At 43.4% G+C, this 122,830-nt stretch overlaps 8 protein-coding genes and 1 long non-coding RNA gene across 13 annotated transcripts; 5 read left to right on the top strand and 4 right to left on the bottom strand.

Annotated features, from left to right (window-relative positions):
- The first annotated feature begins 40,724 nt into the window (after positions 1 to 40,724).
- ccdc43 (coiled-coil domain containing 43) lies at positions 40,725 to 43,843 on the top strand. Its single transcript, XM_034593401.1, has 5 exons — positions 40,725 to 40,930; positions 41,435 to 41,522; positions 42,485 to 42,620; positions 42,812 to 42,867; positions 43,068 to 43,843. The coding sequence occupies exons 1-5, from the start codon at positions 40,757 to 40,759 to the stop codon at positions 43,253 to 43,255; spliced, it is 642 nt and encodes a 213-aa protein (XP_034449292.1). The 5' UTR covers positions 40,725 to 40,756; the 3' UTR covers positions 43,256 to 43,843.
- On the bottom strand, positions 43,277 to 48,928 carry moto (minamoto). Of its 3 annotated transcripts, none has more exons than XM_034593399.1 (8): positions 48,668 to 48,928; positions 48,318 to 48,418; positions 47,203 to 47,375; positions 46,826 to 46,927; positions 45,698 to 46,607; positions 45,314 to 45,448; positions 44,840 to 45,014; positions 43,277 to 44,762 (listed from the first exon to the last, which is right to left on the bottom strand). In XM_034593399.1, the coding sequence occupies exons 2-8, from the start codon at positions 48,414 to 48,416 to the stop codon at positions 44,569 to 44,571; spliced, it is 1,788 nt and encodes a 595-aa protein (XP_034449290.1). In that variant the 5' UTR covers positions 48,417 to 48,418; positions 48,668 to 48,928; the 3' UTR covers positions 43,277 to 44,568. The 3 variants fall into 3 exon arrangements, with proteins under 3 accessions (XP_034449290.1, XP_034449289.1, XP_034449288.1); XM_034593398.1 differs by having other exon boundaries at positions 48,318 to 48,423; positions 48,658 to 48,928; XM_034593397.1 differs by having other exon boundaries at positions 48,318 to 48,423; positions 48,668 to 48,925.
- An 821-nt stretch (positions 48,929 to 49,749) lies between these two features.
- On the top strand, positions 49,750 to 56,072 carry LOC117766405 (frizzled-2-like). The gene is made up of 2 exons (XM_034593400.1): positions 49,750 to 49,868; positions 53,775 to 56,072. The coding sequence occupies exon 2, from the start codon at positions 53,841 to 53,843 to the stop codon at positions 55,470 to 55,472; it is 1,632 nt and encodes a 543-aa protein (XP_034449291.1). The 5' UTR covers positions 49,750 to 49,868; positions 53,775 to 53,840; the 3' UTR covers positions 55,473 to 56,072.
- LOC117766066 (frizzled-7-like) lies at positions 49,802 to 50,438 on the top strand. The gene has a single exon (XM_034592775.1). The coding sequence runs from the start codon at positions 49,935 to 49,937 to the stop codon at positions 50,436 to 50,438; it is 504 nt and encodes a 167-aa protein (XP_034448666.1). The 5' UTR covers positions 49,802 to 49,934.
- A 10,117-nt stretch (positions 56,073 to 66,189) lies between the features above and the next one.
- mylk5 (myosin, light chain kinase 5) lies at positions 66,190 to 79,376 on the top strand. 3 transcript variants are annotated; one of them, XM_034593666.1, is made up of 17 exons: positions 66,190 to 66,614; positions 69,066 to 69,212; positions 69,561 to 69,713; positions 69,845 to 70,027; positions 71,755 to 71,790; positions 73,019 to 73,146; positions 73,265 to 73,418; positions 73,504 to 73,815; positions 73,907 to 74,009; positions 74,434 to 74,637; positions 75,396 to 75,613; positions 75,708 to 75,831; positions 76,707 to 76,859; positions 76,950 to 77,079; positions 77,163 to 77,253; positions 77,374 to 77,514; positions 79,052 to 79,376. In XM_034593666.1, exons 1-17 carry the CDS (start codon positions 66,446 to 66,448, stop codon positions 79,255 to 79,257), a joined length of 2,652 nt encoding a protein of 883 aa, XP_034449557.1. In that variant the 5' UTR covers positions 66,190 to 66,445; the 3' UTR covers positions 79,258 to 79,376. The 3 variants fall into 3 exon arrangements, with proteins under 3 accessions (XP_034449557.1, XP_034449556.1, XP_034449558.1); XM_034593665.1 differs by having other exon boundaries at positions 66,190 to 66,611; positions 69,063 to 69,212; XM_034593667.1 differs by lacking the exon at positions 66,190 to 66,614 and having other exon boundaries at positions 69,091 to 69,212; positions 69,557 to 69,713.
- Positions 79,377 to 80,438: 1,062 nt separating this feature from the next.
- Positions 80,439 to 83,424, bottom strand: si:ch73-141c7.1 (coenzyme Q-binding protein COQ10 homolog, mitochondrial). Its single transcript, XM_034593668.1, has 5 exons — positions 83,180 to 83,424; positions 82,360 to 82,512; positions 81,862 to 82,054; positions 81,593 to 81,694; positions 80,439 to 80,948 (listed from the first exon to the last, which is right to left on the bottom strand). The coding sequence occupies exons 1-5, from the start codon at positions 83,281 to 83,283 to the stop codon at positions 80,796 to 80,798; spliced, it is 705 nt and encodes a 234-aa protein (XP_034449559.1). The 5' UTR covers positions 83,284 to 83,424; the 3' UTR covers positions 80,439 to 80,795.
- Positions 83,425 to 85,542: 2,118 nt separating this feature from the next.
- On the bottom strand, positions 85,543 to 88,531 carry hsd17b1 (hydroxysteroid (17-beta) dehydrogenase 1). The gene is made up of 6 exons (XM_034593204.1): positions 87,979 to 88,531; positions 87,086 to 87,247; positions 86,828 to 87,007; positions 86,580 to 86,673; positions 86,294 to 86,477; positions 85,543 to 85,847 (listed from the first exon to the last, which is right to left on the bottom strand). The coding sequence occupies exons 1-6, from the start codon at positions 88,073 to 88,075 to the stop codon at positions 85,692 to 85,694; spliced, it is 873 nt and encodes a 290-aa protein (XP_034449095.1). The 5' UTR covers positions 88,076 to 88,531; the 3' UTR covers positions 85,543 to 85,691.
- Positions 88,532 to 89,001: 470 nt separating this feature from the next.
- Positions 89,002 to 109,713, bottom strand: LOC117766499. The gene is made up of 3 exons (XR_004614719.1): positions 109,607 to 109,713; positions 109,043 to 109,097; positions 89,002 to 89,577 (listed from the first exon to the last, which is right to left on the bottom strand). It is a non-coding gene; the product is annotated as an uncharacterized LOC117766499 (long non-coding RNA).
- stk17al (serine/threonine kinase 17a like) lies at positions 109,678 to 121,016 on the top strand. The gene is made up of 7 exons (XM_034593564.1): positions 109,678 to 110,119; positions 113,771 to 113,983; positions 118,364 to 118,508; positions 119,244 to 119,370; positions 119,462 to 119,510; positions 119,822 to 120,001; positions 120,695 to 121,016. The coding sequence occupies exons 1-7, from the start codon at positions 109,974 to 109,976 to the stop codon at positions 120,984 to 120,986; spliced, it is 1,152 nt and encodes a 383-aa protein (XP_034449455.1). The 5' UTR covers positions 109,678 to 109,973; the 3' UTR covers positions 120,987 to 121,016.
- Positions 121,017 to 122,830: the final 1,814 nt, after the last annotated feature.

Raw genomic sequence — 122,830 nt, forward strand, 5'->3', positions numbered from 1 at the left:
TTGTGATATTAGTGTTATTATTAGGTTTAATACACCACCTGTTCACCAAGGCTTCTGGCCTCAGTTAATTTTTGTTTTGTGCAAATTACTTCCTTTTCTTTTCTCTCTTTGTCCCCACTGACACATGTAAAGCATCCGTGGGTCTCTTGAAAGGAGCTATATAAATTCAAGCTATTATTATTATTTTAATTTATAGGCATATGAATGTTATAGATTTTATAACTAGTCCTATCATTGTCTCATTCATTACTATCAGCCTAATTATTATGATTTTACATCTTGTGGGACCTGCATTTTGCCATGATCTTTCTTCCTGCTCAGCACCCCACCCTCACCCCCCATCTTCCTCTCTCTCTCTCTCCCTATCTCTATCTCTGTCTCGACCGCCCTCACCCCCGCACCTTAACCCGGGCTTCGCTCAAGTTTGCTATCTATTAAAATAAAGTTTTTCCGTGCCGCTGTCGCCAAGCTCTTCCTCATGGGGGAATACCGGGTCTCTGTAAATAATATTACACTGTATGGTCTGAGACCCCTGAGTAGACTTCTGTTATGATTTGGGGCAATACAAATAAAGCCGACTTGACTTGGCCCCCTCTGCTCCATAAAAACCTTTAAAAAAAAGCAGGTGCCGTTCAATACTACGACTGTTAAAGTAAACACAGAGTTTTTGGTCTTACTGCAGGCATGGCTCAGCAGCATGCGTCTGGATCACTGGCGTTTCCCTCGCTACCTGAGGCCAATCAGTGGCCGGTCTGATGACCTGCCAGCTCGGGGTCGGTGCCAGGACCCGTCTCTGGGCTGTTTCCGTCAATTGTTTTTGTCTCGAGTTCAAATATTTCAACTTGAGCAAGTGAAGCGAAGGACGTCGTCCGGCGCGAGTGACACAACATTTGCGTTTTTTTTGCCTCGACTTTGTATGTGATCTCATCGTGTGAAAATTTCCATTTCCATTTTGGTTTGGTGTCTTAGCTTTTATTTCTCGTCAGTGTGTGACTGTGACATTTTTGCTGGATGACCATGTAGATGTCAACTTTTCAGGCGGTAAGAAGAGTAGCTGTGTTTAGCTGGATAATAACATGGCTTGTGACATTTGAGAGGATTTTATCAGACAGGAATGATCTTTGTCATAAATGATTGTAGTGTTGGACACACAAAGATCGCATACCAGTTACTGAAAAATACTAGTTTGAAGGTACATTTCTTTTTTTGTGTGAGTGTGTGTGTGTGTGCTTGTGTTTGCAGCTGCTTGACATGTCTCGGGCTGTGCGATTACATAAAGTCTGCACGCCAGCTGTAACCAACATTGCTTTACGCCTGCATCTAATAAAGCCAAGCTCACAGGCTCAGGGTGTTTCCTCTAGCATGCAGTGTACCAGGGTGTGCATAATACCTTCTGTACAAATACCAAATGCTTCTCCTTCCTCCCTGATCCCACATCACCACGTCTCAACTTCCAAGCTTAGAAAAGTTCGACCTCACGGGAGCTTGTTGGCACCGCGAACACACGAGAGAGGTGAGAATATCCTACAGTGACGATGCTCGCTTCCATCATTTCCACCAGACTCATTAACCCATCGGCGGATGAGTTATTACATAATTTGATTCAATTAATTCTGTGATACAATTATGTTTTCTGTAAATGATATTTCCCTACATAAAAGCCTGAATGGTGTTTCAAAGCATTGTGGGTAATTGCTTTTCTATTCTATCAGATATTGTATTTATAAATTGTCAGTTGAAGTATTAATGTAGAACTTTCAATCAGCGTTTTAGCAGTGTTTACATTACTTAAGCTCATGGAAAATATTGCTCATCTTTGTGGTCCAACAAATCAAAGAATGACACAAATCAATTAGGGAATATAAGACCCATAATTATCTATAAAGCAGATGACTTAATTGTCTTTGATAGCATTTTGTCATTGCCAGCAATTAGTATAAAACAAAAGTTCCTGTAAATTACTTATACTTCCCCTTAGTTGAAGATCGGTGAAGGTGAAGTAGCCTAGAAGAGAATAACCTGTGATACGCTAGGCAGAGACAGTAGGTAGATATACATGTTCATATTCAATTAACATATATTACATATACATACACATATATATACATTATAGATACATATTTAAGAAATAGCGCGTCATATTTTCACATATGTAAGGGTTTTTAAGACCTTAAATTCAGATTATTGAATTTTAGATTGTTTTAAAGGTCCAGTGGAAAGGCTGAGTAATATTTAATTACGGGGGAGCTGCCCAGCTGTGCATTGCATGTACACTATTCATGCACACTCAAGAAAAACAAGACAATCACTTCAATGAAACATACGCATGGATCGTACAGAGGAAAATATTCTATACTAACTGACAGAAGAAACCGAGAGGGACAGAAAAAGGCAAATGAATTGCACAGTTATTGCAGCCAAATAGGCCAAGTGGAAGATATGGGAGTTCCATGATTTATAAATAAAGATGTGTACTTTCTCACTTCGTAAATGGAGGTCCGAGGACGGCAGGAAAGGAATGGAGGCGACAGGGAGGGAGGGAGAGTGCTGCAAACGTTTATCCCTCCGTAAACATGGAGTTTCACTCAGCTCACACATGTGGAATCGCCTCTCTGGTCAGTCAGACGCACTGATGGAGCTAAACCAAAGTGACATCACGGCTACGGCTATGACAGCTCAACACTCTCCTCCATCTCGTTTCCCGTCCTCTCTCTGTCTTTCGCTGCCTGTTTCCGTCTCTGTCCTCTCAAGGGCACCTTGCCACTGTGAAAAAGAGACATTGGTATTGTTCTCCCGCCTGCTGCCTCCCTGTCGCTCGCTCTCAACCCCGCATCATGTTTGTCTCTCCGCTGATTATCAATGCAACACCTCTAATAAGATCCATCAGCCCGCCACTTTCCCGCCCTCCTCACACCCACTTCATTTAGGCGGGGAGTGAGAATCAAAGACGGTGAGTAATTTGGGATAAAAAGAAGATGAATGTGCCTCCGTGTGAACAACATGCTCAAGAGCCCCCACTGCAGACAGAGGAGAGGACCTTTGCGTCCGCGACTTGTTAGAGCCTCCATCTTCATTCAGAAAACATTACCTTAAAGGGCTGGTGATGTTACCTCTCCAGGCAGCATTATGTTTTGATATAGCGGCTTTATTTCTACAGAATGGGCAATTCCCAACGCCAATTATCAACAGCGCAGAAGAGATGAGAACAGTTCGAAGATGCTAGATTAGCATCCTCCCATCAGAAAAACATCATTTGGAGACATTAGCACGGGAATGGCAACAGTGTCTTTGAGATAAAAAACCACAGGGAAGAGTGGGGGATGTGGAAAAACCTTCTGGCAGATGTGCTTCTAATTGTTCAAATATCAGCGCTCGACACAAACACTGACATCAGACAGAGGTTACAGCCCAGATCTCAGAGTACACAGCATTACACAGTAAACACCACACCCCAATCAGTCCAGTAAAGCAGAATATAACTGACTGGGAGACAAATTGAGATTTTTTTTTTCTTTCTTTCTCCAATGATTAAGACCCGCCCATCTGTTTTCTCTCATCCGGAGTCACAACAAAGCAAGATTGGGTCACGACAAACACACGATCCAGGTGGACAACGATGACAAACAACATTTCTCTCCTCTCTCCGTGGATGGAGAGACAGGAGGGTTCCAGCCGGTTCCTCAGCGCAGAGCCCATCTCAGAAAAAGACATGCCATGATGGCTCAGTGTCACTCTTCGTGGGACTATTTTTAACACGGGATGGCAAGCAGCGAGAGACACCGAGGAGATCGCCTCCTACTGCCATTGGTATCCAGAAGAGAGAAAAAAAAAAATTGTGGCAACTAATCTGTCTGATTGTCAGTGTGAACACATCAGTGCACAAGTTTGTGATAAACACGCAGTGACAGCCCTCAGGAGATATCTGAATATCTGCCCTACTTGTCCTGAAACAAATCAATATTCCACTGCTCCACTGCATCAAATGCCCAAATATGCATCATACACCTCTACAACATGGACTCACCTATAGCTTTAAAGATATAATATGTATAAATTTATCATTGAAATGTAAAAAACAACCAGACCAATGTTATATATTTTGTTGTCTTGTGTACTTATATTATCCAAACTTTTTCCAACAATGTTCAAACCCAGAGAAAAGCCCAATTTTATTTATGGTAACGTGACATTCGATTTTCGTTGCCTTTATCAGCTCTAGCCGTAGATTCTTCCATCTCTTGCAGGTGCAATCGGCTGTTTTTTTTCCTTCCACCGTTTGTATTGATCCCTCGTGATGGATCATGATCGTTCATTGCAAGTTTGCTGTTTCACGTGAATAAAACTTTAACACATTACATCATCCGTGAACTTGATTTGCGCCTGAGTGACGTCCGGCAGATTTTAATGAGCAACGGTGGTGAAGCCAGCAACTCCCATGATCCCACGCTGCTTCACGACATCATCAAACGAGCTGTTTTGTTATCGTTTTGATTGAGAGACCCCCCAGCTGCCTTGGTTACATATAGTCTGTTTAATAATAATAATAGCATAGCAAATAGTTGCCATAACAGTGAATTATTTGCTGTTGAAGCCTGCAAAAGACTTCTACTGATCCAGCTTCCTGTGCGATCACATGTGACAAATGACTAGAAGAGTGGCAGAACCTCTCAGTAGCTCATCCATACGCCCAGGGTCAGCCACGTATGAGCTGGTAGCAAAGAGAAAAGGAGCTGAATAACACGGCTGACACCGAGGCCGGGGATACACTGGGCTTCTCTTTTTTTTTTCTCCTCTCGAGGCTCCTCTACGATGTATGTACATGTAAAATGGGCCGTGCTGCGTATGAGCTCAACCGGCTGGAAGTAAGCGGTGCGAATAAATAATATACCTAAAAAATGAAGGTCATCATAAATAGAACGACCGCAGTTGTTGGGGCTGGTCTGCTGTGTGTGATGGGGCTCGTGGTGAAAAGTGCATCCCCCACAAGGCTGTGTGACATGGACAACTGCTGAAGGGCTGTCCCCAACAATCACGTCTTCCTACAGAGGGCCTGGGACAGGGAACTAAATAACACAAAGGACAGCAGCCTAAAAATAATTATTGAGCCTGTAGAGATTCCCCACTTAATATACCCGCCGTTAAGCCTCATTGACATCTCACTTAAAACAGACACAATATTTGAATATTCTTGAAATAAAAACTACAACAAATAAAATATAGGATTTTTAAAAAGGTTTGCAGCCCTCTCTTTTTATCCATTTAATGTTCTACAGTCGAGCAGTGGCTTCCTCTTAATTTGAAAAACTGTTTTCAAGCCACAAAAACAACCACTGCTTTGGAAAACTAGCCCAAAAAAAGAAAATAAAAAAAACACTATTGTCTCTTTGTTGCTTCCTATGGGCCATACTCTCTATCTTCATTTCTCACACAATCTTCACCGCTCAACATCCCCACGACGCACACACACACACACACACACACAAACATACTCCATATCCCTCCTCCATAACCTATCCTCCCGTGTTTGCCCATGGACACTTATCATCGATGCACACAACATCTTTTCCTGCATCCCCATCGATCCCCCTATTTAAACAAGCCTCATTTGCAGTCTCCTCCTTGACATTTTTTTCCCTCTCCTGTCTCTTTCTTTTCCAAACTCTGACAGGCTGTGCAGATTTTGGCAGTTTGCTGCTCTCCCCTAATCCTTCGCCAGACTTTCCTCCTTCACAAATATACAAGGATTTCAGGAAGAAAAAAAAGAAAAAAAAATGCAGACATCAGATGGCAACGGAGACATTCCAGCTTGTGATATACAGTTTTTTAAGATTGCGAAAAAGTCAGCTACTATACTCACGGTCACGGAGTTAATATGTAAATGATATAGATTTCACTGATGTAGAAACGTAAAGGAAAATGCCAAGTCTCTTATTTCTTGTATTGAAATGTAATGAGTGAATTATCATAATTATGGCCACTGACAAAAGAAAGCAAGAATCAATTTTCCATTAATTTTTTTGATCTGTGCAGTTATTATACTTCGTTTTACTGAGGGATTTAATGATTTCACCATTAATATAGTATGAAGTGTCTGTATTGTTACACCATTATGGTTAATTTACTGCCATGTAGGCTGCCATACACCTACACTCAACATTTACCAACATTCAACACTGACGGAACAATGGATAGCCAACATATGCATGGCTACTATGATGTGTTTTAATTTGACTCAAAAACAATAATGATAATATATTTATAATAAGCCACTATAAAGAGTCACATTTTGTATGAATCACCGTTTCCAGAAGGTATAAGAAAGAAAGGAGAGAAAGAGAGGAGAGGAGAGAACGCAGAGCGATTAAGGTTGTATATGTGCTCCACTTCGGGCTGAAGGCTCTACTTTGAAACATCTATCTTTGTTAACTGTATCGTGCCTCTGAAAATGGATCTATCTCTGCAGCTGTCCACCCTTCCGTCTTTGCCCAAGTGCCTTACTTTAACATCACTACACTGCAAATTTCAGTACGCACAAACACACAGTCTTGAATATTCCCTCACCCAAAAGAGAGTTAATTGTATATTGCAATGCGCTCTTTCTCTGCTGCTCTCTGCCTGTCTCCATTAGTCACTGCTCCCCACACACACACACGCACACGCGCACACACACACACACAAACCTGCAGATACCCAGGCTGTTCCACATGCTTCCCTCTGTGTGCGTCTGCTATAGATCAATCTTTATCTCTTATTCAAAATGTTTTAATGCACATATCATACGTCTGTTTTGGGCATCTATTTAGTAAATACCAGAAAATAGTCTATCACATACTTTATGAATGTTCAGTTTACCCTGGCTGTAAAAGAATAAAGATATTTTTTGTCCTCCAACATACTGGGGTCGTGTGTGCTTGAGGGAAACAGCTCAAGGCTTCAAAAGGCGCTACGAGAAAAAAATTTAAACTCGAAACTCTGACCAGAGTGTTGGAGGACAACTTGCATTGTGTGTAACGCAGGCCCCAGGTTTAACAAAGAAGAAGAAGAATCCCTGAGATAAAAACAGATTGCAGTTTCAGGGGGAAATGATGCACAAAGTATCTAGTTTTCAGAAAACATGCATGCTGTCGATATTTGATTATAAAAAATAAAAAAAAACACTGATATGAACTTTATATTACTAATAGTACATCCAGCAGACACAGGGCAATATTTATCGAATTTATGTGGATTATTGTTTCTGGTAACATTCACACTGCTTTTAGCTCTATTTTTGGTCTCTATTCTCCAGATGGAAACAAATTCATTTTTAGCTGCTAAATGTTCCACTTTGTGCTGGGTGGGTTGTGTATAATTGTTCTTCAGACCTTGTGTAATAAAAAACAAAAATAAAAAAACACTGCTTGAAAGAATCAACGAAAACAGTAAAGCTGGACCAGAAAAACAAGGAATTAGCTGAAAAAACGCTGGAAAGCTCCGGGGCAGATATATACGTGAAGAGTCAGGTAATGATTTTCCGTGGATTCATAACTTTAAGTGACTTCTACATACATAACTTTTACATACAAGTCATGAGATCCATAGCTATTTATAAATACTGCCACATTAAAGACAAACCTAATTTGATATTATACATATGTATAAGCAGTACCTCCCTATTTGAAATCTTAGATAATAGCACTCTGGATTCCCTTAAAGAAGGGGCACTGGAGAAGGCACTAATCTGCAAGCTGACACACATTGTCTACCATCCATAAGTCCTATACTGCTAAGTCAACCAAGATATTTCCTCCAGGGATAAAATACTTTTTTTTCTTCCTCTCTCTTCTTCTTCCTTTTTTTTTTTGCTCAAACTCACAGACTCAGAACAGCAATGTCCTCCTTTTTCCTTTCACTTCTTGCCTTCACTCTAATCCACAAAATGCATATTCAGCCAGAGGAAACAAAGGGGCAGAAGAAGGAAGATGAAGAGCGTGAGCGTGAGAGGTCGCAAGAGAGACAGAGACTGAGAAAGAGAAGAGAGTGGGTCCTGCATCTCAAGCCCTCCAGAGATCAATTGTACAAACTTCTCCACAAGTGCTCTCCTTTGCCCCTGTACACTCTGAACTAGCCAAATCAATGCTGAGGCGTGTGTGTGTGTGTGTGTGTGTGTGTGTGTGTGTGTGTGTGTGTGTGTGTGTGTGTGTGTGTGTGTGTGTGTGTGTTATTGGAGAGGGAGCAGGGGAGGACAACTCTGAGTGTGGAGGAGAGGGACGGAGAGAAAATGGAGGGAATGGAAGAAGCAGCAGTAAACGATAAGAAATTCCTCAGATCAGATATTCCTAAATGTCACCGAGCTGAAGTGTCTCTCGACGGCGTCGTGTGGAATACAATTCTATACGCCGGGAACATGAATGTCGTCAAGTTCCTGAGCGGAGCATCGAACAGCATTAACATTTAAACACATCCATCACATTCATCTCACGGCTGTTTTGTTACTGTAACACAGACGAAAACTCGTCCGTATCCTCCCACTCGCGCAAAACACCATAATTTTTTGTGATTTAAGTCTTATGAGTTAGTAATGGTTAAGGGACTATTTACGTTTTGCTCTCTAGCACAAGCCCACAACTGGAAATTTGAATTGATTGACTTTATTTCCAATCATCTATGATATGGATCTGTTTCTGTTGTTTTGCACTATAGGGTTAAAAAGAAACGAACGTGAAGGATGCTCATACATAATCTGCTTTGTGATTTTTGAAACTTTTGCACCGAAGAAAGCAGACAATGGAGCAGAGTGTCTCCTTTATTAAGGCCCCTCACACTGGGTCTTAGTGGGAGATTTTGGCTTCACGCCTCCCTACCACGGTTTCAGTAAATCGGCTTTCTGTGGCCATGACAGTCATTAGCCTTGCCCCTGGCAGTAATCCTCTAGTTTCTGTCTCTAATGGAAGCAGGAAGGGCTGATAGCATTCACTCCGTTACTGCTTCTGCTGCTGGGCCCCATAGGGGACCTGCAGGCTGTCCAAAGCCAAAGCCCGATGCACCCCCTGCTCCACGGAGCAAAGCAGCACCTGAAAACACCACACACCTCGCTCACACTCGTCTCAAGTTGTTGTCGAGACGAGTTCTGAGCGAGGATGCTGACGGATGGTGGTGGAGAGTAACTCAACTGTACTTGAGAAAAACCTGGTGGCAAATGGTAACCAGAACCAAATATGCATTATTTTGCTGTGAAGGCACAACTTTAAAAGAATTTTGTTTTTTTACAGGTTGTTGTTTGTTAGCTGCAGATGTGAGAGAGAGTGACAGAGAGAGAGAGAGAGAGAGAGAGCACTGACCTGGGAAATGAAAGCAGAGACTGTCATCGCCAGACTCAGGCGCTGATTTAATTTAAGCAGCGAATCTTTCAGAGTCCAGACCTAAGGCTATCCACTGATGGTGTTGATTCGAATTGTAACACATGACAGTACCTTTCTTGTCTGCAGTGTCCAAGCAAGTCCACCAGCTGTCCGTGAAACGCACGGCGCACACGGTGACAGGAGTGCAAACTGCACGCAAGACAAGGGCTCCAGGAGTGGGTCAGGGCCGTCATCGGCCAAGTGGCCCAGGCCGTAATTTCTATCACCTACTTTTATGTAAACCTGGCAGCTGACGGAGCCTGGTCACTTTAAAGACCATAACTACGTCAGCATCTTATTATATAAGTAAGGAAATCCTACACAAGAACGCCATTTTCTATATTTCACATAAAAATGTCCTGGATTTCGTTCATTTATTTGAACGCTTCTAGATAAAGGATGAGCTGAAACTCACTATAAATCCCGAGGAAGCCGAGGGCGGCTGCCGTTTCTGGTGACGATTCCTCATAGGTCACTATTGTCACATTGGTTTCACATATTATATATTGTTGTAAAAAAAAAAATAGAGAAACACCTCAGACGTTTTTTCAGGGGCTTTAATCTTCATTCAGTCAGTGGAGAATTTACCAATGTGCCGTCTATCTTCAGATTTACTCACACTAAATCTCAAGATGCCATGCTGTTCTGCCAACACCAAATCATGGCATCTGCCTCTCCGGCAGGAAGCAATGTTTGGGAAATATAAATTGTTGTCACAGGATAAATGCATCTTTATAAAAGCAAGTATTGCGAGTTGCACCTCAAAACAGGCAAAGATTCAAAGAGGGCATTTCGAAGAACGTGTGTGCTGTATTACCTGATCTTTGACTTTTTGATTTGTGGCTCCTCCGCTGCAGAATATGAGAATTTGATGTATGATGGTGCCACCTTCTTAATACCATCCACCACGTTTGGGAATGTGTGGCTGACGGATGGCTGTGATTTGTGGGGCCATTCGCACATCTCTCTCTGGACGGTCCAGGAGGACGAGAGCAGACAGCGGCAGGACATGCAGAGGGACAGCTGTAGACCTTTTGGTCCTTTGCTGGGGAAAGTTCAGTCTAAAGCACATCACGAGTGATTCTTCACTTCACTCGGCTCCTATAGAATCAGCCTCTCTCTCCTCAAGGCCACCCCTCTTAAAGGGATAGTTCACAGAAAAATGAAAATTCCCTCATTATCTACCCACCACTATGCTGACAGTATATACCAACAGCATGTGCACAATTGTCAGTAAATGCAAAGACTTACTTTGATGAAACATTAGGCCTACGACACTATGAGCTTGTTCATATGGCTTTAGCAGTAAGGTCAATATTAGAGGCTGAGATCAGGAAACTTTACCAGACTGTGGGGCCAATTTAACTTTTCAATCAATGTTTTGATCAATGTTGACTTTTCAGAATGCAAAGGAGGGCAATACAGCTTCCTTTAGATGTAAGCTGTTGCTACTGTGCATAGACCGCATAGGAAGATGTCAACATGTCAGAGCGTCTCCATTGCCCCATGGTGGCTGTCTGCAGAACAGGTTATAAATCTAGCTTTCTTTATGTTCGCAGATGGGACGTAGAATTAAAAAGGCAAAGTACACTTCAAATAAATAGAAGATGGATTCTGTCATTTTAGGTAGTTCTTATCCCACTGATGTGTGTTCATGTTTCTGATAGGTTTGGTTTTAAATTTGTTGTTTTGATGATATAAAAGCAGGGTGAAATGTCACGATTGACAACTGAGACTGACTCACGATTGGTCGAGCATGTGTATCGGCAGAACCTCGCTGCCATGTCTCCGTCGCCTGAACGCTGCAGCGCCGACTCTGGCTCCAAATGTGCAAGACGGCAACGTTCATATCTGGGATATTTTGGCTTCATTTCTGGATAGAGGGAGGAAGTGGAGGCTCGTCATCCATCTTCATATACAGTCAATGATATTCACAAAATATCCCGTAATGTGTCATTATCAACTAGTGTTTCGAACAATGGCTAACCTGGATGGAGCAAACCTCATTTCCACTACACTGTGAATTAAACAAACCTTCATCTTCTACTGGAACATGGTAAACTCAGGCCATTCAGTTGTATGTAAACATGGAAAACGTTACTACATTAATGTTAAAACAAGCTCATTAAGGGAAAGGTCTGAAAAAAAGCTCAGACCTGCAAGACAGACGAACAAAAATCCCACTAATCATCCGAGAGCCAGATCGATGACTGTTTAGGTAATTAATCGGGCGCTGTGACCTCCCTTACACTGCGCATCAAATGACAACTGATCCATCGGTAGTCTGGCCCGATTCAAAAACGACTCTGGCTTAATCCATTGTCTGTGCAGCTTTATAGACTGCTAAACGGGCCAGTCAATGGCAAATCAAGGTAACAAATTGAATGACTTCTTGTTGGCAAATAGAAATCAGTAGACAACACATATCTGATTGAACATATCTTGTCTAGGCGTCTGCAGCATATTGGCAGAAGCAGAATTACAGTGCAAACTATTAATTATCTTAGATAAGATGGTGATGCATGAGACTTTTTTACCTCACCAGTGTGGTGAGTGAAGCAGGTGGAACAGCAGGCACATGTAGTCAGTGTTTATGTTTACTCGAGTTTATTCGTTAATCCTGAACTCAGCTACCTACGGCAGCTTTAGGATATTTATGAGAAATGACATTCCCCCTGTGAGACGTGTTCAGCTGACACAGCACAACAAGCACATGTTGCCGTTTTATCCCCAATTTGATGAGTGATTAGCCAAAGCCTTTAGCGCAAGATGCTCAGTAAGCAATGAAAGGTGGGTGGAAAACCTTTGGAGAGACTACAGACAGATTGTGACTGATACCCGCACACACTCCCCATTCCCAATGGTAGAGTCTGAGCCATGGACTGTATATACCATACATTAATTCATCCATTAGCTAGGAGGTTACATTTCCATCTGCATTTGTTTGTTAGTTGTGGGTTTGCAGGATTCCACAAAAACTAACGAACCTATTTCCATGAAATTTGATGGAGGGGTGGGATCTGTAAGTAGACATTTAAAACATTTTTGAATGGATCTGAATAAATGGGTTGATCCATGATTTAGTTTTTTCACTTTGTGTGCTTTCCCTAGAATTAATTCAATATATGGTGATAGTGGGGGTGCATGCACACACGCACAAAGGTCGCTCTCATGCGCAGCAGATTCCAAGTGACAGGTATTCTCAAGTGAGAAAGAGAACCGCATTGCATGCAACTTGCAGGTACGAGCACATCTGCAGAAACTATGAGTTCTGAATGTCTGTGTGGACGGTAACAACTTTATGGCCGATACCATGAGGGAGGGGCGTGGCAAATAGTGCTGAAAATAGTGCAATAATAGCAATGATGCAGAACACAAAGTAAGAAATCTCCTATGTTATTATGATAAAATTCAAGCCTTTTTTTGGCTCATTATGAAACAGTGGCAGGACAAATTGGAGTATGGCCGTCCACCAAAGACTAGATAATTGATGGGAAAACACTGCTTTGACATGGGGGGATAGGACATTAGTCTTGGCAGAGGTACGCACTCTCAGAGCACCCATTTATATGTTCATTTGATCGTTTGTTCAGTGCTTTATTTTTACTGGCACGTTTGTTCTTTAGTTTATTCATTGGTCCGCTCGCTGTTTGCTTGTTGTCAATCCATTGATGTGTTTCTCTGTCACATGCCCTGATCGCATTTTAATAAAACTTGACAAAATGGCTGTGATGCATCTAAATGTCGTGTTTTGGTCAAAGCGCGTCGCCCCAATTGCAAGTAAAATTTTTTATGTTTATTGGCCCATTGGGACATGTGCTTTGTTTGTGAGAAAGACCCATCTACTGTTGAAATGTTTGTTTGTCTCTTTAACTGTTTTTATTTCCTACTGTGTTATCATGTTGATTCTTTATTTCTTTCTTTCTTTTCTTATTCCCTGTCATATCCGAATGGGGTTTCTGCAGTGGGGTCACTCTTTTCCTTTTTCATCCCCGCATCTTTGTTCTTTGGTCCTCCTCTTTTTTAGGTTTGAGCAGTTTCTATTTCCTCGCGTGGGCTCTTTGAGAGATAAGTCTGTGAGGTTTGTAAGGAACTCTTTGTTGTATCTGCTGAATGCCACGGACCTGACATTATTGAACACTCTCCCGGCAAGAACGGGACATACAGAGCTCCAGGCAACGCCACATGTGAACACAGACATATAGGCGTCGAAACTAGGCAGAAAAGGAGCTCTGGAGAGGTGACCGGGGCAAGGACAAAATGTGGCTGCACCAGGCATCAGAGAAAGTGGGATTTGTGGATAAAAGAATGAGCATATTACGAGAGCACAAAGGGGCTCAACTCTCAACCTGTGGGCTTTGACGGCCCAACTCCAACCCACTGCTGACTACTCATAATCAATCACATCTCAGCCCAAGCCCACAATTAATCAATCAATTAAAAACCCACACAAAGCCACAGCAGTGTAATCAATCAATCCAGCCTCTGTAGAGGGCTGTTATTGAGAGCCAGGCATCAGATCCATAGTCACCGTTCCCCTGATGATACCAGCAGTGGTCACATGCCCGAGTATGCATCGATGGAAACAGAGAGGAATAGAGAGGTGAGACTATGCTCGGGTGTGATCCACTACAGGGTAGAGAGGAGGCTCTCAACACTCCCATGACACACCACCAGAGCCTGAATATTCATGCTGAGGAATTGGGTACCGTGGAGGCGCTCAGTTATTCATTATGCCACTGCAAAAAGAAACACATCATCGTCCCTCTGCGATGGAATATTAATAGTTCCCATTAATAAAATATCCCCCGCCCCATCTTAAGACTTGTTTCCAACTGTCTTGGCTATCGCACATATCAAGGTCTGGGACACTTGGGATATGGCCATGAAAGCAAGCCAGACAATTGTCATTTGGATTATTAGTAAACAAAAAAAAACACATTATCCCACAACCATCTGGTCCAAAGTGAGAGAGGGAGTCCTCTTCCTCATTTGGTCAAAGCCTCTCTTTTTGAAAATGGAAAAATAGTATGGGTTGCAAGAGGAGCTCTATAGCAGTATACTCAGGGGGGCGAATGTTTAATTTAGGGCAGCCTGAAAGTATGCTGACATTTCGCCATTGTTAGGAGAGATGAGTACATGGGACACTGTCTGCCGGAGAAATGGAAATGTGCATCAAGGATGTTAAAAATTCAACTGCCTTCCCCGCCCAGACATGCAGATCTGGGCTCGGAATATACCCCCATGTTTGCTACCAAAATTCTCCCTTGAGCCTCTAGCCAGTGGATGTTGTTATCATGTCATAATCTTCATGTAACTCCACATCACTAACAAAACCCATGTTTATGTAATTTGAGTCCCTGTAACACCCCCCCCCCCCTCCTCCCTGCCTCAGCCTTTACTTATCCATTGAGCAACAATTCCCTCTGTCCTCTCCATTGACCTTTGACAGCACTCAAAAATCCTCCTGAGACGTGGGACGCTGAACTTTGCAGCAAAACAACCCAGCAGTCATGACACCAGCAGTTGTATTTAATGGAAACAAAGGGAATAAACAAACTACAAATGCAGGCAAAGCGCAGCGGACTGAGACTTTCTGCTCCGCGACAACACCCCAAGAGGATGAGGATGGGGTGGGGGTGTGTGTGTGTGTGTTTGGGCGAGTGGGTGAGGTCAGCCTGTGACACAGAGCGAGAGACTGAGAGAAAAGTGAGAGGGAAAAGAGGAAGTAAGGGAGAGAAAGCCAGAGAGAAGGTCAATTACCTGCCACTCCTGTCAAACACTTCTTATAACAGCTGAGCTGTGTCCAACAGGGTGGCTGGCTGCTTTCAGGGCCTTTCATATCACAGATGTGATGAGGGCTCCTCTTCCTCACATTTAAAGTCTGTCACAATACATCCTGCACTGCTGGGCTGCATGGACCACTGGGGAAAATGTGCATCTGCTGCCACGAAGCGACACAGGACGCAGCCGATACTTAATAAGGGCCGTCCAGTCCTGCATGTCAGTCTCAACACAAACATTGTTTGCTCTGTTAAACTATTAACAGCCTGCGTTTTGCACCCCAGAGTTTGAGGATACAAGTCAAAGGGGACATTTAGTTGTTGTTTATGCTGCTACTCTGCTGTCAAGTGGTTTCAAAGCTGGATGTGTGTGAGTGTGTGTACACGCTGGCGTTTGTGCATGCGTGTGCTGTTTGACCGGGCTGTTGTGCAAGCAGAACTATCACCAGCCTCACAGGTCAAATGCGGAGGTGGGAGGAGCAGCTGGACCAACGGTGTGACCAGTTCAGCACAGAATCACAGCCCTGAATCGGAAAAACTGAGAAAATGGTACAGGCTGAGGTTTAGGAGTTGAGAGAAGTGTCTGGCAGCCGGAGAAACATTCAGACAATGACACCAGAAAGGAGTGAACTTCTGCATGACCACTGGAGCTGCAGACCAGCAGACTGTGACTGACTGACAGCCTCTGAGCCGAAGATGGCGATGCAGTCACTGCGCCACACCAAGCCAACTGGCCCGCTGAAATGGGAACTGTTTTTCCGACCCCAAGGGGACTCATTGGAAAACCTGCTGCCATCCCTCTATCTGAACCTCACTCAGGGCAACTGCAAAGAGGAATTAGGGACGGGGGTTTAGTTTTGGTGGGTTGTGTCTTTTGCCACATGTCAGCCAACTGAGTTTCAGGCAGAGCAGTTCTCTGAGGTAGCTCCAGAAAGCCTCATCTTTAACCCCCCCCCCCCCCCCTCCCTGCCCTGCTCCCCCATCCCCAAGACAGAGTGTCAGAGGACATATGGTTGAGCCAGGAGCACCTGGCAACCCCTTCAAACCAGCAGGCAGATTGAAAATGTGGCAACGGGGACTGGGAGCAAGAAGAAAGTCCACAGATATCTCCAAAGAATGGTCTGGAATTCGTGGGCCCGCTGCCACCAGGACCACAGGGATGAGAGAGGGAGAGGGAGGCAGGAAAAGAGGCAAAATGGAGCAGGTAGATAGCAACGAGGAAATCCTGGGAATCCGGTTGGAGACAACTCTATTAATTAAAAAGCAACAGAGACAGATTTCATTCAGCGAAGTTGTTTCCCCAAAAGAAAAACACATTTTCATCTAATAATGTGTTGCAGGGCACATGCACATAGAAATATGACAACATCGTTGCACAGTGGGACTGGATAGCTGCCGCGTTGCCATGGCAAAGTTTGCCATTTCCCTTTAACAATCCAAGCAAACGTCAAACATGGAAGAAACGTGGAAGGAAAGGCTGCAAAGAAGAAAGTATTATCGCTTGTGACACCGATTCCTGATTGGAGCAGCAGCGGCCGAGCAAAAGCCAATACAGGAGAGTAATTCTGTGATCACACCACTTATGTCTTCCCATTTACTGTCACAAAAGGTAATCATGCAGGACATGTCTAGACATACGTAGCATGGGGTCCACAAGTCTGGTCAAAAGTTTTGGATCCCATCGTCAGGGTTACAAACCGTGATTCATGAAGTTTAAAGTCAACCATTATTTTTGCTTCCTCTGCAGCTCTTTCCGTCTTTTTAACTAAAGCCACTGTCCAGCTTTGACAGATCAATATACAATACGACTCTGGGCGCATTTGTTTCACTACTTATTTCAGTACTGTACGCAGCTCATTGCACTCTGACTAATAAGACTGATGCTAATGAGACGGACTTTGTTAGAAGCGTCTCCACCATCATGGTTCAATTTAGACCTTTGCCAGTTCTCCAGTATTCTTTTACAGGACGGGATGTCAAGATAGAAAATCACAATGCATGATACTCCCCTAAGTTCAACGATGTCAAGTTGCTTCTGGAAAGATGAATTCCGCTTTCCTGCTGTGGTTAAAATGAATAAAATTGATTATCAATATGCACGCCCATAAGTGTATACACTGTATACTGTCATCTGCCATGCATCATCAGCATCATGCCATGCTGCATAAAATAGATTACTGTGTGTACTTGTCATAAATGATGGATTGTCATGAACTGGATCCATATACACTCACCGACCACTTCGCTGATGTGTTGGGAGTGACAGACGGAATAGATAAACACTGTAAAGCTGACAGTGGAGGCAGTACACAGAGGAGTGCTTCTCTCTCTCTCTCCACTGGACAAGGCTGATTACACTCAGGAAACCACGGACGGAGGGAAAGGATCTCGCCGCGCATCTCCGTCTTTGTTACCTCATTCTTGCAAGGTCATAAATGCTGCCACTCACGCAGGATTTTCTTTTGTGAGCCTGCCGTTTAAAACATTGAATAGATGTAGTGATAAAGATTGAGTAGAGTGAATAAGGGAGAAGAATGGCTGCTGTTTACTCTTCGTGGACTGAAAGAATCGAAAAAAGGTGATTTAGACACACCGGCGTGGAAGTATTCCCATAATTGTTTTGAGTTGCTGACAAAGACGATTCCTCTTTAGAGTGTTTACAAAGCTGATTCCACATACAGTTAAAGTCGTCTGTAGCTTCTACTGTTCCACAGCACAATGCTGACAACATGATGTTCTACTGTATAGAAGATGCACTATTTCTATAACATGCTACACAATACTCAATGTTTCCGTTATAGTTTGACCCGTTATGAAAACAATGTGACAGTGTGAAAGGGGTCACTCAAAGGTTGTTTCAGACATGAAATGAAATGAAAATGTTTGGAAAATTGGGTCAAGACATTTTTGGGAGTTTGCCTTTCACATATAAAGAACACGATCAGCACCCCAGTGATTGGGTAGAGCAGACAGGAGGCAGGACATGAGGTATGCTCCATAGGAGGCAGGACATGAGGTACGCTCCATAGAGCTGCTCTCCTCAGCTCTGTGGAGCTTAACATGGAGTTTAAATCGTGATTAACTGTCAAATCCACAAATTAACTGTAAACTAGCAACCCCAGTCATAATCCACCAACCCAGTATTTTGCATTTAGAAAAAAAAATAGATGAAACAAATGGTGAATTCCCCCAAACGGCCCCTTAACCATGTGATGCTTCTTATTTTGACTCTGCGATGACCAGCATGTGGGAAGAAGAAACCAAGGACTCACATCAACCATGTATAAGCACAAAAGATGGGGAGCCCCCTCTCACCCTTATTGTAATCTTAACAGGAAAACATTCTAGTAAAAATCATGATTATCGCCACTCGCAGATTGCCTCTGACTGTTTGTTCCTTCCTGTTCCTCAGGGCCACTGTGTCCCTGTGTGATGTTTGTGAGTGTATTTCAAAACAGAGTGACAAAGGCTATGAAAGTCTAGAGGACTGAAACTTTAAAAAAAAATAAAAAAAAGAGAGATAAAGCCTCATTGCCGAGTTCTGTTCTCTATCCCTCATTCCGTTTCTACAAAACGCTTCACTTGTCACCACAGGCTCCCGAGCTCCTTTAATAAACGCTCCAAACAAAAATGTCTGGCTTTGAGTGGCAGAGTGTGACTGTTTAAAACCATTGGGATTCTGGTGTAATCCTACAGAAGACACAGGCATAACCCGAATTTAAAGTCGCCTGCTCGCTCCACATCCGAGTGAAGAACCTGCAGAGGAGAGGCTGAGAGAGCCTCTTGTTTAAGGAGGAATCAAATGTACACGTTGGCTTTCCAGGGAATCAGGTTCTACTTGGTTCACGTTGAGTGGAGAGGCCCATATGTTTTGGTGGAGACTCAGATCTGACATTTAGCTTTAAAAAAAAAAAAAAAAAAGAGTGAAATGTGGGTTACTTCCACTGAGGGGGGCCCATGGATGGAACTATGAGGACTGTCAGTCAGCTGCAGCTTGCGTCAAGTGTACAGGTTGGTTAGGAATCCATCACGGTGAGAACCCTGTTGTGTGTTTGTCACAGCGCTGTCATCCAACAAAAGTGAAATTCAGTAATATGAGCAGGGAGGAGACAAACGCACAAGGTCCCTGAGTGGTCAGAGGCTTTAACTGAATGCAGCTGCAGATTATTGTGCAGTGAAATGCATCCATTTAAGGTAGGGGGGATTTTTTTCATGCTAAAAGGAGGAAACCAACTTTCCCAAACTTTTCCTTCCCCTCTTTGTTCAACCCCCCCCCCCTTTCCTTTGTCTTTCTAGCAGACAGCTGTCTGAGACAAGATGCCGCTTTCACTGGAGACCTCACTCTTTTCACTCACACACTCGCTGGCTCCTAGTTGCCATGGAAAAGCCCAGAAATGGGGCAGATAGCAGTTCAATGAGGGAGCGGAGACTTTGGAGGGTCTGGAGGGAGGCAGCGGGTTTCTAGGGCCCCTCCTGTCAAACCATCATGCTCTTTTGATGCGTGGAAAAACGTAAAGGAAGAGGATGAGTGAGAGGGAGATTTAGAAAAAAACAGAAAGTGACTGAAGAGTAGAGGAATGGCAGGAAGAAAGTAATCTGTTGACTGATGTCAAATTTGTGTGTGCAGAATGGAGGGTTCGCGGAATTTCCAAAAACTGATTAAAAAATTAGGATGTATGTGTGTTGGGAATATTGTCAGCACCAGGTGTAGTGAGGGGAAATAAAACCAGATTGAAACTCCGATGAAATACGATCAGGACAGTCAATATCTTGTAGCCAAAGAAATGACTCACTGAGATACAGAAGAAATCCGTATCATACCCTGTCTCCGGTGCAAGAATTAACTGTCTATTATTAAGGTATTAATAATCTCATAAGTACAGTGTTGATGATTAATTACTACGCACAGTCAGCCAGAGCAAGCAAAAATAAGGCTGGCTGGCACCAGAGGCCCGTCTATCAAACCAGCCATCCATCTCTCCATTAGCTATACTGCTGATCCCACTGAGGGTCGCGGGGGGGGTGGCGTGGGGGAGGTGGAGCCCATCCCTGCTGACATTAGGCGAGAGGCGTCTATCGAACCAACAAATCAAAGTGTGCTCATATAAAAGCCAGAAGAAATGGCTTAATTTTATGAAGGATATTTGATTTTGTCCCTGCTGTAGCTGAAAGATGATGCTTCAATAAATTTCAGAGGCCAAATTATTATTTAAGAAAATAAATAAAAATCAGACAGCAGTAGTGGCCACAGTCAGACCTTCTGACTGGGATTTACAACCATGAAGGACGAGACTGTATGCATTTGATGTGAAGCCACTGAGGGAAGCAAGCTACAACAAATGAGAATTAAACCAACATCTTTTGGTTATAAAAAAATGAACTCACTGATTCTGAAGGCAGCCCCGACACAGGAAGGGAACACAAACAAATAAGCAAACAGGTATGGGTACAAAATAAGTGTCTAAAAGTCTGCAGCTTTCTGACAAATCAGTGGAGACTGGTTGGTGACAAGCCCACCTCACTTTTTAGGCGGAGGGTTTTGAAGTAGCACTGTCAGAGGAGGCCCCTCTCGAGATAAACACCTGTCTGGAATCAAATTCCCTTTCATTTCCCTGCCTCCCCGAGGAGCAAAGACATGGGAACGTCTGATACAAGCACGCAGCACTGCAGCAGGTCCTCTGAACGCAGCAGCCATTTTGTTGTACGAGTCAGATCAAGTCAGATCTGCCTGATCCTAATTTCTTCATTATTTCCTCACATCTGTTACGCTGAGTCATCACTGCTGAGGTGTCTGGGTAATGATTTTTCCCAGAGATCACGTCAATAACAAGGGGGAGTTCTTTGATTTCTTCTTCCTTCTTGTTAATGAAGCATTTCTTTTTCATTTGGCTAATATTAAAAGTCGGTCGTAACATGAAACAATGACAAACAAACAATTTTCAATGACATGTCTTAACAACTATTGGTTGTCACATTTAGCATTGATACCCATAATGCCTTGAGGATAAATCCATAATGACGTTGATGATCTTTTCTTCAGGCCCCATTAGAACATCAGTTTTTATTTATCCAGAGAAGATTTTCAATAGCTTCTAAATGAACATTTAGAAACATCCTGAATGTCTTTCAGGTTGAACTGTAACAACTTCGGTAACCTATAGACATTCCCATCTGCTGTTTGACATTTGCTCAAAGCACTGTTGCTCCTATAGATATTCACACACATAGGGGGACAGTAGACTGTTATTAATGGCCATCCATCCATTTTCTATAGTGATTATCCTTGAAGGACGCAGGGGGGGATGGAGCCAATCCCAGCTGACTTTGGACAAGAGGCGGGGTCACCAGTGTATCGCAGGGCTGACATACGCTGCTTTCAAACTAGCAGTGAACTCCAGATATTCTGCTGAAAATATCCGGAGGGTGTGTGTATGTGAGAAAAACCACAGAGTCAGTTGCTGCCAGCCCCATCGTGAAACCTCCGGAGAATCTCTGAGCGAGCCAGTGTGAGAATAGAGAAGGAAATTCTCCAAATTCACCACGAGCGAGTGAGTGTGTTGATACTGTTTCTGACACGTGACAGATGCAAAACAAAATACAATACAATAAAAATATCTCAGGAGGAAAATGAGGTGCCGTACAAGATGCCAATGAAGACGTCAACTTGGCAAGACGACGATATTTGAGGTCTAATTTATACGTCATGTCCTGCTATGTTCTACCCAGGCTCCACCCTTCATCTGAACACTCTGTAGATTATCTTATTGTTGTCAACATGTTCTTCATATGACAAAGACAAAGATCTAGTCCTAACCTATTGTATAGAGATGCTATAGAGGGCTGTAAACAACCATACGACTCTCAACCTTAGCTGCACGTCATGGAACTGTGGGCGGAGAAAACCCGTGAAGACAAGAGAACATGCAAACTCCACACAGAAAGCCCCCAACCACTGGGCCTACCCCTCGTATGAACGTGTACAAACCCTAAATCAGGACCATCAGTCTAAAAGACTTTGTGAATACCAAACTGAAAAAGTGAAGAAAATGTCTGACTCATACTTAACCGTCTGCCACTTTGTATTCCAAATTCTGTCATTGATTAAGATGAGCCGGGGTGAAAGAGGATTGTTAGGAGGATAAAGTTGGATGATGAATGACATGAGAAGAGCCAAAGCATTTATAGCATAAAGATTGATTCTTCGAAGGGGCTAAGGAGAAACAGGGTGGCTCCTTTTCTGACACTGAAGATCCTTCAATTCTGGCTGTTTTCAGCCCTCCTTCTTCTATACCAGGCAGCCGGACGCCTGTGATTGACATCATCCTTCCATCTCTGTGATTACGGCGCGTCTCCTTTCCCACCTCTGTACTATCAGTCTTCTACCTAAGCCCTGAACACAGCTAGCTGTCTGCCAGTCCTTCTCGGCTGGCTCTGTCCGAGGAGGTGAGTGGGCGTCAAGAGATTGTTAGACAGAAAGGGTATCTGTGATCAGACAGGCTGTGACACAAAGCCTTTGAGTTTGTCAGTTTGTCACACACACACTTACACCTACAACTGAAACTGCTCATGTGTCGTCAAACACCATGTCAGCGCTAGTCTAACACGAAGGGGAAAACAAGTCGATGTAAATAAAAAAATCCAAATTATTTCTCGGCAAACGCCCCAAAACCCAATGTTTCAGTCCCTCGGGTCGTGACAGAGAGTTCAGGGGGAAAATAAAAGAAAGAGAAGGTCTGATGTAAGACCATGGACGAGAAGACACCAGCGAGACGAGATGAGAGAAAAATGTCACACTGGATTGTCATGGGACCATCTAACAGCAGGCTTGGTCTTCAAGATGATGGAGTACACAACGACGGCCTCCAGGGAGCAGCCATGCTCTGAGGGCAACAACAGCACCAGCGATGAAGTCAAATCCCAACAGTGCCGAGCAGCACCACCACCCCCTGGTATTGTGCATTTAGAAAACCATCTGCATTTTACTCTTATATTTCTATAGATACAGTCATGGGCATCAATTCTTGATATAAAAACATTACCCGGACATGCGTTTCTGATAGTGGCTGCTCCTATTTGGCCTGAACACCCCTATAGAATTGCATAATCTGATATTGCCTTGGTATTTCTTTTTTACATTAGCCTATTATTCCATAACAATTAGACAGGATCATAAATGAATCAGCGGTATGTTTGCCAGTGCATTTGCCTTGATTGACAGATTTCTTACAGCTTTAACCTTGTTGGTTGTCAGATGCTTTTTCCAACTGCTGCTATCTCAAACCAAAATTTAGATTTCCTTCATCTAAAAAGGGTTTTAGACATAAATCCAACACAGAGGCTTCAACATTTACATGTAGAGATCTATGGGTCATGTTCATATTATACGTTTCATTTATTATAGTCAACCAATTTACATGGTGTTCACAGGAAATACCAAAAAACTGACACAATTTTCTTTATTTATTTAATGCCATGTTGAAATTATGGCAACATAAAGGATAATTGAATTCATGGAAAGGTATCGATAGAATAAGGCAACTAAAACATGTGGTGTGACAGTTCCTTTTAGGCCATGAGAAGCAATGCTGCTGTAGAAATGTCTTTTTCTGTGTTTTGTGTGTTATCAATAAATAGCTAATAAGTTACACTATTTAAGCCGTAGTGTATTTCTATGTTTCCCAGTTTTGAGGGTCAAACATTGAAATAAAAAATAATAATAATGGAGACTATTTCATCATTAACATAATCTCCCATTAGGACATGTGATCTCTTAATGTTGTTAATGTTATCGTTGTAGTCTAAATGTCTTTCAAAGTGCAGCGGGAAGGAGTCACCTTTGTCAAAACCGGCAAAGTAAGTTTCTTTGGAAGAAGTAGTGAAGAATGGTGTGACCGCTGAAGATGTGGAGAGAAAAAGAAAGAAAGCAGACATTTTCCTCTGCACCCCCCCCCCCCTTCTGTAAACTCCACCAGCATCGACCAATGGGAAATCAATGCACTGACTGCTGCTGTGAGTGTCAATGAAATGTTTGGTGGTGCAATCCAAAAAATGCACCCACGTGGCTTCACACAGACTCAGACAAACAAGAGGCAAATGAGGACACGCACTGGCACGCACACCGATACCCACACAAACACACACACACACACACACACACACACACACACACACACACACACACACACACACACACCTATGGAGGGACAATTAAATAAGGGCGAATCAACAGGGTGTCTTTTAGGTAGATTGCTTTATGGCCAGGGATTTCTCGCAGACCCATGAGGTAACCTTCCCTAAATTTCCATATTAAGAGAAAACCAGTTTCAATCAAGGGATTAAACCGAAGAAAACCGAGTTTTACGGGGAAAAGTGTGACCTGGTTTGCTTGACTTTATAAGGCTTTTCTCTGCTGTCACACCAGGGTATATGGAAGATGCAGCTCTGTACTGTAACACATTAACTGAAATATGACTCATATATTTCTGAATACCATCTGGGTGTTCCAACATAACCCCAACCATCTGTGTCAGTACACAAATCCCAAAGAAGAAATTCATCTTACAGAGGGAAAAATGACTGAGGTGAAATTTTAGCTTCAAAACCAAATTCGATCACATTTGCGACAAGGGATGGGAGAAGATGGAGAAGATGGAGAAGAAGAAAGGAGGAGAAACAGTGTGATCATGAAGAAGGAAGTGAGATATTACAGTGATTGGTTACTATTTTTAACAGAATAAAAAGAGTGCAATACGTTTCTATTTTGCTTTTAAAGTAATAGTTTGACATTTACATGAGAAAATCGATACCACAATTATATCTGTCCATGTAATATATGGCTACAGACTGCACAAGATAACCTTACCTTGGGAAAGACTGTGGTAGCAGGGTATTAGCCTTAGCCTGGCTACTTCCGATGATACCAAATCCACATAGCAACACATCTAAAGCTGAAAAAATACATGTTATATCGTGTTTGTTTAAAAAAGTGCACATGCACGTGATTCATGGGATTTTGTGCTTGGTTGTGAGAATTTAACTCATAAACGTTAAAACTATTACTTTAGCAGCAGTATAAAAATAGGATCCATAACGGTGTAAATATCACAAACTACTGATTTATAACCAGCCGCAGCAGCGGGGCTTTACCTTGTGTTTGTTTATGTGTGCAATCATGGAAAAATGTGATCCTGGAGACTACAAGATTCAGTGAGAAAACTGAAAAAAAAAAAACAGGTGTGCATCAAAATAGAAGACAGGTGTCGTACTGAGAACACCTGTTTGCATCCTATCGCAAGATGGATTCCAGTCTTTCACCTCCGCCAAGGATGTTATTTGCCGTTTGTGTGTTAGCAGGATCAAACCAAAGCAACTGAACAGATTTTATTCAAACTCGGTGGAAGGGTGGGCCCTGGGCCAAGAAAGAACCCAATAACTTTTGGAACAGATTTAATTAAGGGAGCAGCTAACGGAAGTATTCTGCACTTTCTTTATCATTGAGAGATAAGGTGTTTTTGTGAATTTCTCAGCAAATAATGAAGAGATCCTTCTGGAAAAACAAATCGGGTAGAGAGGTAATATATAAAAAGGGGAAATTTGGTGCAGATCCGGATAATGATCCAGATTTTGTGAATCAAATTAAGTATTTTTAGGGGGGTGATCTTTATTCAGTTACTATGCTGGGACAAACAGCGCAAAGAATCTTTGTGTCGAAGTAAATTTCAGTTAGTGACTTGACATTTTTAACTCTATCAGAGAATGGATATTTCTAAGTGGTCTGTGGGTATACAATAAATATATAATATATATACATATAAATATATATACAATATATAAATATATATATATTATTAAGTTCATATAATTATGTGAACTTAATACATGTACATGCAATATGTTGTTTAAGTCACGTTGCCAATCTGAGGGATGCTCTCTCCGAGTGCCCTTCTAGTTTCAAAACATGATCAGTAACCTGGCAGATGTTGCTACTCCATAAAAAAGAACAAGACTCGAGTGATGCATTCTCTTCAGAAAAGAGCTCTTGGGCTTTGCAGGAATAATTTTACTGATGTCATACATTACCCATCATGCATCGTGATATGAATGCAGCCATTGTGAATAAATAGCTTGAAAGCAGACCAAGTAGATAAGAAAAGACTCTGATTAAGAAAAGCCAGGGCCACTACTTCCTCTCTGATTGTCTGTCAAGCTGCTGCAGTCTGTTGTCTCACTCTTGCTCATGCTGTTCAGTTCTTAATTTAGCATCCACCGAGCCCATGCGGACTACAAGGGCCTGCAACTGGACAGAGTCGCACTCCGGTGCTCCACTCTACAAGCAGGAAGCGGAAATGGACAGGGGGGTAAATCAAGATACATCACGGGGTTGATCGATGCTGAATGGAACCGATAGAGAACATGGAGCAAGGTCGGCATCCATTAACCAGGCCTCGGAGTCACAGATGGATAACTCCACAACAGAAGGGTCAGCCGGTGCTGTTGCTGTTAACACCTTTGTCACATGCTGGATATTTCATGGTGTCTGGCAGCGTACATGAAAATGCACACGTGCACAGCTGCAACAAACAGGTTTTTGCAGCAGACATCAGCTGGACGAGTTTACTGCACTGATGCCGTACAGTATTTGAACTTACTGTCTGAAAAGCAAACATCACAAAGCATACTTAGCATAACATCTTGTCCTCCATAGACTATGAATAAGCCATATTCAGTGATAATTACTAATAAATAGGCATCTCATTTTCGACCGATCAAAGCAATTCTGAAAATACTTATGATATAAGTAATCATACCAGTCAAGATAAAGAAAATATACATAGGGAAAAAGAAGCAAGGTGTAGAATAAAAAGCTCTTCCTATCTGCCTGTCAGGAATCGGGCTATTGCACAAACCAAGCAACGCATGGTCTAACAGCTTCTCATCTATTAAAACCAGATCTGGCCTCTTTCTCGGTCCGCAGTCCTCCAGGATCCCAAACCTGCACGGCAATGATGGCGCCAATGTCATGCTGTCACCCGAGCTGAGCCATTATTACACAGGCATTCTTAATAGCCCTATAGATTAAAGTCCAGAGGAACAAGACACCAACAGATTAAAAAAAGAAAGATAGGAAAGAGGATGATGAATTGCCTCAGATTGCCGGGCAATCATGCATAAATTACTAGGACGTGCTTAGGTATAATAACCAGCGCTGTTTTAAGTGATTGCTCACTCACGGGGAGCTGTTGTGTAAGGAGGGGTGGGTGGGGACGCAGGGGGAAAGAGATGGGTGGCGGGTAAAGAAAGGAGCGGGTCGCGGCTGTCTACTCAATCACATCACCGTCAAGGGTATCGCCCTGACACTGTCTCCACTCCGTGCCCCGAGCATCCACACAAATCTCCTGACAGACAGACGCGGCAGTCAAACAGCACCCTCGTCTCCCCAGCTCGGGCCCACAAGGTTCCCTGGGCATGTCTCTGTGGCCCCACAGGCTGCCGCTGGGAGCCCCGGCAACAACTGATTATTCAGGACCCAGGCTAACAAGGATCTGCCATGTGGATCTCAAAACAACATGTGCTGGTAGTGAATTCATCATGAAGAAGGGGGAACAGGCTGTCTTCCGCTTCTTTCTCTCTGGATGTGCTGCACACTTAGCAGATTCAGCAGGAACAGCTTCAGGTAGGAGGATTGGAACCAAACTCGTGAATGTAGCAACCGACTCCACATAGCATCGGTTTCAATTTGTAAAGAGCGGTATATAAACGTTTCACAGTAATGTAAAGTGAATTACAGTTGTTTCAGCAGCCCCAGACCTCTCCCCCTGTTGAAGAAATATGCCAAGTTTATGGGTGATGCTGTTGTGTGCTGTGAAAACAGTGACAAAAATAACTAACCCTCCTCTCAACCCGGGTTAACTGTGCATTTTAAAGCTCCAGTAATATGAAGACTGACGGGGAACATGTATAATCCATAAACCTGTGCAGTGCTTGTTCTAAACATGCATGCACCAGAGAGCTGTTCACCGGTTTATTCATTGAAGTTCAACACAGTAAACAACACCCTGAAAATCAGACATATTGTTACCGTTGCTGTGAATGCACTGTTCGTGTAATCGACAACATCACTTACATTGATAAGTCCCAGGAGCCGCTGCTGATTATTCAAATGTTGTCAATATCGAACATATCGTGGGTCCGAATCGCACCAAATTGGACAATGCACTTCTTTGGACCCTTAACAATACAAATGCAAAATGAGGGCGATAAGATGAACGGTCCTTTAATCTGCATTCCACAGACAGACAGAGATTTTTAGAATTATTTCATTGATAAAAACGTTACTTGTACTCTAGTGGATGTAATCAGTTTCTTTTGTGCAGCGGCCTAATCTCATATAACAATCATTTGGAAACTATCATCGGGAAAGAAGAACCTGTTATTTTGTGTATGGTATGTACCTTGGATGCAAAACAACACCAACTCCTCATCACTTAGCCGTTATGCAAACTTTTGAATGCCTGTGGCCTGTGATCAGTTAACATAATGCATGCTGAAGTGCCTGGTGCATGAGGCGCCAGAGCAAAAACGTACCCAACACACATGGATGATTTTGTTATGTGTACTCGTCCCTTGAAGGGTCCGCTTATCAGCAGCACAGTCTCCCGGAAAAAAAAGAAGACATTTAGAGGACACATGAAGGATAACTATCTTTGTATATCAGTTTGTCTCCCCATTCTATAATGTGCACCCAGCCACATCGCCGCTATTGTCTGTGCCATCTGCAACAACTCAAACAGCCAGGGAGCCTGGCAGGAGTTCAAGCTCGCCACAGTTGACTCTCCACCGCAGAGGCCCTCTCGGGGACCATCTCTCACACTGGTACAACACTTCTGGGCCCGGGCATTCGTCTCCCTTCGTCACATCCTTCTTCATCAGCATCACTCGGTGCGCTCTTCACTTAAAGCATGATACTGCAGTCCCTGCTCCTTTAAATCCCTGTATCTCTCTCCCTCTGATTGCTTATAGTCCAAGTGGTTTAGTAATGCTAGCACAGCAGGGAGCTGGGGGAGCACAACAAACTTAGGCCATTTAACTCAATCGTATTCACAATGGCAAATTAGGCAGAAATACAGAAGTGGTTGCCAACCATTCCACCCAATCAAGCATATGCGGGCACACACACAAACCCAGAGGTGAGAGCGGGACAGTGTTTCTCCTCTGTGACTCATTATAGACCTGATAATAAGCAGAAAATGTGGTTGAATTGGCAAAATTGGAAAATGATACACTGGTTAATATTTACCTGGCACTTTGTCTCCATCATATTCTATACTCCACAGTGCAGAGTGAGAGAGGAGGATTAATAGTCCCAATTTTCCCCCCATTAATCCATAAAGACGCTATAGAGCAACTCTCCTCCTCCCTCTCCGTGCTCTCCGTCCTCTCTTTTATATCCCCTATGACCTCGAGTTCAAAGCTGAAGCACAGAGCAGGGTCTGTGTTAGTACAGATGAGGGCTCTCTCCAGCAGTATCTGAAGGAAATGAGACAGCACAGTTGAAGTCTGTCAGCCCTTGTCTCTAAATAGCAGGTGGCAAAGAAACAGAGAGAACAACAGAGTATGTGGGGATAGAGACAGAGGGATGGGATGGCAAGACAGTCAGGGCCGCGGGGATGAGACAGGGAAACGGGGGCCTGCGGTGCCCAAATAAACACATTTGCTCTGCCCCCCCCCCCCCCCCCCCCTTCAAAGGCCACATGCATGTACACACGGAACGCATGGCTCAAAGATGGACACTTGAGCAGATACGGAGGGCTCATCTGGCACTGCAACACTTGGTTGCACATGAGCTTAAACTGCAGCCTGAGGTTCATCTTAGCTTAGCCACATAGCTTAAGTCGGTTAGCCAACTTTACTCCTCTGGACTGCGCTCCAAGTGGATCGCACCAAAGGCATACCGCCACGCACACAGGGCTGTGCCGATGGAGGCCACAAACCACGGAGCCGGCTGCCAACCGGTGGATGGGTGAAGTGCTGTGGTGTACCATCCAAGCTTGGCACCACCTACGTGCAGGTCTCCCATCATTGGTCTCTGCAACATCACAAAGGAGGCAGGTGTGCACACAAAGCATGCGACATGAAGAGGCGGCCGAACTGACAGATTTGAGATTGCCTCCGGGGTAAGAGTAGTCAGTATCTGAGGCTCTCATGTATCACTGGGATATACGAAGTAAGGACTGAGTGACCAATAGAGACGCACACAGAGGACAAACTGCATCTGTGTGCGTTGTAAGTGGCAGTTCACTGCTGTACCATTAACCTTGGAGAAAGGAAGTAATAACGGTGTTCTTTTTTCACCCTTTACTTCTCTCTATTTAATTTGTCCTATAAATGAATTTCCCTAAGGTGCTGTGTCGGAGTGGACCTGAGATTAATGCAGGAATAACACGAACAAGAATTTCTCCAGTATATGCAGGAGGAGATTCTAGGCAGTCAGGTAGAAAAACAAGAAATAAAGAAGCAGGTCACAACAAGACAAAAAAAAAAATTCATGCAGTAAACAATTGTTTTGGAGACACATGAAACAAAAACTTTCTGGGAGAAGTGGTGAGAATGAAACCAGGGAGATGAGGGCTGTATCGAGCATCACTCTGACCTGAATGTGCACCTGAAATGCACCAAAAGTTTAAAGTGTTTAACTCGCTGAATTTCATTGGAGAATTTGAGCAAAATGCAAAACCGGTTTCCCGGTGTGGGACATGAGAGGTCAGCCGAATCATTGTATCTCTACACAGGAGAAAAAAGGAAAAAGGAGAGGCAACAAGCAGCAATTCAGGTTGAAGCGGCTGATCTCCGCTAGGAAAAGCAACATGTCAAACATGCTCTTCTTTACCATTTCTTGTCCTTTTGTTCCAAAAATAGAAATTTGTCTTTTAGCTGCCCTTGTGTACGGTGAGACTTGTAAAAACAAGATCTCTCTTTCTCCTCTCCATGCACATGGTTGGGAATCAAGAAGGCACAATGAAAAGCAATAAAAAAAGAGTCACCATATATCAAATTGGAGAGAGACTGATACATAAATCTCCTTTTGCACTGATTATTAACTTGGTCCAAACAAGCCGAGTCAATAAAAGCTTGGAAAACATAAAGCTTCTCCTCAACTGGAATAACAGCTAATAAAGGCTGAGAGAGAGGGAGGAGAGATTTATTTGAGAGAAGGGCAACAGGAAGAGCAAAGGACTGAGAAGAGGAGGTGCTGCTTCTAAAGGGTGAGCTTGTTAGGAAAAGGAGACGCCATTAAAAAAAGAAAAAAAAAAAGAAAAGCCCTGAACACCTGCTCAAAAAACTCAAGCAGATACAAATGCATGATAACACATACATGCGTCCGTGTGACAGACAAATGTAACCCTGAGTGTTTCCTGTATCATCAATATGACTGGAGCTGTTACCGTGCCAGACTTTGCCATTGTGCCTGCTGTCTATTCTGCACGCGGGGCAATAGAACAAACCTTGCGCTTGGCGGTCGGAAGAGTGGAAAGGGGGAAGGAAAGACAAACAAAAGCGATTGATATAAATGATCTGCCGGCCGAGAGAGGCCCCCAAGCAGGGGCGAGCGAAGGTCCGCTCGATACCAATTGATCGTGGGAGGCCCAGGCATTCGTCTTAATTCTGACTAATTAGGGCAGTGGCTGACGAGGAGGGGGTAAGAGAGATAAGTTGTTGGTATGTGTGTGTGTAGTGTGTGTGCGTGCATGTGTGTCTGTGCGTCAATGGGACCTCCCAGATTACAAAATCAGGCCCCCATGTTTACAAAGCGTGGAACAAGTGGAGGATTAAGGAAATCAGTTTAGGAAACAACAACCGTCACCACATTAGTGTTGCTGCCAAAATAATTCCCCTGTCTGTTCAGTGGGTTGCCTGACAGGCAGGATGGGAATAAATCCTTAGCTCGCTCTCTTTTTTCTTTTTTTTTTGTTATCTTGTTTGTGTGAGAACGGCTGATTATCTTCTGCCAGCACAAGTCTGGCCTTTGGTAGCCAGAAGGCAGCAGAAGAGCGATGCTTCTCTAGCCTCACACATTCCACAGATAGACATCAAAGCTTTTTAATTGGCAAGAGAGAAAAGTTAGGCTTGATCACTGGAACAAATGAAAAAAAAAAAAGAAAAAAGAATGATTTTACGCACATGGTCCTCGGTGTGAAAAATGACGGGATGCGAGGTCTTGGTGCGAGGGTGAAAGACACGGGACTGTGGACACTTGAGGCAAATTGCTTTAGTGTGCGATTCCACAGTAGTAATGAGAGCGGGTCGCAAAGGGAAAGACGGGAGACGTGGGCTGGGAGGTGTCTCGGAGTTTGCAGGTAAAGCCTTTCTAAAAGATCATAGCATTTGGGAGCAGCCGCTGAGCAGGTGCTGAGCTACTGAGAGAGCCCGGCTTCGACTCGAGATTTCTATCTGTCACTCCCGGAGGATGTTAGCAGTGTGAAGTGGAAGGTGGCAGGAGGGGGGCATCGCCACCAACAAAGGGCAGCAGCAGGGACAGTTCCGCCTGAATGCAGATCACTATCTGACGACAGGAACACACACACACACACACACACACACACACACACACACACACACACACACACACACACACACACACACACACACACACTGATGTGAAGGTGCCTAACGCAGAACTGACCACACAGACAATAGAGACAAAATATCAGTGAGTAGAAGTGACAGACAGGTAGCATATCTGTATCAGACAAGATCCGATTGTGGAGGAGACACAGAGAAGCTCAGACGGGGGCCGGGCTGACCTTCGCCCTTTGTCACTCCCTCTCACGGGCCGGGAGAGACTGACAGATATACTTGAATACCGGCGACTCTCTCTTGTTCTTTGACACATAAAATGCACTGCCCTTTCCACCTCCGGCACCCGGTTCCCTGCCGGCTATTCATAACCCAGCCCGCGACGCTTTTGGGCCGCCAGCCCCGGTGGGCAGCGCTCTATCTGGGGTTCACAAATAGAAGCATCAAAAACGGGCGGCGGGAGTCTGGATATCCTCGCCAAGCCTATATATAAACACCTCATCGGCTCCAGACGAAGTGTCATTCAACTCACATCAAATTAACCAATCAGGGTGGACATGTCCCCTGAATTCTATGCTCGTCAGCTCAAGTGTGATGTCCTAATGACTGCCTGGCCGTCGATACCGGCCCACATAACGGTGGGGCCCTGAGGGGGGCAATTAGGGAGAGCAGGAGATGTTTTCCGTGATAAATGTTGTCACTGCTGGTATTGGTACTAATAAGCTGTAATTTGCTGTTGTAGACTCTGATGACACACAGTGTAATGGCAACACGGTAGACAGATGGGTGAGACCTGCGAGGCTTTACATTAAAGTGACACAAATGCTTTCATTAACTCAGAAGGGTGGGATCCACAAATATGTATCCGCAGCTGATGAGATTAGAGCTGTGCGCCTGCTGAAAATTCACTGAATTTGCAGTAAAGTGCTTTGGAAGAGAGAGAGAGAGGAGGGCCGACTTCACCCTCCAGTTTATTGTGACTGCAACTTATTATAGCAGGGAGGTCTTTATTTCTGTACCCCTGCATGATTTAGTCATTTTACATGGTGAAGGTCAGAGAGTGGAAATATTTGCAAACGTTGTTCAGATGTGACAATAAGTTTAATATTAGAGGAATTAGACAAAACTGCAAGTTCTTGCAAATAATGTCCTGAGATTGTTATATTTGGAGTCCAAATTATTGAGACTAATCATTAGATCATTTATATTTTCTATTGTTATCAAATATCGTATTTCTAATAATAATAAGTGAATCTTACCTCCAGACCATTTATTCGTTTTTGCTTTGTTTGTCAGCAGGATTTTTTGCAAAAATCCCAGAACAGATTTCAACTGAACGTGGCGGTTGGATGGAACATGGGCCAAGAAACAACCCATTAAATTTTGGCTCAGATCCGGAAAGAGACAAAACCAGGAATTCTTTATTAATCACTTTGTTTATTATTGGTATTTAAAAAAAAACAGGCATGCTTAAGGAACTGAATGTACGCATTCCACTGAGTCCAGTCTAATTTAATCTCAAGCCTAACACAAGTAATGACAAATGCCCTCACCAAGTTATTTACACTGAAAAAAGTCTAAAAGACACCAAGACATTCAATCGACACTGAAAACACAGTAACAGTCCAAGCAAAGAAACTAAGCTATAACATGCAGCACATCTACGTCACTTTCACTTGATAAACAACTTTTATTCTACTATCAAAACACACTGATGGCCACTGACGGTTAGAGACGTTTTGATGGATTTCCTCTGTACCATCCATTTGTGTTAAGCCCTATCACATCAAAACAAAATAAAAAACCTCTCCTCACTGGCTGTGAGAAGAGGCCGGAGAGACAGATCTTCATGAAGACATTGAGGGGGACACAGGTGGCGTGAAACCGCAGCGCGCAGTGTCTGATGTGTGGGTGAGTGACGGCTACCAGTCGAGCAGGGCTGACTTAGCCCATCAGCAGATGCGACACCAGCGCCAGTCTGAGTCTGAGAGCGAGCCTCGTCGGACCGCCACCCCCTCTCCCTCCCAACTTTTTGCTCTCCCCTCTGTGCCGCCCGAGCGGTAACGGACGGACGTGCATTGTTGTCAGTGTCACCGCAAAATGTCATGCGCTGATTCGCCCGAGTCAATATTTTCCTCGATTTTGAGTGGCCTTGTTAGGCCGTCGTCTGACAGCATTTCGTCTGATTTCAGACTTATTCAAATGTGGCACGGGCAGGGGAGGAAAGCCACGGGAATGAAGTCGGATTGGCAGTGCATTTGGGGAAACACTGCAGCTGGCACCTACAGGGACACCAAAACCCCCCCTGACGCTGTTTTGAAAAAGGGGGGGGGGGGGGGGGGGGGGGGGGGGGGGGGGGGGGGGGGGGGTGATGTTCAGCCATCAACAGCAAAGTAACAATTCATTCTAAAATGAAGTGACTCCTGTCACAGTGGTGACAGAGGGGGTTGTTCTGCCTTCAGCGAGCAAACAACCAAGTCAGCGTTTCATGCATTTATTTATAGAAACCCTTAAGTGTCGGATAAGTGCATCTACAGTTACAGTATCTGTTTTCTTTTTTCATATCATCTCTCTGAGAAGCCCCCAAAATCCATCCTTTATGCCCCATACCAAGCCAGGTCTTCAATTTAATTCCCCATCTGTGACCAGCTTGAAATATTATCCAAGAAATGAGATCCGTGACCCTGAATACAGAGTGCGAGGCAGCTTTGGGAGCAGGATGGAGACATGGCCTGATTCTGTGGCTAAGAGGAGGCCTGCATCCCCTCCCCAAGTGGCATGGCTAAATATTTGCCCTCCTCCACTTGGCTGTCTAGACGCATCCACTCAGCCCCCTTCCCATCACTCGTCTGCTCTGCTCAGAAGCGGCAAGAGCTGGCACGGTCATCCAGGCAGGGCGCCAAAGCCACGACAAAAAGTTTCTCCCGACTGCCATAGGTCACGGAAGTTCACCAACCTGGAAAGAATGGGCTTCGCATTTTTAAAACCTCTGGGCCACCATTTGGGGAGTCACATGCAAACCAAGCGAGGGACAGGGAGAGAAAAAAAAAAAAAAAAAAAGAAAAACACTGTCAAACGGTCTTTGTGCTTTTCAATGATTTGGAGAAAGGAACCCTCAGAACTCGACAAGCGGTCTCTCCGGACTTCTCTGGGTTAGTGTTCCATATTCATTACCTTTTTTTCCACACTCACATGGCGAGGTTTTAATTGCCTACAATTCAGACTAAAAAGCGAGAGGAGCGTCATGCCTCTTGAGAGGGAGATGTGGGAAGTCCACCACCAGCACACTCAACCTGATAGACGCATAATAAGAGCCCTCATTACACATAACCAGATTATTCCCTTGGCCATCAGCTCAAGTTAATTTTTTTTCCCCCTTGCAAAGAGACTTGCAGTTCCTGGGCTCCAACAAACTGATGAACCAGCGCGGCATCACTGCAGCGTAGCCACCGAAGTCCAAGCAGCCGCGCACAGATCATTAAACAAGTCAAACAAAACATCTGTCATTTAATGACTGGCCTCCTCTTTATCCAGCAGAGGTGTGGACTCGAGTCAGACATGAGTTACTAATCCAAAACATTTAGACTGCACGAGATAAATACTTCTACGGGGACCCACAGTTCGGCTTTGACTTCAACACCACTCACTCATTTCTTTACTTGGGCTCAAACTTTTTAACTGTGATTTATTGACGCCACAAATGCTACTGGCTGAAAATATCCTTCCATTTGTAGCTGTTTATTGAGTAAGAAATGTAAGTTTTGTATCTAGCGACACTATGTTCAGGTGAAACTATGTTTGTACTGTTTGAAACAGACTGTACATAAACATTTGCGACATCATGACAGCTCTCGAAAAGTGAAGCCAAAACATCTTGGTCGACCCCTGGTGGCTGGCTGCATTTTTAGGTCATACTCGCTGCCTCCTCCATGTTAGTGGATGGAACATGGACCAAACCAAAAAGTCAAAATATGTATTTAGTGAAAACCTTTTTTCCCAAAGATGGTTTCTGCCATTTTAGAAATTATGTTTGTTCACCTGTTCATTTTTCTTTTAACTTTTAATTAATGCTTTAAAAAAAACCATGCTGAAATGATTGACAGCTGAGACTGGCCAAGCCGGTGTGTCAGCCGTGCCTCCCGGGTCACTGCTGCGCAGACGCTGGCTTCAAATGACATAAGATGGCAGCGTGTCTGAGATATATTGACTTCATTTCTGCACAGTGGGAGGAAGTGGAGACTTGTCATCCATTTCTATATACAGTCTATGGTTGTGTAGTGGGAGTAAAAACAGTTGTATAATGCCTAAACAAATGTAACAAAACCTATCAATATCATTAAAATGATCAAATTGTGTTGTACTCACCATGGATAAACACTTTTAAAGCACTGATGCCTTGTCCCTTAGTGTCCACCCACCCATCATGTGTCACAGATTCGATCACTGACGTCATCCACGCTCTGAAATAATTTTATAGAATAGATATATTTAAATAGAATTGCTATTAAAAGAATTAGTTACAATACTGCTACACTGTCATGAATTTAAGTTAACTCATATTGTGTAAGATGTTTCTGGGAATCCAGGTTTCTGAATTTACCCCATACCAAAGAAATCAGTTCAAACTGATTAAATGTGTTTATTCAACAGAAATCGAAGCATTTAAACGTCCGTTTGATGAGGAAACAAGCGGCTGGAGAAGATGAGGAAACACGGATGTTACACATGCTGTTTTTCATTGCCCTGCGCTGCCTGGTTGTTCTGGGCTCTGGTTATATTCTGTCACATTAACGCTGGGATAGAGGATATGTTGACAGAGAGAGGACATTGCACATTGAGACTGTAGGGCTTTTCTAAGGCTGGTGGCATTGGGACATGAAGACAAGTGTGTAGCTGTGTGTGTGTGTGTGTGTGTGTGTGTGTACATGTGTGTGTGAGTGTATAGAAGCAGAGGGTTGCCGGTGGAGCAGAGCATGTGGATGCCCACCCACTCAGCCACCTCGCGGCCCTCGTCATTTCGCATCAATCCACAGCCCCTCAATATAAATAGGACAGGCGTCCTAAAGCTACGCAATATTAAGAGAGGCAATGGCATTATGCATCCACCCTGCATGGGTCCCTCAGCCTGAGATAGGACTCCACCAGCCTGTTTTAATGGCACTTTCCTTCTCACTTGCACACTACACTGTTGACAGGGCCCAATTTGGGTAGTTAGTACACATTAAGTTGATGTAATATTTTGCACTGGCCACAATAATACATGACAAGTGAGCACCAACATACAAATTGAAGTGCAACTAGAAACCCCAAATTAAAATGTTTAATATAAAAAAATCTAAGGTTTACTCTGTTTTATTTTTGGTTTATTACTGGAACTGTCACACACTGGAAACTGTTTGTGTCCACCATGCATGCTGCAGAAATAAAATTGTAAACCTGCAGCCTGAGCACCCAGACTGGTGAGCCTGGTGCCACCAGCTCATCAGTCTGGTCTGACGAGTGTTTGAGGGTGTGCGATGAAAGTTACGTGCGTGCTTTTGCCTGTAGAAAGCTAAATATTTAAGGCAAATGTGTCTGAGCTGTAAGGAATGGAGAGCGGTGCACTAAAATTGAGAGTATAGTTCCACAAGCTGGGTTCCCTGTGGCGTCACAGAAGCTTCACACTTCATTACTGCAAGGCCAGCGACGTGCGAAGCCATTATGTAGGAGCAGTGGGAAGGTGTGTGCGTCTATGTGTATGCGTTGGGGGTACAACCAGGAGCTGTGGGGTGTAGGTGTGTGTGTGTGTGTGTGTGTGTGTGTGTGTGTGTGTGTGTGTGTGTGTGTGTGTGTGTAACAGGGATGAGTAACTAATAACCCCACTTGGACAAAGTGGTTTCTGGAAGCAGCATCAAGTTATTCGCATGGAAACATTATTTAATATATTCAAACAGCTGGGAGGTGTTGTCTGTTGTCCCAGTGTCAAATGAAAGAGGATGAGCAAACAGCTGGCAGGGCATTTTCTTGCTCCATAGCTCTGCTTACAACTACACTTTAATAAACCGAGAGTGGTGCACATGCACGGAGCAATTTGAAATGAATCGCACTAAGTAATCTGCAAACTACCGTCATGCAACCAAATCCAAGACTGAGTTTAACGGAATCTGTGTCCTCTACTTCCACCCAGTGGCCAAAAGCGGAAGGTCACACTTGTTTTTGCTGTTCTTGACAGTAGCACATCTGTGTTTCATTGCACAGGCAAGGACCCAGGTAATGCGTGGTGCATGCTAAAAATAAATGTGACCTAAAACGGCCTATAGCAATGACTCAGCTATTGCTAACGCTCATACTCAGAGCCAGTGAGACACGGCAGCGACCTTTTGAAAGGTTTACAACCATACAAGTTAATCATCAAAGAAGTATTCCCCCTCACTCAGCTGAAACAAAGTGCTTTTCAGTAATATTCAATGCTGTGATAATGATCATGTTCTGCCAAATGCTGCCTGACTGCCAGCTGCCCACTGAATTGCAACAGAATACTTGAATATTTTGAAATCAGCATTTCATTAAACTAGTACTGGCATGCCTTACAGCGCTCGAAACCGTCGGGTGTACGTCTGTAAACTGTGGAACCATCGAACATTAATAATCAATCAATAATTTGGGGGGTTTGTGGGGGTATCCCAGGGCCCGTATGTGCCTGCCAATGCTTGACATTTAGCTCTGATAACAAATTTGGTGGCTGAAATTAATTTAACCACACAAGTAAGCACTGTCTTACAAAGTTGTCACAGACATGTTCCTCGAAAGAGACAGTTTACAAGCTCTTAGACGACAATCTATAATTTACAAGTTGGTCATCGTGAACTTCAGCACTCAGACTTACTCTCCAGGCTGTAAAATAGCTTCCTCAAGGGTGAACAGGTAGACGTCAGAGAAGGACAATATTAGGATCTTTGACCAGATTTCTGTTGGTTTTAACAAGTTGAGTATAAGACTTTTTAAGACCTATTTAAGACTGCAATGAATTAAATTCAAGACGAATGACAATTAGGCTGCATCATATATAAAGTCATATCGTCCTTTTACAAATGATGCATGCCGCCATAAAATTTCTCTTAAAGAAAAGCTATTTTAAGTCTTGACAGAGGAAGCGTTTAGTGAACATTAATATGAAAAAAGGCCTACCTAAAAGTATTGAAGACCTAATACATAGTAAATTTAACGTATTTAAGACATTTTTAGGGCTTGAAATCCGATTATGACTTATTTATATATTATCATATATGATTATTACTATACTTTTTTAAGACCCTGCAGAAAAACCCTGTTGTATTCAAGATTCAGGAACTATACTGTCATTGTGCAAGCACAATGAAATAACTGTCATCCTCAAATCAAATGGTGCCTGTTAATAAGATTTACAAATGAAATATACAACAACAAAAGCTGTAAAACTATACAACACTGTATAATAAAATATAAATATAAGCCAAGGAAGTATAACATAGTATATAAAAAGTTCTTCAATAAAATAGGAGTAAACATAAATCGAGGTAACAACGGTGCATATAATAACAGCAAAGTTAAGAATGATAAATGATAAATAATATGAATACTAGAAAATATAAATAATATGAGTGTATTTAAGTGGGATGATAGATGGGCTATAATTGTTATGGGTGGAAGAAATGCTGTGACACAGTGGTATTTAGATGGCTCACATTACAAACATGTACTATTTACTCTTCTACATGTGTAGCGATGTGATTTCTGCTTTCACTGTCGAAAGTGGGCTACAAACATTTTGAGTTGAAAATGGTGAAAATCACACAGGAGATTTAACTTACACTGAGTGGCTGTAGTTTCACGAGAGTGGATTCCGAAGCACAGTAAGTTCCAACCATTTTACAATGAAAAATTAAAGTGGATTAAAATGCACGAATAGGTGTAAAAATTTTAGAAGTTGTGTTTTTCCCTTTTTCAACAGGCAGTCACATAGGACATCCGTGCGCCGCCGAAAGACCCCACAGGTCCAAGATGGCCGCGCCCGTGGCAGACGCCGGGGAGTTTGAAAGCTGGCTAAATGATCTGCTGGACTCGTTGGAAGTGGACCGTGAGGTGTACGGGACGTATATATTAGGAGTCCTGGCAGAAGAGGAGAGCGACGAGGAGAAGGAAGACGCGCTTCAGGGGATTTTATCCGCATTTCTGGTGAGTGTCCGAAGCGGCGTGCCCCGCTCCGCCCGGGCGGCTGCCCTCTCATGTGTTGCTGTCCGTCTCGTCGGGCCGGGCGGGACCAAGTGACAGCGCTGATGTCAGCCGTCATTTCTGGAGCTAGATTTCCTAGTTAGACACAGCTTTGTGTTTCTGTAGCTGAGGCCCATGTGCGGTAGATAAAGATCCAAGCTGTGCTCTCCTGCTTCGCCAAACCCCATTCAGAAATCTGGACTTTTTAGCTAAGCGTGGTCTCGTGTAGCACTGACTGCTACAACTCCTCAGGGCGTTCACATATTTGCCTTAGAGGAAGTCTTCCAAATCCAATGGTGCCGTTTGTTTGAAGCACACGTTTTAAAAAAATGTATAGATATGCACTAAACTTATGTTTGTGTCAGACAAAGCCAGACATGGGGTCGCAATCCCACAGCCTACATCATGTAGTGAGTGTTTAAAGTCATTGAGCTGTTGCCTGTGATGACCTTTTACCTTTGTTTACAGACTGAGGACACTGTGGAAGACGTCTGCAAACAGATCACCAAGCAGTGGACGGAGTGTGGCAGCCGATCAGCAGCCAGAGGAGATGATGGTATTTTGAGTAACTCTGATTCCGCCACATTCCTAAAGTCATTGAGTTGTGAGGAGTGACATTTAACTTCTCTTGGAGATCAAGTTGTCAAAGTTGGCTGCATCCTGGGAAAACCTTGCAGGAAAAAAATACATATTGTTCTGTGGCGTAATGATGAATTTAAATAACATTAAAAAAAATACATTTGCAACTAGAATGTCCCTCGGTAAAGTACATACCTCTACTAGGCCTCTTTGTGAAGCCACATTTAAATTGACTATATCCAGATTTTTTTTATTAGGTCTCTTCACCAAATTGTTTGTTCCATGAATTATTTTGTGAGGAATCAACAAAGATTGTTGAAGAATGCCCTATCTTACATTATTAAAGAAAGTGACAAAAATATCCGGGGATCTGTGCCCTGATTCGGACCCGCGCCAACATTCAATAGGTTCTAGCTTGGCTTCCTCGGTAGTCTTTGTGTAATCCTGCAAAATAACAGAACAAACGCAGATGAAAGCTCCTTGGCTGAGGTAATAATGCGTAGTCGTATATAATTGTATATAATCATTTCAAACGGAAGCAGTCCAAACTCGAGCCAGCAGGCTCATCAACTCATGTAAATGTTGACTAAACAGAGCAAAGACAGCTTGCCACTGAGTCTGTCGTCAATGCCAGTGAAACATACAGAGGGATCAGCTCCTCCACTCGTAAATCGTTTGCTTTGAGTTCGAAGGAGAGTGCATAATAATATTATAACCGAACAGAAACAGGGAGGCTGCAGAAAGCTTTTATGGTTAGGAATGAGTTTGTTCAGTCAGTGTTATTATGGGATAGAGGCTGTCATGGGTTCAGTTAAGTGCCCTCTTGACTTCTAATACTCATTCATGTTGACAGGAAATTGCAGGTACCTTTATTGTGAGAGAAATTAATATGTGATGTTTTTGTTTGTGTACAGTTTGACTTTTATTCCTTTTCTGCAGCTCAGGTCCGGGCCATCGCCAGTTTGATAGAAAAGCAAGCTCAGATTGTGGTGAAACATAAGGAGGTGTCCGAGGAGTCGAAGAAAAGGAAAGAAGCTGTCCTCGCTCAATACGCTAACGTAACGGATGATGAGGAATATCCTTGATTTTGCTCATTGTAATGACCGGGGGGCCAGACACACTTTCCAGAATGGTCCATACATTTTACTTCAATTATCTGTTTGTTTGAGTGTGCTGTAAGAAAGTTGATGAACATGTTTCAGGGAAAAAGATATATATAACATTCAATTTGCTGCATATATTCTGTTGTTTCCTTGACAAACGCACTGAAGCTGAGGAAGAGGAGCAAACAACTGCTACTAAACCCACAGGAAGTGAAAAATGTATCCTTACTTCAGCTCTTCATGATCAGGGACTGTTTAAAATCACACGGTATTCAGTGTTACTTGTTGCATGTTGACTGAATAGTGCAGTAGTGCCATTACCCTGATAACACTCTCAGCCATTTACTCCACAACAGACAGAATATGCAGTCCAAAAAAATACAGTATTTCCATCCAGCATCCTTTACTGTAAGTTTCAGCTCTGTTTAAGAACACCAATGTGGAGCAAGTGCTGAACAGACAGAAGGAAAAGCGGGACCAGGCTCGCGAGGACTCTCAGAAGAAGAAGGAGACGGACAAGATGCAGCGGGAGAAGGATAAACTGGCCAAACAAGACCGGAAAGAGAAGGAGAAGAAGCGCACACAGAAAGGCGAACGCAAAAGATAAAACAAAGAGAAAGGACATTTGTTTGTGAGGTTTTGTTACAAGACAAAAATGATTGAGGAAAGTCATCGCCTCTTTTTAGCTCAACCTCATTTGCACCTGCAGTATGTGAACATGTCATCAGATCCTCTGTGATAATTATTTTCTGCCACTCTTAGTGCGTGAAGAACAATGTGCTGGACTTTTTGCATATTCAAAATCATGTTTTATCCTTTGGGATGCAGATGCAAACGATCGTATGTTGAAACATGCTTTGCCACAGTTATCCCTGAAATGATCAAATTAGATTAGTTATAGTAAAAAGGAATCAAAGTCCTGTTTCTGCTATCATTCTCTGTGCCATTTCCCCCCCTGAATTATTTGCCTTTTATTTCTGCACAACTTCAAAGCAAAGGCACATTTACACATCAAACATTTTTTAACTTCTAATTTCACTATGCGGTTTTAGTTTCAATGTCAGCGCATTTTGTCTGAGAATTGGAATAAAGGAGCAGTTTGATAAATTGTACTGCAAACATATGCACCATGATCTGAATGTTTATGATGATGTTCAACATTTTTAAAGTAATAAAAAGAAAAAGTGTTCAGCAATTTGACCTGCTTTATTTTGAAATGTTCACAACGAATGGGGAACAATTATAACATGAACATTAAAAGTACAGAGAATGGAAAAAATGATGCTTCTTTTCATAAAGCTACGTCAGAAGGAATAGTTTCTGTAAATACTTGGTGTCTTATTGAGAAAATGTGATTAAATTTAGATTACTTCTACAACACTCACTTTTTCATATAGAACAATTCAAACTTTCATCATATTGCCGATTAAGATAAAATAGAACTTGTTTTTCTTATTAAAAGATGGTAATGTTACATGAGAAAAACTGAAACTGCAGAAATTGAATGGAACATTTTAGAAAACATGAATAATTACCATGTTCATTATAAAACTACTACTTTCCTTATCATTTTCCTTCCTTATCAATTGTTGCTTAAGATTACCCAGAACTGACGTCTAATTACATGCCAATAGATAATAATAAATAGTACAAGTAAAAACAAAGAAGAATTCACTGAAATCTTCCAGATAAATAGTGCCTTAAAATACAACAACGAAGGAGCCAGACATATTAGTTTGGAACGGACACTAAATATTAAATGATAACTGAATTTAAGATGCAGCAGGATAAATAACATCACAGGTAATTCTTAACACAACCTTCACAAATCATTAGTTTCCTCACCTGGCTGCCTATAAATGGTGATTTGGTGGATTTCATTTAATCAGGACCTTTAACTCATGCTTGTTTCCTGCTAAGTCACAACCTGAAGGAGTTTCCCTTAAATGCAGAGGTGTGCCCATTTCTGCACGTAGCCTTCATGTTGACATGGTCGTCCTGCCTTCTGACAGGTGGCGGCAGCGGCAGCGTCATCTGGACGGCACACCACAGGGCCATGCGGAGCTTCCTCGTGGTGGCAGCTAGGTGCTTGAGTGTGATGACCAACAGGAGGTCTATGAAACCGAAGCAAATTAGGACTGGCAGCGTATCGTAAAGAAGAATGCAATACAATATACAATATACGATTTACCTTGGCTGTCTGTGATGTGACCTCTCTGCTGCTGAGGTTTGGACATGGTAGCGAGCTGCTTGCGTCTTGCCTGGGTGCCGCAAACAGCCTCATGATACTTGTTCAGTGCTGTGCGGATGTTGATGTGGATGGGAATGTTGCACAGATACTCCATCCTATACAGAAGGCTTGCCACCTGCAGAACACCAGCAAAAACAACCATTACAATTCCCCATGTAATTGTTTTACGACGACAAAGTTACAACCAAAGGAAATATATGAAGCCTTCTTGTTAAGAGGACACTGCTTAATAATGACCCACCACTTAAATTAAACAGCTTTATAAACAAGGTACAAACTACGGTATTAAAAGATTTCAGGAGGGGCAGTGATTCTCTTTGGTTCACTCCTGACACTAAATAAATAACTATGCTGCAGTGAAAAAACCTAACCTGTAGATGTCAGTATAGAGGTAATTCATTAGGGGGGCCTCACCTCTGCATGCTCCATCATCTGTCTAACAATGAGGTGGTCAACTCTGGTGGGGTTTGGTGGAGTTTGGGGAATGATGGCGTTGATCAGTGCTGCAGTCCATTTCCCCACAAACATCTTGGTAAGGATGGTCTCTATCTGGAATAGAAAACAAGTGAGAACATGACAAAAACCGAAAGCTTCCACGACAAAAGATTCTTCCTTTTACAGTTTTTAAATTCAGGCTAACATACATTGTGCATCAAAATAAATCTAAAATATACATTTCGTGTATACTATTAAAATAAAACACCTAAAGTTGATCTAATGTGTGACAGCTGTGAAGTTTCAGAATATTTTTAATTCAATATAGTAAAAACTGTTCAATACATAAAAATAAACACATACCATCTTTCTCTCCATGCTTAAACACTTCCACTGCTCGTTACACTCATCGTGGAAGACAAGAAGCTGGATCGCAGATCCTTCTTGATTCATCGCCATTGGAGTTGTCGCAGCAGAGGATCGGCCATAATAAGTGTTCTCTGCACTGCGGGTCATCATTTCCCTGACATCCTCGCCTGGACCAGCACTTCCGTTGGATCTGAGGCTGATGTTTAAGGGAATGCTGGGGTGCCCTCTGAGGTCACTTTCAGGAGACATTGGAGGTATGTACTGCTCTGAATTCCCTGCTCTGAACATGCCGTTCTCTCTATTAAATCTTTGAGACTGACTGCCTCCCTGATGGTCAAACCATGGTTTCTGAGGGAAAACCTGTTTCTTATCTCCATCTCTTGTATATGTGTTGCTTAGGGGTCTTGTAGAGAAGCCTTCTCCCAGAATGCCAGGCATATGTGCCATCTTCTTTTCTCTTTGAATCTGTGGTTTGAATTTGTCCCGCATCTGGCTCTGCGGGATGTGATGCTTTGAATACTGGTGCACGCTTCCAATGTTGCCTCTATAGGGGGTCACCTTGTTTTGGTATTGGTTTGGGAGGTTTACAGCTGGAGAGAGTGGCTCTTGTTGCTTGATGTGCTCTTGCAGGTAATTCTGAGAGGCGTCACGTTTAAATATTTGTTTCCTAACTCCTCCATTTCTCTCCCTCTGCACTATGCTGAATTCTCCCACCGGCTGTTTTGGGGTCAGCATTGCCGGAGTACTTTGTGATGACACTGTAGGACTGGTGATTTTCCATTGTTCAAACAAGCTGTCTTCATGGAGCATGCCATATGTCGGCTCGCACATGTTTGGAAAGTCTCTACGACAAAAGCTGTCATGATCACCACCCATGAACGACTGAAAATATGTAGCTGGGGTCCTAGAGAAGAATTGAGGATTTTCTTTAATGTTTATGTTTACAAAACTAATGCCAAACATGTATTACAAAATACTAAACTGATATATGTTAAATATACATAAATATTTTATATCAAATATATTTTGGTTGCTCAACTGTGTGGTATTAAAAGTAATTTAATACATACTGTAAATTATAAACCCCACCCAAAAAAATGAAAGCCATAAACCTTGACATACCTTTCAGTGTAGCTGTGCCGTGAATTGGCTTCATCCAAAATATTTGACACCAGACCTTGTAAAACTGTCTCTCCATCGTAATTCATATCATCAGTGGGTTTCCTTACGGGAAAAGAAAATATATCATCAGAATTGCACTCTGACTTTCCTTTTTATTATTTGAAGGCATGAATTTAACAGTATGGCTGAAAACCTTTTTTCTTTCATAAGAAAACCTGCACCCAATATATGGAATTACTTCTGAATTCAGAATTAAATCCAAGACACACTTTGACTGGATGGAACAGCAATGTGCTTGTCCAACACCACACAACTACATTTGGGATTATGCACAAGTGAATATCACATATTTACTCTGAACATGATCAATTGAATACCTTGTTCGAGTACTTCTCTGGACACTATTGAAAAGTTGATAAGGATCATCATGAGCATTGTGAGACCAGGGCACATTCGATGCTGTGTCCTTGTCCTGCATTAGGACACCAGGGACAGACAGGGAGGGTGATGTTGTTTTCCCGCTGTTTCCACATCCTACATTTACACTGGCCTGAAACAGAGAGAGAAGGAATCAAACTGAAGCTCACCTGGAAAAGTGTTTTTCTTACTCACACAAGTCAGGTTGATGAAAATTACGAGACTTAATTGAAACAACAGCTGTAGCTGCCACAGAGGCCTCAAACTATTCATGAGTAATGCTGAGACAGAATGTAGAATAGACAAATGAGACAATTAACGATTAAATGATTAGTTCATTAGTCGATTAGCAAGGTGGTAGATTATGAATAAGCTGATCATTTGACAATGAAAAAAACATTATTTTTATTCTGTTAATATCATTTTAAATATGGCTGTAAAGCAGAAAACTTCATAAGACATCACCATTATTAATACAAATAAGTTTTTGAGCACTTCACAGACCATACAATGATTTCTATAATCAGTAATGAAGAAAACTGTCTCAGATAAGACAATCAAAAAATTCTTAAACTATGTTTCTGCTATAAATGGATATAAAAATGTGTCAAAGTAAACACAGCACAGCAAACACACAGGTAGTCAGCCTGACACTATAGATACATCATTGGTTTGCCACCAGTAACTAAGGGTTTTAGCAGTATTTGCCAAATTATATCAGTAATACACAAAATGCAAACTTAGTCACGCTTATCAAAGAATAGGAGAATGAGAGTGTTAATAAGGCCTACAATTATTTGTTACATTTCCAATAACTTACTGACACTCTAATTTTTACTGTAACTGTACTTTTCCACGTTTCCAATATATATGTAAATATATCAAAGAATTCCCCTTGTATTAATAATCTTAAGTGTACAAAGACAAAAAACAATGGATGGGTGAATGAACAGATTAAAAAAAAAAAAAAAGCCGTAATGCCAGTATTACTACTCAAGAGCTTTGAGGCCTAGTTGGGGAGGAAAGGAAATCCACAGCCTTTAGGCCTTTTCAAGACCAACCCGACATTTCTTACCTGGCGCTGGTGAGAGGGGAAGAGTGAATTGGCAAATAAGCTCTGATGCCCGTCAAATGCGCCGAAATCCATTGAACCTGATCTGATCCTTGGCTCCATTTCTGATCTGACAAGACGAAAGAAGACACTCGGAGTTATAATATATCTAAATATACAATTTCGTCGTTAGCAAACACGAGAGCACGGGGGTCGCGCAGAGGTTATGAGCAGATCATTTTTCAGAGGCAGCAAATCAGCTAGCTAGCCGTTGGTGGGTTAAGCTAGCAGGGTCCCACCACTCTGGGGAAACAACTGTGTAACAATGGCTCCTTCATTCCCGGTTGAATTTGTCAAACGTCACCTGAACGTACCGAGTTACCGGAGGGAGATTCACCGGAGACACAGAAACTTACCGCAGGTCCAGAAACTAACGGAAACATCACGAGCTCAGAAGTTCTCTGGAATTATCCCCACCCGCATACGTCACCCGCGACCTGAGCGCTCATTGGCTCAGTCCGACAGGATTCAGATTCTGGGACCAATTAACGTCAAGCAGAAAAGTTGGAGCGCATAGCAACTTGATAGTAACCACCTGGATAATGCGTCACAACCTCCGCCATTAAAAACCTTAAAAACCGAGTTCTCAGGGTCCTGATCAGTTTTAGCATAGATAACATGGAAATATGTAGATATCATCATCATCATCCTTATCATCATCTTCATTACTGTTATCATCAGCATTATCATCGTCACCATCGTCATCCTCACCACCATCATCATCATCATCATCGTTATTATCTTCATCACCATAATTATCATCATCATCATCATTACTGTTATCATCAGCGTTATCATCGTCACCATCGTCATCCTCATCACCAGAATTATCATTATAATCATCATCACCAACACCATTATCATCATCATTCATCATTGTTATTATTATTATTATTATTATTAGTGTACATATACAGTATATGTAAGGACAATCAAAAATAGACATCGGATGAAGTAATAAGTATACATGCATTATAAATGAAAGGATCTATAAAAATACTAAATGGAATAAACAGAATATATCAACTTTGAGCAGAGTAAATACAGTTTAACAGGTTGTACATGATTGTATTTTACAGGTTATATTATATCGTATATCTGTACAATATGGGTTGATGGATTAATGCAATGTATATAACATTATTATTATTATTATTATTATTAATACAAATATGATTATAGATATGTCAATTAACTGTTGAGTTTAATTCAAATTTGTCTTGTTTTTCTAGTTATCAAAATAAAACCATGAAACTGGTAAAACTCCTGATTTTGCTGATTACATCAATTTTAAATATTTATTATATTAAGTGCTTGCAGGGTCGTGGCATAACAGACTTTTGTTTTATTTTTAAGTTTGTTACCGGATGCCACATTGCGTACTACGATTGACTTGTCAGTGTTGAGGCAGAAACAAAAAAGTCAGGAGAGGAGTTGAGATCAGACACAAAGAGAGCAACGTCCAGATCTTCACCCGCAAAACTTCTTCTCTTCACAAAGTTACTCTCGCTGAGCATCTCCTCGCACAGCCGATGCTACACACCTTTACAGAAATCAGGATAAAGTCTTAAACTTGACAGGATGACTTTTTGCTGGTGTGTCGCGATCCTGCTGCCTCTGCTGATATCGGCGCAGTATCACGATGACAGCCCGAGGCGTGGACCCTGTGAGCCGATCACAATTCCCATGTGCACGGACATAGCCTACAACCATACCATCATGCCCAACTTACTGGGCCACTACAACCAGGAGGACGCAGGACTGGAGGTGCGCCAGTTTTACCCTCTTTTAAAGAAAAAGTGCTCGCCGGAGTTGAAGTTCTTCCTGTGCTCCATGTACGCGCCCGTGTGCACCGTTCTGGAGAAAGCCATCCCTCCCTGCAGGTCCATCTGCGAGAGAGCCAAGCTGCGCTGCGAGAAGCGCATGAAAAGACTGGGCTTCCAGTGGCCGGACCGGCTGCGCTGCGAGAACTTCCCTGTGCTGGGAGACGGACAGATCTGTGTGGGCCAAAACGACTCCCCTGCCACCGACTCCCCTGCCACCACCGTCCCACCTGTCGCGGACGTGCCGGGGACCCAGGACTAACGGAAACATCACGAGCTCAGATGTTCTCTGGAGTTATCCCCTTCCTCATACGTCACCCGCGACCTGAGAGCTAAGCGCATAGCAACTTGATAGTAACCACCTAGATAATGCTTCTCGCCTTAAGGCAAGCCGTTTGAGCATGTATTCCATATCCTTGATATCACATGTCAGTCATGTTCGGTCTTTGTCAGCACTAGTTGGACATTTGGTCGCACTATTTGGGAATTATATCGTACTACTTGAACCAAAACTCTAACTAGTCACTATTTTTCTGGAACTAGTGGCACTTTTGTTCAACTAGTTACAACAGAAACTTTACTAGTAACACTGTGCGCCACAATAGTAGCACCAAAGTCCCTACTAGTTGGCTTTTTGCCGCACTAGTGGCCCTCTGGACCGAACTAGTAATGCTGAGAGTTTTACTAGTAAACTACTCAGCTGCAAAAGCTCTGACATGTTAGCTAGTCAAACATGGAAACTAGTGGCCTACAATTTTCTGCACTAGTTGAACTAGTGGGAGCAAAATGCACACTAGTTGAACTAGTGGGAGCAAAATACCCACTAGTTAACTAGTTAAACCCTATTTTGGCATTACTAGTTAACTAGTGAGGCTCAACGTGTTTACTAGTTAACTAGTGAGGTCCAAATATCCACTAGTTGAACTAGTGAAGTCGGAATGTGCACTAGCTTACTAGTTGAAGTGTCTTTTGACTTTACTAGTTGAACTAGTAAAATCCAAAATGCTTACTAGTTGCACTAGTTGCACTATATGCTAATGAGGAGTACAGGAAAGGGGCATACGTTGAACTATTGGCTCTCCAGCAAGAACTCCACCCAGCGAAAATGTATCCCTATAAAGCCTGATGAGCTTTCACTCGTGTACACCGCCAGCTCCTTGCTTACTATCCATACTGAATAAAGCATGACAATGTGTGTGTGTGTGTGCGTCAGATTCATTATTTTTTTCTAACCACAACAACAAAACAAAGGTATTAAATTGTTTTGCCGTTGTGTAAATTCACTGCCTGATTTTTCCTTTTTGGCTTTTTAACAATGAAACACAAAGCTATGCCATCATTTTCTGTTGTGAGTAAAACAGAAAAGCAGCTCCTCATCTTCATTGCTTTTTCTTTCTTTCCTTTCAACACGGTCACATGAACATTTTATCAACAGAAATACCAGAAGAGGAGGTGCCTTCTCTCTATTTCAAATATAGGCCCCCTCCTCATTAATGTTTTGATATTAAGAGTTTTTTGTAGTCCCAGGACTTGGGAGCCTCGGGAGTGGCCATTGATCAAAACATGCCTCTTTGACAATCCCACATCAGTAGAGTGCATATCAATTGTATTCTGCTGACATTACAGGCTTCTTTCTCTTTTCTTTCACCATTGATACAAAAATGATTGATCCGAAGGTGCAGAAATGATCCAAATACGTGAATATTCCATTGTAGGCCTACTGAAGGTATTGTGCTATTATATTATGAACGACTAATCTGATTTATGTTTGGAGGTCAGTGTATGTGGGCTGCTGCCGCATTTACTATCGCCAGTAGGTGGCAGTGCAAAATGATCTGAGTAGCTATTCTTTACTTTTTTTCAATTGAAAACTTGTCATATACAAACAAATGAGGCAATGACTAAATTGGTCATAACATGATGTGTTCACTTACAAGGAATTACACAATATCTGTAAACATCCAGAACATTATTTGACATATCTAAGGATGACATCCATTTACTGTGTCATAACATATGAGCACCTATAGGTTTTCTTATTAATGTGCTTCCATTTTTTTACTATGCACCAACATTTTGGAATTCCCTACCCAAGGCCATATGAGATGCAAGCTCTGTGAGCATTTTTAAATGGCAATTGAAAAGTTATTAATTAGCTGTCACGCTTCCTTTGTTTTATTCTTATCTTTTACACATTTTATTGTTCTTATATCTTTCTCTGTTTGATTTCTATCTTTAACATATCTGATTGTTCTTAGCATACCTGTTGATGCTACTTGCTGCCTCTTTCGTTTGTTATTCATTTTATTGCTGGGTTTTATCGCACAGTATTTGCACTTGTTTTAATTTGTCTGTTTAAATGTAGCCCAATGAATCACAGTTAATCAAATATAACGTTTTAGGCATGGCTGCTAAAATAAGCCATAAAAGAATGCTGCCAAAAGGTTTAGATCATCACAATTCAGAGCGGGCACTTTAAGGCTTTAAAACACAGTTTGAACACTGACCAATCAAAATCCTTGACACGCCTGCTTCATTTGCTTGCAGTCCACTAGTGCAACTAGTGCGCCTCACCAGTGACACTAGTGGCCGCAGGTTTGCCACCTACTAGTTAACTAGTGAGGCTAAAAATGTTTACTAGTATAACTAGTAATAGCCAAAAGGTCCACTAGTTACAGTAGTTGGGGTCTTTTTGACCTTACTAGTCAACTAGTTACAGCCACAATATCTTACTAGTCTAGTTAGGTCCCGAAAACAGCCACTAGTTAACTAGTGACACTGATGTTTTCCTCACTAGCTTATTAGTGGAAGACATTTTGTCTCACTAGTTAGACTCTGTACCGAACATGTAAGGACTTTGACCGAACATGTTGAAAATATTTTTGCATGTTGGGCATTTTCTTTAACTAGTTGAGCTTCGCTCACTACTAGTGAACGACTGTGCGCAACTAGTAATACATTTGATCGACATGTTGGGCTTTTTGTCGAATTACTTGACATTTTCTGCGCACTAGTTGACGTACGCAACTAGTTCAACTAGTGATGTGATAAAGGGGTCACTAGATAACATGTATGACAGTTGCAGCATTTCACTAGTTAAATGCACATGTCAAATAGTGAGAACTTTTGTCAAACTAGTAATGGTTCTTATTAATAATCATAATCATAATATGATTATTGATATGTCAATTAACTGTTGAGTTTAAATTAAAATTTGTCTTTATTTTTAAAGTTATGAAAAAACAAAAGCATTAAACTGGTCAAACTCCTGATTTTGCTAATTACATCTATTTTAAATATTTATTATATATATATTATATTATATTATATTATATTAAGTACTTGCAGTGTCGTGGCATAACATAGACTGTATTTGCATTCAACGGAAGACAAGTTTTGACTATCAAGACTTTTGTTTTATTTTGAAGTTATTACCGGATGTTGCATCGCGTGCTGCGGTGGACTTGGCAGTGCTGAGGCAGAAAGAAAAAAGTCAGGAGAGGAGTTGAGATCAGACACAAAGAGAGCAGCGTCCAGATCCTCACCCGCAAAACTTTTTGTGAAACTTTTTCACTTCACAAAGTTACTCTCGCTGAACATCTCCTCGCACAGCCGATGCTACACAACTTTACAGAAATCAGGATAAAGTCTTAAACTTGAGAGGATGACTTTTTGCTGGTGTGTCGCGCTCCTGCTGCCTCTGCTGATATCGGCGCAGTATCACGGGGACAACGGAATAGTCGTCCCGGATCATGGATTCTGTCAGCCGATCACAATTCCCCTGTGCACGGACATAGCCTACAACCAAACCATCATGCCCAACTTAGTGGGCCACTACAACCAGGAGGACGCAGGACTGGAGGTGCACCAGTTTTACCCTCTTGTAAAGGTACAGTGCTCGCCGGAGTTGAAGTTCTTCCTGTGCTCCATGTACGCGCCCGTGTGCACCGTTCTGGAGAAAGCCATCCCTCCCTGCAGGTCCATCTGCGAGAGAGCCAAGCAGGGCTGCGAGGCGCTCATGAATAAGTTCGGCTTCCAGTGGCCGGACCGGCTGCGCTGCGAGAACTTCCCTGTGCTGGGAGACGGACAGATCTGTGTGGGCCAAAACGACTCCACCGCCGCCACCGTCCCACCCGTCGTGGCCGTGCCGGGGACCCAGGACATCTCGGTGGTCTCCACACAGGAGAGGTCCTTCAGGTGCCCTTCTATCCTCAGAGTGCCCCCCTATCTGAACTACAAGTTTTTAGACGTGAATGACTGCGCAGCGCCCTGTGAGCCATCAAGGAGCAGTGGTCACATGTTTTTCACCGACCAAGAGATTCATTTCTCCCGCATATGGATCCTGATCTGGTCTGTAATTTGTTGTGCATCTACTTTATTCACCGTCACCACCTATTTAGTTGACATGCAGCGCTTCAGATACCCTGAGCGGCCTATCATCTTCCTGTCTGGCTGCTACACCATGGTCTCCATAGCCTACATAGCTGGCTACTTCCTGGGGGACAAGGTGGTGTGCAATGAGAGATTCAGCCCTGAGAGCTATAAGACCATCGTCCAAGGCACCAAAAAGGAAGGCTGCACCATCCTCTTCATGATGCTCTATTTCTTCAGCATGGCCAGTTCCATCTGGTGGGTCATCCTATCCCTCACCTGGTTCCTGGCAGCAGGTATGAAGTGGGGCCACGAGGCTATTGAGGCGAACTCCCAGTATTTTCACCTGGCAGCCTGGGCGGTGCCGGCCGTCAAGACCATCAGCATCCTGGCCATCGGGCAGATCGAAGGCGATATGCTCAGTGGCGTCTGCTTCGTCAGTCTCAGCAACCTGGACCCCATGCGGGGCTTCGTGTTGGCCCCTCTCTTCATTTACCTCTTCATCGGGACCTCGTTCCTGCTGGCCGGCTTTGTGTCTCTGTTCAGGATCCGCACCATCATGAAACACGATGGCACCAAGACGGAGAAGCTGGAGCGGCTGATGGTGCGTATCGGGGTGTTCAGCGTGCTCTACACCGTCCCCGCCACCATCGTTATCGCCTGCTTCTTCTACGAGCAGGCCTTCCGCCCACACTGGGAGCGCAGCTGGGTCAGCCACAACTGCAGGGGCCTGGCCATCCAGTGCCCAGTGCAGACCGGGCCCCGCATGACCCCGGACTTCACTGTCTACATGATCAAGTACCTGATGACGCTGATTGTAGGGATCACCTCCGGGTTCTGGATCTGGTCTGGAAAGACTCTGCAGTCCTGGCACAAGTTCTACACGAGGCTGACAAATGGCAACCACGGAGAGACCACTGTGTAGAATATCTGTATGTTCCTGGGACTTACTTGTGTGTTATTTACCTGTTTCTTGTGTGATAGGTAAGTAGCACAACGAGTAGCCTTTAGCTCTTCCAGCATTTGTATTCTCCTCAGCCTAATAGCCACACTTGCATGCCAAACTGAGGGTTATGGTTTGACAAAAGGACAAGCTGGATAAACAACGCCTGAACCTAACTGTCTGAACAAATAACAAGCATCGCTATGGATGCCATGTGCTGAAATGCTCACCTCCCCCCCTCTGGCCCTTTTCTCCAAGCCTCCATAAAGTCGAGGGGAGTGATGATCCACCAGCCAAGAATTCAGAAAGGAGGGAAATGAGCTGTGGAGGAATGACTGTTTATTATCTCCGCCGAAACATTTCACGTGTAATTAAAACCGAGACTGTAAATAGTATTTGTAAAAACATGAAATTATATATTTGTATTTAAAGAAAGTAAATACTTTTTTTTTTTGTCCGTATTTGCCAGTGTACCTGATTTACTTTTGCACTGTAAGAATATGCCACATACCAAAGAACATACTTTTTTTTTATTATTCACTGGTTATACATTTTTCTTATGGATTAAAAGAATGTCAAAATTTCAGTCTGTTGGGTGATGTCCAAGAAGCTTCTCAGTTCAGTCCACACCTCTTTAACCAAAAACATGTGCCGAGTCTCAGATATCATCAAATAACCATATCAAATGCTCGGTTCTGAATTCCGAGGTACAAGTTGTTTTTTTTATTGCCCCTCCTTGTTTTCAGAATTTCTTAACAATCAAACACTTGATAGCGAGTTAATTTCTTTAAAAAAAGGTGCTCCCGTGTTGTTTTGTGAAGGGGGCGAGGGAGGGTTATGTCACACCTGAACATCTGTTGCCTCAGACTGGCAGGCAACAGTAAAAGAGGTTATTGGAATTCTTAATGGAAACTGACTTTTTACACGAGACAGTAACCCTCTGGGAAATACAAGGAATGAGTTCCTACTGGGACTGTCGACCCAACACACCTCTTTCCAGTAAAAAAATAAATAAAGTATCTCTCTCTCGATCTTTATATTCTGAAATATTTAACATCTACGTGTTTTGCGTCTGAGGAACAGGTGCCGATCTGTAAGAATGCGACTGAGGACTTCCTCACACATGTACACTACCATCGCCTCCAAGTGCTAAACAAAACAAAAGACCCCCCCCCACACACACACACACCCTCGCCTTTTGCCCTGTTGTTAGAGAGGGCTCGGGTAAATCAACAAGAATCATCTGGCGAGAGAAGATCGTCTGCGCTGTTGTGAAAATGTTCCTGCCTGTTTGGGTGAAGGGAAAACAAGGGTGTTCAGCTCGGCTGTCGTGTTGTTCCTCTGGAGCCACTGTTGCTCCGTGCCAAGTTGGAATCCCCCAAGCCATGCAGGGCTGAAACCGAACCTCGTCTGCGGTGATGTCATGAAGTACATGATGGGTGTGTTGGAGAAAGTTGATCCTCTTGCCTCAGAGCAGAGGCCCTGGGCGTTTGAGAAATACAAGCACGTACAGTACCGTGTGTGTGTGTGTGTGCCTTCATATTGTTTCTCTAAAGCTGTAGAGGGGAACACGATGCCACGTAAAATGTCTTTGTGAGACTTACTTCAATAGGTTACAGTATAATTAGTGATATGTGCGTATAGCAGAGCAACCGCTCTTGTAAATGTCATGACCTGTGGAACAAGTTGATATTTGTCTTTCTTGTATCCTTATCTGGGGTTAAATAAAGATGGGTTGTAATAACAGACAAGCCAGACTGATTAGAGGTGGGAGAAGATACTCTGAGGGGGAAAAAACCCATAAATCTACCTGTGGCCTCCTCTCATTCTGCCATCCCATACCCCCTCGGCCGTCGCCCTCCCTCCCTCTCTGCGCTCAGATGAATGGGGGGAATGCGGGTGAGTCAGTGGAGTGGTGTTGGGCCTTTGCTTAGTGACAGACAGTCTCCTGTGTGCTGCTCACTTCAAAGCGCTGCTGAAACCTGACTAGCTCCTTGTAAACAGTGCCGTCTGGCCCGAAGGCCCACTTCCTGCGCTTAACTCAACTTAATAGCTGGCTTGTTTGGCTTTGCACTGAAGCAAGGGAAGCGAACGGAGAGAGCGAGAGAATGAGAAGAAGCTGCATGTGGGTGGAGTGCTGGTGGTGGAGGGAGCGAGATAGTTTTTTAGGGTGGAGGGGTTTGGAGAGCGTGATGGAAAAATTCGGCATTATTGGGTCGCTTTTGTCTTTCTCCGGGGGAAAACAACAAAGTGGGGAAGAAAGGGGGAATCTAAATGAGGAGAGACGTGACTGTGATTTTGTGAATATTTCAGCTTAAACTTTGGATCTCAAATTGTCAGAACTAAATGGAATCAGATGTTCGGCAGTTAACTCACGCCAGGAAACAAAAAAAAAGTTGGCTTAGTCATTTTCTCTCAGTAAATCTTGTTGTGTGTGTTGCATGAACATGCACGCACACTCTACCTGCCTTCAGAGAACTTCTTGGTAAATGTAAAACCATCAGGATTATAATTAAACAAACCTACTGTATAAAGCTGTTGATATTAATCCCACAAGAGGGGGCAGCTTTCTTGAGAAGATTATGTTCACTTTAATGTCGATGCCCAGTTTTTCAGTGGCAGCCGTCTCCCATGTTGCTGATCTCAGATCTTAAATCTTGCATGCAGCCGTTTCCTGCTTGCTTCAGGGCAAGAAGGGACAAGCCAAGGATCGGGGGGGTAAGACAGCAAGAATGCTTTTCGACTTGATATTATGGTGTCGCTCTCATTGCAAGAGGGCCTCGCATGTCAGAGGAGGATCATGTTGTAAGTGAGAAGCGCCAGTGTTCTCACTGTTACTGTGCGGCCATTGTTCAAGTACATGTATGTGCCAATGTACCGTGAACATTAATTACTTTTAACCATGTAAGTATCAGGCCCCATGAAGGAAACGAGAAAATGTGAGGAAAGAAAAGAAAAGAAAAAAACCCACCCAGACATGTAGTAAGTCTGTCTCTAATCAAATCTTGGCACAAAGTCAGGAAGAGCTCATGCTCCGTGGGGCTAACACTAGATTAGTTGCAGTCATACATTATCCTAACCATAGGAGAGCTGCTGAGATTTTCCAGAGCGCACACTGTATGTATATCTGTCTTGCTGTCCATTTGAAAACTCTACAAGTGCAATATGTCCCCTCTCCTCCTATCGTTGCGGTTGGAGGTGTCCACTCTGAGCGGGACGGAGAGCTACAAGTTGACAGGAAACTGAGGGATTGATTCAGGGCCTCTAGCCATAAATACTGGGCCTGACAGTCTGCATCGGGAGGTGTCCTGCTTTTCTCCATTTATCATTTTACCTCAACGTCTGCCTCACTCTCTCAGAGCTGTCTTGTTCACTGAAAAATATATGATGAATACCACAGACTGCATGTAAAGATGGTTGGCTGCTCTTTAGGTTATAAATCCTGCTTTCTCCATGTTAGCGGATGGGACACGGACCAAACTAAAAAAGTACACGTCAAATAAATTATACGCAAAGACGTTTAATGTGCCTAGGTCCAAACAAAGAGAAACACCATTATTGACAGCTGAGACTGACTCATAAAAGATCGAGCATGCATCAACGGGACCTTGCGGCCGCGGCTGCATTCCCAGATCGCTAGTGTGCAAGATGGCGGCATTCCTATCCAGGCTATTTTAGCTTCATTACCGAATGGTGGGAGGAAGTGGAGACGTGTCGTCCATCTTTATAAACAGTAAATTAAAAGTGCAGTTGTGTTTAGCTGACCAAGAACTACACGGCAAAACTAACATTAGTGGTTAAAAACAAAGAGATAGCAGGGATTTCATTTGTTTTTAATACTACTATATTAATTCATGCTTCTGGTTTCTTTTTAGCTGAGGCGGTGCCATTAAAGAAAAACCACTAAGCTACAAATGTCCACATCATATTATTTAAAACCCGTTGGCTATTCTAACACAGCAGGAATTGTGGACAGAACTTTAGTCCTAACTCAACATTCTTGGTGGCTCATTTTCATGCCTCATGCACACCATTTGTCCGGGGATTTTATTGCTCATGAGTGCACCGACCACTCAGGGAGGGGGGGTTTTGACAAGGGAACAAACACAACAGACTGGAAAAGGCTGAACCACTGATGTTAGGGGAGGTTATTTCGCCTCCCCCGGCCTCTCTGGTGTATATGTTATCAGGGTAGAAAGTGAGGAAGTTCCTCAGAGCCGCTCCAGCTGCTGAGCAGAGAGGTGCCGGCAGCTGCGTGACAGATATTTTGGGAGCCTGCAGCACGCCTTGGGATAATAATGGGCTTGACTGGGAGGGGTGTGTGTGTGTGTGTGTGTATGGGAGGGAATAGTTAATGTGCATCCAGACACCACAGTGTATAAACAAGCAGGCCAGGCTCATAAACTCTCTGGTTGATGGTGCGAGAAGCAAATGATAACACAGGGAGGGATGAAGTGTCCGGTGTTTTACTCTGAGATGTCTGTTCCATAAACTGGAATTGAGAGGCGAGGCTGAAACTGGTGAATCTGCAGACAAACGGATCTTCGACCTGCCTGGACAACGTTGTTCTTCTTCGCTGAAATGAGCTGTTGGATGCCGATTTGACGTGTGATCCAAACAGTGGACGACTGAGTTCGAGTTGACACGACAATGGACGCAAAGGGACTTTAGTTGAAATGCAGCAGGGGGTAAGAAGTGAGGCTGGAAAGTCACAGAACCCCACAGCTGTGGAGTCACACATGAGCTTTTTTAATTGACAACTCAATTAATCCCCTGTGGATAAATTACAAGGCAGTAAAATGATTCTTACTGCCCCTTAAATGCAATGTTGCACGCCTCTCAGCGCCTCGATCTGCAGGTAAACTATTAAACAGAATGAGGTCGCACTGCTCTAATCCTCTCTCTTACTCTCCCGTGGGCCCCCATGTAAGGCCTCGGGCTTTGATGATGACTTATTGAGTGGGCTCCTCTCTGGCGAGCGCCGGCTCCCCTCCCTCGTTTAATGGAGGCCCTCTTAGCAGCTCTTTTTGAGGAATTTACAGCCCAGGTCCCGTCCCGTCCCCCCCACCCCTCTCCAGTCCAGGAGAGGGAGCAAGGCGGGGAGGCGAGCACACTGTGGCCTTGTCCCCGACAGAGCCAGCAGTGGAAATGTACAGTTTCAGGCAAGGTGGCAGCGGAGCTCCCGTTTGAGTGTGTGTGTGTTCATCTGTATATCTGCGTGTGTGTGTGTCCCCTCGGCTGTACGTGCCGCCGAGCTTGTGTTCATGTGTGTAAATCTCAGTGAAGGAGTGAGTGGAAATAGGACGGCTCCAGTTCCGCAGGTTCTCTCTGTAATTTCACTCTCTGCACGACATAATCGCTTCCATGTGGGCCCTCGCGATGACAGAGTGGTGGAGGGGCCTCACTGCATAGGTGGAAGTTGAACACAGACACGTACAGGCTCACAAATGCCCGCCTCTGTCTCTCATGGTCTGCCAAGCCTTTTCACAAGACTACCAAGTTTTTTACTTCTTTTTTTTTACAATTGGTGAAATTGCAACAGCATCAGACTCTCAGAGTTTCTCTAGCCTCAAAATTTTAAAAGCAGAAAAAAGTCAAATGTTGGCGAATAAACCACAAGCGTGCAATGTCCCACTCATGCGTGCATCCCAGATTAAATTGTGTTTGAAATCTCTCAGTTTGTGAGATATCCACATGAGTAATTTCCTCTGGAAATACCCAGAACTACCATGGGTTTTTCCTTTTGCGTGTGTTTTTTCTGTTCTGTGTTTTTTTGGTCGTGCTCCCACTGCACATGTTGAGCTGTCGGCTGGAATGCCCCCGAGTCACTGCTGGGCCAGACAGTCACGGCCAATGTGTGAAATCAACCGAGCGTAAAACAACAGGACCTTTTGCACAACAAGGTCAGCGTTTAAAGACAACCTTTAACCCGGCTCATTTGCTCGTTCAGCCGCATGGGAGGGAAATGCTCAGGTGCAAGACATCGAGAAAGCAAAGATGGTGTTTTAAGAAGAAACTAATTATTATTTCAGAATAAGCACTTTTTCAAATTAGGTTTTTAATAGATCTGATTACAACACGCAATGAAATGAGTGAGGAAAAAGTAGTTATTTCATGTTTGTCGTAAATGCGTGTATAAATGGTGGATGAGTTTTAGTGTGACAGTCCATTGTCTCCCAAAAGAAGACCCTCTGCAGAAGCACATGAAGTTGTGTTGTGAGAACAGTGGGTGGTGGTACACTCTGCAGGTCACAGACCATGAGCAACGTGTGACCATTTGTCCTGCGAGCCTGAGAGCTGCTGTGGGAGAAGTCAGGGGTGACCCGGTCAACTTGAAGTGTTACATTTTTCAAAGCGCTTTGGAAGCGCCGCAAATAGTCGCGCTGAAAAGTTGCATTAAGTTTTGTTCTCGGATTTATGAAGTGAGCACAAAGAGGGAAAGGTCAGTTCTCCTCCACTGTGTAAAAACTAACACGCTATTCAAGGAGCAACTTGGGTCAAAGAAATGTACTGTATGGATCACCAGTCCTGTAGATGCCTGAGGAGGCCTATGTTTTGAATTCCAGTGGCAGAGCACTGAGTAAATTCATGCCATACCACAAGGGGGTGATATAGTGCTATTTAAGGATCTCCTCTTGGTGTTTGTCTTGCTTGAGTTGGAAACGATAGGTCCATAATGTAACAGGCAATGTTTCTCTTTTATTTCAGAGAATAAAATCACCCAAGTTATAGATAACATCACATGAATGGAAAAACCCTCTTTATCTTTATCTAACTCATACTTTGAGTATCGAGTGGATAAAGCAGAGAGAGTGAAATCTTAACACACAGCAAGTGGATGTTTAGCAGAATACACACTTGTATTTTATTTTATATCTAGTTATCTTATTTATTTTTCTATGCCACCATGTACTGATTTCTGTAGGTAATGGGAACAAATGCAAGATTGAAGTTGTTTCATAACATGTTGCACTGCAGAGAAAACTACTGCATTATTTTTTACAGTGTTTTACACAGATCTAATAGCATGTCCATAGATGGCCTCTAGATGGTGCCAGTCTCCTTTGAAAACTGCCAACATCTACTCTCAAGAGGTGTAATTAGTAGAACATGCAATTTTAGATCATTATTGTCTAGTGGACATTAAGACTCCCTGTTTAACCCTCTGATTTTCTCAATAGATCTCCAACGTATTATAGAATACCCTCAAAGAGATGACACCAGGGGGCACCATGGTTCAACGTCACAAGCCCACTCACACAGACGTAAATACATGTTTGTGATTAATGTGCTTTATTAAAGAAATATATGACACTCAATTTTCTCTGATGGGGAAACATTTAATATAATAAAAATATGAACATTATTGCCAAATCCTTGTCAACTGACTTATTTCTGTGCCTCCTGTGGACTTTATAATTTGTTTTTTAAATGACATATGTTGCAAAAACAGACGCAAGCATAAATTAATGGTTCGTTTACACTAACATTTTGTGAGGCCCTGAATCAAAAACGATCCCTTTTTTCAGACTTTTCTGTGAAAGCTGCTTTTACATCTTTTAAATGAGACTGCAGCAACTTCCTCAGATGGTGACAAGTACAGATCACACCATTATACTGTGTCTCGCTAACTCTATTGTATTTGTGATGTTCACGTGTTGAATATAAGTTTCCTGTAATAGCCAAAATGTTCATTCATTGGAAATTGAATCATAGTTTTTCACCTGATGCTTTTATTTAGAAAAACACATGAAGTGTTCCTCATGCTCACTCACACTGCCTCCACCTCCACGTCTGAAGCCCTGCAAAGGTTCCTCGTCACTCTGCTGTGACCATCTTCAGCCTCCATCTGTTCCCTCATGCTCAGATTCAGGCGGTGGTTGGTTCTGGAGAGATGGGGAAGTTTTAGTTTTATCACTTCAGTCATTCAAGGCCAGACAGCAGAAGTAACTACCTGCATGCACACCATCGGCTGGTTAACGCTGAAGCATGCACAGGGAGGGAGGTCAGTCAGCGTGTCTCCCACCTCTGCTGGACTCTATTGTGTAGTAAGTGGCCCTGTGCCCAAATTACATTAATTATGCTCCTGCAGACCAAGGCTATGTGGGAACAATCACATTGTTTCCTCAGAATAATCAGTTCTGCAGCTCCTATCAACGTCCTGTGTGTTTTATTTGTTCTGTCTTATTCAATGTCACTGGTACTTGATCAGATTCTGTTTCTATCCAACATATAAAATGTAGCATTTCACTCTTTCAAGAAACTACAATAGTCAGCTCTGCCTGATTTAGACACCAATACATTCCGAGTTAGGCCCGGAGTCGTTTTTTATCAGTGTGATCCAGTATGTGCAGTCTCAGATCTGTTTTTAAGAGATTATCTTGGAGTTTCATCAGACGAAGCTGCCTCTGCAAGTTGGAGCCTGTGGTTGTGTCAAAACTCCAAACAAGACATCAAGGATTAAAAAAAAAAAAAAACCAAGGGGGGGGAATAGGCTGTCGAAGCTTCAGTTTTATATGAGTTTGAGAATTTGCTGGGTGAATTTGGATTGTTTTAATAGTTAAATAGTCTTCCAGATTAATTCTAGTGGTTACCCACCATCTCTCATTCTTCATTTATTTACTCAGATTTATGATGTGGGTAGAAAAAAAGGGGGGTGGGGGAGGTTTTATTTAGCAGAAATGGCGCTGTATTTCACAGTTGCAAATAATCAATGCTAGAATCATTTCTGCTATTTCAGAACAAGAATAAGCTTCACAATTGCATATAGATTTATGCAACTCTGTAAAAATCTAAACGTATGAAATAATCCTTTCATTTGTGTTTTTTTGGTAAATGTTTAAAAAGCTCACAGAAACTAAAAGTAGTGCCTCTCGGTCCTATTCTATTGGAATTAGGGATGTGAGCAGAGGAATCAAGATGATATGATCACCTCATTGGGCTTCTGTTGTGTTCACAGACATTCAGGCACCTTTAATGCAGTTTACTTATCTCTATAGCTCTAAACTCAGCCACAAAACTTTAAGTACAGTCAGCTTACATTACATTTAGCTGACGCTTTTATCCAAAGCGACTTACAATAAGTGCATTCAACCATGAGGGTACAAACCCAGAACAGCAAGAATCAAGTAAGAACATTTTGCTAGACTAGACTGGACCCGATCCGTTTCGCTGGACGGTACGCAAGTACTAGTGTTTTGAAACGGATGTGGGCAGCCACTGGTAACCAGTGAAGGGAGCGGAGGAGCGGAGTAGTGTGAGTGAACTTAGGTTGGTTGAAGACCAGTCGAGCTGCTGCATTCTGGATGAGCTGCAGAGGTCGGATGGCACTAGCAGGTAGACCTGCCAGGAGGGAGTTGCCGTAGTCAAGGCGTGAGATGACAAGAGCCAAGGGAGAGTTGACTGTTGAGTGTCACACCCAGGTTCCTCGTAGTCTGGGTGGGGGCTAACACGGAATTGTCAAAGGTAATAGTCAGGTCGTGGGTGGGAGAGCATTTCACTGGGAGGGAATTCATGCTGCTACCTGTGTTTCAGATGACATCCTTCTGTCAGGTTTTGTGGTAGTCTGACCTTTCTTTTTTGTGTTATCTTGCTCACAAACAAACAGACAAACACAAACACAAACACATACCAACCAACTGTCGTGGCAATTTCTACAATCCCACTCTTACGAGGAACGAGACACAATTCTCTTACAGTATTGTCACACTTTAATGCTCAGAGCATGGGGCATACGACAAAGGTTAGTTTGTAATATGCACACCGATGGGAAACAGTTCTTTGTCTTTATACATTTGGCTCATCCCTCCCACTCTGGTTGGGGTTGTTACAAAGTCAAAGGTCAGGATCTTCTGATGACATGAACACAACAATGCCTTAGTTAAAGCAATCAGGCCAAGATTAATTCAGTTGTACAGGATACAGCATGATCAAGGTTACATTGTATGAGATTCAATCATGATCAATCAAAGGGGAAATTATGATCATATTGTGGTCAAAATGTTACATTTCTCTGACACAACCAACCAACAAATGGACAGGGGTGAAAAGAATATTCAAAGCTGCAGACTGTGTGATACTGTACAGTACGGCCGTGTCTCATTGATATGTGTTCATCATGAAAACAAGAGCAGGCCCCTCTTGAGACACCCTCATGTTACTATAGCAGCAGGCGGATCTAAAACAGCCTCTGTGTGTGTGTGTGTGTTTGGATCTAGTGCACTGCATAGAATTTATGAGCCTATTCTTCACAATCACAGGTTTACAGCCCACAGGCACGAATAAGACTAAACCTTTGCATCGCCAGCGTCACTGGCATCACAAAGTTCAGCTGCAGCATTGATAAGTGAGAAGGCAAACAGGGATTTTGATAAACGGCAGTGCATTCGACAAACACACAATACGACCTTTGGCTGGGAGGGTAGATAAGTCCCCCACACCCCTTCCTCCGCTGCTTTCTCTTCCCTTGTTCATGTGTGTCGTCTGTTAGCCATGGTAATACAAAAAAAGAGGGATTTGAGTATAGTGGGTGGGTGGGTGGGGTGGGGGTGGGGGGGGGGGGGGTGGGGGGGGTGGGGGGGGGGGGGGGGGGTGGGGGGGGGGGGGGGGGGATAAGGGGGGGAGACTTTGGAGAGATAAGGAGAGACCTGCCCATGCAGCCTGCAATGGCCAAAGCAAAACAGAAAATGATTCTCCTGTAGGTGGAGTTAGGGCAGATCAGTGGAATGCTGAGCAAAGAGGGCACGGACGAGTGCAGAGACGTGTGAGGAGCGAGAGCAGAGCAGCACCGGCTGCAGTGAGAAGGACAGACAGAGGCGTGTTGGTTTTTGCAGAGCGAGCTGCTGTGGCCCACAGAGCAGTGACACCGAGAGGAAGTGTGATTATCCGCTGGGAAATGACTTTGTAAACAGTTTTGCTGCTGCTCGCCTCAGAGACCGGGCTGATCTCAGACAGACATGAACGGCGATGGCAGCAAACAGCGTTTTGTGTCAACCTTCAGGATGCAGATCAAGCCAGCACGTGCATCATCATCCTCATCATCATCATCCTCATCATCATCTGCAGCAGGGAGTGGGCCACGAACTGCTGGCACCAGGGCCTCGGACCAATGCACTGATAGAGGTGAGGGCTGCATGAGAGAGACAGAGAGACAGAAGGAGTGGAGATGAATAATGTGGGTTTGACATTTTCAGTGTTATTAAACAAACTGCTTGAATAGACACGTCTGAACATGGTGATGCTTCTTTGTAATCCTGTTTGTGCTGCCAAAAACAGAGCACTTTCCTATTTCCTTATGTAAAACCACTTGATTTGTGTGACTTTACACACTCCATATTTGTTGCTTTTAAATGTTAATATCCGGTGCTGGGTTTTCCCTGAGATAAAATGATTGTTTATTGTATTGGGGACCTTTCACTTCCATGTCAGCTCCCACTGAACACCACATTCCCAAATTTCTCAGCTTTTTGATTTACAATTTTATTGGATTTGTGGGTTTTGCTGTGAGAAAATGTCTGTGTTGCACTAAGCTCATAGTGCAACACAAGAAATATGATTTTTCTTTTGTTGTGACTTGGAAGAAGAAGACGTGCACTGATGCAGGTTAGAAACCAGCTACACTGACCATGGTGTGAATGGTCTGTATTTATATATACACAATATATATTTTCTACTCTTCCACTCAAAGTGCTTTACAGTACAATTTTGCCATTCACCCATTCATAGATTGCATCTATGTGCAGCATGTCCCGTCACACACAGCCTTCAGGGGCCATTTGGGGGTTCAGTATCTTGCCCCAAGGACTCGCAGAATGGGGGAGACATGGGATTAGTGGAGAAACGGCTCTATCAGCCCCAGCAGTATGGTGACATAAAAAAAAAGTGATTACGATTATTATTATTATTATTATTAATAAATTAGTTTCCCCTTTGATATATACTGACAGAAATGTGGAAAAAACCTGCATCAGTGCCTGAGGGTGATTAAAAACCCAGATTGTCTCCCAGTTTCTCTTGGTAACAGGGTGGCTTGTTGTTTACATAGAGCAGGTGAGGTCATTAGTTAGTCACACATGTGGGGGTTGTGTTGATAGAGTGAGATAACCGATCTTACTGAGCAGCTATTACCATCCGAGTTATATCGGCCAAAAGTAAAAAGGTGAAAGGGTCGTGAAGTGAGTGACATGTGAAAAGCCAGCTCGCTGTGATTTTGTGTGCAGAGGAGCAAAGTGTTTGACTCACCTGAAGAGCATTCAGTGTCCGTCCTCCAACATCAGGCTGCACAGTAAATAGTTCAGTGCTGTAAAGACTGAAGGTTGAAGGTTGATGGTTAAACACCCATCTCGTTAAAGCATAACTAGCATACTGCCCATGACGTAACATTACAACACACGATCACACGTAGTCCATTTATAAACACTGTTTGGATGTTAATGGTTCTGAACTACACCTGACAGGCGTCTGTGGTGGTGCGTGATAAAGTGCTTCTGATTTATGAAACTTTAGAGCCAAGCTTCAAGTATTCAGCGGCAGTCATGTGAAAATGAATTACTAAATTGAATATAATGCAAGATATAGTCCTGGAGGGAAAAAACATGCACGCAAAAAATGAAAAACAATGGCACTTAGTAGGGTCTCCTTATGAAGCCACATTTAAATTCACTTGATCTGGAACTGCAAGCAACTATCAAGCCCCTAAATTTTTATATGCAGATCCACGAATTATTCTCAGGGAAATCAAGGAAAAACACTATTGATCTCACAAGAACGGGAAAAAAAATGCATTCTTTACGTTTTGGTGTAAATCCAAAATGTAAAGAATCAGTTGTCGCTCTTCCGTGACCAATCATCAACTTCCTTCTACCAAGTTTCGTGTCTCGTCTTGTAGGTTTTCGCGTAATCCTGCTGAAAAACAGACAGGCAAAGCCACAAATGAAAACCAGACCTTTTAAAGGGGAACAGCAATTCTCTGGTGTCTCAGTAGCTCACCTGGTGGAGGGGGCACTGTCCAGACCACACTCACCTGGATTTGAACCCAGTCAAGCCCCCTTTGCTGCATGTCACCCCCGATCTGAATCAAAAAAGAAGAAAAAAAGAGGAGAAGAGACACAATCATCATGCTCTTGTATATGTATTTATTGTTATTAAGGTTCTACACTGATGTCAGTGTTGTTTTTCTCTGGGAAGTCGTGACCGGAATTCATGTGACATATTTAACAAGAGGGAAGAGGAAGAATAAAAGAACAGCTGAATTGTGGTTTGAACATTTCATAGACGAGCGGTTGGAACATCACACTTAGAAAATGCTTCTTTTCACTTCACTTCAGACTCAGTGTGACAACGTAGTAGTTCAGTGTGTGAATTAATGTCAACAACACAACAAAACTACGATAATAATATGACTATAATAAAGGTGGACATTTAAAGGGCTTTACTGATAACTACGGAACATTGTGGAGAAATTAGGGTTTAATAACTAGACTTATTAAATGCAGTTAAGTGAACTGAACCCCTCTGCTTGGGTTGCTGTGTGACTCTGAAGCTGACTCCCCACCTCCTCTTCTCCACGTTCAGGATCTCTCAACCTCTCGTGTGCCAAACATCTGGATCCACCCGTCTTCATAGAGCCTCTGGAGGACTGCTATGTGGACGAGGGAAGTGACATCACACTGCGCGGGGTCCTCACAGGAAGTCCGCCTATCAAAGTGTCATGGTTGCACAATGGTGAGTAGAGACAGCATGGGATGCCCACGGCTGCAGCTCGATGAAGCCTGAGGCCCAGATACTGTCTCTGAAAGTAAATACAGCAGAGTGGACACATTCCCATTTAGTGTGTTTGTTGAAGAACAGGATTTTTCACATACATATTAACAGGATGTAAATAGCATCTTTTGCCTCTTTTTCTGCACATTTCTTTTAGTTGCATGAGACACTTGTAGAGGGGGGGAGTGGGGGGGGGGGGGGGAGTCTTAACTGTGTTTCCTTTCTCAAATTCTTTCTTTTCAATTATTTTTGCATGTTACGGTAGTGGGGGAGAGTGTTTCTAGTTTGTTTGTTTGCTCCTATGGGCAGGTGAAGTGGCCCGTTTTGGGAAACCCTCTTTCAACGGCAGGGAGGTGAGTTTCGTGGTGACGGAGTGCCTGCCAGAGGATGCTGGAGCCTACACCTGCATGGCTGTGAACGGAGCAGGGAGGACGTCCTGCTGCGCTGCCGTGTGCGTCAGAGGTGAGGGAGAAGTTGAACCACAAGGAAATTCATGCACACTTTTGTCTTTCTCGCTGAATACAAATAAGAACTAACAAGTTTCAGTTTTGACGTAACTTCTCCTTTTCCTCTATCTCTTACAACCAATCCAGACTTCGAAACTATCTGCGGTATGCAGAAATGTGTTTCAAAGATCCCTACCTCTGCATCCAAGAGCATTCAGGAGAATGGAAGGTCACCGTCATCTCCTTTAGATGAGCTGCAGGTGTTCAGAGGATCTATTTGTACCTCTCCTCCAGTGTCTGACAAGCAGAGCACGGTTTCATCTCCGAGAGGTAATCAAATAATGACAAATTTCACATATAGGCCCAAAGTATTTGTGCATTTTTAGGTTGCTGCTTCCATCATGAGTTATACAGTCATGTTTTGAGGGCCGAAATACACAACTGCTCAAAGAAATTAAGGGAACACTTATATCATACATCAGATCTTGAAGAAAATCTTTACTGATGAATTTGTTGAGAACAAAATTATGTAACAATGGTCAATGGAAACCAAAATCATTAACCCATTGAGGGCTGGATTCAAATTCATACCGAAAATCTAAGAAAAAAACTGAAATCACAGGGTGATCCAACTTATAATGGGATAGAATGGGAAATAACTCATAATGTTACTCAGTACTGTGCATGGCCCCCGCGTGCCTGTATGCACACCTGACAACGTCTGGGCATGCTACTGATGAGTTGGTGGATGGTGTCCAGGGGGATCTCCTCCCAGACCTGGATCAGGGCATCAGTGAGCTCCTGCACAGTCTGTGGCGGTACTTGGCGGCGTCAGATGCACAGATACATAATGTCCCATAGGTGCTCAATTGGATTTAGGTCAGGGGAACGAGAGGGCCAGTCAATGGGATCAATGCCTTGGTCATGAAGGAACTGCCTACACATCTGGCCACATGAGGCCAGGCATTGTCCTGCACCAGGAGGAACCCGGGGCCCACTGCACCAGCGTAAGGTCTGGCAATCTCCTGGAGGATTTCATCCAACTGCCAACTGAGCTGCACGGTGCTGGGCTGTGAGCACAGATCCCACTAGAGGCCGTCGGGCCCTCATGACCCCCGCATGGCGACTGTTTCTGACAGTTAGGTCAGAAACATGCACACCTGTAGCCTGCTGGAGGTCATTTAGTAGGGCTCTGGCCGTGCTCCTCCTGTTCCTCATCGCACAAAGGAGCAGAAACCGGTCCTGCTGCTGGGTTGATGCCCTTCTACGGCCCTGTCCAGCTCTCCTTGTGTAACTGCCGGCCTCCTGGTATCTCCTCCATGCTCTTTAGACTGTGCCGGGAGACACAGCATACCTTCTTGCGACCGCACGTATGGATGTGGCTTCCTGGAGGAGCTGGACATACCTGTGCAACCTGATCGGGCTGCAGATACCGCCTCATGCTACCAGCAGTGACAAGGACACTAGCAGAACACAAAACTAAAGAAGAATCAGTCAGGGAGGATCAAGAGAGAGCAGCGGTCTGTGGCCAGCACATGCAAAACCACTCCCTTTTTGGAGGTTCTCTTTGTTTTGCTTCTCCATTGCACCTGTTGTCACTTTAATATGCACCAAAGCAGGTGAAACTGAATTATTATCACTTCTGCTTCTTTAATGGACAGATTGATATCCCTGAAATGTAACTGACTTTCTGTTATACTGTGACTATTAAGTGTTCCCTTAATTTGTTTCAGCAGTATATATATATATATATAAATATATAAATATCTTGAACTCTTTACCATTTTTCTCGCTTCTTCCGGATATCCATATATACAGTAAATGAGGGGAAACACATCATTCCCAGTCCTTGTGTGATTGGCTGTCAGACGAGATGTACACTTAACAGGAATAGAGCAGGATTTCCACTTCTGATACAGCCACAAAACACAAGTGAGAACCATGTAGGGAAGTGGACAGTAACGCAGTGTCTGAAAACTGATAGCCATAGACAGAACAGTGCCACACCTCTAAAAGTCTGCAATAAAACCTACCTGCTCCTCATCTGTTTTCTGCAGAAGTTATACCAAAGAAGAGAGCCAACTCCGGGAAAGGTGAGAAACACACACACTCATGCTTTTTCACCATCTCTGCCACTTGTCTATTCCAACACACTTTTTTTTCTACTTTGTCCACCGTCTGATCCGGCCTCTTCATAGAGTCCGTTTGTTTGTGTGTATCCTGTGGTTTTGCCCGGCAGCTACTTCTTTCTTGGCCTTTGGTCTTGTTATATAGTACTAGGGAACTTTACCCTAGAATTTATGCTGCAACAAAACAAGCAAATAATAAATTCCGGGTGTCTGTCCTTTTTGTGTCTGTAATTTTCTGTCCTATCAGTGGGTTGCCTCTGTTGAAATGTGTCTATTAGTGATGATTGTACTGGAATGGCTGTGAAAACTAATTTTCCCCAGTGGACAATAAAGTGGAAAGTCAGTCTGTTATTGACACAAGGATGTGCCATACTCTTGCAGCATGTTTAAGACATTGTTTTTCAATTAAATGAAAACGATGGCTGCACAATTGGCTGCGTGAATTGAATTTACTAAAGCTGCATCAGATTGTCCAGTCAAATTGACCATCCTGACGCGATTATATTTGAATACTGGCAGCGTCAGACATGATATCACTTCAGCTCATATATGGACTTCTTTCGTTGAATTCAAAAGCAGGATGGCATTACACAGCTACAGCATAGACTGCCGTGTACGGCTTAAAAATACATGTTCCGTTTGCTTTTCTTATGCATATTTGTTTAAGTAATTAGTTCTAAGTTTGTAAAACATATTAAGGAGATGGCATTTAGGTTGCCTCAGAGAACAGGTGACCTGGTGAAGCAGTGGTAAACACACATGATTGCACAGGGACTGGTTGAGCTTGTTGTGTAGGTCAACTGTGCTTTGTCTTTTGTTTCCACTTGAGACACTCGGTCCGCTGTGAGCTACAATAATAGCGGTCTCAGGGGAAGTGATACACTTTTACAGTACAGAGAGGAGCTTGGGATGGGGGGGGGGGGCACTTTATTCCACTCTACAAATGATTCTTTCAGTATTACAATTATGTATAAAGTTCATACATAGTTCACATAAATAGTAAAGTAGGAAACTTTAGGTGCAAACCTCCACCATCATCTTACACATGTTCTAGACTTCAACCAAGACTCTAAAATAAGCAGAAGGCTAATGGCACTGTGCCTCGTTAGGTGGTCAATCAATCATGAATGAAGACACTGCAACAAACAGGCAGACTTTCAATCAGAGCACTCACTATGTTTTGGCTTTGCAGGTGCAACACTGCGTTTTGAAAACCCCCCACTGCACCTCCAGGTGAATGCGGGACAGACCACCCGTCTGTTGTGTCTGTTCAGGGGCAGCCCCCCTCTGGTGTCCTGTTGGATCAGAAACAAAGAGCAGGTGATTTCCTTTTAAAAGCTACTTCACAAATATCCACTGTTTGTCATTCCAACTTTCTCTCCCCTGTTTTTTCAGTATTTAACTCTCCCCCCTTTCCTCACACATTGCAACCCTGCAGATAGTGGATGGTCCCGAGCTGTGGACAGAAAATACTGATCAGAGCAGCACACTGGTGATAGCAGAGACTAAGCCACAGCACACAGGTGGCTACACTATTGTAGTGAGGGACCGAAAGAGCTCAGCGGAACACATAATCACGCTTTCTGTGATAGGTAAGATGACGCACGCTGCACTTTGAACGCCCATGAGAAGTAGTAAAAAGACCTTTATATTCAACACCTCTCCCTCCCCAACCAGAGACGCCACAGCCTCCCGCCTCCTCGCCCCTGATCTCCCGTGTCTCTGCCACCAGCCTGGTGCTGTCCTGGTCGGGCCCCTGCTACGACGGTGGAAGCGTCATCCTGGGTTATGTGGTTGAGGTAAAGAAACGTGGACTTGCTGAGGCCGGGGACTGGAGCGAACTCACTGACCAGTGTAGGAGTACTTCATACAAAGTGTGTACTGGGCTGCACCCTGAAGAACAATACTGCTTCAGAGTGAGGGCCTACAACGCAGCGGGAGTAAGTGAGCCTGGACCAGTGTCAACTGCGATTAAGATGGAGCAGAAAGGTGAGTTATTAGCTAAATGCCACATTGGAAATTTTTTTTCAATCATACTAAGACATACATTACAGCTATTGTGTCTTGGTGCATGATTCAGCCAAACTGCGAGAAGAGGAGGCCCTTCAAGTGTACACCTGTGTCACTATCGACTCTTCCCACAAAGTCACGGACCACTACATTTTGCAGGAGAAACTGGGAATGTGAGTATCTGTCAAGTCAAGCTCCAATTTTCATGCCAAACGCCTCTTTGAATAAACAACAAAGCCTTTTTATCTGGAGTTATCTGGAATATGGTAACTCCTGCCAAGTGAGGCATGGGAATGATTAAAACAAAAGCATGTAGAGACAGGGTTCTGGTGAGCAAACAAAGGTATCAATGGTTGCAGTTAAAGTTAATATGAAATCGCACTTGATTGACTGACAAAGACGTGCTAGAGTTACAGATCTCAGATCAAATATTGTTTTCTTGCATTGTTAATAAGCCTTGATCTGCACTTCAGTAAAAAGTCACTGTGATGGGCTGACTTCACTGCATGACCACATTATTCAGGAATTTCGATGACGCAACATTCATGTTTCTGTTGAAAAAAAACCAAAAGAAGAGTAAACGCATGTCTTCATCAGGGGAAAGTTTGGCCTGGTGTTCAAGGTAACCCACAAAGAGACAGGACGAGTGTGCGCTGGGAAGTTTTACAAAGGGCGACGCGCCAAGGAGAGGGAGGCTGCTCGTAAAGAGATCGAGTTGATGAACTACCTCCACCACCCCAAACTGGTTCAGTGCCTGGCCGCCTACGATCACAAGCCTGAGATGGTCATGGTCATGGAGCTGTGAGTATCAAGACGCAATCCTGACACGGTTTAAATGTGCAGGATATATCTATTGGCTGAAACGGAAAATAAAATTCTTGAATTTGTTTTCATTTGCCTGAGTGTTTTTGTTGGATTAGAACAAGCCCTTTGGATGCTCATCCATGTTGTTCATGTTGCACTGCCAGGTTTCTACTGTAGCCCAAACCAAGACACTGGCTCTACATGGGGCCTCATGTGTTTTTAATTCATAGTTTCTCCGTCACGCCTAGAAAGAGAGGGGTGACTGGAGGGGTATTCAATTGGTTGCAATTTTCAACCTTACCACTAGATGCCACTTAAAGCTACACACTGGTTCTTTAAAAGGTCCAGTGTGTAAGATTTAGGTGAAAGGGATCTATTGGCAGAAATCGAATATAAAATAATCCTAGTGATGTTTTGACTCGTTTTCTTTACTCTAGAATGGGCCCTTTATATTTAAATAATATATCAAGGAATATATCAGGAACGGGTCCTGTCTACAGAGACCACCATGTTTTTTTACAGTTGTCAAAACAGGACAAACTAAACACCTTATGAGCTTTTAAGACAACTGAAGGCTGCCACAGGTTCTCTTTTATGTTTGAAAGGGGTGAGGTTAGGCGTATTCAGCTGCAACATGCAACTTCACCACTAAATTCTACACACTTAAACCTTTAAGTCCTTAAAGCAACTGCAAATTCTGGGTTAAAGAAAAATAAAATAACAGTTTGCTGTCACCGTGTTTTGTCTGTGTGCAGTATCGCAGGCGGGGAACTGTTTGAACGTATTGTTGACGACAGCTTTGAACACACGGAGCCAGCCAGTGTACACTACGTGCAGCAGATCCTGGAGGGGATTGCGTATATGCATGAGCAAAACATCATCCACCTGGACCTGAAACCTGAGAACATTGTGTGCGTTGACACCATCGGTACCTCCATAAAGATTATTGACTTCGGATTGGCCGGCAGGCTTGGTATGTGAAATGAAATGAAATTTCTGAAAGTAAAGTCTCATGTTTGTCTAAGTATGTTATGTATGTTTCAATATCAAATCATTGTGTTCAACAGATCCAAACACGCCTCTGAAGGTACTGCATGGGACTGCAGAGTTTGTGGCACCGGAAGTGATAAACTATGAGCCTGTGTGTTTAGCCACGGACATGTGGAGCATTGGGGTCATCTGCTACATATTGTAAGTCACTGTCACTCCAATATCTACATTAAATTAATAGTTGGACATTTTGTGAGTCATGCTTTGTGGTGAGAGTGAGATGGAAAGATCATGTCTGTGCAAGAAATATAACGCAGAAGGGAGAGGCCTGTTAGCTTAGCACAAAGACTGGAGACAGGGGGAAACTGCTAGCCTGACAGGTAACAAACAAAATGTATCTACCAGAACCTCTAAAGCTTGTGGAGTCTCTCTAGGCCGGTACCGAAGCCCGAGAACAATCTTCAAGCAACTACAACCCAAATTTCATAGTGTTGTTTTCTGCAAAATGCTCTAAAACCCACGTTGGATAATCTATTCAGCATGATCCAGCAGACAAAGTTTGCGGTGGAGAAAGCGCCAGCCAGACACACAGCTCCAAATGATTGATAATGTTGCCAAGATTGACGGCACACTTTGTTAGATAGCATATTAATCATTGTGATGCAAAAGTATTGGCCAGTGGATTATTGGGCTGAGCCAGGATTACGGTTTCTCCCCGTCTTAGTCACCAGTGGCAGTTACTACTGCGAACTTTTCAACCAATGGGAAAAAAAATTACGTAATCAAGCTTTCCAAAGCTTACAGTACCAATTTGTGTCATGCACAGCCAGCATATTGTCATACATGAACTTGTGAGAACAGAAATGAGTCAAATCCACTTCATTTAGCCAACAGGCCCTGAGACGTTTAAAACTCCCAAAAATGACTTGAATAGATTCGATTTTTGGACTGTGTTGGTGCTAATAGTCATGATGGATTTACATTTTGAATTTTACACTTTTACTGCCACCTAGTGGGTTATAGGTTGTAACAGCCATAATGACGCTGGAGCCTCAATGCCTTTCTCCGGTTTTCAGACTGAGTGGTGAGTCTCCGTTCCAAGGAGACAGCGATACAGAGACCCTGGCCTCGGTCACAGCTGCCCAGTGGGAATTTGATGAGGAGAGCTTTGAGGAAATAACGGACGAGGCCCAAAATTTCATCAGTTCCCTGCTCAACAAGGACACCAGGTACATTTATAAACTTACAGCTAATGAACAGCTGCCACTTACCCAGTTAAAATCTTCACTTAACCAGCAATAACCCTCTGTGTTTCTCAGGCGGAGGATGTCCTGTGCAGAGGCCCTGGCCCACCCTTGGATGGCAGCATTCGACTCCGGAGATTGTGCCAACACCAAGTCTCTGTCCAAGGAGAAGATGAAGAGGTTTCTGGCCAGGCAGAAGTGGAAGGTAACTCCTCTCATTACTTTACTTACATGGGAGTGTTTTGAGTTTGATGTGTTGGCTCGGCTTTCACAATCTTTGTCTCATAGAAAGCAGGTAAGGCCATGCTTGCCCTGAAGAGAATGGCTTTACTATCCAAAGGCGAAACCAGCCCTGTATCTCCAACCAGCCCCGGGGGAAGTAAGAGACACATTTTATTATCTCACCGTTTACAGTACTATTTTAGTTTCCTGTTCTAACCTGGATATATAAGCGGTCAAAGTGTTTCAACCCCTCTTCTACCCTCTTTTTTCCCCCAAGACGCACCCCTGAGCCCAGAAGCAGAGCATGCCCTGCTCTCTCTGGAGCAGAAGATGCAGGGTCCACCACACTTCACCCAGTGCCTGGAGGACCAGACAGTGGCTCCGGGATCCAGTGCCTGTCTGTCGTGCCACCTCACAGGTATACACTGACGTCTTACCCTCAAGAGCTCCAAAAGTACCCTGCGTTCTTCATGACATTGCAATAGGGATAGGGCACACAACCTTGTGAAGCTTTTTAAGAGATACGAAGAGTCGTGGCATCTAAGACAACAAAGTGACATCTGTTAGTTTGAAGAAATTTGCAGCTATTAACTCTATGCAAAAAAAAATATTTGCATCTAATAAATTTGAATTTGTACATATGACTGTTGGCAGAGGTATGCCACTAATTTTCTAAATCAACCTCTTCTCCATCAAACCCATGATGTTCTTTCATGTACTTGTGTAGTTTGTAGGGATGGCGTGAAAACGTTCAATCTGTCAGACTCTTTGTAGTGTTTCAGTGACATGCGACTGGACATCAGTCATGTGGAAATGGCAATTTGTTAAAAGCAGTTTCCAACCAGTTTTCTTTGCAAAAGTGAGAGGAGCATTGGTGCCTCTGTCCAACTTTCCACCACTATATCACGAGGCACTTCGTTCACCACGCAGGGACTTTGCTTGACTCCCAAAAGACTTTGAAAGTGTGGTGGGGCCATAAACAGAATGAGGTGCGAACAACCACCTGTGCAATTGCACCCCAGGGGCTACTGTCTCAAGGTCCTTTGGACACAGATAAAATGCACAGACACAGGCAGAGACACGTTTTGTCAGTTACAAAGATTTTATTCAATCCAGAATAGTAAATGGGTTGGCCTATTTTATTACATTACAAAAAACTTGAAAACTACAATGATTAAAAATGGAAGGGGACCTAACCAGGAGTGCCTCTCCTCCCACCAATGTGGCACTCAGCTGCACTGAAAACAAAAATACATAGATTACAAAAAAATATAATTGTCAAATTAACAAAATCTAACAAGCTAAACAATGAGGCAAAACACACCAATAATAACATAACAGCAGCAGGGGAGTCCAACACAAGAAAAACATCAGGACTATCCAGGCTGATGGTGCGGTGTTAAAACACATTGATAATGTGACCACCACTCCACACCATCTCTGTCAGGCCTTAACACATGTCACTCATGGCTGAAATGGAGGCGGTAAACTCAGAGATTATACAACAGAACCTGAATTAAACAGGGTCAATGTGTCACTTTAGCTACATACCTGTGTCACCAACACCACCAGCTACAACCAAGGCAGGACAAGAAGCAGGAAGGAAGAACTAAGGGGCCAGCAGGTTCCTCATGTAGCCTGATTGAGGGCTTGGCTGAAGGGAGGAGTCAAGACTGGGGCTGCATTCAAAACTCCTACTAGACACCCTGTTCACCCACAATGAGGGGACTTCCCCACCACAACAAGTATTGAATGAGTAAAATTATGTGACAATAGAAATCTGTCACACTCCTTGCATAAACCATTATTAGGCATTCCATTCTGACAGCTTTGAAATGAACATTCAAATCTTGCACGTAACTTGCAATTAGTTTTTATAACCTTTTGACTGGAATGTGAATTTTGGCACTCTGCCTCTGGCCCCCTGTCCTCACTCATCCCATCTATGTTGGCAGGATACCCCGACCCGGAGGTGGTGTGGCTGTGTGGAGAGGAGCCCGTAGAGGAGTCCCCCGCAGTGCAGATAGAGTATGACGAAGATGGCCACTGTACCCTGGCGCTTGCCAAAGTTGAGGCCGCGGACGCCAATGTTTACACCTGCAGAGCCACCAATGAGCATGGGGAGACATGCTGCTCAGCCAACCTCACTGTTCGAGAGTAGATTCATTACACCAGTGTCGACTTGCTGTACAAGACAGATATATAAAGATGATTTTAATGTTCTTGAGTGCCTTGAACACTTGTATTGTACATTCTTGCTTTAATATAAACTGGGACCACACTGTTAATCCTGTACTTTATCTGGGAATATATAATCCATGTATAACTTAGTATGTGAACAGATGAATATTGTTACAAAGCCACACATATATAAAATGTTATTTTACATTTGAGCATTACACTTCAATAATATATTGTTTCATCTGTGAATCATTTTGAGATTTCCTTTCAAAACTACCAACTGACCTGAATATGAATAAACTGGGATTCTTACCTTTTAAAAAGAATGCAGGCCTGAAATGATGCTGTTTGAATCACACAGGGAAGATCTGACTTGTGATTTCTTATACGATTTGTACCTTTTTTGAGATAAAATAAGAAACAAATTGCTATAGTCTGCAAGAAAAGCATGCTCTATTTGAGAGCTCCTACAGTAATACACATACAGTACATCAATACTCAATATCTTTATCTGCTTAGATAATATTTTCATTTATCTAAAGCTGTTTGATAATTTTTTATAGTCATTAAAATATCATTTCCATTTTCTGGGCATTACTCTAAACAATGTCTGTGCTTTGTGAAAGTGCACCTGTTCATATATGTAGAAGTAATTGAAGCCATTAAGATTGAATTTGCAGACTTTCTACATGAAAACAAATAAGAAACCGCTTTGAAAACAGATGTATTTTCAGTGCTGGACTGTCGGTGACTCAGCCTCAAATAATCCATTGACTGTTTCAACACCAACAGAACTGATTCTTGTACATCTCGTTTATTCAGATTCCAGGTATGAGGAGTGCTTCTGCTCCTGACCTCATTTTTACCTGCGTGTTGGCAAAACCGCACAGAAAGGGGAATTGTTTTCATCCATAACAAATAGCTCAGCAACACATGGACACATTACTTATGTAACTATTGTTAAAATGAAGGTATCGCAGATATAGGAGTATAGACACGACCTAAACCTGTTTAGATTGGAAAATAATTCATATAAAGATCCTTATAAGTATGAAACAGTACATCAAAAAAAAGGTACAATGACACTTGGACAGATAACCAAAGAGCTTTTTAATACTGACAGAAAAATGACTGAACAAGAAAAAGCTCTTAACCCTTTTAGATGTTTCAGCACTGAGCAGGAATCAGGTGACTGTACATTATCACACAATTTAACAAAGAAAACATTTGTGTTCAAAATGATCATTTGTAACAATTCATTTTTTCGCCTCGCTGTAAAATAAATATTCAAATGCATATAAGAAAGTTAATAAGTTAACTTGTGGCTTATAAATAAATAGTTTTAAGTATATTTCTTGAGCATGTCAGCTCAAGAGAGAGATATGAGTGAGTGAAAAAAGAAGATCCAGTCTCCTGTGTAAGACAAGTGTTGGAAGTAGGTGAGTGCAGCAGGCTGGCAGGGGTTTGGTTAAAGGTCCATGTGGATGTGGATGGAGGGGGAGGTCAAAGCGGGTTTGCTCATGTCGACCGCCTCCTCTGTGACGCCTCCTGCTGGTTCCTATAAAGCGATGCCGCCCGGCGCTCAAAGGCTCCGACCATCTGCTTCGCCACCTCGTCAAGGAACACGCTGGCCAGCTGAGAGTGCAGAAGGGACTTGAACTCAAACGACAACTACAGACAAAACAGGAGGGGGGAGGAATATTAGGCAGGATGCAACGGAGCCTGAAACACAGCTTGACTCATTATAAATGTATTGAAAATTCTTTATAGATTATAGGCCCACACATGTCAGTTCTGTGGTTGCTTTCATAAAAAAACAAATACATATTTCAGAAACATAAAATTTGCAGATCACCAAAATTAAAAACCCCAAGACTTTGCCATTATTCAAACGTTCACTATAATTATTCCTCCTGAGTCCTGTATTTGGCATTTTTACTGTAACCTAACCACTTCCTGGCTGAGCCTGAGGTTACATGAGCCAACATTAAGGTTAAACTCCTGTCAGCAGCTCTTTAATACGGTTCCATAACCTGACAGCTAATTCAGGCCTCCGGGGACATCAGCATGCTATTCACGGCTAACTTTACAGCATAATGAAATGTTACACAACACTTCCAGCACAGAGGCGGAGGCTTTTAATTGGTCTCTCTTTACGCATGCAATCTTATCCTTCAATGTTTTTTTTATTTTTATTATCAGCTGGTTTGTTCATTTCATGGATTCACTGTCACTTCTGTGTTATTCCCGTCATTGTTACCATGATAATATTTTCATTGCATATTAAAAAAGTTCATTTTATCTTGTACACTTACATAGAAATCCACTTTGCAGGAGTCTGGTAGGTCTTTGGTTCCGGGGGCAAACCTCCATATTGTTTCAAGATGGCTGAAGAGGGACCCATCAGTGCACACAGCCTGTTTCAAAACAAACATGCCTTTATTGTCAGTGATCGCTAAAAAAGGAACATTAGATACACTGTATGGTTGAAGGGACTTTGCAAAAGAAACAAGCAACAGTGTTGAGAAAAAGACAAAGTATGTGTAATGGTGGTTTTTCTGGATCTACCAAGGAAAAGACTTACTCGGACTTGGTGGTTTGGGACGACCGTGACCTCAGAGGTGTAGCGATCCACGATGGGGGGGAAACCGATTTCGAGCTCCGCCCGGACACCTCCGCTTCGTCCCTTCATGACCCGAGACTTCTTGCACCAGGGAACAAAGTACTGGTACTGATCCACTCTGGCCACCACGTTGAACATCTGCTCTGGAGTATACCTGAGCACACAGTCACATGAGGACAATAAGGTGATGCTGCCATTTGAATATGGAATTTTGAGTTCAATTCTTTAAGTAGTTTTCCATTTCGAATTAATGCTCAGGTTTATGTAATGCTTTTTTCATGTGACATTAATATATAACAATTATTTTCATAGTACAGTGAAAAATACCATTTACAATTTCTGTAAGCCCAAGGTGATGCCTTCAGATTTCTTAGTTAAAAGTCCAAAACCTAAAATAGTCAAATTAGGACTGTTTCTTTAGAGTTACTGGCATCTTATTCCAGATTTCAGGGCACTCACGCTAATGTCCGGCACTCGGTGTACTCCATCCTGCTGGTGCTGATAGGAAGAGCCAGATTGATGAAGCTGCGGCTGGGTATGCTGATGGAGGTGGCGTGGGAGAGGGGCAGGGTGGTCCTCCTCGCTGCCAGGGCCCCACAGGAGCCCAAGTGTCTGAGGGGGAAAAAAGGATGTATGCATGTAATGAATCAAGCTCATGTTTTCGTCTGCGTTCGTCTGTCTGTCTGATATTTAGCAGGATTATTCAAAGACTTCTGATTATAACAAAACTTAGTGGAAGGATGTGGTATGGGTCAGGGAAGGATGTAGATCCATATCAGTGGCGGATTCAGACTTAACACAAGATTTTTGCAACACTGACAAAAAATTATATGTATGTATGTATGTATGTACATATATATATGTATATATACACATACACACACACACACACACACACACACACACACACACACACACGCACACGACTTGCTTTTAGGGTTTTTGTTTGAATTAGTTAGGATTAGGCATTTAGTTGTATTGGTTAAGGTTAGGGTAAGGGGCTAGGGAATGCATTATGCCAATGAGTGTCCTCACTAGAAGTATAGGACTGCGCGTGTGTGTGTGTGTGTGTGTGTGTGTGTGTGTGTGTGTGTGTGTGTGTGTGTGTGTGTAACATTACATAGCCTATAATGACCCTACCCTTTTGAATAATAAAACAACTAAACAATATTCAGATCTAAATCATACCCTGGGCTACAGTTTAATAACTAATACACTTTAATCCAGACAAGCCCACTTCAGCTCCACCCACCTGTGGGGAAGTCTCGTTGTGACTCACCTGAAGTTTGCTCTTCTCGTGTTTCCTCGCACGGCTTTAGCAGAATGGGCTTCGCACAGCTCCAGCAGCGGCTTCCACAGCAGAGCAGTGGTTTTGTTGGTCATGGTGAAGTTTTAAACTCAGATCTAATGGAGCTTCTCTGCAGAGACGCCGGTGTTTGTTTGTGTGTGTGTGTGTAGCAGCAGGAGCAGCAGGAGCAGCGTCACTCAGCCCGGCTTCATTCACACTGACGTGTCACTCCGCCCACACCTGGCAGGTCGGGACAGTGACGTAACAGGAGGCGCTGCTCTGGCCAATCAGAGGGACAGGTCGATACGTTTAAAAGTCTAGAGGTGATTTGTCAATCAGATTTATGGTGAAATGGAAGTTTGTGATTTATAAACCGATTAAATGTGTCACTCTCACCACCCAAGAATCTAAATCATGTCAGAAAACATTTGATTTGGAATAAAGATGAGCTATCTTACATTCTGATATTCATATATAAATTAGGGCTGGATGATACCAGCAAATATTGTATCAAGATAAACATTTTCATTATTAGTTGAGATCAATAATTATCATAATTAATGTCACATTATCATTTCTTTTAGGTTTAAAGACAGATTTTTGCTCCTGAGTGTGTTTTTTCTCGACATGACAAACATTTTACAAATCTGAGGTAGATCAATTTTGGATAAGCAGTATATGGATATATACTGTTGTATTTCTATTGATGACTTTTTTTTGGGGGAATAATTATATTTCCCAGCCCTTAATGCTATATATTCCTCCCTTTCTTTTTTTCTCCTTTTTACTAATATGTCCAGTTGTCTTATTAACACTTATATATAACCTGCATCTGTGAATTTGTATGCTATATATGTTTATTTCTCTGTACATCACCCCACAATTACTTTTACATTTAAGTTATGCATTTTGTATTTGAATTGTGTGAAATAAACTAAACTCAACTAAATGAACAAAAGGAGGGGATGCAGGTTTGTTCCCTTATTTTCAGCGTAGGTGGCACAAGCCAAAGTCTGAATGGGAGTATGTGTGTGAGTCAGTGAGCAATGAGTCCAACGAAAGCATGCTGTGCACGTGATGAACCTGGACTTTTGTGCTACACTGGAATAAAGGCCATCACTGGCGTAATGTCCAATTCAGAGCAGTAATATAATGATCAGCAGACATCAGCACTTTGATACATAGACTAAATTAAAATGTTTAAATGATCATATGAAAAACGTTTTACAACAGCCTTTACCTAACCCTCATTATACTGATCTACATAATATCACAGGCTCTAAGAGGCTGACACCTCTAAGTGCTGCTGGATTACGTGGCAGAGCTAGTGCTGGATCCATTTCAGGATCTTCTGACTGGAATTAGGAAACTTGATCAGGGTTAAGAACCTCTGTCAATCCTATCAAAGATTGGCCCCGGAAATGTGACTCGTCGACGCACAGACAAGACAGCCTGTCTCAGGGCTGGAAAGAGAACCCACTCAAGGGCTTAACAACCCCAGACAGAGCCAGAAGTTACACAGGAAATGATGCTGTTCCAGCTGGCGACGCTTGGCGTTCTTTTCCCCCTTTAATCATTGAACTTTATACAGTTAAGTGACTCAAAATACCAACTGAGGCTGGTTAACGTCCTCTGTACAACTTACTTTTAGCACTTCAGATCAGCCCATAGATTTCTTACGGCCTCTTTCTGATTTCTATTGAAGAATAAAGCTGAAATTAATTCTCTAAGTCAGACTATTTGTATCGGATTATTTTTGGTTTGTTTGTTTATGCATACTTGTTTTTGCAGGCTATAAACTAAATTCACACCACGCTGACGGCATGAAGTCGTTCAACAATCAGTGTCCTTCATGACTGTGGAAAGTTTCCATGAACCTGTTTTTATCATTTTATTCTTTGTTTTCTCAGAATAGCAAACCAAAAATGTAATGAGACTCTTCGAGTGTTTTCTCTTTCACAATGTGTCCAGAAACTCCCAAGTGAAAATACGCCTAGCTGTGTGTGTGTGTGTGTGTGTGTGTGTGTGTGTGTGTGTGTGTGTGTGTGTGTGTGTGTGTGTGTGTGTGTGTGTGTGTGTGTGTGTGCGTGTGTGTGTGTGTGCGTGCGTGCGTGCGTGCGTGTGTGTGTGAGTGAGTGAATAAGAACACTTCCTCATGTCTGGAGGGTTGTTGTATCATAACACAAAATCCTTATCAAGTATTACTTCACCAACCACAGAAAATTGTCTATGTTTGTATTTTTTTGTGATAAGAAATGTGAATACGGATAAGGGACACACGAAAATAGAAGCATGGAATCCAGCGCTTGTGTGAACTCTTTCCACAGAACACAGAATACAGAATTTACTGCCCTTTCCAGTTGAGCGACACGAGTGAGTAAGAGAGCATCAACTTTATTCCAGGAAACATAATGAAAACAGCAAAATCTCTACCTCTGTATCTAAAGTAAAGGGAGGCGGAGTCTGCATATGAAGCAGAGGCCTGCATGTGCTAGAGTGGAAGTTAGTTCTCCTCGGCTGAGAAAATGATTTTGCTCATAGCACGGATGCACTGCGAGCCGTCTGGTTCTGTGATCTTCAGTTGGGTAAGAGGTGGAACGACGCCGCTGGTGAAGTATCTGAACGCAGGGCTGGGGGACTGGATGGCTTCTAGAAATACCTTGGAGAGAAAAACCAACACATCACATATGTCAAGCTGCTCTCATAGTGACACATAGGCTATATATACATCATATGAATTTCCTTATCCTCTCAGGCAAGTGGCAATACAATGCAAACTGCCTTCATTAAAAAAGTTTGTGAGCATTCACAGACAGTATTTGCAGAAAAATGTATTTATATAATGTACATATATCATCTTATTGATTAGTAAAATGTATAAAATAGCATGAAAAAGCAATTCAGTGGGGAAAAAAAGTAAAATTACTGAATCATTGTACCACAGCCCTGTGAGACAGAGGTAGATGGTTCGACTTGATTTGATTTAGAAGTGTTGCTTCAAGTATCTCATGTGGAAAAATGTTAATACCACAATAAATGACCAGTCTTTAAACTCCCACATTAGTTAAACATGCAGTCATGATGTGCTCTGAATGTACAACGCACCTTTACAATGTCCTCTGTGTCCTGTGCTGCGTTTTGGAAAACAGAGTCGCAGTGCTGCAGGTATTTTTCATACAGGCCGAGTGTGTGGGTATCGATCTGTTGGAGAGATGAATCCCCAAGCTCCGCCTTCTGCAGGTTGACCAGGAAGTCCGTGTTGACTGGACCGCACTCAATGAGACTCACGCTGCAGGACGAAGCATCGGGTCAATAGTTTCTCCTGATCGATTGTTTGCTAATAAACTTTTCACAGCCATTAGTCTCTAAACACAGGAAGCGAATGACTCACTGGATATTGAAGTGTTGCAGGAGAACAGCCAAACTCTCACATGCTCCCTCTATTGCAAATTTACTGGCACAGTACAGCTCATTAAACGGGAGACCTATCGAGATGATCAAGTACCAAGACAGGTTATTTTGGCAATTTCATGCATGGCGGCAAGTCTTGACATGATTTGCTAACGTGGCCTTCATCCAATCATTACAGAAACTGCACGTGTGGAACTTAGCTGAAGATTCAGTGACTCCTTAACTCACCGTGAAGCCCTCCGGTGCTCCCAGTTACCAGAATGCGGCCTTGACCTTGCGCCTTCATCTCCGGTAGGAAGGCCTGGATGGTCTGGATGGTTCCCAAGAGGTTGACGTCAAGAATCTGCCTCATCGAGTCCAAGGACTGCAGCTCCAGAGGCCCCATCAGACCCACACCAGCATTGCACACTGTAAGCAGCGAGGACAAGCTCATTGGCACACAAAAATGTCAAATCCTGATCAGAACAGACGGTCACGAGGCCATACCCAGAATGTCCACCCGCTTCTCCACAACCCGGTCCCTCGCATCCAGAATGGACTGACGCTCCGTCACGTCCATTTGGAGGATGTCCAACGTGTCCTGGTGCAGGCCTTTCACGCTCTCTAAGAGGCGCTCCTTCTTAGCCAGGTTCCTCATCGTGGCATAGACTAAACAGAAAGCAGCACTCAGTGACACATAAAAAGAAACGCACACATCGGACTAAATCAGCTTTACAAATACAGGCTTTACAAATAGAATAGTAAATTGACTGTATTTATATAGCAGTTTTCTAGTCATATTGACCAGTCAAAGCACTTTACAATACAAATTACATTCCCACAGCACTTCCATACACAGCGTTTTCAATTTGTTTTATTTATCACATATCATTCCCACGTTGCTGGCACAGCCGTCAGGAGCTGTTTACCACCAACTTTCTAGTAAGCGAACAACCAGCTTTATACAAACTGTCGAGACATTTATTTAGTCAAGTAGCACATACACTTACTCAGCTATTCATGCAGCAACCACTAATATTAATAGTGGTTAATAAAATCCAGCAGATACAAGACGTGAGCTTCAGTTAATGTTCACGTCTAACTTCAGAGAGGTCACAGTGGGTTCCACTCATGTTAGATGAGAACAGAAATCTCTCTGATCCATGAATCCACTGAGCCAATATGCCTTGTGTCAGCATGTCAAGGCTGCGGAGGCTGTGTTTTCTTTGCACACCATGGGCCCCTTTAAAGCTAATTCCTCATTGTCTGAATGCCACAGCCTGAATTAGTATTGTTGCCTCCCTCCATGGCCACACTCATCTTCTAATGGCTTCCTCCAGCTTTATAATGCACCATGTCACAAAGCAAAAGTACATCTCAAACCCTAGCCCCGTTGTTACCTTTGAACTTTTTGTCGGGGTCAGAGGCCAGCCGAACTGCCAGGCTGAGTCCGATCCCCGAGGAGCAGCCCGTGATCAGCACCACCCTCTTGTCCATGGAGCCCGGCTCGCCAACGTCCTCCTGCTTCAATAGAGAGCGGCTGAGCCAAGTGAGGTCGACACTTTTGAGAGGAGTCAGTCAGCAGGATGGAGGCATGTGAAAACTCTGATTGTCAGTGTTGTCAGTCCATCACAAGGCCAGTTACTCCTAAACATCATTCTGTTATCAGCCACCTGCAGTCCTCCCGTTTTATCTCACGTCCTTGTTCATGTAGTTTGATTTTTCTAGTCAGACGTGGGAAACATTCCCTTCTTTTTCTGTGACGGCTCTGAGACTTCTCCTCCTGAGAATGGGGATAAAGCTGAGAAAAGCCAGGTACATGATGCGCTCTACCTGTTTGTGCTTTGAATTGCACCACGGACATGAGCAGCAGGTGGCAGCAAAACGTCAGAATATCACTCCTGCACTATATGTGTCAACAGAATGAGGCTGACAACAAAAGTGTGGATTTTGAAGGATCAAGGAGGGAAATCGTCATTTAGCTAAAAAAATATTTCAGATTTTTAATACTTGCACCTTTTTCCCATAATTGATGTTGAGTCAATTGTGGCCATTCAGCTATGGTAGTTTTAAAAAGCACACACAACAGTCAGTAGGCCATCCAGCCGTGCCTCTTCCAGCTCTTGGAATGTGTGACAAAATAATCTCAATCATCAATTTTTCTGCTTCTGAAAAACTTTCAACTGAAAGTCACAGTCTTTATGGGCTGGTGAAAAAGCTGAATAATTTCTCACACATACTGTTCCTGAGGTTAAGAATGAGTAACTATGATATGTTTCAATGTCACAATGATCATTTTGTCATTTGTGATCACATGGTTTTAGGATTTGGACATTTCAAGCATTAGACACCATTACAAACCTGCAAATCAAATATGGTTAATGTGAGCTAAGAGGAAACATATCTGGTCTAGAACTGTCTTTTACACAGTACAAGTAACAATTACAGGGTACCAACATGTGCATGTCAGTGAGCTTTCACTAGGTGGCAACACAACCTCAGGGAGAGATTACTTTGCTCCTGCTCTCCTACATATGTGTACCAAAGTTTGTAAAGTCGTAATTCTTCTTTGCTCCAAATGAGAATTTGACACTGTGCTGGGTTTGGATGAATTATTGCATAACACATGTTATTCATCTCTAGGAACTCCCAAGTAGATTGTAGAACAAGCAATATGAGATTAGATTTTTTCATTATTGCATGAAAGTTGTTTTGCAGTTTCAATTTGTTGTAGACAAACCTTGCACCGAATTTGTGTCACAATTGTTTGGGGCAGTTCTCTTGTAATATATTGCCTTTAACTGGTTTCCATCTCATGTGCATTACAGCCAAAAACAGGCCGTATCGTCAACAAAGGATGAAAAAAATAAATAAACGTTATACAACATTTCAGCAGCATGATTTGAAAGAAGATTGGGAGAAAACCAAGTTGGAATTTCCTGCCATTTTGTTGAATTCCTCCCCTTGAGATGGCATCAGCTTGGCCGTGCTCCCAGAGTCTGTGGGACAGATAACACCAGGAATTGAACCTCTTTCAAATATCTGCAGCTCCCGGGCATCATTAAAAAATCTTGAACTGCTTGACCTCAGACGTATGAGATTTTATGCACTTTGCTGTATTCATCGGGGTGTTTTCTTTTCTTTTAATCTTATCTTGCTCGGGGTGATGTGGCTTTAATACACTGTACTTTGCAGTATGCATACATGCATATTGTGTTGTGACTGTAAGAGGTGATGAGGCACAGCCAAGTTTCTGTTGCTACTGTATGTAAATTGCTGTAACTTGAGTGAAAAAGCAGAAGCTCTCGTTCTCCTTTCCTGTCTCTCTCTCTCTCTCTCAGGCTTCACTCAGAAGTATGGGCAACACTTCATCTATCAATTTTCTCTGAGTCTGCCCTGCCAGCATGGTGTGGTCCAGTGTAGTGCACTCAGGGTGCTTCCTTCTTCACTTGGCCTTCAGTCTCCTTGTATCCCAGTAATTAACCCATAGGAAGTTGAGGGGAGGTACACAGTGGTCTGGATAAGCCTTTAAAACACCTCCTGGACAAGTTTGGCCCACAGTGCTGAGCGTAAATAGACTTCTGAAGACCTTACAGTTGCTCAGGGGGAGAGAGAGAGAGGACGTCCTACGTGCACAGATGTGTGTCTTAGTGGCATTGGGAGAAAAGTGAAACATTTGTTGGAGCCGGCGGAGGCAGCAGGCCGGCCTCGTGCTCATGGGTGATATGCATGAGATGGAGTATTCATGAATTCTGCACTGTGACTGCAGAGAAAGACATATCTGCTCATGCTGCAGGAGGAAAGAGCATAACAGCTCCTTGGTGTGAGTCCATTCATGTGCTCCATTCTGTGGACGACCACGCCGAGCCAGTCACATTGTGCTGTTCCAGGACTGACGTGTAACAAGGTCACGGTGTAGACACAGTACGAGGTTTGTGATGCAGAAGCAGATGGGTTGCACGAGCAGATGTACCCGACAGGATGTCCCATGTGAGATTGATGAGCAGAAGTGAAACATCAGAAACCAGACGTGGTGGATGCGGTGAAGTTGAATCTCACGCCATACCTGGCAGCACAACTGAACGCAGATACATTTCTCAGAGATGTTTGCCTCAACCTGTTTCAAAAGCTTTTGAAGTGATTAACAAAAATTGTTGATGATCTTAAAAATGATGCCAAGACAATATACGTGAGAGATTCACAACCAGAGGTTACTTGAGGGTATTTCTGCAGATGCAAGGGTGTGAGTGGATACTTGTTATATTTAAAAGGTTATATACTGGGTTGAAACTAAGAATGCATGAAAAATAGATAGCAAGCGAGCTAAAAGTAATGGTTAAAATACAATGGATAGCTAAATGTATATCGCAGTTTGCTTTAAGTAAAACTGAAGTAAATTATTGTAATAGTAAAAGTTAGAAATAGCTTAGAGAGATTGATGGTTCAAGCTCAAAGTAATAAAGTAAAGTAATATAGCTAATGCTAAAAGTACTGGATGGTTGAAATAGCTTTAAACAATTAGATGAAGAAGTTGAAATACTTAATAACACATGTCATAGATTGATGGTTGAAAAGTAAAGGTTGACTGGCCGCACAAATTAAACTTTAGCCACACAAACCTAAATATTGAAAGTTAAATTTGCATCATATAGTAACATCCTACAGCCTCTCTCATAACACTGATACACAATGGCACCTTTTTAAATGCTCACATGTGGGGCAGGTCATGTTGATGGGCTGGTACTTGATTGACAGGGCTGTGGGGAGACGTTTGGCAAATGTTTGTGAACCACATGAGCTCTGAAATTATGAAACAGGAAAGACTTTTTTCACATATCTATTAGAATAGTAACCGTATTGTGACATCCTGAGATGCAGGTCAGATTATCCTTCATCATTCGGGTTTAGTAAAATCACGTTAAATGTTTAAGGTCGATAAAAAATGCGGACAAATGCTTTGACCACAACAACGCTCGTGACTGAGTTGAGAATAAGACAGAAACGTCTCCTGAGGTGATTCCTAACTGCTGCTTTTGCCAACCGGTTCATGTTTCAGCAGAATTCCCATCTGATATCAATTTGATTCCTCCCCACCTGTCTGAGAGAGTTTGGTTTCACTTTATGAAACCCCCGTTTGACTGCTGCGGTCTGGACTTGATGGATTTTATGATTAGAACCCTGCGTCTGCGTGTGATGAGGTTGAGTTACCGTCTGTGACCTTTTGCTGCCTCGCCTTTCAACAAACAGCAGATACATTGAATCCATATCTTTTTCTTCCGCCGTGGCTCCAATAATTCATCAAAGTCTGCAGCCCCTTCAACTCTTTCACCCACGACGTGTTTGACCTGGAACGCTGATATTTCTCACGTGCTTCCAGAGTTTCTTCTCTTCCTTTCACATGTTTGCATATAGTGCATGTAGCTCAGTGCTGCACAGGTTTCCAAAGTCAACTGCCAGCGATTGAGAGAGGTCTTGTGCTCTTGTGTGCTGCACATGCAGGGATATGTGGTAAATAGAAAGTATCCTCTGTTCTGTGAAACTCATCCTGCGCACAGGACAACTGACACTGGAGTGCGAGATGGAAAAAGAATTCCCTCCTCTGAGAATATCTAATCCAGGATGATAAAAAACCCATGCTAAAGGAGCTATATATCTTAAAATTCCTGCTTATGAACCACAACCGATGAGAGACGCATCGCTCTGTTGTGACGACCACGGAGATTCAGCAGGTTTACTTCAATAAAGGGAGAAGAGAGAACCTGAGAAGCGCAGAGTGTGTTTTTCTCAAGGTAATATAGAGGCGGCAGGGCCTCGCTCCTCTCTGCTAAAATCATCATGGTTGAAACGGGAGAAGACGTGTGGAAAGTATGAATGGTTCTGAACACCCGTACTGTATACAGAGGCAGAGTCAGCACATTTTCAGTTTATGATGTACAAAGTATAGTTGCATTATGGCTGCAGGATTTATTCCTACCTAATCGTTTTAGAATTTTATTTACATGCAAGTTGAGCCGCTTGAAATGAAAGAGCTGCGAGTCTATAATTCATTGTGCTCAGCAAAGCCACGACAGAGGGAAACAAATACACAGACGTTAATATTTCAAGTTTTTAAGATTATAATCGTGCTCCGGGCCCAAGGGAAGAGTTTCGCCATGCTTCCATTTGCAGAGCAAGGTCAAAGGTCGGGGGTACAAGGCTGTCATATGTGTATATTTTCCCAGAGTTTTTGATATACGGTGTGAAGTCGTGTGTGGGTTTATGGCGTCAGCTGTAACCCTGAGGGCCGCTGCCTGACGTTAGTGCCGTTGGTCGCTCCGGCATTCCACAGGTCCTGTTTGTACACAGAACTTCAGAGCTCCAGGAAACGGCAGGGGATTGTGTCATGGGAAATGTCCCCTCCGTCTCGAATGGAGCGCTCAAGACATTCTTTCTCGCTGTTATATTGGGGACATCCTGTTCCTGCTCCCTTCTGGGCCTTAAGGCCGCAGGACTAGACCTGACCTGTATTTGGCTCAGAGCACTGATAGCGGTTTCAATATACGCATAGCTCGCGCAGCTGCACCATCATGGGGACCTTTGTTTGTTGGACAGGTACAAACGTATCTGAACTCTGTATCGGAGGTTGTTCCGTTGCGAGATCCAATTCATTAGATAACGTACAAGAGAAATTTCTGACTGTGCAGATCTCATCAGTAGAGGTTTGCTGGCGTAGTTACGAAAATACCGGTGGAGACAGCAGCGTCAAAACGCATTAATGCATCAGGAACAACAAAAGAATACCTCAAGTGTATTTACACTTCAGTGTTCTATCTTTTCTGACTTGGCTCTCTGTCTTTGCGTTCCAGGTGCAGCAGGCGGAGAATGCCGGGCACTCCATGCATCACTACCTCACCTGTGATGTGGGGAAATCAGGTGACGGCTGGTGTGGCGGGACACAGCAAGTGACTCAGCCGCGCTGGAATGCGCCTCAAATCGTTGTCGGCGGTGAGTGCGGTTCTCACGCCAAATGGCTTCGTTTTGCCCTCACGGCTGGCACCGCCTCTTTCTTCTTCTTCTCCTTCGGGTCGGTCGCACTCTATTGTTGTCTGAATCACATCTAAATAACGCAGCCCCATGTGCATTCTTGTCTTCCCACAGACACTGATGGAATCAGTGGTGCACTCCACCCCACCTGGTTACCTGGATACACTCTGTTTACATCTGGGCCTGAAAACACTACAACTAAGTGTAGACATCAGGGGTTGGGGAAGTACTCAAACGTTTTTTTCTCAAGTACAAATAAATGGACAAAAATGTACTCAAGTAAAAGTAAAAGTACCACAATAAGTTTTCTACTTGAGTAAAAGTAAGGGAGTAGCTTTTAAAGTATTAAAAGTAAAAGTATACTATCCAAGTATTTCCTATTCTGGTCTACTACGTCATGAACTGTATACTGTGTGTAATACAAGGATAATACCGACTCTTATTAATAAAGAATGGTGCAGATGATGCAACTGAAAACACCATGAATTCATTTTTGATGTTTCTTCACCAGTGAGTGCTGCAGCAGGAGGCGGGGTCTAATGTTACCTTTCCAATCTGATTGGATAAATGGACCAACTATTGATTACTTTTAAACACTTGCAAAAAACAGTGTGAGCCTACATGACAGTGGGTGGGAAGACTTCTCAAAAACATGCACACACATCTCACATCAGAAACAACAACATTCTAACATGCGTTTCATATTTGACCCCCTTTGAAGCTCTTACCTCTGTCCTCAGGTGCAGAAACCTAACAAACCCATCTCCCCTTGACTCTACAATGCAAACAATTCACTTAAAATAAGATTTGCACGCCCTGCACTTATGCAACATGTCCAGTCCTTACATAGCTGAATAGTGTTATGATGTTTGTCTTGGAGACGGCCTTGTTGCTGTTTCCTTTGATTTCCTCCTGGTCAAGGATACCCCACCTATTTTTGCATAAGCTTGCTGTTAGAGGGAAGCTGCAGTGAAACATTGGCACACAGTCGATGACAATGACCGCTGCCCTAGAAATCTATGGGTACGTACCCCCCGGCCCAGACCACAGCTATGTAACCTTGACTTGACAAGAACACGGTGACACTGAGTCCTGCACTCGGGCGTGCAAACCTGCTAAATTCCAATCACACGTTCCTCCCCGCCTTCTAACTGAAGCGTTTAGATGGATCGTATTTCCTTATCGCTCTTTGTCATCTGCTCTGTGCACAGGCCCAGTATGTCCCACAGAGCTAATCCTTGTTATTACCATCGAGAAATACTTAATAAAGAGAAATGTCGGCCGTCTTCATTTCTGACATACCTGCTCAGGTTTTGTTTTGTTTTGACACTGTGGTGTTCTCCTTGGTTGACTCCTCGGAGGTTTGGTCTGAGCTACATTTGAAGAAAATCTGCAGAGCAACACAGAGAGCGTCGACCTGAGTAACTTGTTTGCTCTGATGGTTGTTGTTTTCCGCTCTGTGTCACTTCCTGCTGAGGTTCCTGTCAATTTCACTTTACAACAGGTGATGACAGTAAACTCATATTCAGGGCAGAGAAAAACGTGAGAAGTCAAATTAGAGGTTGTTAAAACACCCAGATATTTGTCTTCAATATTTCATGTGACCACAGGATACAATTGATAGTTTAATGTTTGGGTTTTTAATGCATAAATACCCTGTCAGTGATTAAAACAACAAATAAGGCTGTCGATTTCTAAACAGAAGAAATGTCACATCACAGGCTAAACTCTCATACCTCCACCAAGGCCCCACAGTCCAAATTGCACACACTTATAGATCAGTCCCCTAAATAAGCCAGATTTTCTTTTAAGATCAATAAATTATTCTCTTGGAAATCAGTGAAAATGCTGGAATCCGCATTCCTTCCACCAAAAGTCGCAAAAAAAATCCTCCCTAATTTTTGCACAATCCTCATCACAACAAACAAACGGACGGTGGTAACAACATCTCTTCCTTTGCGGAGGTAATTATTGTCTCATGAGATCTCTTCTTTTTTCTCTTCTCGTTTACACGAACAGGAGCTGGAGGAGATTTCGGGTCCTGCTCAAATCTCTGCTGACCTCTCTGCGGCCTGTTGTGATTGGATCACCCTTGCATGCTGTGTCAGATATCATTTATTTATGATAATGTCGTGCCACATGCAACAGCTGATAAAAGCAAAGGTCAAATAGGATACTGGCTCATAAAAATAGCAATCAAGAGAAGAATAGTATTCCTCTTAGGTTAAAAAAGAAAACTTAAAACTTAACTTCTTCTGCAGTCTTGTATGAGCTGATAGGATGCATTTGAATTTTTTTTTGCAAAGACCATCTGGGATTTATCACATCTCAGCATCATTTCCTTCACATTAAATGACCACGATCAGGAGCCAAGTCCCTCAAGTGTGGGAATGGATGGTAAATGGTTCCAATAAGCTACGTGCTTATCACACATCCCTCCGTGTTGTGTCACTGGAGCTACTCCTATCTTCCTTTTCTTGTATCAACGAACCCTAATGCTGCTGTCTGTTAAAGTGATAAGGGGGCGAGTTAGAGGCTAAGGTACAGTTCGGCAGAGATAGAACGGGGTCACTGTGACACGCTGGAGAGTTTCTCAGACATCCCTCTGGTCGACAGCCTTTGAATCCATCTTGCAGTTATGAGACGACAGAGCAAAGGGCAAAAGAAAGCTCTGGGAAACGTGCTGCGTTGCACGATCCTCCGGGATCAGCAGAGGTCCTCCAACATAAGCAGAGCATTCAGCCATATCTGGGGCAAACATTTCTGCTGACAGTTTATCATACTTGGCAATTATTACGTAAGAACTTTTTGTCCTATAATTTGGGTTTTAGAGAGGAGACGTCTTGTGGAGGCAGCAGATAACGTAGTCAGGAGGAGGAGATGAGCCCAAACACATGATTATTAGCTGCTGGTTACATAAGACGACATTTCCGTGACTTGGCCAACCCAAGAAATTAAGTTGAATTCTGGGAGTGACGGGCATGGCACTCTCCAAGACGCGCATGACGGGAATGCCATGGCATTAACAGCCTAGTAGGGGCATCAAACCGAGCTGATGGGCCAGTTTGACTCGCCCTCACATTCCAACCGCTCTCAGTTTCTGTCAGTTGCGCTGCCGTGAACTCACCTTCGCATTCCTTCCTTGTTTACTGCTCATTTGGACGGTCACAGGATTAGTGTGTCTGAATGTTTGGGTGGTGCTCATTGCCATTCACGCCCTTACTTACAGGTAGAGTAGCTACAGTACATACCTCCGCTAATGCAAAACAATCCGACATATCTTCACATCACGGGCCGTACATTATTTCCTGAGAAATGACAAAAATGACTAAAAAAATCTTGTAATATTTATATTCCTGGATCCATCAACATGACTGGATTTGCACTTAACTTGTATGGCCTCTTCCCTGACTCATGCTCCATCCCTCCACCAAGTTTGGTGCAAAATGGTTCAGTAGTTTTTGTGTAATCCTGCAGAAAAACAAATGTAGGATTTCCCTGACAGAAGCAATAAACGGAAACAGTTTCCACTTGATTCTGACTTATGAAGTGTCCTTGTCCTCGTAGGAATCAGAAGGTTCATATTATTTCTAACAATGTATATTTTACAATATTTGAATTGTAACAAAGGGCTTTAATAATGCTCACAAATCATTGCAATGCTTCATAGAGAAATAATTAGACAAATACTTTGGGTGGGAGTCAAACCCCACGGGTCACAATAAATCTGAGAGGACATGAGATCGTTGGACGAAGAAGAAAGAAATGGACAAATTAGAAAAAAACAGTTTTGAACTTTTCTTTCATCTTTTCTTCTATTGTGACACATTGGTTGATTTAAACCTTTTGAAACGATTTAAATGAAATCATGTGAGAAGTTCTGAGGGGAACTGATAACAAGTCAGACGTCCAAAACCAAGACATCTGACCCCAACCACAGGTCACATGCCAAGAGGCTGGGAGGCACTGGTTTATTCTGCAACACAGTTTTATGAAGACTATGTTTGCTATGTAAAAATACCAAAAAGCTAAGTTTGTGTGAAATTATACAGAGTGAAATATTTCCAGCTGAAAAGATGTGGGATCGAAATATGCAGTTGCAGAAACATCTTCAGTAAAGTGAGAAGGATCTGATTCTGTACTGAGTTTGTAACAACATACATGATGTATTTTTATCAGCTGAATAAACTGTTTAATTCTCAGATAAGTCTGCCAGGCAAAGGAGGTTATGTCGGAGGCCTGAACATGTGTGCGCTTCATCCGATGACATCATGACGCGTTCCGCTTCTAAACACTGGCTGTGTTCTTCTGAGAAAATCATTTAAAAAGAGAACAAGCTTTTACTGGGGGTTTTAGTGCATAAAAGCATGGAGGAAACGCTCCTCGGAGCCTCGTCCATGTGAGCTTTGACTCGGTTTAATTCATGACCGTCATGGCTGTCTGACTCTTTCAGTAAACTGGGCCGGATCTTACGACTGAGCTGTCTCTGGGGTCTTTGATCAGTGCTTCACATCACATACTGCAACGGACATGCGCTGCTCTCCTCATTAACGTTACTGGCCAGACAAAAGTGAAGTTACATCAAAGGTGCTGGAAAAATTTCAGAGGAGAAAGACGTCAAAGTAGGTTTAGTTTTTTATTTTTCATAAAACTTGTATCGTAAAATATAACAATAGCCATATTAATAATACTAATAAAATACTAATAATAATCTATCCGTCCATCTATTATTATAATTTAGTTCAACAGATTTTTTTATTGGATCTAGTTTTTATCTTTTTGTGTGTTGTGTGTATGTATAGGCAAACCTATCTATGTTTAGTTGCAATTTTTGAAGCACACATTTAATTATTTACAACTCTAATCTGTTAATGTTGCATGTTTTGTGTTGACCTTTTAATTTAGCATGTTTTATTTTGACCACAGAAAGCACTCTGTACTGATTTGCTTGAAAAGCGCACTGTAAATACAATGCTTATTATTAATAACCTCTGCCAAGGAGGTTATGTTTTCGCCCCTGTTCATGTTTGTATATGTTTGTCAGCAGGATTACACAAAATGCTTCTGACGGGCCCAGAAATAACCCATTAAAGGGCCGATCTAGGATTATTATTTGTAACACTGCAAGATAGGGTAGGTTTCTTTTCACCAATTTCTCAGGGAACAATTCCTCGATCTTAGTGCATGAATATTTAGATTGATATCTATAATGTATAGAATTTGGTGCAGATCCAAGTAAAAACGTTTTTTGTTGTGCCTTGCATGGCAGAGGTATACGCTATAGTATTTTTCATGAGATTTATATTCTGAAAGGTTTATAAGGGTACATCCTAAAATGTTAACAATATATAAAATCATTGAACAAAGACCTTCCCTATTTAAAGTTTGTTTTTGTGAAGATACCCTGTGATATGTCTTTAAGGTGTCTGCTCACAAGCAAGATTGCTCACTTTTCAAAAAAAAGAAAGTAAAATGAGGTCCTGAGGTTGTTTTTAAGTATACCAATAATCATGATACACAGTTTCCAAATACTTCCAGTCCTGCCACTGGTTTCACGCAGATGTGGCAGCAGATTCCGCCGGCCTGGGCTTGCGTCAGCAGGGAGATTCCATGGGATTCAGCATCTGGGTGCTGCATTCTTCCCGACCCTACGCATACCCATCGCAACGCTCACGAGACGCAGACGGACAGAGACGTTTCCTGTCCCCCCTGGCGAGAGTGAGGGGTGTGAGAAACATGTTCACTGAGCTCAGAGTTATGTCCAGGGAGGCGAATGGTGGCACAGAATACCAAAGAACATCCATCCCACAGTGACGATGGTCCCCTCTCCGGCACACACTTCACTCAATAGGCGACAAAGAGACAAAGCAGCAATTCAGTGTCTGTTAACACAAGAGGCCCTGTCTATGATAAATGCAAAGCTATGAATGAAGATGCGTAAGATTTGTGACCATGCACGAAAATCCAACTCCGCTTTTAACTTCAGAAAAAATCACATAATTTGGACATTAATGTGGATGTATCATAAACCCAACACACCACATACACAAATACACGACACCATTCAGATTCCCAGACAAATCACTTTAACTAACAAGGAAGATTATGTTAAAACCAACAGATGGCTCTAACCAGTGCCTTTATTTGTGGGGTTTCAGGGTTTGGAATTAGAGGAGGGCCAGTCAGGGGCGGGTGTCCCGTCAAAGCGGGGACACGCCCTCGGCGAGGCCACAGACATCGTCCTGGAGGGCGTCTAACTCTGAGTCTGAATCCCTGCCAGAGTGTTTTATGTTCCCATTCAGCGTGAGGAAGGAGCTGCAGACCACCGAAAGCTGGAAACCTTCCAACCCTTTAAATATTATTTAAAGGGCAATTTATCTTACATTTAGAATCTCTGCTGCCGGTGGTGATGTGCACCTAAAATCCTTCACAAGATTATAAAACAGAACGGAAGGTAAAATGTTCACTTCTGTTAAAAACCCAGAATAAATTCCTTCCTGGGGAAAATGAGCATGTTTGGAAAAGTCTGATTGATTGGTGGCTTTTGGTCACTTGTCTGATTTGTGATGCGATCAGCTGAAAAGATGAGGGGGGGGGGGGGTAGTAAAGAAAGCAGTTTTAACATACAGACCTGGGGGGAAGCATGAATAACTGGCTGTCAGCGTGAGCTATAAATCAGAGCTGGGATTGCTAAGTTGGTGGAAACACACACACACACATGTACGGGCATTCGCTCTTAAGTTTAGGTGTCTCTCTGGGAGGTCTTGTAGAGGGCAAAGAACGAGAGGAAGTGGGAACAGAAAACAAAATTATGAGAACGAAGGAGACGCCAGACTCAAGTTCATGGGGGATTCAGGCTGCCCGCTGGACTCAGGCTGGAGAAGTATTTGTTTGTATGAGTGAGATACAAAACACAAGAAAACAGTGGCAGCTCACTTGGGCACAGCCAGTACCATAAAATGAGATGAATGATAACTGGGGAGAAGAAGGCCCTGAGCCTCCTCATCATCACTTCACCTCTCTGAAACTCTGCAGGATATTGAGAAAATAGGTTTATGAGCTGTGTAGATGTATTTAGGTTTTGTTTTATGTAGAATTTTGATTTTGGAGTCTGAGAATCTATACAGATATGTTGATTTCCTCCTTCATTGAAGTTGGTTGGGGTTCCTGGTCCCCAGGGGATGATCCCTAAAATCTTTTTGGTTGGATTTCCACAAAGCTTGCTGTGGACCCCTGTTGCTACCATGAGGCTGAAATTCTCCACATAAACAGAAGAAATACAATAATTTTATGAGCTGAGAGCAATGAAATCCACACAATAAATCAGGTTGAACCATTTACATTGAGACACTTAGATGTCCTTATACTCATAAATCCTTTTGACCTCTATAACCTCCCATAGGCCAATAAATGTGACATCTTCAGCCAGACTTTTTAAGCAAAATTGTGCATATGTTGTTCGTCTAGTCAAACTTTTTAATATTGTGGAATGTGATAAAAAACTATTTATAAGTTTGGGTGAACCACTTTGAAATAAGTTGACTTCTTAACAGATCGTTGTCAGCTACAGAAAATAGAAATAACTAAACTAATCTCATATATAAACACATATAACAGCTACATCCCATCAGGACTGGAACAAAATCTATCTCGCATTCACTGTTCTTTTTTGTGAGTTACATTTCAGTGTTGGTGTTAAAATAAGCTAAGTCGCTACTATTCCTGTAAGCACATGACCAATTATATTGATTTTTTTTTCTTGCATTACACAGAGCATCTGTTCACGATATGAATAAAGGAGGTGGGACGTTTGCAGCAAAGAAAGAGCTAATCGATTTTGTTTGACCTTTGACCCTCACCTCCCTCCACATGCAAGTCACAAAAGGCAACCGAGCTAGCTGCCCACTGATTACATAAAGACAAAAAAACACACATCATGCATATGTATAGACACACACACACTCACACACACACACAAAACTCTTGGTGCAAACTGGCCGAATGAGCATTTTGAATGAAGTCACAGTGGCGCGCTCGGCTATCACGCTCAAAGCTGCGGCCCCTGAGCTCATGGAACCTGCCTATGTACGGTTTTCACCTCGCATAATCTTGACCGCCGTGTCTTTTATGAGGTGGCTTGTGATTTTTCTCGGTCTCTCACCTCATTTGAAGTCGAGACCTTCCCATAAACCAAAACCACAGAGCCTCCCCCATTGGCCTTGTGGTGGGATGGAAATAAGGACGAGGCTGAACTCCTCCTGCACACTCGCAGAAAAAACTCTTAGATTTTGACGTCACGACACTCTCGAGTCGGTTGTGTGTTTTATTTGATTATACCTTTATAGTGTTTCGCAGATTATATCTTTTCCCTATTTCTGGGCTCATGGTCAGAGGATGGTAGAAGTTGGCATGGTGATGACGGGGAGTGTGTGCGCGTCCCTAATGCAGCAGCTTGTTGCACTGTTACCGCGGCTACGCAAACAAACAGGGATAGCTGAAGCGGCGCGGTTCAGCAGGTAATCATTAGCGGTGAGGTGACCTTTGACCCCTGCCGTGCCTCAGATGACATATGGTCGCGTCTACCTGCTGTTGCTGGAGTAACTGGGCCGCGACTGTGTGTGGTGACCAGTCAGGTTTGTTTTATTCAGACTGGAGACTCACTGACGGAGGGTGTAAGTAGCTTTTAGGCAGAAGAAGCTCATTTCTTTATTTGTCAATATTTTCCCAAAAGTATCAAGTGTCAATCTGTCATGTCCAATAACCGTGTGGGGGGAAATACTTCCCCTTCGACAAACCCCATGTTTAAAAAATAATCAGGAAACTCCCCTTGGCCATGAGAAATATAGAAATGTAAGTAAATGATTGTTGCAGATTTTCCTCGCAGACGTCATGTTTACCATTCTTACTTTCGAGGTGTTGGCTTTACTAAGGGATTTTCTGCAAAGCACCACAAGTTATTTCATTGTCTTCAGTCTCCTTTTCAATTAGTCTTTGTTTCTAGACATGTTTTTTTCTCCCGCTGGCATTTCTGCAAGATTAACACCACCCTATTTCTTAATACTCACCACCCCACCTCTCCCCGCTCCCTATGTTCGCTTGCCAATCCAAATAAATTTTTTCCATTACTTTCCTGAGTCAGACATTCCAATTGGATTTCTCCGCTTCCCCATTTCCTCTGTTTCCTTCTCTCGTCTTTCTTCTACCCCTGCTGGCACGTCTTCTTTCGCTTTCCCTTCACATTCGAGCGATTCATATTCTTCCAACCCTCGCTGACTGGTTTTAAGTTTATCTGAGCATCTCAGAGAGGGGAGAAAAGCCAAATTCACTCCTCCATTTTCTTTATCTTGAGTTGCTGTGAAGTTCTGTTCATTATGGCCAGACTCCAGTGAGCTTTTTTCTTTTTTTAACAACTTTATTTTACCGTGTCATCAAGCCCCAACTGACACAACAGTAGTTTGTTTTGGCAACCGACCCACACAGATAAGCGTTTGACGGATGGCGACGGGTGTTAGGGAGAATTTTTCATCCGGTCCAAGAAGGTGTCTGGTATTTAAATTCCCCCAAAGTTGTGTTTAATCCACTTTGATATTATCTGAATAATGCAAGTGTTGTTCAGCACAAAGCCTGTACAGTGAATTGAGCTGTGAAAGGGTTTATGTGTCTGTTGTTGGATTAATGAGACAATGATGAGGCTGTGAAGGGGGGGATGGAGACCGGAGACAGAAGCAACAGCTGAGAAAGCCCTCAGCCTTTCGGTTTCTAAGTTGGTCTGTCTGTGCTGGGTGTCTGTCCGTGGTTAAGCCTGGCTGCATCTGTTAATGCCCACACCCCAACGGCCTTTAGTGCGGTGTAATACCTAAGTATGCACTGAGCTATTTTGGCCAATCTAGAGTTCTTGCATGTGACTAATGCTTTTTGGCTCATGTGAATGCAGCTGCTGTATTTTGTTTTTGTCTGACAACAAGTCTTGCCTGTTTGTTGTTCACGTTTATACAGTTTTTTGTTTCTGCCGCCTGAAGGAAATAATCACTTTACCGCAACTACTAGCTTCATGTGCAAAGAGCGTCTCGCAGACGTGTGCAGAGCTGTAGTTATGAATTCCTCTGGTCTGGGAGGTCACATTGCCAGAAAGTGAGGCAGGATGTGGCAGAACGTCAGCTCAGCTGCCTCTACCTGCAGTTCAGCTTTCATCTACTCTCTCTCTCATCCTTCTCTTCCTGTGCTGCTGCTCTGCACCAGCCCACACAGTGCAGGCTGACAGACGACAAATCAGCCGCTGCAACCGAGAGGGGAAAAAAAGTCTGCAAAAGCCAAATTCATATTTGTGGCCCAAAAAAACAAAAAAGACGTATAGTTCACACTCAAGCTTTCCACTGCAATCAGTGGGTCTGCAGTTTAAACACAAGCATTCCCGGTGTCCTACTTTGTCTTTCCTCAGGGTTTCTCATCTGGTGCATTCATCCTGAGCATCATGTCAGCTTTTCCCATCGGTTTTCTGGTCGGGAAAGACGAACCAAAACCAGCTGTTTGAATGTAATTAACATCCATAAGTGTCGTCCCATTTGAAAATATTAGGCCTCTAAAGAGGGGCCTGACGTTGCTCCTGCTGCTGACTGCAGCACCAGGTCTGTCAAAGAGGGGCTGTTGTTTTTGGATGATTTGTGACAGAGATGCAAACAGAGTGTGTGTGTGTGTGTGTGTGTGTGTGTGTGTGTGTGTGTGTGTGTGTGTGTGTGTGTGTGTGTGTGTGTGTGTGTGTGTGTGTGTGTGTGTGTGTGAGCCTGGAGGGACACATTTGACAAATGAAGCTCCACCGAGATGAGAGGAGTCGAAAAACATGTCCGCTCACTCACCTGAGACATCCTCGTGCAACATAAAGTTTACAGCAACAACAGTGTCCTGTGAGTTTTGAGAAACCTGCAGAGTAATTATTGGGTACAGAAATATTGACTGTTTCTCAAACACACTGTTATTAACTTAACACTGGTATGTTCCACAAATGTCCTACTTAGTTGCAGAGGTCAAGAGAAAGTCAAACTACAGGATGTCTGTTCCAGCCAATCCATTTAGGGTTAGATTTGTTCTCCCTTTTTGTTAAATTACTTTTTACCGAAATGTTCTTAACATACTGTCAATCATTTTACCAGTAGATTATTTTAATAAACTGAAATGCTAGATCACAAGGCCCAACAGTCCCCTTATGAAACCACATTTAAATTCACTAGATCCAGATTTGTATTTGGATCTGCACCACATTGCAGAAACTCATAGTTATCAGTCCCTTAAACGTGCCGGATTTTTCTCATCAAGATGCATGAATTATTCTCTGAGAAATCAAGTAAAACGTGAAAAAACGCCCTATCTCACAATTTGAAAGTGTGTGAAAAAAATATTCCGGCATCCGCCCCCTAATCTGGATCCACACCAAAGTTTAATGGATTCACTCCTGACCCGTACTGCATCCTGCCTCCAAGTTTTGTGATAATCCGCTCAGAAGTTTTTGAGTAATCTTGCATAAAATCAAACCAATCAGTAAACAAAGGGACAGGGGTGTTAACACAGCCTCTTGATGGAGATAAATGTGACTCTTTATGCAGAAAACAGAAAAAAAGCAAAACACATGATAATGTTATTCACAAACATTATCAACAGCCATTCACTGAGGCCCTTTGAAAAGCTCTGACTCAATTGATGACGTCACATTGTAGAATAGTGTGATAAATCAGCGAGGCCACACACCACTTCCCCCTCCATTCATCGCTTTTAGATCACATCACGGCAATTAGATCTTGAGCCCATTCTGATTCTTATTTTTATCCCTCCTTCGACGTTTTTTCTCAGTTGCCAAAAGGATTAGGAACTTATCTCATAATAGCGTTCCGACGTCAGCTCTGCACGTCATCCTGGCGTCTCGCGGTGATACGACTTCCAGCGCCAGTGTTTGGGAACTCTGTCAGGCCGCAGAGGAAGACGTTTGTCCTTTTTGTCCACCGCTGTTGTTGATGTGGCAGAAATACCAGCAGTAGGTCGCGGGTGGAGGCGGGGGGGAGAAGGCTTTGAGATGTGGGTGGCGTGTTGAGCATCTAAATCAACCCGAGCTATTGGACTGTTTGGTTTTATGAGGTGTGGGACCTTTGCCGCTGCATTCAGACACTCTACTCTGAGGTCACCGCAAACAGATTAGCGATCACACCAGTGTGCGACCTGGGCTCGCCACTGTTACACCAGCACACCAGTGATTTATAGAGTTAATGAAAGCATGACATCATGCATTAAATTAGCCTGCTGTTAGCCTCCCCTAACCCTGTAAGTGGTGACATGCACGCTATCTACCTAAGCAAATTAGCGTTTGCCGCTGGTGCAGAAACATAGAGTAGAGCTTTTTCGCCAGAACATCAGTCGATTGTTAATTACAAATTGCACAACACGTGACACATGTGTTTTGTACCGAAGCCCTGCATAAGCAACCGAAAAGAAGACAGGGAACACTTATGGACTAAGGTGAGATTACCGAGTAGCCCTCCTGGGCCTGAACCTATTCATTAGACTGAATCTTCTTACTGCGTAAACAATGGTTTACGACTAAGAAGCATAAACAGAGACTTTAGACAGCCAGCAATCACGCTCTGTAAGGATTCAGCATTTTGAAATTTTGCAGATGTAGTCTTTAAGGCCTTGTTAACATGACACATTTCCTAAGAAAGATTGTTGGCCTTTTTCGTTCTCACGAAATGATCGCTTGCAGGAAAGCGGCTGTCACGGTGTCCTCGCTCAGAGACGGAGCAAAACGAGGAAAACGAGAGAAAGTAGGCAAAGAACGAGACTCACAAACATTTTAGGACACCTCATCATTCCAGTGGTTGGAAACAGGTCATTGTGGTCAGTTGAACCGAAAGGAAATGTCTGGGATGTTATCAAAGTCATAGATCTTCACATACCGGCACAGGCCTCGGCAGCCTCATATATGGACGGCAGCACACATTTAGCAGCACGGTGTCACATAGTCAAAGAAGCAAAACACTTACATAATGAGAACCCACCACTCGTCCTCTTTTTTTACACTCCCCTGGGCGACATAAAGGAGAGAAAGGACATCTTTGAAACGGTGGACAAGAGACTGTCTGTCTCTCTAACACATTTACCTAAGGGAGTCATACGAGAGCTTAACAGTGCACTTTTACTCAGATCCTGCAGTGGTCGATTCTTTAACACCGGATTGCCTCTGCCTGGCTGCTCGTAAAAAATGTTTGACCTTCTCTTGCCTTCTTCAGCAACTCCTCTGATTAACCGACCCGCGTGTGGACGACATGATGGGTTTGCTGGACCGGAACCATAGTCTTCTAATTCCATTACCGGAGAACAAAGCCATTCTGTGTTACGGTCATATCATAAATACAAACTCAGGCATAAGTTGAAACAACGACACATACACTTCCACCCTGTACAAATCTCTTAAACAAGACCCTGAGCGCTTGTTAAAACACGGAGCCGTGTTTTCTGACCCAGTCATGACTAGGCCTATTTGTTCCAGTGGCTCAGAAAGCATTGGTGCTCCCCCAGGTCACGGCCAAACTTCTCATATTTATGTTAGCTAAACTGTAGGCTGGCAGGCTAATTCGCCGGTATGTGTTTTCATTAAGTCTCTGGGGGCCCGGGTAGCGCTCCCTCACTAACGCAGCTCCACTGAACTCCGACCCCTGCTTTAATGGGAGGGCTGGCAGAGAAAGAGGGTCAAGGTTTTCAGAGTGGGCTCACTTAGACTTAAGGTAACAATTTGAGGAGGCATAACAGGTTATGTAACCTCCTTGCCGGACACTAATGACTCGGCAGCGCCGGAGGAATGTCCACTCTCAATAGGTCCCTTCTACATTGGTTGCTGTTCGTGGCAACAAAATTGGCTTTGGTATGGTGAGATAACTCCTGCTCTGTGTGATACATAAGAACTATTTGGGGCATGTGACCAACCACCGGCGATGTGCTCAGCTATGGGACATAAAACCGACTCGGAGGAACGTGTCATTGTGTCATCTCCTTTTTTTGTTCACGCCTTCCCTTCCCTTCCCTTTCCTTCCATCACGTCAGCACAAATACTCATCTGCTCATTTAGGGAAAATGAAGACGAGAGGCTGGTATGAGTCTCGCCCTTCTTTACGGAAAGTATGTGCCTGTTATAATGATACCTAGTGTGCCGAACAGAATGAGTCATTAACCCACAGATATTTGTCAATCATTTATTACCTCCGCCAGGGAGGTCTTGTTTTCACCCCAGTCTGTTTGTTTGTTGGTCGATTGGTTTGTTCCTAATCAGGATGACGCAATAACAACTGAGTACATCACCATTCAATTTTGTGGTGGGGAGGGACTTGACCCAAGAAAGAGCCTATTAAATGTTGGTGCAGATCTGGGACTGTTGGGCCTTGTCGGAGGTATTTGCACGCTACTGAGTGTCATTCTTGTTTGTTTGTCTGTAAAAAAGGATTACACAAAAATTACAGGACAGATTACCACAACATTTGGTGGAAGGGTGCGATATGGGTCAGGGAAGATCCCATTTGATCTTGGTGCACATCCGGATCAGATGGCGGATCCAGGAACTTTTTATCACTTTCTTTAACATTGCGGATAGCACGTTGTTTCTTTGACATTTTCATTGTTTTCCCTGCAGGGAATAATTAATAGACCCTGATAAAAAAAATAAAAAAAGTTATTTGCTGTAGCCCTCAATGGCAATGCCTTCCTGCATGAGTCTTGGGTTTATTTGGCCGTTGCTACACATTACGACAATGTTTTTTAGGAAGGCAAACATCTCACGTGGTCTCATATGTTCTCCTCTGTACACGAGGCGTAAACTGAGGCCAAAACCACAGCCTCCACCACCGGTTCCTTTATTGTCTGGAAATGACTCTCAGCTGTGTGTGTGTGTGTGTGTGTGTGTGTGTGGTGGAGGAAAAGGGCTGTTCTGTTTACTTAAGGTCAGCACAGGCCCTGGTCTCCTAACAGCTTCACAGTTTTAGCTTGAACATGCCCCTGGAACTTAGGTGACACATTTCCCATGGCATCCAGGCCTTTCTTCGCCACACTGGTCCCCTCTGCAGGATGTAAATACCGACACTAATGTCTCCACACTGGCCTAGTCTTTGTATTTAACTATCCGCAGTACAGGCTAACTAGTGGTAGCATGTTTTATTTGTCAAATTTACACTAAATATTGCAAGGAGAGAAGCTGAATCACCTGTGCATCAACATCCCATTGTCGAGTGATGAATTGTGTAATGGGATGCTTTGAATTCTTCTTTAATGGAACGGTTAAATGGTTAGACAAACAACTCTCCCACACTTTAAGAAAAAAGAAAATATGTGCAGAATGCTCTTGTGGCCCAAGGGCAGATTCACATTCATGACATTGAGTGTTGTGTGGGAAAAAGACAAATCAAGGCTCACCTGCAGCCACAGCCGAGCCCGAAGCAAGGAGCAGGAAAAACCCCCACCAACAGCCCTGCATCAGAGATGTTAGAAATGTTAGTGTGTGGCTTCTGTTTGTCAATATGAAGAATCTGGGTTTGATTGATGCTTTTTAGTTGGGTAAAATGAGTAACAAGGTAAAAGGGTTAAAAAGTCAAATTTGAGGCTTGGTTAACATTAGCAGCTTATTAATTCGCATTCAAACCCCATTTTAACTCTTCCTTATAAAGACAATAATATATATACGTTTATTTGTACCGTAAGTATGGCAAATACCAAAATCTAAACTAATAAGTATTAGTTTTATTTGTAATTAATAAGTATTTCATAGGGAACGATTATTAAAATAACAATAATAATAATAATAATGTATGGGCCAAAGGACAAAGATGGATAGATAAATAGATAGATAGATAGATATGTAGGAGGGATGTTCATGTCTAATCATCCACTCAGTTTCAATTCCTTCATTTCATAAGTCATTCTGATAACTCTCAAACTGAAACTAATGATACGTGTAAATGTTTGTTTATATCAGTGTACCTGCCCTCGTATGTGCCCTGAACGCATCACTCGCCAGCTGGCTCCGTCCTCCTCTGCCGATCCATTGGTCCTCCGCAGCGGCGCGTCATCGCAGGGGGCGGGTCCTCTGGTCCTGGACGGGGAGTTTATTGTGAGGAATGTGTAGTAGCGCTCCAACTCAGTTTACCGCACCGACTCCGACTGTGCGTGTGTGTCCCACTCCCGCAGCGCTGCATCCTCTCGTCCGGAGACGCGCTCCGCCTGGATTATCTCCCGGTGCTTCCACACAGCTGCCGTCCGCCCGATTCTCCTCGTTGTCATGCAAGTTTGTACTCGGTTCTAGCAGAAAGTCGACTTTGTTGCCATTTTTTTTTATTGTTGTTGGCGGATGAAGAGTGTTTTGCTCCAAGACGCGACTTCGATGCCAGGTCCAGCCAAGATGAGCAAAAACGGAATGGTGACCAAGATCCACACGAGGATAAGATGTGACCCGTTCACGGCCAGTTACGACCTGGTGGGCAAAGAGCTTGGCAGGTGAGTTTGAGAGAAATGCATCGATCATAAAAAGAAAAACGCATCTTTGTAAACCGGGTTTGTTCGTGCGCTCCCTGGCTGACTGGCTCACTGACTGGATTTAGGCACAATGTCTTGATGGGGTTATCTGCTAATCACGTCAGGTTTGTTCTGTGCACGTGTCGATGGGGAAGAGGGTTAATTGAACATTTCCAGTCCCGCATTCCAACCCGAGGGCAGGGAAAGAAGCTGGTGGAGCCACGCACCCGGAATGCGTAATGATGGTAATGCGCTCCTGCGTGTGCGTCCCGGCTGAGAGTAGCTGGGACTCTGTGATCTCGTGATTGTAAAAGAACGAGGTAGACGGTTTATGCGGTTCGCTTTTTTCCCCACACACTATTCTTACGTCTGACATCTGTGTAAGATTTGTGATCCCTGTGTTTTGAAACTGCAAAACCTGTGCCACTGTTTGTGTCGCTGTCAACTTTCTGTGGTCCGGTAGACGTCCTCAAATGCCACAAGCTTCACTTCAATATTATTTCTGAGTCATATTTTTGAATTAGTCTCTGCATAAGTGTTGTGTTGTGTTCCAAAAATATATACAACACTAAGAGAAATCAATACATGGAAACACGCTGTGCCCCTTGTGGCTTTTGGAGATATTTTAAATTTTAAAGTTATTACACATATAGTCCTTAGTTTTATGTGCCTGTCATCTAGGATATGCAGGATCAAATGTGCCATGCACCATCATCCAACGTGTCACTGTGCAAGTGTGATGTTAGGTTACAAAATATAAAAGAACATTATGAGAGATCACCATGAAAACACATAGTGGCCCTTATGGCTTTTAGAGATATTTTTGATGCAAGTTATAACACTTATGGTCTCTAGTTTTATGTGCCTGTCATTCAGGATATGCAGGATCTAATGTACCATGAACCATCAGCCACTTGTCTCCATCTCTCTCTTTAGTCAAATGCATTATAGGTGCGACACTCACTGACTGACTGCCGTGTGCATCCGACACATTGAAGCGCACATTCCAGTGCCACTTATCTGGGATGTATGCCAGGCAGTGATGACTTTCACCCAGAAAGCATTTTTTAGAATCGAGACGAGAAACCGCAGTGGGTTCCGCTTAATGCAACAGCTGTTTGATCGCCACTCCAGCCAGTTCTGCATCCTCCCCCAGCAACAACTCCACTTTTCATTAGTTTGCTGCGCTCCATACTGCGATGGGACGGGCTAAATAAAGAGTCCATTAGGAGCCGTCAGTTTTCCTTGTCGGACACCCTGGGACATCCTGGGACAGCAGCCAGAACCAATGGAGGGGGCGGATTGGCTGGAGGCCGCCTGTGAAGTTTAGGCCACCCTCTCCCTCCCCTCACCCCCAGACCTCAACCCCTCATCCTTCTTCCCTCCACTTCTCATGACTCCCAACCCAACAACATCCTGAGATCAGGCCTCATAATCGCATTAAGGGGAGGAATGTATGTAGCGCTGCGTGCCAGGAGATCAGCTATGTAGTCTGTACATTAGGAAGGATGTAGATCATAGTAGAAGCAGTAGGTGGCTGAGTTGAATTCTTCCGCCTGTTGCTGCTTTCATCTCTCCTGAAGCGGAGACAAACAGTGAAGCTCATCAGCCTTATTTTCATCCCATCAGCGAGCTTTGCATGATGAGCCGTCCCGTCCCCCCCCGCAGACCTGTTTACAACGAAAAATGTTGCGGTCAACTCGAGAAGCAGGAAGGGAACTAGTGTTGTGTGTCAGTCTGTCTGTGAAACAGGCCAACGAGAGCTGTCATTTCTCACTGCACTTCAGACGTGAGTCACTGCCCCGCGGAGAGAGAGAGAAGAAAACGCAGACACCACAGGAAATGGGGTTTCTCAAGCTACTTATCACCATCTCCACTGCTGGAGAGGAGTTCGCTTTGTGTGCAACAGCGGAGTTGATGGTTGATGACGACCCTGCAAACGAGCTGTTTGATGCCCATCACTGTATTTATGGCTCTGGACAGGATGTTTAAGAAAGTGTTCATTAGAGTTCGGCTACAACTGTGAGCTTTAAAGGGAATGAACGTCATGCATGAAATATTACATCAAAGCCCCATGATGTTTTGTATGATCAGGGGGTTCTGTGCATCAGCCTAGAAACAGTGTGAACACAGACAGCCATGTTTAGTAACCTCTGACCTGTTGTCAGCCCCTGAATGGCCTCCCGTCGCTCCTTCCCCTGGCCAGCGGTCATTCCTTTTCACGCCATATGTAGTTCCCAGCCCACAGTGAGCTGCTCTGAACTTGGCTAATTAAGGATGAAAAGGCTCTGACGGGTTTCTGCACAATGAGTCGTCGCCATTCTCAAGACTGGGAAAAGGCAGGAGGAGAAGGAACAGGCCCCACAGCGTGCAGGCAGGGGCAGCAGCCAAAACAGGGCAAAGGCCCCGGCCAGAACAGTTGCTGTTTTTGGTCTGTGAAGCGCTGTGAGCTCAGAGTAACACTTTGTGGGAAAATGAGTGGCACCATGCTGACTGGACCCCTCGGGCCGCTTCATTTGCATTCTGCAGGGTTCAAAGACATCTTTTCACACCCAGGGTTCATCTGCATCTGTATTGTATAGCTTATTAAAACAATTGAGATGTTGTGTGGATATAGATGTTGATAGGCTGCAGTATCCCTCCTGGCAGGCTGCTCAGGCTCCAACCTGACTGTAACAGCAGTGACCCCCCCCCCCTGCCTGGCCTACCCCAGCCGCGGTCGGGTGGGTGGTCCTGGTCTCCGAGCGGCTGTGTTAACTGACTGGTCAGCTTTTGTACGACTGTCAAAAGGAGAGGCTGGCTCTGGCCAAAGGGTCTGGGCGGAGGCGTTGACACAATTCCATTTGTCCGTGCTGCTGTCAGCTGTAAAGAAAAGGGGAAACGGACAAGGCCTCATTATCATCCTGGGAGGGGCGGCCGGTGATAGTGGTCGGCAATTCTGCACACATCGGACATCCTGCCCACACCCACGGCTGACCTTTAACACCTCCCGCGAATCCATCAGTGTACATGCAGAAAAATGAATGGCAGCGAGGAGGTTGATTAAGTGGATTGTTCTGTTTTATTTCTTTTTTTATTTTCTGTTCTACCAACAACATCCACTGTTGCATCTCTTTGTTTTTGCTCAACCTGTAAAGTGGCATTAGCCTTATCGAGTCCCTGCCCAGGGTTCAGCAGCTCCTGCCAAAACTGTCAACCTTATCTTCCTGCTGTCAGACCCTCCTGAGGGCTAAAGGAAAAGGAGGAGAGCGGGGGGTAATCTTTAACCGAATGCCCAATGACGCCTCCGCAGCTGAGCGTATCAGCGGTCAATAGCAGCGTCTGCAATTTTTCAAACGATGCCGCTTAAACTTCTTATCTCTGAACTGTTGATCTCGCCTACACCCATTGCTCTGTGGGAATTTCCAAATGTCCTGCACTGTAATCTAGGTTTCGCCTCACGGCAGTTTAAACTGCGACGAGTGTGCAGTTTAAATGGCCTAAATGCGATCCAGTGGTCCCGTCGGCCACTTGGATGCAGAACAGAACCATCGCTGACCAAATCTATTTGAAAAGCCAGTGGTGTGGTTGTAATTATTCCGTCTCCTCACTAATCACCCTCTCGCTCTCTCCCCCCTCTTTGTTGTTTCCCAGGGGAAAGTTTGCGGTGGTGAAGAAGTGCATCGAGAAGGCAACGGGGAAGCAGTACGCTGCCAAGTTCCTGCGAAAGCGACGGAAGGGTGAGGACTGCCGCATGGACGTCTTGAACGAGATTTCCGTGCTGGAGTCGGCCAAGGCCAACCCGTATGTGGTGGCGCTGCACGAGGTCTACGAAACCAACACTGAAATCATCCTCGTCCTCGAGTGGTAAGCCAGTAGGCATTAGTGAGAAAATAAAACATGCCCTGCCACACATGAAAAGAAAACTAGAATGGCCCCTTAGTAGAGTGCAGAACTCTGCCATGGACCAACAGTTCCCTTGTGAAACCACATTTTAATTCACTATCTGCACCACATTGCACCAAGTTCAAGAAATGTGTATCTCCTAAACATGCCAGCTCATTTGTTCATCATTTATTCTCTTAGAATTCAACAAAAATGGTAAAAAAAATTGCCCTATTTTGAAATGTTAAAGAAAGTGAAAAAAGATTCCTTGATCCGGATCTGCACCAAAGTTTAATGGGTTCTTTCCTGAACCACACTAAATCCTGCCAGGTTTTGTAGTTGTCTGTTTTTGCATAATCTTGCCAAATAACACACAAACAAACACAGACCAAAACATAACCTCCTTGGTGGAGGTAATGATGCTGATAATTTAATGTCCTTTTAAACGCACCAGAAAAAATCCTTTAATTACTCACAATCAACTTTCAAACACTGGAGTTTTTCTAATGCAGAATATCTGAGGCGAACTGGCTTCGAAAACTTAATCACTCATTTCTACTTCATAAGAAACGTTGGGGGAAACTCTGACATCAAGTGACGATAACATGACGTCAGTGCTTTATATGGTTTTCTGTGAAAATCATCAGCTTGTTTCTGATCTGAGGGGGAAAAAATAAACTTCCTGGCTTAGAGTTTCGTGCCAGTTACCGAGAACACGGCTCACTTCTCACTTTTTTCTTATCACCTCAAAGAAAGAAAGAAAAAAAACATCCACGTGTGAAATGCACTGCCGTGACAGCGACTCTGACTTAAGTGGAAACTGTCTCTTTGCGGTTCGCTGCTCATCTCTACGCAGCCTCGACACCTCAGTCTCTTGTTGCACTGAAGGTTCTCAGCAACTTTAAATACCTACGTGCTATAAGCGCACCATGCTCAACGTGAGAAAATAACAATATAGGGCGATAAATGACTCATTTAAACTCTGCTGTGAGAACCAATCCCTCAGTTCTCTGGACGGTTTGTTGTCTTTTGACATGCAGGTGATCTGGCTGAGAGAAGCGGTTCGTTCACTGACCCCAGCAAAGGTCGTCCCGGCTGTCTGCTGCCGCTCTGTTGTGGTTCGGTGTTAAATGCAATGATGTATCCAATCACGGCCTTTAATTAGGATTTTGAAAGGACACTTGGCGTCTTAATTACCTCGCTCGCCTCATTAGTAGAGAGATAACACCGGACAATTACACTTGAACCGTGGTACCCTGGCCCTGTTTCTGAACAGGTCGCTGTACTCCGGCAGGAAGCAGCCTCCTGCCCGGGCCTTGATGGTCGTCCTTATCCCAGACATGGAATGCCTCTGTAGAACAAAAGCCTTTTCTGCGGGGCTGTGTTTGACCTCTGACTGAAGTGTGAAAGGGGAAGTAGCACCACAGTTCACCCCTGCATGCCTGCAGAGAAAACACAGCAGGAGGTTGCTCGGCACTAGTCCGTAGTTCCTCTCCAGCTGCCAAATGGAGCTGCGGCCTGCACATGTGTAATATTTTAGCAATTTTAAGAGTTCCGTTCTTAAATGGCAGTCATAATCTTTTATAGTGTCATTTGTCCTTTTTTAAAAGCTGCAGTAGCCCTCGCAGCGAGAGCCACTGGCCACCGAGAGGCTGCCATCTCCAAAAACTGTCTGACCTCAGCTTGAGTTTCGAGAATCGCAAACCATTTTCCATTTCCTGTGGGTTTAAATGTAAGCAGCAAGCAAAGCTCGCAAAAGTAGCACAGCGCGGTGCTCGTTTAAAGGGTTTCACACACGTACCGACACAAACACACGCACTCATCATAGCCACAGCCACATCCTTAGTGAAGAGGAGGCGAGAAGTTGGATTTTAATCATCTTTAGATTAACTGTAGCTTTAGCGTGTGTCAGTACCAGAGAAAACCCCAGTGTGTGACTCATGTGAGAGATGGGCTCTTTGATGAAAAAAACAACGTGCATCACCTCCGAGCACTTTCTTGTGCACAGTAGCAAAAGAAGATCCCAGTGATTAGTTTTTGTTCTTATGTAAAACTGGTGAAACTGCAGATCGCACGAGTTCAACCCCCTAAATGCTGGGGGTTCTGTAAATCTAAAGAGTTTCACATTCAAAAGGTATCGTTTATCATGGATTCAAAATTCTGTCTCCAGTTTTCATTACATGTGCACCGCAGGGCATCTCTGCACAACTCTCCATAATATGTCATGACTTGAATTTCATTAGATATTTCTGTTTCCTCTTTTTCGATTTGCTTTCTCTTCCATGTTTCATGTAAATTCTGATTTCAATATCCCTCCTTGCGTATAATGTAACCCGGGGCACTAATGTTCTCACCGTCGGGGCTATAATTGGAATATAAAGGAGCACAAGCGCGGTCCAGGAAATTCAGCCAACAGACAGGTTACGCTTGTGGGAACTGGCTGCCAGGCTGCTGTGAGGGTGACGTCAATGAGCACCCAGGCTGGTGGTCAGCCAAGAATAGCTTTGAACTAAAAAAACAAACACTGAAAAAAAAAAAAAAAGGAGGTTGACTTGGTTTACGGCCATAAGATAGAAAAATATATCCGTTTCTTCTTTTTATTCAAAGATTGAAGCTCTACTGTTCGCTTTTTTTTTTTATGCCTGCTCTCATGTTGGTGGGTATTATTGCGGCCCGGTGGGAGGATTTCGGCCTTCACACCGAGGGAGTGAGTGCATTAACTCTCCTGGAGGGAGGGAGGGATGGATGGAAGGATAGAGGGATGGAGAGAGGGAGGGAGAACGCAGAGACGATATTTGGAGTTCAGGGAAGTATCGGATCCTTCTTAAGTGCTCGTTCAGAATGCGTGCAGCCTGTTGAACTTAAACAAGATGGTCTTTTATCAAGATTTTTCAAATCCTCTCAGGCACTCTGCTAAAAGCTTGAAACACTTTGCCATGACCAGTTTTTTCGAAGCCGCGTAACGTTGACAGATTCGAGGTTATTCTCGATTAACCCTCGACTCGGTGAGGGGCACAGGTTTTTAGTTTTTTCCTCCAATTTCATTTTTCAACAATACACACATCTTTCATTTCCTCTCCCAAATGAAAACGCTAACACCAGGCTTGCTCGCATTTGGATTTCAGAGCAGATCAATATAAGCAGATTAAGTGCAACGTTTTATTGTACATCTCCGCTGCTCTTTAACTCTCTGGGGGGGGGGATTGTTCGGTGGGTTTCAGCTTGGTTTGCAACAAGTGGGGTAGGTGGCAGGTCAAGTATTTTTTAGCTGCTGGGAGCAAATGGAAAGATTATATGCACCAATGACGGATATCCTCGAAATCCAACAAAAAAACACGGGCGCTATTTTCACAGCTGAGGCTAGTGAGGAGCTCAGGGTGGGCGGTTATGTAACAAGACATGCCCAGGGCCCCGTCTCAAAAGTTCTCCTCTGAAGATAAAAAGCATGTGTGCCATCTAAATCCCCCACACATGGTTCTCGTATTTTGGGCGCACTGTCAGCTTCAGGCACTGATCTGACTGATGGAGCTCCCAGCGTAAATCCACCATGTTTCCCCTTTTTTTTTTTCCTCTAATGTTATTTCACAAGTGCAGCAAGACCGGGCAGGACTCTGACTATTTCATGTGCAGAAAATGTGAGACGTCCGTCGGGTTGTGTAATTACTGAATTCCTAAAAAGGATAATCCCTTTTTATACTGTGTGTAAGTTGTTTAGAGCAAACACGCAGAAAACCATTCAGGCTGGGGCTCATTCAGAACAGTATCCAGTTACCACACATTTCTCTTTCTCTGGCTTCTTTATGACTTCAAATCTGTTCTTCTTTTATAATTAATCATTTCACTCTCTTAATAAATATTGCTGCTTTCCCTTTTTTTTGATTTATTAAGTTACCTCGCAATATATCAGTCTCATATAAGTCCTTATCTGAACCTGCTGTATGCTGATATGACCTCTCCTATCTCCAGTAATATTCCTGGGTAGGGGAAAGTACACGCAGAGGTTGGGTGTCTAAAATTATATTAATTTGTGTAGATGTGGATGCACTTTGTTCCTCCAAGCCAAAGTACACTAATGAGGAGACGGGCTTGTTATGTAATCTCAAAGAAAGTAGAAGTAATTTTGGCCTGAAATCCTACTAATGGCATGGGTTGGAATTCGCCATTGTCAACTTTCAAACTCGGAGGAAGGGCGTATTTGTACGGATTAAGGTGCAATTTATTACGACAAGTTAAGATGAATAATCAAAAAATGAACGCGAGCCAAACTAAACTCCACTGGGTAGCTGTCCGTGTACGTCTCTTTTCTTCGCGTCTTATCCTCGTTTTGTTTTCTCAATTTTCCTTCCTGTGCTTTCCCTCCAGCGCCGCCGGTGGTGAAATCTTCAACCAGTGCGTGGCTGATAACGACGAGGCCTTCACAGAGAAAGACGTGATCCGGCTGGCCAAGCAGATCCTGAATGGGGTGGCCTTCCTGCATCGAAACAATGTGGTGCATCTGGATCTGAAAGTAAGCACACTGAAACGTGATATGACGATGCAGGACAGTGTATTCCCCCCCGAGCGGCAGACTGGGGGAGATATGATTTCTGTTATGCAAGCACAGCTCACTCAGAGTATTGTGACCTTGTTCCCACGGGGAGTGAGTCTGTGAAGGGACCTCGCTGCCCTATCATGTTTTCTTTAATGGGCCCTGAGGTAACAAGGTCGTCATCATTGACGTTTTCTGTCTCGCAAAATGAACCGGGTTTCTCGTTACGTGTTATACAATTCTTTGTGCTCAAGATTAAATGTTCAGTTCAAACATTCCAAGCCGATGGTTTAGCAGGACTGACGCTTTAAAACACTTTGGTGTTTAATAACACAGTGTGAGGCTCCTGTGGTCTGATAGTTAGCTTGTCTTATCTCATATGTTCCAACCAACTGAGGCTTCAAGCCAGTTTGACCCAGAAAGAAGCACAGTTAAAAGTATACCACAGTATTTGCACACAAAAATGCATTAGGCACTTACTTGGCAGGAACACCGGACTGTTTTTCAGTCTCGTCTGATATGCTTAGCGGCTGATCTTAGCCCTGAGGAGCAGCAAGAACGCTGACTGACCAAACAGACCCCAGATCCTCTTGAGACCAGTTACCTCAAGCGCTGTGATGACCTCACATGTCAGACCTCAGGCTTCTTGAATTATCATCAGTCACATTAGGTTACTAGCCTCTGTCTAACGGGTGCGTGTTTCCACCTCTCCAGCCCCAGAATGTCCTGCTGACCAGTGCCAGTCCTCTCGGGGACATTCGTATTGTGGACTTTGGCTTGTCCAGACGCATGGACAACATCACAGAAGTCAGGGAGATCCTGGGAACGCCAGAGTATGTGGGTAAGTCCTGCTTAATGCCCAGTGTCACCTGTGTCATTTCTCATTGAGTGTTATTCATCATGACTAATGGGAGCCATGTGCTTTGTTGCAGCACCAGAGATCCTGAACTATGAACCCATTAGCACTGCGACAGACATGTGGTAAGTGTACTGGCGTAGTTAATGACACTATTTCCACTCATTAAAATGGATGCAATGCAGAAATCCTTTTAGTTTGCGCTTTACATCTTGGAATAAAGACATATTCAGGACAGTGACATCATCCCCCTAACACGGAGGCAACACTTTTCCTGTCTAAACCTCTGACTATAAGCTCATTTTTGCTTCATGACAAACCGCAGCATAGTGGAAGTCCGACACATCTGTTGAGCCACAAAGTGTCGCAATTCACATTCTTCAACCATCAAAAAAGACAAATTGCCTCATTCCTTTTCCTCCTCTCTTTCTATCAGGAGTATCGGGGTCCTGACCTACGTCATGCTGACGGGCGAGTCTCCTTTTCTTGGTGAAGAGAAGCAGGAAACATTCCTCAACATCTCCCAAGTCAACGTAGACTACTCGCAAGACACGTTTGAAGGAATCTCCTCCCTGGCTGTCGACTTCATCAAGTCCTTGTTGGTTAAAAACCCCAGGTGAGGCTCTTTGTTAAATGAACAGTGAAGATGATGAGATGCTCTGATTACGGATAAAACGGTACACTGAGGATGTGAGTCAGATTCGCATCAGCACGGAAGTACATCCGCATACGTCTGAGTGAGCATGTGTGGTAACAAGATTTACGTCACTTGGGCGATAAGACGTTTCCCTTTTTGCAAAAGGTGGTTGCAAGCTCACCTCATTTCGAAAAATACGCCATTATCATTTTTCTGACATTTCCCCAAACACTGATACATCAGCTTTAAGTGTCACCATGTAAGAAAAGGAGAAGGTAAACTAAGCTGATTTCCAAAGGAAGCTATGCAACCATACTTAATTCTAACCCTAATTCTCCAACACTGAGCTTTTAATTTGTCACCACAATTTGTTGATGAAGAGTAGCAGCAGCCTCTGTCTCCAGTCAGTATCATTTAAATGCCGCAGATTAGTGGTGTCACTGGAAAAAGATTGACGATTCCCCAGTGTCTGAGTAATCGGTGAGAAACTGAGGGGGGAAAAAATCTTGGGAGCAAAAAAGTGATTTTATTATTTGTGGTTTTCCAAACCAAATGTTGAAAAGTAATATGGCTGACGTCTGAGTGAATCAAGAGATCCAGGCGAACCATCGGTTACATAAACTCCTCGGGAATTTCCACTCATCCACACTGTTATTTTGTTTGTGTGTGCAGGAAGAGAGCCACGGCAGAAGAATGCCTCAAACACCCCTGGCTGAACCCACTCCCCCATCCCCACTCCCACCCGCATCTCCACACCAGGTCGGCCTCGTCTCTGGACGAGCCGGAGACGAGCCAGTCCGAGTCGGAGCCCGAGAGCCCGGCCCCCTCCCCGGAGCTGGACTTGATCGGCTCGTACCTGGGGTGCCCGGGCCAGGGGGGGCTGAAGGCGGGCCGCAACACCTTCTCCTTCAGCGAGGCCCCGTTCCTCACGCTGCCTGAAATACAGCAGGAGCTGATCTGCTGAGTGACGCTCCACAGGATGGAGGGAGAGAGAGACTGAACATATTCAATCTCGACGGACGCTGAGAGCGAGTCAGCCTGCAGCTTCTTGGACTGGATGTGACACAGCGCCGTGCTGTATGGATGCTGTACGCCTGCTGCTGCTGCTGGCTGCTTCCACTGCTGTGACGTCTGTGAGCTGGGCTGTTTGATACCTCTGAGTGTGTGTGTGTGTGTGTCTGTGTGTGTGCGTGAGAATAATCCCTGCTACTGCGTGCTGATTTATCATTGCACGGCAGGGATGTGAGAGGAGTGAAGATGTGGGAGAAAGACTCATAAGGAATGTGTCGCAGGACTGCACTGCTGCCTTAAAAGTGACAGAACTGCTCTCAGCTTCCCACTGAGGCTGGTTCACCCCCTGCACGCACACTGGTTTCTCGTTTTCCTTTTGAAGGAGGAGAGGCAGCCTCCTGCCTCCTTTGGAAATGACTTCACTCACCGTGCACTCTCATCAAAACATGTTATGCTTCAGCTGACCCAGACATACCTTCTGCGATGAGTTCTCTTGAAGGAAGTGAGGGGTTTTGACAGATGGTTCTTCTTAACAAAGGAATTAAAAGCAACGCTGAAGCCAGCGCACATTAACTTTTTCCACTGTTTGATATGTTTATTTATAATGATTTTCCTATACCACTTCAGCCCCTTGACTATACAAAAGCCCCGTCAATGCAACAGTTTTAGGTGGAGATGGAAGCATTCGTGTTTTTTAAGGACAATCGAGCACTTTTTCATTGTGTGTGTGTGTGTGTGTGTGTGTGTGTGTGTGTGTGTGTGTGTGTGTGTGTGTGTGTGTGTGTGTGTGTGTGTGTGTGTGTGTGTGTGTGTGTGTGTGTGTGTGTGTGTGTGTGTGTGTGTGTGTGTGTGTGCATAAGAAACCAAAGGCTCATCAAGCACAGTCAGCTGTCACAATGTACTGTACATATCCACCATCCACTGTTTTTGTCACACAACCTTTTTGCTCACAAAGTGCCACGGTGTCAACCTCAAGTCTGAGTTAATATAATAGTTTTACTTGCATTTTGTTTTATTTTGTTTGCTATTGCACAAGTTGCACAAGTTTGTTTTTTTTTGTACTTAACTGCGATGTTGCCACTTGTTTTCTTGCTCTTTAATAACTATTGTAAAAACATCAGTCAGGAATGGCAGGAAAGCAACAGTTCAGTTTGATGTTTAGGATTGTAATAGATAAGCAATGACATGGTCAACTGAAGAGCACAGATTTGAATTGATATGTGATATGTGACGCTCGGGAGCAGAGAAATAGTTTTTGAATTTCTCAAAAGTACTGAAATGTATATTGTGAGTTAGTATTAAAATTCATTTGTAAGGATAATTGATGTTTTTTGTTTTGTTTATTATTATTTTTTTACCAGTGTATGAATGTTAACATCATTATATCAAGTCTTATTTTGTACGTTAACTTTTACTTATTATTGTCTGCTCATGAATTTCAGGCAGGTTTGCACTTGTCCTTGTGGACGTTATGTTAAAATTAATAAATGTTGATGGCATGTATTGCAAAATGTAACGAAGAAAATCAAATACATGTGCATTTTGTATCAAACTAACGTATGTGTGTGACTCTTTTTTAAAGCACCATTAGTAATGAAATCAAACCTTTGGGACCATTCATTTATTTTCAAAACCGCTAAATGGATCCACACTTGAGACGTGTTCATATAAAGTCTATGAAAATGACGTAGAAGAAAAATCATAACAACTTTGTTGATTCCCTTGCTTTTACTCTTGTAGTAGCATCATTGGGACAAAACTTTAAATAAATACCTAAATATGTGCAAAATTCATGAT

The sequence above is a fragment of the Hippoglossus hippoglossus genome, chromosome 8 (genome assembly GCF_009819705.1).
Source record: "Hippoglossus hippoglossus isolate fHipHip1 chromosome 8, fHipHip1.pri, whole genome shotgun sequence".
NCBI lineage: Eukaryota > Metazoa > Chordata > Actinopteri > Pleuronectiformes > Pleuronectidae > Hippoglossus > Hippoglossus hippoglossus.

What these genes read in the sequence shown, in the direction of transcription:
- LOC117766066 (XM_034592775.1), top strand. Translation starts at nt 49,935, where the DNA reads ATGACTTTTTGCTGGTGTGTCGCGATCCTGCTGCCTCTGCTGATATCG.
- si:ch73-141c7.1 (XM_034593668.1), bottom strand. Translation starts at nt 83,283, where the DNA reads ATGACCAACAAAACCACTGCTCTGCTGTGGAAGCCGCTGCTGGAGCTG. An exon ending in TCCCAAACCACCAAGTCCGA is followed by an intron (nt 81,695 to 81,861) that starts GTAAGTCTTTTC and finishes GTTTTGAAACAG; the next exon opens with GCTGTGTGCACTGATGGGTC. An exon ending in CCTGCAAAGTGGATTTCTAT is followed by an intron (nt 80,949 to 81,592) that starts GTAAGTGTACAA and finishes TTTTGTCTGTAG; the next exon opens with TTGTCGTTTGAGTTCAAGTC.
- stk17al (XM_034593564.1), top strand. Translation starts at nt 109,974, where the DNA reads ATGAAGAGTGTTTTGCTCCAAGACGCGACTTCGATGCCAGGTCCAGCC. An exon ending in GTGGGCAAAGAGCTTGGCAG is followed by an intron (nt 110,120 to 113,770) that starts GTGAGTTTGAGA and finishes GTTGTTTCCCAG; the next exon opens with GGGAAAGTTTGCGGTGGTGA. An exon ending in ATCATCCTCGTCCTCGAGTG is followed by an intron (nt 113,984 to 118,363) that starts GTAAGCCAGTAG and finishes CTTTCCCTCCAG; the next exon opens with CGCCGCCGGTGGTGAAATCT.
- moto (XM_034593399.1), bottom strand. Translation starts at nt 48,416, where the DNA reads ATGGAGCCAAGGATCAGATCAGGTTCAATGGATTTCGGCGCATTTGAC. An exon ending in CGGCACAGCTACACTGAAAG is followed by an intron (nt 46,608 to 46,825) that starts GTATGTCAAGGT and finishes ATTCTTCTCTAG; the next exon opens with GACCCCAGCTACATATTTTC. An exon ending in TCACATCACAGACAGCCAAG is followed by an intron (nt 44,763 to 44,839) that starts GTAAATCGTATA and finishes TCGGTTTCATAG; the next exon opens with ACCTCCTGTTGGTCATCACA.
- mylk5 (XM_034593666.1), top strand. Translation starts at nt 66,446, where the DNA reads ATGAACGGCGATGGCAGCAAACAGCGTTTTGTGTCAACCTTCAGGATG. An exon ending in CCAATGCACTGATAGAGGTG is followed by an intron (nt 66,615 to 69,065) that starts AGGGCTGCATGA and finishes CACGTTCAGGAT; the next exon opens with CTCTCAACCTCTCGTGTGCC. An exon ending in CACGGTTTCATCTCCGAGAG is followed by an intron (nt 70,028 to 71,754) that starts GTAATCAAATAA and finishes TGTTTTCTGCAG; the next exon opens with AAGTTATACCAAAGAAGAGA.
- ccdc43 (XM_034593401.1), top strand. Translation starts at nt 40,757, where the DNA reads ATGGCCGCGCCCGTGGCAGACGCCGGGGAGTTTGAAAGCTGGCTAAAT. An exon ending in AGCAGCCAGAGGAGATGATG is followed by an intron (nt 41,523 to 42,484) that starts GTATTTTGAGTA and finishes CCTTTTCTGCAG; the next exon opens with CTCAGGTCCGGGCCATCGCC. An exon ending in AACGTAACGGATGATGAGGA is followed by an intron (nt 42,621 to 42,811) that starts ATATCCTTGATT and finishes TGACAAACGCAC; the next exon opens with TGAAGCTGAGGAAGAGGAGC.
- hsd17b1 (XM_034593204.1), bottom strand. Translation starts at nt 88,075, where the DNA reads ATGGACAAGAGGGTGGTGCTGATCACGGGCTGCTCCTCGGGGATCGGA. An exon ending in CCCCGACAAAAAGTTCAAAG is followed by an intron (nt 87,248 to 87,978) that starts GTAACAACGGGG and finishes CTTTCTGTTTAG; the next exon opens with TCTATGCCACGATGAGGAAC. An exon ending in ACACAGAGGACATTGTAAAG is followed by an intron (nt 85,848 to 86,293) that starts GTGCGTTGTACA and finishes TTTCTCTCCAAG; the next exon opens with GTATTTCTAGAAGCCATCCA.
- LOC117766405 (XM_034593400.1), top strand. Translation starts at nt 53,841, where the DNA reads ATGACTTTTTGCTGGTGTGTCGCGCTCCTGCTGCCTCTGCTGATATCG.